Raw genomic sequence first — 139870 nt, 5'->3', positions numbered from 1 at the left:
AGGGAGGAAAAAGGAAGGAAATGAAGGAAGGAATGGAGGAAAAAGGAAGGAAAGGAGGGAGGGAAGGAAGGAATGAAAGAAGGAAGGAAATGAGGGAGGAAGGAAGGGAGGGAGGAAAGGAGGAAGGAAGGAAGGTAGGAGGGAAGGTAGGAAAGAAGGAAGGAGGGAGGGAGAAAGGAAAAGCGGAAAAAAGGACAGAGGAAAGAAGGAAGGGGGGAAGGTAGGGGGAGGAAAGAAAGAGTAATAAAGAAACTGTGTTACTGTAAATGTTTCCCAACACAGATCTTTTTCTTGTCTTTTTTTTTTTTTTAGTTTTTTTGTTACCGGTCCAGGGATTGAAGAAGCCTGCTGCTGCTTTAACCCCCTAAGGCCACTTATATAGTAATAATCCTCTCCCTCCACTCAAAAATGTGTTTTTCTTCTTATTTCAGTGGGATGATTGAGCTTCACTGTGCAGAATGATGTGTGTGCAGAGTTTTGTTTTCACAACAACAAACAAAAAAAACTGAAAGTGGAAAGTTTCTCTGTGCTCACTTTAAAATCTGAGTTCAAGGGTTGTAACTGGAGAGCAAGATCTGTGACATCCAACCAGTATGAAACTTACACAAGTGTGATGTGGAAATTTGAAGCCTCGAGCGAACAAACACTGAGACATTTTAGGGATTATAACAAGATAATTGAGCTTTTTTTGTTGAGAAATCTTATAGACCACAAATTATTCTCTTTTCCTCCCTCCTTACTCCTTTCCTTCCTTCCTTCCTTCCTTCCTTCCTTCCTTCCTTCCTTCCTTCCTTCCTTCCTTCCTTCCTTCCTTCCTTCCTTCCTCCTTTCCTCCTTCCTTCCTTCTTCCTTCCTTCCTTCCTTCTTCCTTCCTTCCTCCCTTCCTTTCTTCCTTCCTCCCTTCCTCCTCTCCTTAATTCCTTCCTTTTTTCCTTCCTTCCTCTCTCCTTTATTTCCTTCCTTCTTCCTTCCTTCCTTCCTTCTCCCTTCCCTCATTTCCTTCCTCCCTCTTTTCCTTCCTTCTTTCCTTCCTTCCTCTCTCCCTTTCCTTCCTTCTTCCTTCCTTCCTCCCTCCCTCTTTTTTTTTGTTGAGAAATCTTATTAGACACAAATTATTCTCTTTTCCTCCCTCCTTACTCCTTTCCTTCCTTCCTTCCTTCCTTCCTTCCTTCCTTCCTTCCTTCTTCCTTCCTTCCTTTCTTCCTTCCTTCCTTCCTTCCTTTCCTTCCTCCCTTCCTCCCTCCTCTCCTTAATTCCTTCCTTTTTTCCTTCCTTCCTCTCTCCTTTCTTTCCTTCCTTCTTCCTTCCTTCCTTCCTTCTCCCTTCCTCCTTTCCTTCCTCCTCTTTTCCTTCCTTCTTTCCTTCCTTCCTCTCTTCCTTTCCTTCCTTCTTCCTTCCTTCCTCCCTCCCTCCTTTTTTTTGTTGAGAAATCTTATTAGACACCAAATTATTATGGAAAAATTGAGTCTTTTTAATACTACCTTACCTTACTACCAGCCAAACCGACAGTGTAAATTAGAAATGAGTCTAAAATAACATGAGAGGAATTTAAATGTGCAATAAAACAGTAAAACAATGAGGAGCAGGAAGATGAAAAGGCTATTTGATAGAAGTGAGGAAGTTAATATGTAAGCTAACCTGATAATCAGAAGGCTGAGACTGTTACATGATATGAATTTGGGCGGGGAAAACAAAATCCCAAATTGTCCTCATTTGACTTCAGGCAAGGCAGTTTTATTTATTAAAATCCATTAAAAGGACATAGAGTGCAAATGAAAGATTACAATTTAAAGTGCTTTGAAATAAGAAGAGAAGTGTTTTTCACCTCCTGTTGTCCTCGAGTCAAGTAAAGAAGGGAGGGAGGAAGAAGGAAGGAAGGAAGGAAGGAAGGGAGGAAAATAGGGAGGAAGGAAGGAAGGAAGGGAGGAAGAAGGAAGGAAAGGAGGGAGGAAGGAAGGAAGGAAAGGAGGGAGGAAAGGAAAGAAGGTAAGGAGGAAGAAGGAAGAAAGGGAGGAAGGAAGGATGGAAGGGAGGAAGGAAGAAGGAAGGAAAGGAAGGTAGGAGGGAGGGAGGAAAGAGGGAGGAAGGAAAGAAGGAAGGAAAGGAAGAAGGAAGGGAGGAAGAAGGAGGGAAGGAAGGGAGGAAGAAGGAAAAGAAGGGAGGAAGAAAAAGGAAAGGAGGGAGGGAGGGAGGAAGGAAGGAGGAAGGAAAGGAAGGACAGACAGAAGGAAGGGAGGAAAGAAGGAAACAGTCAAAACAGACGGGGTCAATTTGACCTGGGAGGACGACACAAAGGTTAAGATTTCAGTTCTGCTGGTAGTTTGTTCCAGTTGTGTAAAAGCTGCTTCACCATGTTTAGTCTGAACTCTGAACTCCACTATCTGACCTGAGTCGGTAGATCTCAGAGCCCTACTGGCCCTACTTTAGCTCTTCATTTGAAAAAAAGTTATATTATAAAAAGATTATATTTCTCTGTTTGCAGTGACACATGCAATCATCTGCAATGACTGAGCTAATGTTTTTGTGCTGAAATGAGGAGAAATAAAGTGAAGTTTGCTAATTGGATTTAGATAATTTATCAGAGCTGTTTTTGTCAACATTATACTAATCGAGAAATTATTTCTTGAAAAAAGATTAGCATGAGTTTAATTATGAATTGCCTGAGAATGGCCTTGTAAATATGTGTGTCTGTGTGTGTATACAACACATGTCTGCCCCTAATAATGAGAACGCAACACTATTGATAAGCTGCTTTCTGTCCGCAGAACATCTGGCCTGACCTTGTTCTGCAGAGCCAACTAAATAAGACTGAATGATAATGATGTTTTTTAACTGGCCCCCAGCGCCCGCATTAATCTCTACGAGCAGGTGTTCACACAGGCAGCCCCCGTGTTTACCTTCCGTTTGTTAGCATTGTGCTATAGTCGTCGAACTGCTGTCTTGGGGTTGGCATTGTTTATTCTGCTCAGTAATGCACTGTGTAAACTGCACTGTGGCACTCTGATCCGGAGCAAGCAGAATTAGAGACAAATACTTGAGATAGAGAAAGAAAGTTAACATCTTTTACTGTTTTTTTTGGTCTTTTGAGCAGTTTACAAATGCTTTTAACCCTCCTGTTGTACCCCATCTCCTTCTTTCCTGCCTTCCTCCCTCTTTCTTTAAATGTTCCTTTGTTCTTCCCTTCCTTCCCTCTTTCTTTGCTCCCTCCTCCTTCCATACTTCTTTCCTCACTCCTTTCCTTCCTTCTCCCTTCCTTCCTCCCTCCCTGCCTTCCTTCCTTCTTCCTTCCTTCCTTCCTTCCTTCCTTCCTCTTTTCCTTTCTCCCTCCTCCCTCCTTCTCTTTCTTTCCTCCCTCCCTCCTTTCTTCCTTCCTTCCTTCCTTCCTTCCTTCCTCCCTTTCTCCTTTCCTTCCTTCTCCCTTCCTTCCTCCCTCCCTCCCTTCCGTCCTTCTTCCTTCCTTCCCTTCCTTCCTTTCCTCACTTCCTTCCTTCCTTCCTCCCTTTATTCTCTCTTTACTTCCTTCCTTCCTTCCTTCCTTCCTTCCTTCCTCCTTTCCTCACTTCCTTCCTTCATTTCCTTCCTTCCTTCCTCATTCCTTCCTTCTTCCTTCCTTCCGTCCTTCTTTCCTCCCTCCCTCTCTCCCTTCCTTCCTTCCTTCCTTCCTCCTGTCCTTCCTTCTTTCCTTCCTTCCTTCCTTGACCTGAGGACAACAGGAGGGTTAAACAATATGGTGGCAATTTTCTAAACTTTTTACTATTGTCAGCAAATGTGCAAAACCAACAATGAGCTCATCTACTTACAACTACTGTGTGTGTATCTAAAGCGCTTATATTATACCTTAGTCCTCGGTGCCATCTTAACCAGCTGAGCTACATCAGCTCTTACAGGGATAATAATTATACATCTGGTTGAGATGAGAGCATCAGCCGAATCAGAATTAACAATGAAAAGATAACTCTGTCTGTCTGTGTGTTGCTGTATCAGCAGCAAAAGAAAGTCCAGGGATGAAGACTGAATACTCTGGTGTCCAAACTAGTGAACGTGGAAGTGTGTGATCAAATCCCGAGTGAAGAAAACCAGAAGTGCTTTTTTTCAGTTTGATCCAACCATTAAAAAAAAAAGTAAAAAATGTCTGTTTGTACTTCAAAGAGTAAAGAAAACTAAATCTAACAGGGATGGATATCATAAAAAAAATTCCTTTAAAATGTATTAAAAGATGCAGACAAGACTAATAAATTCTTAATGAGCTGAGCTAAAGGGGGCTTTCTGAGCTACCTCAGCTCTCACTCAGAACATAATAAGAGTTGAGATGAGAACATTAGCCGGAGCCGAATGCTCATCAGAATCATAAAGATAATAAACACAATCTGACTCTCTACATTATCTCCACATTTTTTATATTAATGAAGATTGTAAAACTCTGATCTGAGCAAGTTTGTAGCCTCATCCAGCTTTTTGTTCCCTTAGCGGAAAGTAGTATACTTGAAGTTCATTTTATTAACCTTTGTGTCGTCCTCCCGGGTCTAATTGACCCCGTCTGTTTTGACTGTTCCTTCCTTACTTCCTTCTCCTCCCTCCCTCCTCCTCCCTCCCTCCTTCCTTCCTTCCTTCCTTCCTTCCTTCCTTCCTTCCTTCCTTCCTTCCTTCCTTCCTTCCTTCCTTCCTTCCTTCCTGCCTTCTTTCCTTCCATCCTTCCTTCCTTCCTTCTGTCCCTCCTTCCTCCCTCCCTCCTTCTTTCCTTCCCTCCTTCCTACCTTTTTTCTTTCCTCTGTCCTTCTTTCCTTCCTTCCTCCCTTCCTCTTTTCCTTTCTCCCTCCCTCCTACCTTCCTTCCTCCATTCCTTTCCTTCTTTCCTTCCTTCCTTCCTACCTTCCTCCCTTCCTTCTTTCCTCTGTCCTTCTTTCCTTCCTTCCTCTTTTCCTTTCTCCCTCCTTCTTTCCTTCCTTCCTTCCTTCCTCCCTCCTTCTTTCCTTCCCTCCTTCCTACCTTCCTCCCTTCCTTCTTTCCTCTGTCATTCTTTCCTTCCTTCCTCCCTTCCTCTTTTCCTTTCTCCCTCCCTCCTACCTTCCTTCCTCCCCTCCTTTCCTTCCTTCTTTTCTTTCCTCCCTTCCTTCCTTCCTCCCTCCCTCCCTTCCTCCCTTCCTTCCTTGACTCAAGGACCACAGGAGGGTTAAGTATGCTTGAGTGTAAGTATTAGTATAGCAAGTATACTACGGACCATGTACTTGTAGTGTACTAGAAAATAGACTCATTTAATACCTCTTCGGACTAAATTGGAACATTTTTAAGTTTATAAAAGTATACTTTCAAGTATACAACAAGTACACTCATCTATATACTACTAGTGTACTAGGTATATACTTCTAGTCCACAAGTCCACTCTTCTATATACTGCCATTGTACTAGTTATATACTATATGATGTTGAACATATACGTTTATAACAGGGGTAATACCTCAAAGCTAATGTTTTTATTCTGCTAAATTAAATGTAAGCACGAGTCAATGACTTGACCTTATTCAGTACTTGGATCAAGATACTAAGTATTAGTACTTTGTGGCAGAAAGAAGTAAAAAGTTTACTAAAGTACAAGTAGAAGCTTTAGTATTAACCTTTGTGTCGTCCTCCCGGGTCAAATTGACCCAATCTGTTTTTACTGTTCCTTCTTTCCTCCCTTCCTTCCTTCCATCTGTCCTTCTTTCCTTCCTTCCTCCCTTCTTCCTTCTTTCCTCTGTCCTTCCTTCCTTCCTTTCCTTCCTCCCTTCCTTCTTTCCTTTCCTCCCTCCCTTACTTACTTCCCTCCTTCCTTTCATCATTTCCTTCCTTCTTCCTCCCTTATTCCCTCCTTTCCTTCCTTCTTCCTACCTTCATTCCTTCCTCCCTTCCTTCCTTCCTTCCTTCCTTCCTTCCTTCCTTCATTCCTTCCTCCCTCCCTCCTTCCCTTCCTTCTTCCTCCCTTCCTTCCTTGACTCGAGGACAACAGGAGGGTTAAAGTATAAGTGTAAGTCTTAGTATTAATGTACTTAGTCTTAGACTTTTCTTTATACTTTTTCAGTATAAGCCAAGTATACTTAACTATACTAGTCTTAAGTATATAAAAAGTCAACTTCAAGTATACTGCCTCAGTTTTAGTATAAAATAAGTATACTCGTAGTACACTGAGGGTTTGCATGATTATTTTGCGTTATTCTACAGCTGACCACACAAGATCAGATGTTGTCATTCATGTTATTATTACTGTTGTTTTAACGGGCTGCGAAGCCAGAAGCTTAAAGCCACCAGAGAGGGGAGAGCAGGGAGGAACTCTGTGCTTGTCCTGGTTCTGCCAGCTCACTGTGACAAGGAGCCACATTAATCAACCCCATCCAGTAGACAAGGAGAAAGTCCAAAATTAAAGCGACCAAATTTAGCCCAATTTGACGACAGTGAGGTTACTACCCCCCTCAACCCCCCCCCCCCCCCCCCCCCCCCCTCAACCCCCCCCCCCCCCCCCCCCCCCCCCCCCCCCCCCCCCCCCCCCTCCCTTCTCCACACACTGCAGGAATACCCTGGCCCAAATATCCCTCTCTGGCTCTGTGAATAAGTGCAGAAATCCTTTAGCAGTGTTAAAAGTTAAGGTAATGTGAAGGTAATTCGGCTATAAGCTAAACATAAAATATATTGCTGAACATGTGCTATATTAGGAAGGTCAAATTTATTATGAAAAGCTAATTAAACAGGAATTAATCTAGTATAGCTCCTAGTTTGACTGGGTGATTGCTGCAGGCAGATGAGACCCAGACACTTCTGCAGAAAACAGCCTTCTTTTTTCCTTTTTTTTCCTACTCAAGGAGACAATGCAGTTCGCTGTATTGATTCGGTATTGATTCAAGGTTCAAGACATAGAAAGATCTCTGCCCTTAGCTCCACACTTTTTTTTTTCTTGGGGGGGGGGGGGGGAGCATTGCAGCAAATCAGATAACATTGTTAGAGAGTGAATGGGAAGATAACCCAGTTAAGATGCAGTAGGGAGGGATTTTGCACTGGCCATGCTGTGATTTGGCTCTCATCTGCAGGCCCCTGCTCTCATCCCACTGGCCGATATGAGATGTAATTTTGTCACACCAGATTGAGCACCTCTCCGTCGACCCTGCAGGCAGCCGGCACTCTGTTAGTTATGGTGACAGAGAAGTGCGGTCATTTATCAGCCCGGGCGATTTCTTAAATGAGGACATATTGGCAGGTGCCCAAGCAGCACGCCGGATGAGGGGCTTCGCAGCGGCTGCAGCCAAGAGTGCTGAAGTGACAGCGGACGTCTCCTCTGGTTTTAATGGGGGGGGTGAGTAGTAAGAAGAAGTTCAGCGTTGGTGACCAAAGACGTAAAGTCTGTAAATGTATGTTCTTGAGAGATTTGCACACTGCACTGACACAACTCTGCACGCTGGATGCATTTTAATTGGTTACAGAAAACGAGGGCCTGGAAAAACTATAGACACTGTAGAAATACAAATAATAAACAAGGACTGTCATGTAGGAATCTCTCATAGGCTGTCTGTTCAAATATGATAACAGGACTTTTCTTTTTTTCTCTCCTCTTTGTGAATCAATATAGTTGGCCTGTTATCAATTATAATTCTTTCTGCTAAGGATGCAGTATAGTTGCAGTCAAACAACACCGCCTGGGCCATATAATGAGTGATGGGAGAAGCTCACTGATTAATTTATAACAAAAGAGTCAACAAAGGAAAGAGCATTGTATATCACCTGCTGTAGACAAGATAAGTACAGAGGTCTAAATTATATTTGTTGAGATACAAACATAGATGGATTGCCTCTGTTCCCAAACAGTGAATTAAAATGCAGCATATTCACCTCAGCAGGCTCCTTCTCCTGCTGCAAAAACTTTTTTTTTCTCCACCCCCCCTCCTCTCTCCTTTAATTTATTTGCTTATTTATTTATTTATTTTTTCATTTAAGCAGGCGGCAGCAGGGTGGAATAATAAATCGTCCTCTTTGGTGGTTGGTTAAGACTCATTAAAAATCTCTATAACGCATTGGAGCCAACTGAGGCTGTGTACCGTGTGAATAGCCCTGCAAAATAAATATTGTGCCTCGGCCATATTTTCTTTCAGGGATTTACATTAATAAGATAGTGTGTGTGAAGTAATCAGCTAATGGCAACCCTGGTCACAGAGGGCTAACGGCGGCGAGGTGGTGCTACAATTAACTGGTGATTGCAAGCAACAGCTGAGACGCTCTTCAGAGGAAGATCGAGACTTTTACTTAATGAGAAGCTTTTTTTTTTCATGGATTGTTTTTGCTTGAGATGTAATGCCTCCCCCAATTTGTGAGCAAAATGTAACCCAAGACAGAATTTGCAAATAGTACACATGATCTTTGACGTCTTTTCAACATTAACAACTCTATTAAGATTGTTTAACCAGCCAACAAAGACTGCACATAAACTGCCTTCGCTCTCAAGTTTGCTTTGTTTATTGTGTATAGCAGCAAAAAAGAAAAAAAGAAAAGGTTCTTCATCTCTAGACCTGTCTCATAATTCTAATCCATCATGCTCTTTTAATGCAGCAGTTAAACAGAGGACCTGACTGTGAGCAGAGGACCTGACCTCTATTCAGAGGAACATCACGTAAGCCCTCGCAATAGAACAGCGTTTAAAAATAGCAACCCTTTTGGAGGTTTTTTTGGAGTCCTCCTAACTCCGAGTGCTCATGCTTCTCCAACGTTTCTGCACTTAACAAGTCGGTGACTGATGGAGACAAGCAATAACAGAAGACAGAAAAGATAATTTACATATAAACAAGTTATTTAAACCTTTTATTTACGGTTTATTTGAATCAATAATAATATTAAATCGGTGTTTGACCTGGATTTCAGTTGCCAAGTGTGAAACAACAGTAGTGAAACCAATGTGGAGATGCAAGGAAAGAAACATCAGTGCTTATATATATTTCTTTGCAAGCATGCACACTGTCCTATTTCCCATTATCAGTGTGTGTCAGTGATGCATAGAAGCAGCAACTTCATCACATTTGGCACATCCAAGACTAATACAGATTAAAAAGATAAATACATCTGATTGACAAGAGCAGTGATGTTGGTGAACGCTTCATGTAAAGGCGGGGACTGTGCTCGGTGTTGACGTTAATATGCACACAGTGAGCTCTCATTGAGGCTTTCCAGTGCCGCACTGCACTGCACTTATCAGTCCTATTCATCTTCATTTTCAGTGTGTCTGGTTCGTGCCACATGTGTTTCATGTCATAAAGCAACACAATACAGCAGCCCCTTTTAAGATGCAGTTCCTTTCATAGCTATGAGCCATGAGCTGCTGGCTAACAATTAAAACAGTGCTTCACTAATTTAGCATCACTGTCAGACTCATAATGGACCTTTAAAAAAAAAAAAGTATCAGTAATTAGTAAATAGTGCAGCAGAACCTGACACAACTCTACAATGCAGATGACTGGTGACAGTTCAATTGGTGATCGAAGTATGCAATGCCAGTAGCTGCTAATATAGCCTGGAGCTGATAGCCTCCAGCAGAGAGTAGGGCCAGGCTACAGAGGTCTGCTAACCTCACTTGTAGCACAACCCCAGATTATTTTTCATTTTCAAACTTGTAGTCTCCAGCCTCAACCAACACTGACTCAAGTGACATCAGTTGAGGGAATTTATCCGATTTTGTCACACCCTGTGTTAGTTGTTCTCCCCTTGTGTATTTTGTTAGTCTTACTTCCTGTGTTTCCCCTTCCTTGGTTGATTTCCTCATGTGTTTCACCTGTCTTGTGTCTCTCACCTGTGTCCTGTTAGTGGTTACTACGTCTATATAGGTTTTGGTTTTCTGTTCAATCTTTGTCTGATTCTTCTGTCACGATGCGTAGTGCAGATGGACCCAAAAAGGCAGACAGTCTCGGGAAAAAGGGCACTTTATTGGCCAAACCAGGAATAACTAACTTAACAGAAAAACACAGGCCGAATAAACACTGGCAAGAACTACACACACACACACACACACAGACAACCTAACCACTAACAGGACACAGGTGACAGACACAAGACAGGTGAAACACATGAGGAAATCAACCAAGGAAGGGGAAACACAGGAAGTAAGACTAACAAAATACACAAGGGGAGAACAACTTTCCAAAATAAGACACAAACTAACACAGGGTGTGACAGATTTCATGAATCTCCCGAAGGTGCCACAAGAGGCGTTGTGCAACTTTTTTTTTCATGTATGACGCGTGGAAACACACTTTAATGTCGAAAATATAAAAACAGCTTTGTCACATTTGGCTTCCAGACCAATCACAGCTGATCAATCCAATGCATCGAGGTTGTAATAAGAAGAGCGTCTCAGTCAAAGTTCTGACACAACTTTTTTTATCAGCTCCACCATCATTACAGACCTACTTTGTCTGTGCAAACAGTGAATATCTTTGAAGCTCGGATTTTACTTATGAATATATATAAAAGCTTTTTCATTCACAGTTTGTAAAATCTTTTCTTTTAGTATTGAAATTAATGATTCCCTACCAGGTGTCACAGTCTATTGTTCTCAGCTCCACTTCAGCTTTATCCTCTAAGACCAAAGTTGGATTTTCTGGCTCCAGCAAGCTGCACACTCAAGCTTTCAAATATGTGATTGAATGAAGGGTCTATGGTGGGCACACATAGTTGGAGGAATGTTAATGTGAAAAAAGCAGCATTGTTCTCTCAAGACGAAAAAAGGGGGCTCAGGAGGTAGAGCCATGTGAAGTGTCCTTGAATAAGATACTGGGTGCTTTTCATTATGGAAGCCATAATGGAGGATCTTTGACCAGTGTTCGAATTACACAGTGGCTTTCTGGGGGAGCCCTGTTTATTTGTTAATTCAGTGTAGACAGATGTTCATAAAATGGAATGCATTGAGCGAATAAACACACAACATTGACATTTTATACCATCATTTTTAATGTACGGAAAATAAAATATAACTTAGTGGGCAGTTTTTTAGAGCTTTGGAGGCTTTCACTGGAGCTTGTTTCCTTTTCAGGGAAACCGAGCTCATTCAAAAATGTTTGAATCCCTTAAATTCAAGATTCAAGATTCAAGACAACTTTATTAATCCCTTGGAGGGCAATTCATTTGACAGCTCGCACCACAACATACAAATGCAAAAGTGCAAAAATCAGTGTGCAAAGTCAGCAGGCCCTATAGTCCAATGACTAGTTCATTGAGAGGAAGCCTATACAAGCATCAAATGATACAAAAAATAAATAAAAAATGCACCACAGTATCCAGCTGCACACTGCAATAACAAACAGATACAACTGGACCTCATAAAGATTTGTTCAGCAGTCAGACAGCAGAGGGGATAAAGGACTTGGGAAGTCGGTTACCCTTACAAGCGGGTTGGGCATAGCGACGCCCTGAAGGCAATAATGAAAATTCACTTCTTAAGATATACCCGGAAGTACTCACAATGTTGTGTGACTTCCTCATGACCTAATGCAACTGGAGGAGACGAGGAGTGAGGAGGATAATGGAGGAGTTTGGTGAGGAACTGCAGGTGTATTGTACATGGACGTTTTTACGTTACGTTTAAATGGCAACACCTCTCTGATTGAATGAGTTTACTGATTGGTCAGCTGATATGAGGACAATCAGGCTGTAATACAACAGATTAGGGATGAAAGTACCAACAGCAACTAATCATATTTATTCATAAAATAAAAATTACTGATTCATGACTCGACTTATTATTGTCAAAGAAGAAGAAGAAGAGCTTCCTTTCACTGTACATTTTCTGGTTCTGCTGCATTAAACAAATATTTCCTTCTCACCATGAACATTATGAAACTCTGTTTTCTTATGCATTTGCCCTCAAGTCTCTTGTGGGAGCTTGAGTTGGTTCGTTTATTAGGATCCCCAGTGGGATATTTTAATACCTACAGTTCTTGGGTTCCACAAAAAAAAAAGAAAAACATTAAAAAGGCACATTAATCAAATGAAGACCAAAGGGTATGTGAACGAGGGAGAAGCATTAAAAGGAAAAAGAATGCGTGCTGAAGTGCAGATGGATATTTTGCAGCATGCTGCTACCCGCTGTCAGCAGGGAGGGAAACTGACGCCCCTCTTCTCAAATCTTCAACTTGGCATTGAAGACCTTTCGGACCTGACCTCCTTAAAGGCCTCCGCATTAATGCTGATCATGAACATTGCTTAAAAACCTTTTCAGGTACGTGGTCACGCTTTCGATTTAGTCATTAATACAATGAGTGCATAAGAGTGTGTCTTAATGGCAATCTGGGCCAACCGAGTTATAGATTATACAAATTCATAACCTGGGCATCTGCATCTCTTTGGCTCCGATTCGGTGCTCTTTATTCCCCACGGTAATTGAGGGCAAGACAAAGTCATTTAATGCCAGACCTCTAACTCACTAGAGTCGAAGCTGGAAGGGAATCAAATCTATTAGCTTTGCATATATGAATTATTAAAAGGTAAAGTTCACTTTCTATTGTTTTAGTGTGTATTTGCATGTTTTTTTCCCGTTTTTTTTTTTTTTTTTAAAACAATGCAGCTCAGTTAATAATTGTATCACTGATGAGAATTGCGTTGTTCTGCTGCAGACGTTTTGACAGCTGCTTTTTGATTGCTGCTTCCAGTGATAAATGAAGAGACAAAGCAGGGTTAGGGCCTGTTACACCCAGCTGAGGTTTGCCTTTGTCCTCTCCTGGAGAGCAATCTAGGACATTTCAAAGACTCCTTTTGTACCGTTGTTTTTACCCATCTCAAGACTGTTTCCCAGTTTCTTGGTATCTCCAGAGGGCCATACCAAGTTGGCCGAGGTACAAGCTACGGTGCCGCACATTCGCCTGCATGATAACTCACATTGAAAAAAACAGAGAGAGGTTGCATTTCCTCCCCGAGTTCCTTTATGGTGGATTAATGATTTATTGCTCTGGCTTCCTCGCTCTTCTCATCTTACTTGGAGGGGGGGCAGTTTAACAAGCATGCTCGTTTTCTACCCCCGGCCTTCAGAGAGTCCTCACTCACAGAGAAATGTGCCATGGTGCCACTGCGTGTAGCACAGCTGTGACCCAGTTCAGAGACTTTTTCACCAGAACAGCCACAGCAGGGGAGCGGAGAAATCCAGCGAGCAAAAACCAAACTCGACGGGCACCGCTCAAATTGCACGATACACCCAAACCTCAACCATGCTCCTTGCCACATCGGTCTACTGTGTCCACCAACTGATGCACAAACCTGCTGATACGAACAAAATAATGTAAACAGTTGCACGAAAAGGAACTTTGATCTGTGTAGTGTCTCTATACATTCCTTCATGCTGTGAACACATGCTGAGATACCCTCAATGTAAAAAAGGAAGAATCAATCATTCCTTCACCTGTTATCCAGCAGCAGGTTGCAGCTTCAAATGTACTTTCATGATCTCACCATTGTCGACTGTCTGCTCAGAATAATAAAAGTGTTTATCCAGAGGAAGACCAATGTTTGAATCCAATATTTCCATAGACTGTTCATTGTTCTGGCCGACCACAGTCTGAGATAGACGTTCAATGTTTCTCTTTGATTTTCCAAACCTCACCTCTTGCTATATTAAATACTTTGACACTTTTTCTCATTGTTTGCTCTCGCCCAAATCAATCAATGAGTTGGTGAACTTGTTGCATTTTCGCTTTGGTTCCTCCAAAATCCATTTCAAACCTGCATTGTCTAATCCAATAAAACTGGTTAATTTCCCCCCCTTGGTACAATTCATTTGGGAAGACATGACTTCAGAAATCGTACTGGGTTGTAAATCAAAACAAATGCACTGAGACCATTTAGAGGAGCGGTGTCAAACTCATTTTAGTTCAAGGGCCACGTACAGCCCAATTTGATCTCAAGTGGGCCGAACCAGTAAAACCATTGCATGACAACCTATAAATAATATATATGTATTATAACTTTACTATAAAAAAACATCTGTATGTATCTGTATTTATAAAAAAAACAGGTAAACAGCCTGAGATATCTTGATTTCAACAATATTAAGTCAGTTTTTTTCAGATTATTTTGCACAGAAGCTGCTGATTTTACACAATGTTCAATATATGAAAAATTTTAATATCTATTTAATAAGTATTCATCATTTTTCCAGTGTTCTGCTCAGGGTGGAAAAACCTCTGAAGCAGCAGAAAAATTGCAATTTTCATACTTTGCAAAGTTATCCAGTGGGCCGGATTGGACCCCTTGGCGGGCCGATTCTGGCCCATGGGCCGTATGTTTGACACCCCTGCTTTAGAAGAACTGGTCTCACCCCAGTCACGAATAACTGACTCCAATTTGACCCAACTACAAGGTGAACACAGCAGAGTAAACACTTGTTAGACGCTAGCAATCAAGGTCCAACCTGGACAAACAAATAAAGTATTTTGCCCTCCAGATATTTGGGCAAACCTTCTTTCTGTGTTTATGTTCTTTCTCCTGTCCCTGCCACAAGTAACCAATTAGAGAAAAGAACATTGTTGTGTGGTGTTGATTTGCTTGGAATTTCTACTGTTTGAAAAGAAACTGAACCAAGGACAAAACACAGCAAGTGTACAAAGTATATTTCCTAATAAAATGAAAACGGCTAAGGTTATTCCCATCTTTAAAACTGGTAATAAGCATCACTTCTGCAATTACCGGCCAATCTCACTGCTTCCTCAGTTCTCCAAAATACTTGAAACACTCTTTTCATGCAGACTGGAGGATTTCATAGAAAAACAACACATTTTGAGTGACCAACAATATGGCTTTAGATCAAATCGGTCAACTACAATGGCAGTTATGGAACTCATTGACAAAATTTCTACAAACACTGATAATAAAGAATATACAGTTGGATTATTTATTGACCTAAAGAAGGCTTTTGATACCCTTGACCACACATTATTATTGAACAAATTTGAAAGATATGGTATTAGAGGGGTTGCAAAGTCATGGATAAAAAACTACTTGGATGATCGATACCAATATGTCCAGATTGATAATGAACGGTCCGAATTGAGAAGAGTCACATGCGGGGTCCCTCAAGGTTCCGTATTGGGCCCAAAACTCTTTATAATGTATATAAATGATATCTGTAAGGTTTCTTGTGAATTTAAATGTGTTTTATTTGCGGACGACACCAATTTATTTTGTTCTGGCCAACACTTGGGACACCTTCTGAATACAGTGGAAACTGAACTTAAAAAAATAAAAAGATGGTTTGATGTTAACAAGTTATCTCTGAACATAAGCAAAACAAAATTTATTATTTTTGGTAATCGTCCTATAAATCAAAGAGTGCAAATTACCATTGACAATGTAGAAGTGGAAAGAGTTTTTGATAATAAGTTCCTTGGAGTGGTTATTGATCATAAGCTGTGCTGGAAGCCACATATCAACTTCTTAAAGAATAAAATATCAAAAACCATGGCAATTCTATATAAATGTAAAAATATCTTAATGACAAATTCTTTAAAAATTTTGTATCAATCCCTAATAAAACCATACATAACTTATTGTATAGAAGTGTGGGGACACACATTTAAGTCAATCACCAAACCTATTTTTTTACTTCAAAAAAAAGCAATGCGAATTATAAACAAAGTCGACTATAGGCATCCAACCAATCAATTATTTATTCATTCTAACGAACTCAAATTCAAACAACTGGTGGATTTCAAAACTGCACAGCTTATGTTCAAAATTTACAACAACTTGCTGCCCGAATGTATTCAGAAAATGTTTAATTTAAGACAAAGCCATTACAATCTCAGAGGAGTATGTATATTTAGAAAGTTAAAAACAAGAACCAACACCAAATTACAATGCATTACGGTAACAGCTGTTAATTTATGGAACAAATTGGAGAATGACTTAAAAACATGCAATACCATAATCTTATTTAAAAAAGTACTTAAAAACAGGATGATTAATTTATATAAGTTAGAGTAATGAGTGGTGACACGTGCTATGCTGCTGCTGTTCTGTTTTCTGTATGTTTGATTGTCTTCTTTTTTTTTTTTTTTTCTCCTCTTTTCTTTTGAGGAGGAAGGAAGTAGGGGAGGAAGAAGGGAAAGGAGAGGAGAAGGGAGGGGGGAAAAAAAGGAAGAACAAAGGGAAATCGAATCAAGCAGCTTCTCTCTTTTTACTGTTTTGTGATTGCTTATTTCATTTATTAATAAATAACAAATTGTACATTTTAAATTTTTATTTTTTAATTAATCAGAGTTGTAACAGGGTAGGCGTAATAAGCTATGCTTCAGCCTATGCCTTTTCGGTCCAAATTTTCTTTTTCTGTTTACTTATTGTTTATTCTGATTGATGTTTTTTTCTTTATTTATTTATTTATTTTTCTTTCTGGTTTGTAACCGTTCTTTTAATGACATGATTGACTGAAATAAACTAACTAAACTAAAACTAAACTAAAGTCATCCGCTGATGCAGACCAGAGCAAGTAAACTTTAGATTTGAAAAAGCTATAACTGGCTGTAATTGGCAAATGCTACTGATTGGCTTTCAAACTTGAAATGCACATAGGGTGCAACATTGCAGCTTGATCTTGAGCAAACATTTCTAGCCACGTTTAGACACATTTATCTGTTAGCAGAATATCTGAAAAACATACTGAACAAATGAAATGCAGCTGAAGGATAGGCCATGGGAGTAATGGTATTTGATTTGGTGCAGGTAACACCACCATGTGACCATTAAGAGATCACTTCCTGTTGTCATTAAGGAATCCTAAACTGTGAAGCAATCTTCTTTCTTGGATTCCTCTGTGAGAAATGGATCCGTCCATACAGGCCTCATCGATTTGCACCTCTTTTCACCTCATTTGGTGCATAATATATTTGAACGACCAAAGAAGAATCTACCGTCTACCATCATGACGTTCTCTGATACATGTGCATGTCAGTTTTGATCATGCATAATGTTGATGGTAACTCATAGTGATGACGGCTTGCTTTAACCCTCCTGTTGTCCTCGAGTCAAGGAAGGAAGGAAGGAAGGAAAGAAAGATGGAAGGATGGAAGGGAGGAATAAGGAAGGAAAGGAGGAAGGAAGGAAGGAGGAAAGGAAAGGAAAGGAACGAAGGATGGAGGAAAAAAGGAAGGTAGGAAGGAGGGAGGGAAAAAGGAACGAGGGAGGGAGGGAGAAAGAAAGGAAAGAAAGACAGAGGAAAGAAGGAAGGAAGGATGGAAGGGAGGAAGAATAAGGAAAGAAGGAATGAAGGATGGAAGGGAAGGAAGGAAGGAAAGGAGGGAGGAAGGAATGGAGGAAAGGACAGAAGGAATGAAGGATGGAAGGAAGGAAGGAAGAAAAGATGGAAAGGAGGAAGGAATGGAAGGGAGGAAAAAGGAAGGAAAGGAGGGAGGAAGGGAAGGAAGGAAGAAGGAAAGGAGGGAGGAAGAAGGAAGGAAAGGAGGGAAGAAGGGAAGGGAGGATGGATGGAAGGAAAGATGGAAGGGAGGGAAGGAAGGAAAGGAAGAAAGGGAAGGAGGGATGTAGGACAGACGGAAGGAAGGAAAGAAGGAACAGTCAAAACAGACGGGGTCAATTTGACCCTATATTCTCAGGATGAAGATAAAGTCTAAACATCAGCATGACTTTGACTGTGTGTATTTTGATATCAATATTCTACTAATACAACAACACATTCAGGGGGAGTGTGCAACTTTAGGGATGTGCTCTCTGACTGTTTGCTGCTGCAGTGTACTTTTAACGTCATGCATATGTTTACTACTTGGGAGCAAACTTTCCAAAGTGTGCACAGACTTTTTTCCAGCCATTGTATTAAAGCTGCACTAACCTTCAGGATGTTCTCAGTGATTATGGGTGCTTTGGTGCTGCACCAAACATCATAGCCATAATCCCAAGGAAGAACACCCTCCTGGGTATTTTTGCTAGGGGCAATAACAAACTCATAATCAATATAGTTTGAGTTTACACCATTTATTTGCCTGTCAGGTGCTAATAGAAGCAAAAATAAAAATCTATGCATCTGCTTTCAGATATGGTGAGTATAACTGTGCCTCGCCTCTACTGCCAAAAAGTGCCATATTTATGCAACAGGACCTTCTCATGTGCATGCCATTTATAATCCCCTTCATCACACTACATCTGCTGTATGAAAAGCAACTGGAATTACATATGATTTCATTGAAAAGGCAGCAATCGTCTGCAGAGTGCGCTGGTGTCTCTTCAAAGGGAAAATAATGACACTGGAATAAACAACATGACCTTTATATCAATTTAAAAAAACAGAATTTGTAAAAAAACAACATTTTCTTTTACTTTTCATGTCATTGTCACAGTTTCATGTAGAAAAAAAGGGGGAGAATCTACTCATTTATAACTTCACCAACTATTTAAAGTACTGAAAGTAGATTTCATGGCAGCAGCTGATAGCTATCTTAATCCTTTAGTATCATAAGATCTAAATCAATTAGTTCTTAATGAACTGTCCTCTATTCCTCTCCGAAGCAGTGTTTTACTCTCCTGGATATTTCACTCTCTCAGTCTGTTTCTCTGTAGGCATACAGATTGTTTTTCCTTCAATTAATTTATGGTCTGCAGTATTAGAGGCTTTGAAATGGCTTTGTATTAACTGGTTTCTTCATAGCTCTGTCTATTCAACCTGCACGATCACCTTCAATCTTTATTATATATATAGACTACATATTACAGCATGAGTCTTATTACTATCTGTTATCACAACATTTTACTAGCCAGACTAAATGTCTCCAGCTCTGTTCAACAAAGCTTTATAAGCAGTTTCCTTTTTTTGTGAGATTTTCTCCAATCAAATTATTTCATGTAATGTTAGAGCTGAAAGAAGTAAAACAAATCAGTATATTTTTTTTTGGAGAAAAAGCAAATATTTTAGAAAGGTCAGTAAGAAGTAAAACAACCAATCTTCAAAAAGTTGGTTAATACACCTGTAGGTAATATAATAAACATGCAGTGAAGGACTTGATACTTCCAAAACATGCACATACGTTTTACAGTCATACTGAACCTTGTGCATATGTATTGTTTTATATTTTCTTTAGGGCCGGGACTCGATTAAAACAATTAATCTAATTAATTAGAGGCTTTGTAATTAATTAATCGAAATTAATCGCATTTTAATCGCATTTTAATCGCATATAAATATTTGACCTGAGAACAGTGAGAAGTAATTTTTTTCACATGGATTTTTAGTATACCATTGTATAATGACTGAATACATAAGCTTAAGCAACAAAAATATAGTTTATTTTTGTTCAAGTCCAACAGAGCAGTGCAATTTTTGCCATTAAGTGTAGCAATAGCATATTTAGAAATATAGTACATTTCAGAAATTAGCTAGCTACCACACTAGCGTCCACGCTAGCTGCTATATGTTTTGCATTGAGGTGATACTTGAGGCTCGATGTGCTGCGGTGATATGTGAATTCCTTGTTGCATAGCTTGCACACAACCATGCTCTTATCCACACTTCCATCCACGGGGCCAACCAAAACAGTCTCATCAGCTACTTTGTTCATGTTAACTGTGGTTTGTTGTTGTCTGAACTACGCTAGTTGGTGCTCCAGTATAATCGGTCTGCCTGAAACTCATCCAGTGAGAAACGTTCCGCGGTGCAAAAATAAGTGTTATTAAAATGCGTCAATTTTTTTAACGCGTTAATTATTGTGTAATTAATTAATCTTAATTAACGCGTTAAAGTCCCGGCCCTAATTTTCTTTTTAACTCTGTGTATATTTTTACTGTATAGGTGCTGTGTGAGCCATGCCAAACGTGAATTTCCAGTGCCACATTAAAATCAAAACATGAGTAGAAGAGTAATATTTTTTCTTCTTTCCTGTCCTATAAATCATCCTCCTGCAGCTCCATCAGGAGAAAGAGACTCAGACCAGGAACCAACTGATCTAAACCACCTTTTTGGAAGTAAAAACAAAGGTAAACTTTATTATTATAACACACATTTTTTTTCATTTATCAAGTGTTCATTAAACTCTGCAAAACTTAGTTTGTGGTTCACCTTTGGACTTCAGGGTATTTTCAAACTTTTAATTTGTTTGCTGTGGTCTGAATCAGTGGATGAGCTGGTACATTTGTTCAATTTTCTCAAAGTTTCAGTTTCTTTCTCACAGAAAATACATCACTACAAGCCAAGAACGTTCACTATGCTCATTGGTTAGCTGTCTCTGCTTATGGTAATTATATTTTATTTACATAGGATCAGTGCACAATACAACATTAACCTGTATTGATGCATTGTACCAGGTTTGAGTAAAATTGCTATTTGGTGCAGGAGCAAGAATGTAAAAACAAGAAGAAGGTCTTAAAGAAGGTTTTCTAGCCCAATGCAACATACTTTTCATTGAGCTGTCCAGGTCAGATCTGGATTCAATCACCGGCTAAATGCTAGCAACTGTTGATTTCGCTCATCTGCATCCTTGTATGCAACATGCATCTGCCTACGATATTTAGCTCAAACTGCTCAACCAGATAGTAGTTGGGTCGGATCATACTACCATTGCAAACAACCTGCTCCAGAATTAGTTTGGAACCTGGCATAGACCACTTCTTTGTTTTAGTCTGTGCCTAAGTATAATATAAAGTCATTTTTAGGTAAAGTGTTAACAATACGATGGTTCATGTGAAGTCACTTTGGGTGAGGCGATAGGAAAACAGGAAGCACATCAGCCTCTGTAGAGTGAGAAGAGAAAGGGTTAGGGTAGGTGTTAGAGATAAACCATTGCGTGCAAAGACTTTACAATGTCATGTAAGATGGACTTCTTGGGTTTCTTGCAATAAACACCTTCAATTCTACAAGTCGGAGAGACACAGTAATACTTGCTGTGGTCATATCTGCCCAGAGGAAGGAAGAAAATGAACTAGAATCTAATTTAATCAAATAGAACAAGAAAACATCCTTACAGTACTTACTATAGTTTTGCATGTTAGTCGTTTTACAGTTCAACAGACCATTGAATAGAAATGTAGCATGTGTTTTAAGCCCTTTTTGATCGTCAGAGCTGATTGAACTGATAAAACTAATCAGATCAAATCTCATCAAATAATATTGTGGAGCATGAAGCGCTAAAAGTCAGTAATTATGGCTAAATCTACAAAAAATAAGGCAAAAAACCAGCTGATTTTTCCTGTTTAGACAGAAGACAGAGATTTGGGGTTTTTTGTTGTTGTTATTTTGTCTGGTGATGTTCCACCAGAGCTGTTTAGCGCAGCTCAACCAAGCTGGTCAAACACAAAATAAAACGCTCCCCTTGTGCTGATAGACCTGTTTATGTGATTGTCACACGTAGCCAAGCCCACCTGGGAACGATGCCATCAGCGTGGGATGTCCTGGTTAGGATTTCTTGTTCAATCACTGCTTTTGGCTGCCGGTCGTGTTGCCCGTGGCATTTTGATTGAATGTTTTCTATTCACACACAGAGCTCCCCTTTTAATGGCCCTTTTCATGTGACAGTGATCTATATGCAGGTAATTACAATTGGCTATGATGGATAGTGCTGTCACATTTACCATGATTATCCTGAGATTAAACATGTTTCAGAAATCCCAAATGTCAAAAACTATTACAAGGTTACAGGGAAGAGTTGAATCTCAAGTTCTTCAGATTGTAATTTATTTTAAATATGACTGCAGTCCTAAGTGCTTTGAGTCTATAAACTTCTCTTTACTTTAACCCTCCTGTTGTCCTCGAGTCAAGGAAGGAAGATAGGAAGGGAGGAAAGAAAGAGAGGAAGGATGGAGGAAGGAAAGGAATGAAGGAGGGAAGGAAAGAAGGAGGGAGGAAGGAAGTTAGGAAGGGAGGAAGAAGAAAGGAAAGGAGGAAGGATGGGAGAAAGAATGAAGGAAAGGGGGAAGGAAGGGAGGAAGAAGGAAAGAAAGGAGGGAGGAATAAGGAAGGAAAGGAAAGGAGGGAGGGAGAAAGGAAAGAAGGAAAGGAGGGTGGAAGAAAGGGAGGAAGGTAGGAGGGAGGGAGGGAGGAAAGAAAGGAGGGAAGGAAGGAAGGAAGGAAGGAAAGTAGGGTGGAAGAAAGGAAGGAAGGAAGTTAGGAGGGAGGGAGGAAAGAAAGAAGGAAGGAAGGTAGGTAGGGGGGACGAAAGAAACAGAGAAGGAGGGAGGGAGGAAAGGAAGGAAGGAAGGGAGGAAGGAAGGAACAGTCAAAACAGACGGAGGGAGGACGACACAAAGCTTAAATTATGAATCTAGATCACGTAATGTTTGTGAAACACGCCATGAAATCTAACTATGTACCTTTTTATAAAGCATGTGCGGCTTGTTTATGATGATTAAAAATCTCTTAGCTCGGCAGTCACGCACGCTGCACGCTGAGTGTGAAAATACACTTTGAGACTCATTTGTGGTTTTCAGTCAGTCAGGTTTCGCAGGACTAATGTGACTGACTGGTGGAGCCTGCCAGAACTGAGACTGATGCTTTATAGACATGATGACAAAGCCGGTGATGTGGAGGGAAAGAAAAAAGAAGAAGAGAAAATGGAGAGCGTGTTAGTGAATGTCCTTTCCTGTTAGGAGGTTTAATTGTCTTGTTGGCATATATTGCTGTTGTGTTTTCTTTTGTTTAAACTCAAATCCATTTTTTGACCGTCGAGAGGCATTTATCTCGACTGTCATCGTAAAGTAACACTTTATTCTTAATTGACCTTCCTTGTTAAATAAAGGTTATGCAGCATATAAAACTAAGAAAAAGTGCTCAAGGTTGTTCTCTGAAAGCTTCGCTGGGTGTCTGCCAGACAAGCAGGAGGAAACTAAAGAGTTTCCTGAACCAAGAGGACATCCGCCAGAAAGACAAGGCCTTAAAGTCTAATTGGTCTGATTAGAGGGGACTCCTACGCCAGCACTTCTGATTAAGTGGAGTGATGGAGGTGATAAAGGCCGACTGGCAGGTGGCGCTGGACCATTAAGTGGGCAAAATGAAGCAAAGTTCACTCCCCGGGCTGGATGGGGATCCTGTCTTATGTTTTATCCTCCGCAAGCAGCGAGATGTGACCATATCAGTCATCATCTCCGTGCATCTTCCTGCTGCAGCCATTCATAAAGTGACACATGTTCAAAGTGTGAGCAGCAAGGCAGAGAAGAGGCAGGAACATTTCTCCAACAAGTTAAAATTCAGTTTAAAAACAATAACTGAGGAAAGGAGGAAGCAAAGACACCCATGTAGTGTAGTTCTGGAGGGTGTTTGCCATAACTCAGTTTAAAAGCCAAACATAAAAAGTGGCTCTTTTCTCCCACTTCTGGTGTCGTATGGCTGTTTTGCAGTTTTGACAGATGTGCCCCAGCATGTTCAAAGTTCACTCCAGCAGAGTCGACAGTCTGCAGAATACATACACAACATAAAGTATTAATAATAAAAGCTAGATTTTTACACATCATTATACACAAGGGACAGATTCCTGCTCGTGCCCCGGCGCTCTACGCTTTGCAGTGTAATATGGGACACAAGTCTTGATAAGGAAATAGGTCGTTTGCACTTGGTGAGGAGAAGACCTGGAAAAGAGGATATGATAACCGCAGAGAAAATACAATCCCTCTGACACCTGACTGCATGAAACTGTCTGCTTTTATCAGTAAAGACAACTGGAAACATGACATGCTTCAACAATCGATTCAATAGGGAACATCATGGAAATCTGTAGATGTGCTGTAAGCAGGGTTGGGAAGGTTACTTTGGAAATGTAATAGGTTACAGTTTACTAGTTACCATATTTAAAATGCAATAAGTAGTATAACTATTTCAATTACTTATCTAAAGTAACTTATCATATTTAATTACTTTTCTTATTTTCTAACCAATGTTTTCAGCTGTTAGTGTAAATGTTCCCTCCATCTGTCCTTCCCTCCTTCATTCCTTCCTTCCTTCCTTCCTTCCTTCCTTCCTTCCTTCTTTCCTCCTTTCCTTCCCACCATCTGTCCTTCCCTCCTTCATTCCTTCCTTCCTTCCTTCCTTCCTTCCTTCCTTCCTTCCTTCCTTCTTTCCTTCCTTCTTTTTTCCCTTCCTTCTTTCTTCCTTCCTTCCTTCCTTCTTTCCTCCTTTCCTTCCCACCATCTGTCCTTCCCTCCTTCATTCCTTCCTTCTTTCCTTCCTTTTTTCCTCCCTTCCTTCTTTCCTTCTGTCCTTCCTCCATCCCTTCCTCCCTCCCTTCCTTCCATCTGTCCTTCCTTCCTTCCTTCCTGCTTTCCTTCCTTCCTTAGATCTAAGATCAGCTTTTAGGGTAAGTGTTCCCATTAAGCACCAAAATCTAAGTCCAGCTGTTTTTCATTTTTTAGCCAATGTTTTCAGCTGTTAGTGTAAATGTTCCCTCCATCTGTCCTTCCCTCCTTCATTCCTTCCTTCCTTCCTTCTTTCCTTCCTTCTTTCCTTCCTTCTTTCCTCCATTCCTTCCTTCCTTCCTTCTTTCCTCCTTTCCATCCCACCATCTGTCCTTCCCTCCTTCATTCCTTCCTTCCTTCCTTCCTTCCTTCTTTCCTTCCTTCTTTCCTTCCTTCTTTCCTCCATTCCTTCCTTCCTTCTTTCCTCCCTTCCTTCCCACCATCTGTCCTTCCCTCCTTCATTCCTTCCTTCCTTCCTTCTTTCCTCCCTCCCTTCCTTCCTTCCTTCTGTCTTTCCTCCATCCCTTCCTCCCTTCCTTCCTTCCATCTGTCCTTCCTTCCTTCCTTCCTTCTTTCCTTCCTTCCTTAGATCTAAGATCAGCTGTTAGGGTAAGTGTTCCCATTAAGCACCAACATCTAAGTCCAGCTGTTTTTCATGGATACTGACATGATTTATAAGGGAGATCATTTCTTATAAAGCAACATTTATCTCTCATTTGAAAATATATTCATTAGTTTGGAATATAAAATAAAGGTATTTTACATAAATAGTCAAAAGTCTGGCATGGGCTTAATTGTTACTGTGACTCCATTTAAGCCCACATCATGATTTATTTACAAAATATATAAAAAAAATATTGATTTCAAAGAATTAAAAACAGCAATATATATGTATTCAGTAACATGTTAAATATTAAAAAATGAAGAAAAAAACCCTCCTGAGTAAAATCTTAAAGGTCTGACTTCAGATGTAACCTCCTTTGTAATCATCAACATTTTCATCAGTAACTGTAACCGATTACAGTTACATTTATTTTGCAATTAAATTAAATGTAACTATTTGCTCCCCAACACTAGCTTTAAGGTTAACATTACATCAAACTTACCTTTGTATTTGTTTGGTTTATTTTGCTCCACATTGTCCAAGTATAAAGGATCAATAACTTGTAACTCATTTCTTGAATAAGTCAGCAAGACTCATGTAAAACATATCAAATATCACATGATCACTCCCTGCAAGTATATGAACCTATCTCAGTGGAGAACAGGGAGTGACGACAAGAAACCTCCCAACAGATGGACTTTGAATCAGTCCGCAGATACTTTATGGTACAGTGGAGACGAGGTCAACATGAGAAGCAGCAGTGGAGGCAAAAGTGTTTGTAGAGTAACTCTGGGGAGTAAAATAACAACTTCTGACCTTCTAAAAAATAAATAGATAGATAAACGTACAAAAAGCCCTGACACACACACACACACACACACACACACACACACACACACACACACACACACACACACACACACACACACACACACACACGTATTGTGCCATTGCCTCATAAATCAACAGCATGAAATCATCATCATGCATAGTGTGTGCAGATTATTGGACACACTATGATACTGATAACTGATTGTGCTTATATGCCATTTAAATGTCTTTTGGAAGGGAAGGAGAGGAGGGAGGAAGGGAAGGGAAGGGAAGGGAAGGAAAGAAGGAAGGAAGGAAGGAAGGAAGGAAGGAAGGTAGGAGGGAGGGAGGAAAAAAGGAAGGAGGGAGGGACAAAGGAAAAGAGGAAGGGAGGAAGGAAGGACAGAGGAAAGAAGGAAGGGAGGAAGGAAAAGAAGGAGGGAGGGAGGAAAGGAAGGAAGGAAGGAGGAGGGAAGGAAGGAAGGGAAGGGAAGGGAAGGAAAGAAGGAAGGAAGGAAGGAAGGAAGGAAGGAAGGTAGGAGGGAGGGAGGAAAAAAGGAAGGAGGGAGGGACAAAGGAAAAGAGGAAGGGAGGAAGGAAGGACAGAGGAAAGAAGGAAGGGAGGAAGGAAAAGAAGGAGGGAGGGAGGAAAGGAAGGAAGGAAGGAAAGAAGGAGGGAGGGAGGGAGGAAGGAAGGAAGGACAGACGGAAGGAAAGGAAGGAAGGAAAGAAGGAACAGTCAAAACAGACAGGGTCAATTTGACCCGGGAGGACGACACAAACGTTAAATGTGGACACCCTGATCTGTGGAGAAATGATAATAAAAGCTGATTCTGATTGCGATCATTAGCAGAAGCGTTTTTGCAGCAGTTTTACAGAAAGCTTTGCAGAGAGAGAGAAGTTACGGCAATGACTTAATGCTTAAATAAACCTCCTTACTGCAGAGTGTGTGTTGTATACAATGCATTTTATAGAGAGTAGATTATGATGTGAACCAAGTAATTATAACTGTGTGTTCAGTCGGAACGTGAAGCCAATTTTTGATGCATCGCAATTACAGTACATACAAATTCATTGCAAAGACTGGAATAGATGCACACTCACCCTCATCCATGGGAGGCGCCTATCTCTTCTTTATGAATCTATCTTCACAAATGTAGAAAGACGAGTGGTGAAAAGGAGAGAAACTGAAGAAATATACCAGAAAAAGGTTGAGTCTCTGAGTTCAGTTAGAAGCTGAACTGAACACAAACACCAACAACAAAGACACGGTTGGTGCGTCTGTTGTAACATACAGTTGGTACTTTGGGTGTTTGAAGCAAAGATGGATTAATGGTCCAGCGGTCAAAGTCTCGCCAGGCGAAAATTTGCTTTCTATCTGAACACTATATAATACTTTCAATAGAATTTCTGTCATTATCTTTGTAAAATGTTAAATACTGATAAGGATCATCCAGTATCACTAATAATGTTAAATAAAATACATGTTTTGGCATTGAATGAAATAAAAAAAAAAGTGTGTTATCATTCAAGTCTGGATGAAGGACTCAAGTCTCAAGTTTTTATTTGAAGTTGGAGTCTGAATGCTGATTTTCTCACTCGGGCAAAAGAACTGAAATGAAAATGCTCCGAGCTCCGATCTGTGTGAAGTCTGAGAACACTAATATTCTTTCTCCCTCTTTCCCTGCACAGCATTTCTTTAAATTCTTTGTATTGAATAGAAAAAAAAACGAAATAACATCCTATGATCCGAGGGAGTAGGAATGAGAATATATTCACAGACTCACAAAAACTTCCGAATTTTAAATGGCCGACCACTGTGTTCATACCGGCCTGTATCTAGACTCACACGTTATGGTGAGACAATATCACATAAACCAAGTTACACAGTTTCACTGCTTTGAAGCTCGAGCCCGGAAACAATATCTCTGAATGAAGTCAAAGCAATGACTCGGGTCTTTTTTAGACTCAGTACTCAGTCCTTATAGTCTTTTTTAACGTTGTCCAATAACCACGTGAAGAGGAAAGCTTAAGAGATTCCCTCCTCTCAAAATACACATTATTGCCTCTAGGTTATTAAAAGTAAATGTTATATTGACATTTCAATCATTCAGCCTTATTGCTTTCTTCAAGACACTGACAGCGAACGCTTGTATCTGATTTTCTTTACCTCTTTTACCTTTACCTCTCTCTCCGTTAGATGCCGAGCTCATGATGCCAGAGCAAAGGTCAGCTATATGATCTGTGAATGTTTCTGTAGTCTGCTTTTACCCTGCGTAATTAGCTTTTCATGATAACTTATAGGATTCACACTTTATAAAGTCCCCGAGGAGATTAGAGCGACCTGCTATGAAATCCAAGAGAGAGGTTTTACCGCATGCAAACCATGCGGAAAAGTTTAACACAACATCGCGGGCTTGCAGGGGATTTTTCATTTCCTATTTTATGCTTCTGTGCCACATATCCAAGTGTTAGATGATATTATAATTTGAAATATAGCTTTTCTTTTTTTTTTCCACCGGAAAGAATGTGTTTTTATGAAAGCCTCAGCATCTATTCCATCCTTAATAAACTGCTGGTTCCTCTCAGTCTCTGCCCGGTGACAGTTTCCAAAGCTGTGACATTTATATCCAAATGGTAATTGATTCAGAGGAAGCTGTTAGTATGCAGCTACAATTTAACAACTCTCCTCTTGGGGGAGGAGGAGGGATCAAGCCCTGGAAAGGAGAGACAAGATTTTTTTTTTCCTTTTTTTTTTTTTTTGGGTGATGCTGTTGTTGTTTTCAGTGTTTGAGGCATACCCCCCAACATCCACCCCCCCCCCCCCCCCCACCCCTTCCTCATCCTCCTCCTCCTCCCTCGAGATGGAAGAAAAGATTGGAATGCTACAAAGGAGAGGTGGCTTGTTTTCCACGTTTTGCTTCCCGGCTCGACACCACGGCCTCGTGCAACGGGATGCTGCTGAGGCTGTTATTGATTGGAAAGGCACTGACAGAATGGACTTTGTCACAGATGGTACTCTCCACTCGGGCTGCAGGCTGTGTTTACTGGTGCGTCTTACCTGCGAAAGTCGAGGCACCAACACCACTGTGGATGACAACAACAACAACAGCAACAACAACAACATGAGGGACCCGACAAGCTGCAGTAATCCTCCCCAGATACTGTCAGGCCTGGTGAACAGAAATAATGGCATCACATCCAGCATGCCGACTGCATGCGGGCCACGCAAAATTGCCAGAGTTGTCACTCATGATTACCGCTCGTGAGCACTGGGCAGAGACCGTTACAATTATGATACACTTAACGAGAACAAATGAAGCAATGATTGGCCATATAATGTGACCTCTAGCAACTGCCGAGGGGAGGTTCATTGTATGACCTCGCCGTGCATTTTCCTTTAACAGCTGCTAACATGGGTAAAGCTAATCACTTACTCATGAAAGGTGCCATTAACAAAACACCAAAAAAAAGTGTGTGTGTGTGTGTGTGTTGGGGGGGGGGGGGAGTGCAATTGCTGAACCCAAGGATTATTCCGTTCATTACAGCAATGCAGAGCTTGTCTTGAAAAACAAACAGTCGCCCCAGCATTCAATTTGAAGTTGGGGCTGGAGTAGAGGTGGAATTAGTTTAGCACCACAATCTCAGCTAAACAAGACAAATGCACTGTGTTCTGCAGTTAACACCCTCTAATCTAGTCTCCTGCTGATTATTAGCGTTGCACAAGTGACAAAAAGGGAGGAAATCATGAGTTCCCTCAGTTGTAAAGCCTCTGTTTCCTCTGGCTTCTTTCATTAAACTCCACTTTCTCTCTGAATCATGCAAACCAGCAGGAGAATGATGCACAATGTTGACAAATAGTTCTTCTTGTTTTTAACTCTTTCTTTTTGGATTACTGTTTGATTTTATGTCCATGTGTGTATTGCTCACATGTCACAGGTAGAGCTGAAATATATCAGTGTGCTGTAATGTTCCTCTTAAAGACTTGAGTGGTCGCTGTTAAAACTGCACTTTATTTTTCCACCGACTCTGACAGCCAGATGTCCTCTCGTTAATGTGTGTTTGTACGTCACAAAACACCTGTGATGGTGTGATGAACCCTCGCACACACACACACAACACACACACACACACACACACACACACACACACACACACACACACACATATATACACACATGCACATACACATACATACACACACACATACAGTCTGTTTCTGTTTTGATATTTACTTTGTAATCACTGATCTCCTCTGAGAAATATATGATCACTTCTCACTTCTGCACTGCAGTTCTTTACCTTATAGCTTTACACTCCGCTTTTATACATAACATCTCACAGAAAAACACAAAAAAAGTTTTAATTTCCCTCGATCCTACTTTGCATTCTTTACAAATTCATTAAGTATTCTTTAAGGTGCGACTCATCCAGTCACTTAGGTCCAAATTAGGAGTTTCAGAGTGTTATAATCCCCTTCTATGCTTCACAGAGCAGTGAGGTGTGTCAAATATATACAAATTATAGGAAAATACACACCAACAAGTCTCTATGGTTGCACAGATTTGGCTTCTGAAACTTTGTTGATCCCCATGAACATCTTTAAAGCATTTTATGCAGGGTTTTATTCCTTTTAATTGAGTTTTTCTTGCTCGTAACAAAACTATATGAGCCACACAGAGAACAGAGCTGTTGTCTGGAGGGACAGTTAGAAATAAAACCACTGTACATGTTTCACCAAATAAAGTCATAGTGCCATTTTCACTAGTATGTGACTTTTTTCTGAAGCATCTATTACAGCACTTTTGCAATAAAAATGTGAACCCTTCATGATTTAACAAAGTTAAACTACAGCTCCAGTGATGTCTTATTAGCCTGGCAGTGCACATCATGTGTAGCACGGCCTGTAGTAAATAAACAAACATTTATCAGAAATAACTACAGTATGAATGGTTAATTCATGTTTATACCACATTTAACACGAGCTACATCAAGTAAACCAAGAAAACTTCAACATCAGTTTTCTCAAAATGACATTCCCTGCAGGGCTCAAGAAGCACTCTCCGTGAAAAAAGGGCAACAAATCTGAGATTTTCCTCATTTACATAATATTTGGTGAATAATTCATCATACCATCAGGATCTTTTCCACATGGGAATAAAAGTCTCAGTGACAGGTGAGTTGGTAGAGTAGAACGAGCTCAGTCAGAGTGCACACGGTGGCACTCTGTCATCACTGAAAATATTATCTATTAACTGCAAATGTTGTGTTCTGCCTCAAGAGAGTCTTGTAATTAATAAATAACACTTTGCAAGGAAAACTGTCAAAACTTTTTTTTTTTTTTTTACCAATCTGTTGTAACTTGGAAATATGTGTGCATATTTCATGAAATAAACCTTCACTGACAACATTTTTTAGCTTCGATTTATGTTCCCAAATTTAATTTAGATACTGCGGAATAGAAGGAATCCATCATGTTTTTTGCCTGTCAACATAAGACCGGGATATCTCTGCAGGTTGATGATTATTTCACAGGAATTTCATCAGGAAATCCATAGAAAAAGTTCCATATTTTACTTATTGTCAACAGATCTTATGTGCAGAGCCAAACTAACACAGAACTGATCTACTAACAAGTATTGAAGGAGTATCGAAGGCCTGAAATATCTTATTCCTCAATGATGTCAAAAACAGTATTGAAAGCACATAAATTAGTTTGTTTAGAAACGGCTCCAAAGACTAACAGCGATCACGTTTTCAGTCTTGAGAGAGTAGTTCTGTGTAAGGCAGACATCACTGAGCATGTGCAGGAATGTGGCACCCTTTACAGAGCTACACATCGCAACCTCTTGACTTAGTGCTAAAATTATTTACAGTGTACGATGTTGTACAAAGTCAGAAGAAGATGTATTCCCATGCATGCTCTGTAGCATCTGCCATACACAGAACTGCTCTCCAGAGACTGAAAACACGATCGCTGTTATTCGTCTTTGGAGCCGTTTCTAAACAAACTAACGTGACCAAACTCTTAATAATGAAGAAACATGTCATCCAGTGCAGTGGTGTGGCTCAGTGATGTGTTTTTAATAGTTTTTTAGGTCTGCAGCATAGAAGAATAGAACACAACAAGAAACATATAGAAAATCACCATCCATATCCTTTAAGAGAAGCATAGTGTGGACTAAGGTCAACAGGATATAACCACATTTGTTCTTTAGTAAAGACCATAAACACAGTCACACCAAAATGGAGTAAAGATTCATTCTGCATGAAGTGTTGAGCTTCTGAAACATGGTGAGACTGCCTGGCTCATTAACAAAGGCGACGGAGCGGACCCTTGAACAGGGCCGGTGTCAGAGGAGAGCAATTCCCCTCTGCACGAGAACTGGGGCAGACATTTTGGTTGGTGCTCTGAGCTAAGCCAAATCAAGACCCACATACTGTAGATTCCCTGATTGAAAGACAAAATATAGACCAACTAGATACTAGAGAGAGAATGTGGGGCAAATATCTGTGATGCTAATCAACGTGACAATTACAAGGCAAGTGCTTTCAAGAGCCTTCCTCCCGCGGTGTATAGAGCTGTATTACTTTCCCAGTGTGATTGTTTTGTGCTGTTGGCGTGTAAAGCCGACTCTGAGCTCCAGATCTCTTTGTTGTCATTCATTATTTTATTCTTCTGGGGAAATATGGTCTCATTACTCTTCAGGCAATGTCGACCCTGTCGTTACCTGTCAGTGCTTTTTTTTTTTTGCTGAGGCCAGCTTTGCGCACTTGAAGCCGTTTAACACTAATGGACAATCCCTCTTCCCTTTGTGCTCAACATGCCATCTGATGTGCCGTTTTGACTGACAGAGGAATTGAAGGCCAATTTGCAATGCTGTCTTCCAAGGCATCCGGTGTGGAGAGAAATTCATCAAAAGCTCTGTGCCCTTTTTCTTGTCTGCTTGTCATATTATCTGCACAACACTGTCAGGGGCTCTGTGCAGTTGATCACACTTTATTTCAAAGACTTACATGGGTATATCACATGATTGGTGTAAAGGGTGGGTGGGCAATTAGGTCCACTTCTCCTTCTTCTTCTTCTTCTGTCTGGGATGTGAAATTAACAGAGTGAGATGAAATACTTCAGACAGCTGATGAGTCATCAAGTAAAAGGATTTATTAACCAAAACTCGCCAGTGAAATTGCTTTTGAATTCATCTGTTTTGTGCTAAATGTGAAAGACACTGTCAGATAAGGCACTTTAATGACCAACTCAAGAAGGTATAAGCTATCTATAAACAAAGGTACTGCAGGATACTATTTCCCAGCCTGTTTTGGCTTGTGACGATTTAAAATGATGTAATTAAGATGCAGAATTCATAGACTACTTTGGCAACATTTGTTAATCTCAAACTCCCAATTTTATTATACTTTAGACCTATTTTTACGGAGGCCCTGAAGTGCAAAACATGTAAATATGTCAGGGAAGACTATAAAAAAAATGTGTCTTTGGTTTTAAAATGTTGTGTTTTACACCTCAGACCCATCACCATTTTCATTGTATTTATGTATTTTAAAACATTTTATTGATACTCTGTCCATTTATCATCAACTAATTGTCATAGATCATTTAAATGCTATATGGTGAAGCTAAAGATAATTTTCAAAAACATAATATAGTTCCCAACCAACCAACCAGCCAGCCAACCAGCCAGCCGACCGACCGACCGACAGACCTACCTACCTACCGACTGACCAGCCAGCCAACCAACAATCAACCGGCCAGCCAGCCAGCCAACCAGCCAACCAACCATCCAACCAGCCACCCGACCGACCAACCAACCAACCAACCAATCAACCGACCGACCAACCAACCAACCAACCAACCAACCAATCAACCGACCGACCGACCAACCAACCAACTAACCAAACAAAGGACCGACCGACCGACCAGCCAGCCAGCCAACCAACCAACCATCCAACAATCCAACCAACCAACCAACCAACCAACCAACCAACCAACCAACCAACCAAGCAACCAACCAACCAACCAACCAAGCAACCAACCAACCAACCAACCAACCAACCAACCAACCAACCATCCAACCAACCAACCAACCAACCAACCAACCAACCAACCATCCAACCCTCCAACCCTCCAACCCTCCAACCAACCAACCAACCAACCATCCAACCAACCAACCAACCAACCAAACATCCAACCAACCAACCAACCGACCAACCAACCAACCAACCAACCATCCAACAAACCAACCCTCCAACCCTCCAACCCTCCAACCAACCAACCAAGCAACCAACCAACTAACCAACCAACCAACCCTCCAACCAACCAACCAACCAACCAATCGACCAACCGACCAACCAACCAACCAAACAAACATCCAACCAACCAACCAACCGACCAACCGACCAACCAACCAACCGACCAACCGACCAACCAACCAACCAACCGACCAACCGACCAACCAACCACTGTATAGAGTCAACTCATGATCCCTCATCAAAGGTTAGATATTTAAGTGAGCATGACTGCTTCAGGCAAATACAGAGTGATTTATTTTCTTCCCTGCGACTTAAAATTTCAATATTTTTTAGAAGCCTGGAGTGTTACAACCATCCAGTATTTTCCAAAAATGCCAAGATAAATGTTCTCAATAAGTCAACATAATTTCATGCAGGAGCAGAAACTTTAGCTTTTCTTTCCTACCTTGTTTATCATCTTTTAACCCCTCAGATTCATTCTATGAACTTCTTTGGACTGATGCTGCAGGAGATGTATAGATACTTGAGTATAAATGCATTGATTAGTAATCAGTCTTATTACTAGTAGTACAAGTCCTGGTATTAGTAATAATAGCAATAGTGTCAAAATGTTTATATAGTCGTATATAGATGATTGACCATTGTTGTCATATATGCCAAAATATTCTTTTAAAAAAATCATCACATTTTCACAACTAAACTAATCGTGTCTGATAAAATGAGCTCAACTCAATGTCCATTTTCTATTTTATGATCTCTTTCTCATTGAATGGAAGTGGCTCAGGTTTCATTATGTAACCAACAGTATGTGTGAAACATTGGTCATGTAATAACAGGTGGTTTTACATACAGGGGAGATTGTAACACCTGCCTTTCCTGGAAAATGTTCTTTGGCATCAGATGTGAATGACCCTTGTTGATCTATAGTATCCGCTATATACAGTATCTTTCTCGTTTATTGAAGCAACTAGAAACCTCTTAACAAGCAGCAGCCTGTTGGCGGGTTGGTGATAAAAGACTCATGCTGTGCAGCCAAACATTGAAACATTCACACTGTATTTTATGTCAAATATCAGTGGAGATCCTTATGTTTTCAAAGATACCAAATATTTCAGGCTAAATTTGTATAAAATGATGAACAAGACATTTAGAGGATTTCCATTTGATTGAATAATGCAGCTATAAAATATTTGACTCTATGTTTGAGCTGGAACATGATGATGCAGAATATAAATTATAGTCAAGACAAGTTAAATGTATTTATCATAAATTTGCCTCAAATATATTTATAATATGTACACTATAAAAGACAAACTTCATCTTTAGACCCTTGATTAAGTAGAGGAAAAGCTCCCCCCAAAAGGAAGACATCTCAGAAAAAGCATCAGTGAATTGATTTTATAATATTATAGATTGCAAACATATGTATAGAACATTTTCAAGGTACGGCTTAACAGATAATGCCTGAGCCGCACATCAAGACAAGAGTCAAAGCTCAAGGACATCATACACAAAAGGAATGAGAGAGCATAATGCACACAACGAGAAAGAGAGAAACAAGAGGTGAGCTGAGACTCCTGGAAGACAAAGGTCCGTATCCACAAGGTCTGGAAATAAGGAGTCGACAACCAGATGCAGAAACAGAAGGATCCATGAACGGCTAATGGCCCGAGCAACAGAGAAGCCTGAGCACTGCAAAGAGAGGACAAGGAGGGAGACAGAGGGAGAGAGAGAGAGAGAGAGAGAGAGAGAGAGAGAGAGAGAGAGAGAGAGAGAGAGAGAGAGAGAGAGAGAGAGAGAGAGAGAGAGAGAGAGAGAGAGAGAGAGAGAGAGAGAGAGAGAGAGAGAGAGAGAGAGAGAGAGAGAGGCTCACAGCTTGGATGTTCATGTGCTTGTGGCTGTGATACAGTCAGACAGTCAGTGTGGAATAACAACCTTAAAAGGTACCTTTAAGATTGTGCAACAACTGCAATACTGTGAGTTTATCTCCTGTCACATTGTGTGAGACGCTTATAATTAGACTTGGTCACAATCTGTGTCAGAGTGTACGATATCAATTTGAGGCATGTCAAATTGTGAGATGACACATCAGCCATCTGCAGCTCTGATGTCTGAAAACAACAAACTTCTGTTTTATTTCACCTTTATTGTATTAATATGTGCGTGTTTCCCCATAAACGTCATTCAAATAAACTGCTCTTATGAAATACTCACACTGCCAAGCACATTCTTTGTCATTTTATGCTGTTTTCTGATTGGTTGGTTTGCAGACGTGGGTTGTAGCAGCAGCCACGTTGTAAGAATTTGGTCCTAAATTTCTGCCAGTTTCAGAGTTTTACTTCAGGCTTTCTTTAGTCACCAAAGCTCCAAATCATTTGTCACCGGAGAGGTCTGGCAGTGACATCCTAAAGCAGTGTTTTGGATCGATAACCAAAGATTTCATCAAGTTTTTCTCACAAGACAGCCTAAAACTACTCAGTGTAAAGATGCCTTAAGGTGAGGGGAAAAATTAACTACATTAAGGGGTTAATTGGTGATGCTGAGATACAGTAAAACAATTAAATCTTCTATTGATTTTCCCTTATAAAACATGGCACAGTGTTTGGGAATGCAAGCTGTGGCATTTCTGTCATTTTATCACCTCTTCTGCAGATTATATATGAAATATGACATTGGGTAACTATACTGATGTCAGCTGTGGTGAGGTAATGGGAAATATTTCTAAAGAAAACCCCAACAAGCCCTGCTAAGTAATAAAGGATACTTAAGATGAAGGCTGGTGATTTGTGGCTTTTAAGGATCACTGTAACAACTTTAATCTAATTAAATGTTTCAGGAGACCCCAATAAAAATAATCTCCTTGTCCCACTGGAGGCTGCGTGAAACCTCTGAGCTATAAAAGTAATAACAGCAGACCTTGGTCAAACAGCATTCACCTTGATCAAATAGCACTCGAGCCGGTTAAAACAAATATATCTTGGCAGTGGTTTTTAGTCTGCATACCAGATGGATGAGCTTTGACATGTAGGATAATAACTGAGTGAATGAGGACAGTGGAGTTTAGGCAATGACAGCAAAGTATTTGAAAGTCAATTAGCTGTGGCCTCCTCTCGCTGTCACATTACCTGTCTGCAAAGTTTTAATGTGGTCATTTTCACCATCTGGTACAACCAGATTTTAACCAGATTAAAACACAATTAAGCCTCCATCGAAAATGGAGATGATACTTATGCATCAATACGCGTCACTGTGTCTCACTCTCAGTATTTCTCCTTGAAATGCCTTTGTGGAGATGTTGCATTATGGAATAATTCAATGGAGTCATTGATGATGAGTGTAGGTTCAAAACAATGTTAGGTTGTAGACCAAAGAGATGTATTTAATGTTCCTCACAGAGACACTGAGTCTGCTTGAGGCCACATAAAATCACAAAACTCTCATTTTCATTGGTTGAAATCCTGCAAACAAAGTCACGATTTTGAGAATAAAGTCTGTGAGTAAAGTTGGAGATTTAAGCCAGGTTTTATAATAAGTCATAATTGTGAGAGTAAAATGGATCCTGAGATTACCTTTACATGAAAGTCTCTGAGAGTCTCTGAAAACTTTGAGATCAAATTTTGAATTTAAAAATAAATGTGTAATTCTGAATTAAGTCTGATTTCTTAGATAAAGGTTTATGACATTAGAAACTCAGATTCAGAGTCAAAATTCATAGTATAAGTCAAATTCTCTGTAATCAAAATCACAATTCTGAGAATAAATGAGAAATTTTAGATAACAGCGTCTGAGATTTAGAAATTCTGAGAAGAAAATCATAATACAAAGGTAAATTTTTGGAAGAAAAATAAATCCCAACTCAGAGAACAAAGTCATGATTCTGAAAGTAAAGTGGAAGTCAAATTTGTTGTATAAAATATTCCAAAATTAAGAATAATCTCATGATATTAAACTACAATTTCATGAAAAAGTCCAAACCCTAACTCTAAGATCAAAGTCACAAATCTTGAGAATAAAATCACACTGTAGTTTCCATTGGAAGAAGAAGTGTTGCATGGCTTTGATGGCTCTGGTGGTCTTTAATGATGAAGGTACAGGCATGAAAAACACGATCCAATGCGACACACGTTGGTCTGCTTGGTATGCGAATGATTATTTCACTTAAAGATGGAGTACCTTTGTGTTTTTCTGCATGCTTGTCTGCACTATTACTACAAATATCAAGCAAGCCTCTTGATCTTGTTTTGTGTATGTGAAGCCATACTGCAGCTTTAACAGTCAAATAGATTCTTAAAATAAAGGCAAGGTATTTAGATGACATGTTTTATAAAAATGAGAAAAATTTGAGACTAAATCCATAATGCATTTTCAGAAATGTCTAAACTCTGTGATCAGAATCCGAATACGACATTGGGAGTTAAATTTCCCCTCAGAAATGTGAACTTTTCCCCACAAAGCCTCTTTCCATACATCCCAAAATAACTTGTTTTACTTTGAACGTCAGATTAAAAATCCTCCTTATTCATTCTAGACATTTTTTTTTTTTTTTTTTTTGGAAGCACCCAAATCCTTTCCCACCTCCCCCTTCACTTACATGGCATTTCATTTATAATTCTAAAGTAAACCAGCGCGTGCATGTTTTTTTTTTTCACATTTCCCTGAAAACACACACACACACACACACACACACACACACACACACACACACACACACACACACACACACACACACACACTGCAACACAGGACGTGATTGGTGACTTGTGAGTGGATGCAGCTTGTGTGAGCACTGATGCATGAATGTACACCAACAGCAGCGCCTCGCTTCTTACAGACAACTTCTAATACGCTGTTATCTTTCTTTTTCCTCCCCCTCACCCACCCCCACCCTCCCCCCTTACCTCCGCGAGTTATCGAGTGAAGCCTGGAGGCATAAGACCAACCAAAAAAGGAGGGGGAAGATGCCGATTGATAATTAACTGCAGGTACCTGAATCTGTGACGTGGGTGGATGGTGGGGTGTGGGGTGAAAAGAGAGAGTGAGAAAAAGAGAGAGAGAGCGAGAGAGAGAGAGAGAGAGTGAGTGTAGAGAGAGAGAGAGGTGGAGGGAGGCGGGCCGGAGAGGAGAGAGAGGTCTTGCCTCTTGTCTGGCTGAGGCTCTTTGATTCAGTGGCAGTGGCTGAGACAACCCCATTACCGGCCACCGTGAACCCGGTAAGTCCTCATCATCTCCTCTCATTTCTCCCATTTTCATCTCTCATTAGGGGACAAAGTTTAAGTTAAAGCTCCGTTTTTTCTCCGAGGAAACCGCGTAAAAAGAAAGTTTATGCATGCAATAAAGGCGTATTTTTTAATATCTGTGTCATTCAGCAATACAGATAGTGTACATTTACCGGTTATCTAACTTAAATGTGTGTTTTAAGAGGAATTCAACTGAAAAAAAGATTGAATTTATCCACTTTTGTGGTGCTGAAGCGCTCCAAACACTCAAATGGAAACGTGGGCGCTGTCCGCGGTGCTGAAAGTGTCTCTCAAGTCAAATTATTGCAAATGATCGATCCAGATTGTTTCTATTATGTCTGTTTTTTAAAATAAAGTTTCTCATAGATAGTTTTTTTCCTAATTAAAAGTCTTGTTTTACCCGCTAAATCCCTCTACTCGTGCCTCTCCTCTTCACAGTGTAATTACAAGCTTCGATCATACTCAAGATCAACAGCTCATGGTAAAGAAAAGACAGATTTCCCTGTGGAGGACATCGAGTCTTTATTGCTACTCTGCAGCCGAAATCATAGAAAAAGACCAAGAGGAAAAGCAGGCACTGTGCTGGATGACCACAAAGTCGGAAGATGCATTGTGTGTCTGATGAGAGCAAAAGAAACCAGTCAAAGTCCAGTCAAAGTGAACGCGTGACACAAAAAGGAGTACCTGCGATGAAGAAACCCGCAAGAAGCTCCACTCGGTAAGAAGTGGAAGAGTGATATTCAGAAAGAGAGAGAGAGAGAAAGAGAGAGAGAGAGAAAGAAAGAAAGAGAGAGAGAGAGAAAGAAAAACAGACAGAAGAGAGTGGAGGCCAGGGAACAAACACCAGCACGTCCTCAAATGATGGGGATAAAGCACCTTTTGCTTCTTTTGATTTACTTAGACCCGCTGAATGTCCTGTGCGCCGCCGCCACCAACAAAAAGAGCAAAACCCCGCCGAGGAGGAACTCAAAGGTGAAGGAGGTCAACGGCAGCACCACTGTGGTCCCGGCGGGTATCCCGGGGAGGATCACCCAAGTCCAAGCTCCTTCGCTCGGCGTCGTCCAGCACGACACCTGCCTTGGCTACTACGACGTGAGCGGGCAATACGACAAAGAGTTCTCCTGCAACAACACCGATCACCGATTCTGCTGTGGCAGCTGCTTCCTCCGTTTCTGCTGTGCGGACCGGGGGAAGCGGCTGGAGCAGAAGAGCTGCACCAACTACAACACACCGGACTGGATCAAAACCCAGCCTCCTTCACCGGCGCCAACAGGTGATATTTACGACCCGGAGCTGGACCGGACCAACACCACAGTGTACATCACCTGCGGGGTCATAACGCTCATCATTGCCATTGGGATAACTGCTAAAGTTGCCTATGATAAAGCCACCAAGCCCCCTCAGGAAATGAATGTGCACAGGTAAGAGTTTTTCTTTTTGTTATCACTATTTTTGTGTTTTAAAAAGTGAGAAAACTTGAGTTCATATGTCCCCTGATCTGTTTTCAAGCATGCTCACTGCATAAGTAGGTTATGATGTTAGTGGAAAAATGAATCCCTAGTTAATCATACTGCAAAAAACTGTGCACAAAATTATTTATTCTGTCACATAACCCACCATTTGACTCCCTATTGAGCCCAAAATGAGATTTTGGACGTGGACTTGGTGGTCGATTTTACAATATTCTTACATCTAAAATCTATGTGCATTCATTTGCTGCCCTGGTGACTCACTCATAGTAGCGCACATGACTTACAGCCTCAATATCATGAGTTCAAACCAGCTCACGACCTTTAACACATGTCATTACTCTGCTCCCCTGAGCCTCCCTGTCAAAAATGTCATGGTCTATACCTTTCCATAGTACACATCCCCATTCTGTGTCAGTCGGGTGGTATTTTATGTCCGTTCCACCTCAGGGGGATAAAGTAAATGCCACTGAAAGCCATTATGATTGATTACATATATCCCGATGAAAGCGGTTTCTTCTACAATGACAATATTTTCAAAAATCCTCAAGGCACCAGTCGTGGTCACTGAATTGCTCGATGAGCATTAAAGCCATATATATAAACTCATCCTGTGGCCATCTCAGACACTAGCCGGAGAAATGGTCTTACAGTGATGTCAGCAATCAACCCAAGGCAATGGGGTTTTTTATTTTTCTTCCCCACAAGAATCATCAAAACACAAATTATGAAAAGATGGGCTTTTTCTCAAATGACCAGATAATGGCCATCATCATTTGGAAGGACTGCTGGTTTATTGATAAGCTATTTGAGATTTAGAGTTTGTAATAAATGACAAAAACAGTGCCAGGATAGATTTTCATTTTGTCAGAGTGACAGTGGAGTAATGAAATAGTTGATCATTTACCAACTATTTTGATAACTGGTTAATTATTTGTCATTTTCAACCAAATATATGAAACATTTCATGGTTACGACTTCTCAAATGTGAGGATTTAGTGTATTATAGTAAGCCAGCTGGGTCAGTCATTGTAGTTCAGCCAATGCAGATACAATGCAGGTATAAGACTGTGTCAAGATGCTCTTTTTTGCTGTGGTGAGTTTAGGATTCAGAGAGGGGTTTAAAGAATGGTGTGCAAGGTTTTCTCTATATAACTAGAAGCTGTTTGCAAGGCTAGAGGAGTTGGGCATGCAGGGATGACAGCTGGAGTAACTGATGCTATGGCATTCAGATTAAACTGCCAGTTCAGGTCAACCAATGTAGTTTAGCCAAAGCAGATACGGTGTAGATATGAGTGTGTGTCGAAGCCAACAAGTATCTGCTCATTGCTTTAGGGAAAGTGGGATTTAAAGGCATCTTAAAGGTATGTTAAGTGAGGGTTAGATAATGGATAATGGTGTTGCCTGTCAGAGGACCCAGTAGATGTATGATGGCATAGCTTGATAACCAATGCAGGGCCTATTGAAGGGGTCAATCATCATTTAATATCAATACTCACCCCAGCTTTTGCCACTTAATACTATATTAATTGTACATCATTGGGTTTTGGACTGTTGAATTGCACAAAACACCCAATTTGAAGACATAATCTTGGTTTATAGGATCGTTATGGACATTTTTCCCAGTTTTCTGGCATTTCACAGTTGTAGTGATTAATCAATGATGAAAATAATTATTTGTGCAGCTCTACTACTCTAGTATTTCATGCAAACCCCTGGGGCAAGCTATGATTTTGGATTTTGTCATGATTTCTTCATGCTTTTATGGGTTTCCTCCCATAACCCAAAGACATTTGGGACAGGTGGAGAGGAAACCAGTAATTGAATGTGTTTTTCTGCCTTAATATCCCTCTCAAATCCATATTTTTCTCCGAAGTGTGCTTGGTTAATCTCCAGTCCCTCAGAAAACAGCATGCAGAATTCATAAAAGGCTAAATGGTTGTTTAATTGGGGTTAGGTCTGACTAAAATTGCATGTTTTCCACCTACTCTTAAGGGAAAAATCATAGTCACTTAGTCATTGCTCTTATCCAAGAGTCACTTGAGTACATTTTAGATAAAGCAGCCCAACAGTTGACTTATTATGGAGCATTGTTATGCTTAGAAAATATCAAGGGAGATCACCAAGCTTTCTTTCTCTACAAAAATAAAAGAAACAAAACACAGTGACAAGTCCTTGATTAAAAAAAATGTCCGAATTCTTGCGCTGACAACAACACAAAGGAGCTCTTTCAGTAGATCTGTTTAGATTAAATTTAAGCTCCAGTAATTGGTGTAAGTGTCTGTTGAATCTTTATGGACTCGTGAGACTTCACAATACAGTGGTTTATTTTTAAGCACAAAAAAAGAGCAACAAATCTCATAATGCAGCAGTTTTTCCATCTCTGCACTGAGAAATGAAGAGATGCCGAAGTTTATGTCTTCTTACTGACTGCTCCTCTATCCTAGCCATGGGGTGTACTTTCAAGTGGATCTGCTTAATGCCACCACTTCAGTATGAGCGGTGGCCACGAGAGTTTAAAGAGAGGACGATTAAATGAGGAGGCATGGATGCTCAATAGTGTTTTTTTCCTTTTTATGATTTGTTCATTTTCACCGACCATTTGCCACATACAGCTGTCGTAATGATGTCTGCTGGAATAGACCTCAGAGGCTGGCAGCAGACATTCATGCTGACAGCCGTGACCAAAAAGAAGCAGTGGAACATGGGATTAGCTTTATATTTGGCAAGGGCCTGCTCCGAAAAAGTGGGAGCTTTTTCTGTTAATTTCCGGTGCTTCTCTAAAGTGATTTAGACTCCCAACCTCTGCGACTGAGGGAAGACTGTGAGCAGAATACTGAGCTGTTGGCAGACCTTTGCTGTTTGGTCTGTGACCTTCACCGAAACACAAGAAATGCGGAGAGAGAGAGAGAGAGAGAGAGAGAGAGGGTAGAGAGAGAGAGAGAGAGAGAGAGAGAGAGAGAGAGAGAGAGAGAGCTAAAGCCAGTGATTTGAACAGGCTGTATTGATCAACTTCTGCAGAGCAAACCCGAGATGCATTCTATGCCAGCTAGGTGGTGAAAGTAATGCTTTGTTCTCAGATTGCAGAGCTGAGAAACTGAGATAAAAAGGTAAGATGACTACAAATGGGCAAAAAATAGCAGCAGAAAAAACTGAAGGTGCAATGCAAAGGTGACATTAAAAAAAATGACCCAAAGAAGCTTGCTGTTAGGAGGCAAGACATTGGCTTGGAAAAGGTTATCAGTCATTTTTAGGCTCATCACTGATAAACTGGAATCAATCAATATTTCAGTACATACAGTAAATGCCAAAGATATGTTTGAGATTATCTAGAAACATCGTCACTATTACATAGAGAGTGATAACAAGCAATGATATTCTTTGGATTTGATTGGTAACAAAACCCATAAAAAATAAAACTAACAAAGTGTGTATCTCAGTACTTTTGGACTTTCCTACCCTGTGTTTGGTTTAACCTTTGTGTCGTCCTCCCGGGTCAAATTGACCCCGTCTGTTTTGACTGTTCCTTCCTTCCTTCCTCCCTTCCTTCCTTCCTTCCTTCCTTCCTTCCTTCCTTCCTTCCTCCCTTCCTTCCTTCCTTCCTTCCTTCCTTCCTTCCTTCCTTCCTTCCTCTCTCCCTCCCTCCTTCTTTCCTTCCCTCCTTCCTTCCTTCCTTCTTCTCTCTTTCTTTCCTCCCCCCTACATTCCTCCCTTCCTTCTTTCCTCTGTCCTTCTTTCCTTCCTTCCTCCCTTCCTCTCTCCCTCCCTCCCTCCTACCTTCCTTCCTTCCTCCTATCTTCATTCCTTCCTTCTTTCCTCCGTCCTTCCTCCCTCCTTTCCTTCCTTCCTTCCCTCCTTCCTTCCTTCCTTCCTTCCTCCCTTCCTTCCATCCTTCATTCCTTCCTCCCTCCTTTCCTTCCTTCTTCCTCCCTCCCTCCCTCCCACCTTTCCTTCCTTCTTCCTCCCTCCCTTCCTCCCTCCCTCCTTTCCTTCCTTCTTCCTCCCTTCCTTCCTTCCTCCCTCCCTCCTTTCCTTCCTTCTTCCTCCCTTCCATCCTTCATTCCTCCCTCCCTCCCTTCCTTCCTTCCTTGACTTGAGGACAACGGGAAGGTTAAAGGACCAAGCCCCATACAGAATATCGACAGCCTTTACTCCTCTTGTGTACTCCTCTGTTTAATTGTGGCGTTCCCCAAGGATCAATCATGGCCCCACTGTTGATTTCAGCTTACATATCAATCAGGTTCTACGTTGATTTTAGAGTCTTATTGTTGAGTTTCAGGGTGTTGAATTTTCTAAGGGCTAAAATATAAAGTTCTGTCGACTCCTTCTGTGCCCGTCCGTCCCCTTAAATTAAGCTTCTGCTGATTATTCATAGGAGACGGCTCGTGACCAAGTGTGACCCAGCCTTCATAGTCGGAGCTTGAACACTGAGATTTGACAGGCTACATCTTTAATATCTTTTAAATCACTTTGGTATCAGACAGCCTTTGTGAATATTTAATATGTTTCGTCTGGTTTGATCATTCCACTTTTTCCACATCTACTTTTAACATGATTCTAATCCTAGTGTTTTATGATTTTACCCTCATTTGCTTTCTGTTCCACATTTCCTGTCATCCACATAAAACACTTTGTATGAAATGTAAGAAATGTACCGTGTAAATAACATTTATCACTTTAAGTTTACTCTTCAACTTTAAAAAAAAATGTCCATATCAGTATATATCTTGACCACAGCTCTTTAACCCTCCTGTTGGCCTCGAGTCAAGGAAGGAAGGGAGGAAGAGGGAAGGAAAGGAGGGAGGAAGGAAGGATGGAAAGGAGGAAGAGGGGAGGAAAGGAGGGAGGAAGGAAGGATGGAAGGGAGGAAGAGGGAAGGAAAGGAGGGAGGAAGGAAAGGAAGGAGGAAGGAAAAAGGAAGGAAAGGAAGAAGGAAGGAAAGGAGGGAGGGAGGAAAGGAAAGAAGGAATGGATGAAGGAAAGGAGGGAGGGAGGAAGGAAGGAAGGGAGGAAGGAAGGAAGGAAGGAAGGACGGACGAAAGAAGGAAGGAGGGAAGGGGGGAGGAAAGAAGGAAGGAGGGAGGGAGTGAGAAAGGAAAAGAGAAAGGGAGGAAAGAAGGAAGGGAGGAAGGAAGGAAGAAAGGAAAGAAGGGGGAGGAAGGAAGGAAGGGAGGAAAAAGATAGGAAGGAACTAAAGAGAGAAGGAGGGAGGGAGGAAGGACAGATAGAAGGAAGGAAGGAAGGAAGGGAGGAAAGAAGGAACAGTCAATTTGGGGTCAATTTGACCCGGGAGGACGACACGAAGGTTAATAATCAAATAAAAGTCAAAACCTTATTAGGTATAGGCATTTATTAAACAAGTCTTGGTCTGAGATAATATCAGATCCTTCAAGTTGACAATAAGTATCTCCCTTTGCCATATTTTTATCTTTTCTTGTTAAAATACATGTTAAAAGTCAGACCTGTTTCTGCAAACTACCGTAGCTCTTTCTGCACATGACATGGAAGCCAACTGGGACAATGCAAAATCAGGTCGCCTCTGTCTTGCGAAAAAGAAACAGCTAAAGTGTGCTCATCCTGGAAGGGAAACGCTATTAATATACGCTATATCTCCCAAAGTCACAGAGTTATAGAAAAGTGGACTGCATGGTTGCTGTAGGTTGACATTGACACAGTTAAATTGCCCTTTCATTTCCTTTAAGAAGAAAACGCAGCGCCAGGCACTCCATCTCACACAGACCGACACCGAGCCTCCAAAAGTTGTTGGAAGTGGTGTTGATGAAATATCGCTTTTATTTCGTAGCTTCAAAAGGAGAGATATTGACTTAACTCTTAATAAATGGGTCTTGAGCTCAAGTCTAGCACAAATAATAGGACTTGTCTGAACCTTGTGTACCACGCTATTGAAAATCTAACTCCCTGGTGACTCCTGGGTGTAATTAGGATTTCCTCTCTGCCTTGCACTGAACCTCTATGATTGGAGCTGCAGCTAAATAAATTAGGAAGACCATTAAAGGGATGGTGAGGATGTAAAAAAAATGTTGGTAATTGGAAAAAAAGGGGACACATTTTCATAAAACATTTATCTGATTTCCTTTCAGAGCCCTGGCAGATATTCTGAAGCAACAAGGACCGGTTCCTATATCTCAGTATGATCACGAAAACAGCGTAGTGATCGACGGGTCGCCCAAAGATGAGACACCGGTCAGAACTTCGAAGAATCACTACACACCTGTTCACATGAAGCCATCAAACCACGGTAAGTGACACAGCGCTGACCTCACACTGTTATATATAATATTTTTTTTAAGGACAAAAAAACTTGCTTCATGGCTTCCCCCTTTTTTTTTAATAAAATCCAACTTTATGTTATTGCGATGTTTTAAGGTTTATGTGTCGTAACGAGAAACCTCCTCCTTCACTTTCCTTAATCTGCTGCAGCATCCTTTGACTGACAGCCACTGAAAAAGATGGACAGGCTGCGATACTTAAGCTTTTCCCCTCAATCTTTCTTAGAGGAAACATATGAGGGGAAATGTACGGCAAATTAAAAAGCGAGGCCCTGGCCGAGTTCTCCTCTCCCTCACACTGCAGTCCCATAAGCCTACTCAGCATTGGCTACAAAATTGAGATGCAAATTATCATCTTCTGCGGGAGAGACGCAAGCTTCTTGTCTTGAGATAATTCTGTCTTGCAAACGCTGTTCCTCCTACTTTTATCCGGTCTCCAGATCCCTGCTCAAGGGATCAGCTCATTTGTTAAGTGCTCTAGTATGGTGTCCCAGATTCAACAGTGTTATGTTTCACTCTCGTGTCACCCTGCCTCCATCCTTCCCTCCACCACCACCACCACCCAAAATGGAGGGAATGTGTCAGAGGAAAGCTGATAAATACTACTGAACTGCAGGGTGTGAGCTGCTTTTCTCGTTTTTCTGCTGCACAATGACTTTTTCACTGTTGTAAATAGTTATTTTAGCCACTAGGAGAAACTATACTTTCTTGCCTAAATTCTTGTTCTCCTACAGAAAAGCAGATTACCCCATGCATGGTCACCAATCCTGATGGCCTTAAATAATCTGTCTGCAATATTAACAGAATTAATAGAATCATTTTTATACTTGCAATGTCTTCATCTGCTCTATTGGAAACTGTACAATGCTGATGGTTTGAGACTCAACTTTAACTTTAAACTATGAGCTGAATTTGAAAAACATGCTAAAAATTGAGTGTCTTTAATGACAAGTTAATGTCAGGTTTCCCATTACCCGTCACTGCTGATAAACCCGTTATGCAGCCTACAGTATTTACATGATTCATGAAAATCTTGCAAGTCCAGGAATCCAGGATGTTTATAATAAATATAAATTAGCTTTAGTAAACTGATAGATACAGGAAATAGCACTACTAAGGATTTCCAAATAGGCGACGCAGGCAACTGGCAACCAACACCTTCAAAGCCCTATGTTCACTGTTTGGCAATTAGCTTGTGGCCAATTAATTAATTGTAGGTTTTTACACAAAAGCAGATTATTTTATATATAAATTACTCTTTCAGAAAAACAAAACTACAAAGAGCAAAAGCTAAAACTTGGCGTAATGGACAGAATATAAAAGGGGGGCGAAAAAGCTCATTTTTACCCCATGGAGAACTCATGGTGTATTAATCCAGCGCTGAGTTCCACCTTCAGGAACTTAAACTTTTTTGGCAGAAAACACAAGACGGATGATGCCACCATACCGGCCAAACTGATTGCAGCTTATCTCTCGGTAATGGAGTGCAGAAGCTCAACTCTAAACAGAGAGTAAAAACACAGAATACGACTCCTTATTACTCAGCTTAGCTACAAAATCTAAATAGCCACATTAACACATTCAATGAAACAGGGTTTGAATTAAACTCAGCTCAGCTCGGTTTAGCTCGTCCAAGAAGTGATTCACACAGAAATAGGCGTCATGAAAAGGGGCACAACATTATGATGGCTTCCAATATGTCCATTTTTTATTTCTTATGTGTGTTTTTTGGTGTCAGAGCTACAATGTGTCTGCATGACTTAATAGTCTTCTTTACATAGGCTTTATCTTTTTAGGTCAATTAAAGACTTTAACCTTCGTGTCGTCCTCCCGGGTCAAATTGACCCCGTCTGTTTTCTTTCCTCCCTTCCTCCCTTCCTCCTTCTCTCTTTCTTTCCTCCCTTCCTTCTTTCCTTCCTCCATCCCCCTTTCTTCCTTCCTTCTGTCCATCATTCCACCCTCCCTTCCTTCCTTCCCTTCCTTCCTTCCTTGCTTCCTTCCTTCTTTCCTTTCCTCATTTCATTCCTTCCTTCCTTCCCTCCCTCCCTCCTTCTCTTTTTCTTTCCTCCCCCCTACCTTCCTTCCTTTCTTTCCTTCCTCCCTCCTACCTTCCTTCCTTCCTACCTTCCTTTCCTTCCTCCCCTTCTTCTTTCCTTCCCTCATTTCCTTCCTTCCTTCCTCCCTCCTACCTTCCTTCCTCCCTCATTTCCTTCCTTCTTCCTCCCTTCCTTCCTTCCTTCCTTGACTCGAGGACAACAGGAGGGTTAAAGGGATATACTCGCACAAATTTTAATTGGTGTATAATCACCTGAAAATAATAATGATTGTGTTTTAGTTACCTTAGATACTCTTCCATAAAGCCTGCAATGTTGTACCACCATGTTTCTACAGTAGGCCACACTGACTCTAGAGATGGCTTTTTGCTTTTTTCGTGAGTTTTGCAGCCACTAAAGGTTCCCCTACGCACTTAGAGGGAGGATAGACAGGTATTCAGGTGTTTGCAATCTGCAACGTCACAACCAGATACCACTAAATCCCACACACTTAAGTACACATCAGTCATTTTAGGCTATATGTTGGAAATACTCCTCTGTGTGATTCACTTATCAACACACTGCTGTTTTATTCATACTATGCAACACCCACAGGAAAGCTGTCTTCATTGTCCTCTGTCATGTCAACCTGCTATTGTTTCCTGCATGTACGTCACATTACAGGGGTGAATGCTTTTGAATGGTAAAAAGGCATCAGACAGGAAGGTGGAGGATGTCCAAATAGGAATAGATGCTTTTAAAGGGAAGATGTGACTCAGACTCAAACGGTGATGAGAACATAGGAACGGAAAAGCTATTTTCAATGTAGAAATGCTATTTCTGGATGTAACTTTTATTAAAGCTATTGATAGACTTTTTTTCTATGTAGATTGTATTTCCGGTCTAAACTCTGTGCTGTCAGTTGTATGGAGATATGTCATTTTTGGGACAGCGTTTCTTTACAAATCTAAGTTTAAGACACACTTGTATTGTTTATTTTTGGCTTGTTTTCTCTAGTATTACTATGTAGTGCAGCTTGTTTATTTCTATTTTATAAGCTTTTATCTACAAGTAAACATATGATGAATAGCTGCTGCCTATAGAACTCAGAAAAATATCTTATAAAAGGACTTTTTTACAATTCAAGATATCAAGGTTCACTCAGGTTCGAAGCTTTCAGTGTTTACTTTGTCCTTTATGTCTTTGATAAAGATATATATATATATTTAAAAAATCCAGCCCACATGTTTGCATTTCTGTATCAAAGCTAAATGTAACTCTCTCAGGAATAGCGGTTGCCTTTTCATTACAAATTCTCTTTCACAATATATTTTGACCTCATGCGTAAATTCTTTGGCTATTCGGATACAATTCAGGTTTATGAGACAGCTCCAGTGAGAGCTGCCAGCAGCTGCAGCCATTCTTTCAACGGAAATCATCTCCTGTGTCTCGGCAACAAATCAACAGAGTTAACAGATGAAGAGAATAAAGAATGAACATATTTTTTTGGGACATAATGCATCGGAATGAATTAGTATAAATTAAACCAGCGCTGTGAGAATCCTCAATCTCAATCATTTCTTTTTCAAAATCCCCTGAAATGAGCTTTAACCTTCCTGTCGTCCTACTGGGTCAAATTGACCCCGTCTGTTTTGACTGTTCCTTCCTTCCTCCCTTCCTTCTGTCCTTCCTCCCTCCTTTTCTCTTTCTTTCCTTCCTCTCTCTTTCCTCCCTTCCTTCTTTCCTTCCTCCATCCCCCTTTCTTCCTTCATTCTGTCCTCCCTTCCTCCCTCCTTCCTTCTTTTCTCCCTCCTACTTTCCTTCCTTCCTTCTTTTGTTTCCTGCCTTCCTTCCTCCGTCCTTTCCTTCCTTCCTTTCCTTCCTTCCTTCCTTCCTCCCTCCTTTCCTTCATTCTTCCTCCCTCCCTTCCTTCCTCCCTCCTTTCCTTCCTTCTTCCTCCTCTCCTCCCTTCCTTCCTCCCTCCTTTCCTTCCTTCTTCCTCCTTTCCTTCCTTCTTCCTCCTTTCCTCCCTTCCTTCCTCCGTCCTTTCCTCCCTTTTTCCTCCCTTCCTTCCTTTCCTTCCTTCTTCCTCCCTTCCATCATTCCTTCCTTGACTCGAGGACAACAGGAGGGTTAAAGGTAAGCCAAAGAAAGCAATTTTATGGCATTCCTGCAAAACAGAGCAGTATGAGTGCAAGAAAAACAATATAAAAAAAGAGGCTGATGACATACACCAATGACTGCCTTTTGTATTTGAGCTCAAAAACATCAGCGGTATATGATGTGAACCCCTCCAGAAGTTCCAGATGAGATATTATCCCTGGATGTGATGTTGATGAAGTGTATCTTGTCTTCTGGTGTGGTGGATAGTACCGCTCCATAACTGCTCCTAAAGTGAGTATTATCACTTCGATTTCCCCCACAGTTCTTGTTCTGTTCTCTCATTTCGTGCTCAAAAGTTTCTACGGCGCTGTGAAAATAGGCGGCAAATGTTTTTCCACGCTTTGCAGACACAGAAGAGAGAGAATCATCTCTGTTGGACACTTGTAGACACTTGCTTCCCCCTTTTTTTTTTTTTTTTAAAAGATTCAGAAATTGACTTTAAAATGACATGAGACCAACCGTGGGATGATGTTTTTTAAAGGATGATGTCATGCTACTGAGGATGATGAAGCTAGATGTTTCAGTCTGCCTGTAGTGAAACAACCGGACACATAAATAAAAGGCTACCTGTGTTAATTTACCGCAGTCTTTTAGATTCTTTAAATTGCCTCCAATAACTAAAGAAGCAAAAATGCGGACACCAGAATAGTATATGTAATAGTTTAACATGTCATTCCTAAACTATGGACGTTAATCTGCTGCTATAACCACTGTAAACTCACACCTTTATTACTTTTCATCAAATTTAAATTAAACAAATGAGATATAACACATAAATTAGTGAGCTTTAGACGTGTTGGTAGGTAGACTTTGCGACCCTCGGACAAAGCAAGGATAGCTTTTCTACCTTGTTCCCAGGTTTTATTCTAAACTACGCTAACCACCTTATACCTAACAGACCGAGGCTCTAATCGTACTTACTTATTATTTATTGTTCTTTATTCTTTCAATTGAAGCTCTAGTTTTTGCTATCCATTTTGCTGCTGTAACACTGTAAATTCCCCCATCATGGGACTAATAAAGGATTATCTTATTCTATCGTATCGTATCTTATTGTATCGTATCGTATCATATCGTACCGTATTGTATCACATCGCATCGTAGAGCATCGTAACGCATCGCATCGTACCATACCGTATTGTATTGCACCATACCATATTGTACCACATCGTATCGTATTGTAACGTATCGCATCTCATCGTATCTCATCGTATCTCATCATATCTCATCGTATCGTACCGTATCATATCGTATCGAACCATGTCGTATCGTGTCGTGTAATATTGTATCGTACTCTATCATACCGTACCATACTGTATTATACCTTATTGTACCACATTGTATCGTACCGTATCATAACGTATTGCAACGTTTCATATCATATCATATCGTATCGTATAATATCGTATCGTAGATTTAGGCACAAAACCCACTTGGTTAGGTGTACGGAAATATCTTGTTTTGGTTTAAATTTATCGTTTTGGCAAGGTCAGAGAGACAGGCAACCATTGATCTAATGGTTATGATTATAACCTTGTTGTTTGAAGGTTAGGGGGACGATCGTAGTTGTGGAAATGGGAAGTTAAAGGTGGTCTCAGGTGTCAAAGACTGGTATTTTGTTGACTGATTCATCCTTTCTGACTTCCTATGTATGCTAGCCACCGTCGCTACAAGCCTCTTTGGCCCTCTTTGATAGATGGCATCTGTCACTTTAACATAAATATAGGTTGTTTTTGGTTTCTGGCAATTATGTGTGTGTGTGGTCAGTCTTATAATATTTCCCTTTATTGGAACTAGGGGGCTTTAACCTACCTTTAAAATGGTTAATTGTCATTATTGTTATTTCCAAACTTGAAAAGTAATTAAACCAACAGTTATTTAAGGTAACCATTTGTGTTTAATGCATGACCCCCTTTTGACATGAACCTCTCTCTCTATTACTGCAGTTCAGAAATGTGAAGACCTGAATCACCAATTTGATGACAGTTGACTTTTCTCTAAAGGCCAATTCAAACATTACTTTATAAATGTCACTTTTATGAAGAGACTTGACTTTTTATCCCTGAAATAAAAAAACGTCAGCTCTTCGCCCGTGAATGTAAGGTGAAAACCTTTATTAGCGTGGTTATTCTCTCCAAGGAAGGTTTTTTTCATTATGCAGTGTAGATAAGGCAATTTTTGAGGAACATTTCCAGAGATAATAAGGGGCTATAGGTTCGATTTGCCACATGGGAGCAATTTGTATCACAGTCAGCATCTCCAGCTCGGCTCCACCGTGCCGTCCTTGGGGCTTGAGCAGGTTATGAATCATCAGCTTTTCACCCTGGGAGACATCATATAGACTCTACTGTATCTATGTATCTCCATGGATACAACACAGTGCAGTTAAAAATCACTGAATGCAGGAAACGTTTTAATTCCTTTCTTTGGATAATTACTGATTTCTTTAACCTTCGTGTCGTCCTCCCGGGTCAAATTGACCCTGTCTGTTTTGACTGTTCCTTCTTTGCCTCCTTTCTTCCTTCCTCCCTCCTTTCCTCCTTTCCTTCCTTCCTCCCTCCTTTCCTTCCTTCCTTCCTTCCTTCCATCCATCCTTCCTACCCTCCTTCCTCTTTTCCTTCCTTCCTTTCCTTCTTCCCTTCCTTCTTTCCTCCCTCCCTCCTTCTATCTTCCCACCCTTCCTTCTTCCTCCCTTCCATCCTTCCTTCCTTCCATCCTTCCTTCCTTCCTTTCCTTCTTTCCTTCCTTCTTTCCTCCCTCCCTCCTTCCTTCCTTCCTTCCTTCATTCCTTCCTTCCCTCCTTTCCTCCCTTCCTTCCTTCCTTCCTCCCTCCCTCCTTTCCTTCGTTCTTCCTCCCCTCCTCCCTCCTTTCCTTCCTTCTTCCTCCCTTCCATCCTTCCATCCTTCCTTCCTCCTTACCTTCCTTCTTCCTCCCTTCCATCCTTCCTCCCTTCCATCCTTCCATCCTCCCTTCCTCCCTTCCTTCCTCCTTTCCTTCCTTCCTTCCTCCCTTCCTTCCTTGACTCGAGGACAACAGGAGGGTTAAGGGTCCTGATTTAACAGAGATGGTCAGAGCGTGTCAGTGATCAGCGGTCATCCTCTTGAGTTTGATTTTAAACCAACGAGCTGTGGAGCAGAGGCTTCAGGACCAATCTTTTGGTGTGATGAAGACCAGGCCTAATGTTCCCAGGTGTTGCTTCTCATTATGATAATTTGAAATGCCGTTTCGATCTCGGCTTCCCGAGGCCCAAAGGTCTGAGTGATGTTATTGACTTTGAAGTGGCTCCTTGGAGAAAGAGGCATTTAACTGTTCACTTGTTAATGTAGAGAGGGACCAAGAGAGAGAAAGAGGGGGGAGGGAAGAGAGGCAGTTCGGTAAAGCAACTCTCCAGATTTGGGATGGGGTTTTTTTTGTGTGTTCTTTCTCCTGTTTTCATCGACACTACACACTTTTATTTCTCCCAAAGGTTTGTCTGTGATTGACAGGACAATTGAATGTTGTCACGGTGCGAGCAGACACTTCGTTTTCCCTCTTTTGTGTTCACGCCGCACTCTCAATTACACCACTGGTTCGGAGCAGAGTTAACAGCAATGTGGTACAAATTGCATTTACAGAACGATCTTATAACACCATGGGGGGGGAATCCAAGAGTGAATACATACGTGAGGTGTGCTGGCATCCTCACCCACAACTCTCCCAACAACTGAAAGAAGAAGTTACAATCCAAAAGTGCAATTTACTCCAGGGATGTCCCCTTTTTACTTTTCTATAATATATATTAAAACTGTCAATCACAGCTGTCAATCAACGCCCACACGGCAGACACTTATTAGACGGCCTGAATGCAGCCATAATGAGACCATAATGACTCAATGGGAACAAATGATTGACTTTGTATATCTATAGAGAAGTTGAGGCGCTTTGAATGGGAGTCAGCTCGGCTGTCGGTGGCCGAGGTAGCCGACGCTTGTCTTCCACCGTCATTTCTTTACTGACTGTCATTTCCTATACAGTTGCAAATTTTCCCCATTGTGGGACACATAAAGGAATATCTTATCTTACTGCCCTCCCTTCTGATTGGTAGATATTGTGGTCGCCATGCACTGCTTGAGATTACTCAAAGAAAACATCTTTTGCATGTTTTTAAGTTAATTTTTTGTATCTCTATTCTAATTCATGGTGAATAGTCTCCTAAAATTGTGCAAGAATTGAGCATCTGCTGTATTTATAGGGCAGCAAATAACTCTACAGCAGTTTAGAGACACTATCATTACTATGGAAAGCAAATGATCAGTTGCATAATAGTGTGCTTGATAGTTTAAGTAGATATGTATTAATATATACAAGCAGAAAAACTTGCATCTCTTTAGTTTGTTTTTTGGGTTGAAAAACCCTCTTTACTGACTTTATATGTCCTCTCCACTTCTGAATCTAAATCTAATTTAAAGTCAAGTGTATTAAACGCCAATCATGTTTGCTCTGGGGAGCCAAAAGCGCTGCAATTTTTTTACTGTCCAATTAAATTTAATATTTCACTTACTGTGCAGAAAGAGAGGGATAGCATTTGATAAATGGACGATATGAAAGGCCTGAAACCTTCAGATTGCATCGAGATACATATTGACAAGCTGATGATCCCACCTGAGAGTCAGTTTTGTCAGTAATGCCATTTTAGCCCTGTTTAGTATTCTGGTCATCTGTGGCTGGCTCCTTTTATAAAATGGCAGGAGTGGCTGTGGAATTGAGTGCAGATACTCCTCGGCATTAAGGCACACCAGCATTTCAAACGGGGGAAATTTTGCAGTGAAAGCTTGTTAAATGACGATTAGAGAGCCTGCAAGTCCAGAGAGCTTCTTTTTTTCCCCCTTATTCGATGATGATGTACAATCCTGAAAACAAAGTGTTCATGGTATGCTTCTATTTGCTAGGATAGATATTCAGTATGCACATGTGGATATCACTTTGGACTCTGATCCAGTCATTATATTGACACAGTGGATCCTATATTGGTCTGGGGCAGTTGTGAGAGGGGGTCTATCTGCTCTTACAGCTATTATAAAGTGAATTTTGACTCAATCAATCAATGTTTCCAGTTGTGTAGTTGTCATAAAATACTAGACATAGTCATGCAAAGTAACAGCAGGTCAATATTACCACAATGCATTAAAGTTTCTGTGAGTTTTGTGTAAATCTATGACAATTTAAAAAAAATACAGGATAGAGACTCAATAGATTTTAGTAGTTAAATGTCTAAGTAAGTAAGTAGTGGGAGTGTGTTTTTATAATATTCATATTTTCATACGCACTCTACTGACTCTAAGTTATATCTCCAGGTTCCTGCAAGCAGTTAAATCTCTTTGACGTGAAAATAAAAACGAGTTTTGGGCTGCTTGTGCTTGTTCATGTCTGACAGATATGATCAATATGAATTAAAGTCCTAATCTAAAATAGGTTTAGTCAATGTTTGGACACTGGTTGGCTCCTATGTGTGCATGTGGCTGTGTCCAGGTTTGCTGGATTCAATACATGATATGATGAATAATAATAAAATAAATGGAAGCTAGAAAAAACAGCAAAGTCCTACTGCAAAGATTAATAGCGATTTAACATCAGTGTAAAGGAGAATTGTGATATATAATATAAAATAGTGATAATGGTGAAACATTATGCTAAAAATACAACTTTTTTTTTCTACTTCTTGTCTCACCATTAGGTCACTATGGGAAAGAAAACATGCGCAGCGGAGGCCAAGACATGCACAACTTCATCTCCTCTGGCTTTGTGACAATTGGACGTGGACACTTGAAAGGTAAAGTCCGTCCTGATTACTCGCTTGTCTCACTTTACCTCAGAATAAAAATTAAAAAGGTTAATATTACATCCATTCATGAAGCTATTGTGTCATGCTGCCAACGTCTTTTTCTTCTTGCAGATTACAAAACATAATAGCTTGAATTGACATGTTATCCGTGATTAAATCCACACTTCCATTGATAAAAGTGACGCTTGCACACTTGGTAGGCGGCCAGTGTGAAGGCAGCGTAGCGCAGCAGTAGTAGATTTCCCTTTCCATCGTCTTCAATATGAGTTTGAATACATCAGAAGCAGTGTTGGAGTGAGAATGAGCTGTGATTGCTTGTTGTGTTTTTTTTTTTTTTTTACAGCGCAGCACTCCATAGACGAATCCTGGCAGGGCGATCTGGACATCCCCATCTCTTACGGTAGGTTCTCCAAATGTTCCACACACACACACACACACACACACACACACACACACACACACACACACACACACACACACACACACACACACACACAACCTTGTTTTCTACTCCCTCCTGATAAGAAAAGTCGCCCACACTCTACACACACAATCAAGCGCCCCTCGGCTGGTAATCACAGCACAGCCTCGTGCATGAGTCGTAATATTTTATTCCCCTCTTCTTTTCTTTTTTTCCAAGTAGATTTTGTGAGGCGAAGTATTTCCACTGGTTTTTACAGCAGGTTTGAGAGAGTGCATTCATCTGCAGCTAAAGGTTTATTTGAATGACTTCTGTGGACGAGTCAGGGTGTTCAAACATGAATCGCTGTCATGATTAACAGCCCAAGTCTAGCTAGCTGGCTGATGAACTTTTTTTCTTTTAGGTGTCTGTGAGGTAAGTGAAAGTTTGATTTAGACGCTCAACTCGAAGCGTTTTGGTCTCTTCGAAAGTGACAATCTGATGTTTATCCGTTCATTCGTGGTGGTTTTTTTTTTTTTTGCTTTGTGGTTTGCAGATATGATCAGTCAAAGAGTATAATGGGCTTAATGAAGATCTCTTTTTTCTTTGATGATGTTTGACTTGACTTGCAGTTTTCAATTCAGTCATGGCGATGTCACGGCTCACGTTGACTACACACTTCCTCTTCTGTTTGCTCGGTTGACTCGGTTTCAAGACGAGTCGGGTCTAAATAACATTCAGTATTACAGTATCAGTATCAGTTTTACAAAATAAATCCAAAGAAAGTCAATACCTGTGTATTAAACAGTTCACTATATTTACCCTCTAAAGCCCAAAGATGAAATATTCAACATGTTGTGCTTCGAGCTTCTCTGCAGACTTTATTCTGTACGGATAAAACCTGATCTCTCAGTGACCTTAACTACGTGCTGCCAGTGCTTAAACACAACTATAAAATGTTTCATATTGCTGCAGTCACAAAGATCAGATTGAATATTTTGGGGAGAAAACAAGTGAATTTTACTCATACGCTCAGCATCTTTATTATTATTTCACAACTTGCTTTATATATATATATATTTTAAAACATTTCCACATTACGTTGACAGAAAATGTAATTCACTCTTCCTGCAAAAAGGTATTTGCTGATGCAATTTAGTCCTGTAAATGTAAATGTGGGAGACGTGTTTGGCAGACTCCACCCTGAAGCTAAATGACGGAGGCTGAAACATTTTACTCCCCACTGCTGAACACGCCGACTCTTTTTGTATTAAAAAAAAAAAGGAAAACAACTAATATTAGCATTTTTATACTAGTCAACAAAAAAACACAATTGTTATTCTTGTGTTGTTCTTCACAAGTGTGAAATTGACAATAACACACACACACACACACACACACACACACACACACACACACACACACACACACACACACACACACACACACACACACAGACACTCACACCTCCTAATGCACAACACCTGGAGGCAAATATATTCAATAGCAGCTCTGCAAACAGCAAATGTCAGCTTTCATGAACCGGTTGAACTTTCAGATGAATCATTGTTGTGTTATATGACGTGCCGATGGTGAGAAGAGAAGTGTTGCGCGTGCCCGACTTTTGACTTTTCTCATAAAATATCTTTATTCCCTGAGGAAAGCAAAACAAATCTTGTCCGACCCCAGTCATCCCCTGGCATCGGAATTTAAACTGCTCCCATCCGGACGCAGATTTTGTATGCCCAGATCATAGACTGTATATAAAATGGACGTAACATCCGTGATGTCACCCATTGGTTTGTGGACTGCTGCTTGGAAGCGAATAGTATCGGATCTGGGCTGCGCCATCTTGAAAATGTCAGGTGCATGCTGGGAAAAATAAAAACACGGATTCTACTTATATGGGCATCAGGAGGAGCATGAGGCGCCCTCCTGAACCTGTGAACCAATCAACCTGTCAATCACGACGTAGCCACGCCCTAATGCATACCCTGCTTTATCGTCACATATAAAATCAGGGAGGCCAAAATGTCCCAAATGAACATCATACTGCATTGAAGAAGGCTTTAAACTAGCGATTGAGCCCATAAACACATTTTGAAAACGTTTACTGAGGTTAGAAATCAAGTGAGAAGTTGGTGAATTCTCCATTGACTTGTATAGAGACGGAAGTCCTTTTGACACCAAAACGGTCGCCCCCTGGTGGCCTTTTGAAAGAATGCAGTTTTAAGTTACTTCCGCGTTGGCATCATTACAGAGGACCAGAACTCCGCGCCTGGTGCAGATGTAGAACAGGCAGTTTTAAAAAGTCCTGGGTTCCAGCGGCCATTGTCCTTTTAAATAACGGATGATTCTTAGCCTTTTTAAGCCATTTTAAGGTGGATTGCACGCACTGTGGTCACTTTAACTTTTTTGTTTTTACTATTTATTGTTATTCTGTATTGTACTTTTGTGGATTGTTTATGTTTAAATTGTAACTGTAATTGCTATCGTCATTTCTATTGTTTTGCTGCTGGCTGCACCATAAATTGCCCCTCAGGGACAATAAAGATATCTTGAACTTATTTTATATTCCAAAAATCTACATGAACTAATGAATACATTTTCAAATGAGAGATAAATGTTGCTTTATAAGAAAAATCATGTCATGTATCCATGAAAAACAGCTGAACTTAGATTTTGGTGCTTAATGGGAACACTTACCCTAACAGCTGATCTTAGATCTTAGGAAGGAAGGAAGGATGGAAGGAAGGAAGGAAGGAAGGAAGGTAGGAAGGACAGACAGATGGAAAGAAGGAAGGAAGGTCAGATGGAAAGAAGGAAGGAAGGAAGGACGGATAGATGGAAAGAAGGAAGGAAGTTCAGATGGACAGATGGACAGAAGGAAGGAAGGAAGGAAGGAAGGAAGGAAGGAAGGAAGGAAGGAAGGAAGGAAGAAAAGAAAGAAGGAAGGAATGGAGGAAGGACGGAAGAAAGGAAGGAAGGAAGGAAAGAAGGGAGGAAGAAAGGAAGGAAGAAAGGAAAGAAAGGAGGAAGGGAGGGAGGAAGGAAAATAGGAAGGGCGGAAGGAAGGAAAGGAAATAGGAAGGAAGGACAGATGGAGGGAACATTTACCCTAACAGCTGAAAACATTGGTTAGAAAATTAGAAAAGTAATCAAATGTAATAAGTTACATTACTTTGATTAAGTAATTGAACTACTCACATTATTTATTACATTTTAAATAGAGTAACTAGTAATCTGTAATCTATTACATTTCCACAGTAACCTTCCCAACCCTGGAGAAGAGATATGTATAACTTCACACTCAGGTTGTAACACACATCTGTAAATAGGACTAAATCTGCGTGTAAACAGCTTTGACCGAAGTGTAATATTTTAAATGTTGCCCGAGGTGACGTCCCTCTCCTGACTGTACCTGTCACCCTCTCGCTGCACCTATTAGGTGACACGTTTTAGCAGCGCGATGGCAGTAACTGTCACTTCAAAGCGGAGGTCCTGTCAACCCCCGTCGTACATGTCTTAGTTTAACAGCTGGCTGTCGGCAGGCTCCGTGCCCCTCTCTGCCCCCTCTACCCCCCCTCTACCCCCCCCCCACCCCCCTGTCAGGAGGAAGCAGACTGACAGATGTGCGCGTGTCATCGCTGGCTGCATCCTGGCCTCGCTCCCCTGCAGCAGTTGCTGTGCAGACGGCTCAGAGCTGATTTCGGGAGCGGATAGAATCTGCTCAGGTCGTCTGATTCACCCAAACATCATAATTCATAATTCTGCTTTCATGTGCAGACGTAGAAAAGTACTTTTACTCACTCTGTACTGTACTGCAGTTCTGAAGTACTTCACTAGAATACTTCTGTTTCCAGTATTTCGGAGTATTTTTTTTACTCTGCTACATCTGATAGCTTTAAATTCACACTTCATCTTTTCCTCCATCCTCCCATCCTTATTTTCTTCCATCCGTACTGTCTTTTCTCTACTTCTTGAATTCCTGTTTCCCCCCCAAACTTCTTTCCTTCCTTCCTTCTTAACTTCCTACCTTCCTTCCTTTCCTTCTTCCCTTCCTTTAATTTTCTCTTCCCTTCCTTTCTCGTTCCCTTTGCTTTATTTCTTTCTTGCTTTCCTTCCTTCCTTGCTTCCTTCCTTCTTTTTTTCCTTGTCACCCTTCCTTCTTTTCTTTCTTTCCATCTTTTCTATTCTGTCATTTTCCTTTCTTCCATCTTTCCATCCATCTTTCTTTTCCATCTTCATTTGTTCATTCCTTCCTTTCTTGCTTTTCCCCCCTTCCTTAGATCCTCCCTTTCCTTCCCTCCTTGTGTTTTGTCCTATCTTTCCTTCTCTTTCTATTTGTCTTCTTTCCTCCCCTCTTTCTTTCTTTCTTTCTTTCTTTCTTTCTTTCTTTCTTTCTTTCTTTCTTTCTTTCTTTCTTTCTTTCTTTCTTTCTTTCTTTCTTTCTTTCTTTCTTTCTTTCTTTCTTTTTTTCTTTCTTTCCTTCCTTCCTTCCTTCCCTTCCACTCTTTCTTGCCTTCCCACCACCTTACACTCCCCACCCTTTCTTTCCCCTTGTTTTTTTGTTTCCTTCTATTCTTTTTTTCAGCCTGTTTTTCCTCTTTCTGGAAACTTTGGACAAACAAAACATTTTCAATCGTTCTGTTTTCTAAGATAAACCTCGTCTGAGTGCGAGCAGCTACGACCTCTAACTCAACTGTGTGTGTGTGTGTGTGTGTGTGTGTGTGTGTGTGTGTGTGTGTGTTTACATGAGAGTGTCGTAGTGAAAGCAAACAGTACAATATAAAGGATGAACGTTCATCAGGGCTAACAAGCTGCTACACAAAGCTCAGAGTAATTCCGTCATTTATATTCATACATAGGAAAACAACACCGCATTCAGAGCTTCGTGTGCTCTCACAGAGTCACACGTGAGCGCCGCTGGTCCACCTGCTCGTGCAAAGAGTGACCGCGTGACGCCACTGTCAAGGCTGTGAGAGATGGATTTATGTGTGATATGAGTGCTGGGGCAGAGTGGTGTGTTCACTGGCCCTGTCAGTCTGTCTCTATTTACCGTGATGGATCGGCTGTAGATATGCAGCCATTTAACGTCTCTGGACAACAGCGGGGGTTTATTTATTTTTTTCTGATGGAAAGGCGAGCAGGTTGAATGTTTGAGCTGAATGTGATTCCTGAATGAGAAACTAGTTTGATCAATAGTGGTGGAGGTGTTTTGTGTTGATGTGAGGTTCATTCCTTCTGATTTGTCGAGGAGGAGAGGACTTTTCACTTTTTCAGTCTCAGGAGAGTAGTTCCTTGTAAGGCGGACGCCACTGAGCATGTGCAAGAACCCACTTCTGTTTATAGAGATTTTCTAGCATGTTGTGCTACATATCACAACCTCTTTGTACCACAGTGTGCATTTCTCAAAGAACTTCATGAGACAAAGCGGCATTTCCGTTACACAGAACTACTCTCCAGCAACTGAAAATATAATCACTATCATTAGTCTTTGGAGCCATTTCTAAAGAAACTAACAAACCCAAACTCTTTGTAATGAAGGAGCATGTCACTGAGTGCAGCGGTGTGGCTCACTGATGTGTTTTTAATAGTTTTTAGATAACAATGGAGATCTACGCCACAGAGGAATAAGATATATCAGGCTCTGGAGTGGACACACACACAATACTTCTAAGTAGTTACATGAATTGTTGGTTCGCCTTATCCTTTAATGATTGACATGGCAGATCATAAAATGGTCATACAAAGTCCTATGGGAAGTAAAGCAATGATAAATTACCTTATTCTATTGTACGCTATAGGTATGATGAAATCACAAAGCGACATCTTCATATTGGTTGTTTTGGGCCAACAGGTTGCACAACTGTACTCCAACATAGCAACATAGCATTTAACTTTAATAAGTTGAAGCTCACACTATCTTCACCTCAATTCAATTCAAGTTAGTCTCAGATGGTCTGTGTTGGTCTTCATCGTTAGAATTTGAAAAAGTCATCTTAACAGTTAGATACCAAAGATTTATCAATTTACACTCTAAATCTAAAAACAGAGAAAAAACGATAATCGCCATATTTCAGAAACTGAAATTAGAGATGATAAACATTTTTAGTGAAGAACACCAAACGATAAATCAATTAACAAAATTGTGGTTGATTAATTGCAGAAAAACCCCCAAAACAAACCCATCATATCCCCAAACAATGGCTCTGTGTGCATTTCGCCAACATCTCCCAGATATGTTGTGTACAAATATTCAACCCGTCCTCGAGCTTATTCATTTCTCTCCTTGCCTTCTCCGCCTGTGGCATCCACTGATGTGCATCCTGCTTAATTACTTTTTCATGAGTTGCTCCCTCTTTTAGTCCTGAGGGAATTGCCCCCCCTCTGCACCCCCCCTTCCCCTTCTCATCCCAATCCACTTAAGGTGACCTTGTCTTATTGGGACGCACTGCTGCAGCACTCCCACCTCCCCGCACTGTAATCCCCTGCAGGCCTATACAGTGTTTCTGTGCATGTGCATGTGTACTTCTGCACAGCTGAGTGTGAGTGCAAATGGATGTTGGTTAAAGTGTGCCAAGTAGGTATCGCTTGCCCAGTTCGCCTCCATTACTGAGTCCTAATACGTCTCTCTGTCCTTAAAGCTGCCGTTATAGTGGCTCCGAACTCGAGCGCGCAGTAACCGAAAACTTTGAACTTGAGAATCCTCGATCAATAAATCATGTTATGTGACATCATCGGGGCACAGTGCACACTCATGTTTACCAGACTGACTATGATGCTTCATATTGATTCAAAGAAGATCGTACAGTGGTGAGTCAAGGCTTTTATAGATCAAGTGCTTACTACTGCTGCTGCTGCTTGAATCCACTTTAAAGTCTCAGTTTGTCACTTTGTGTAGAGCGTCTGTATCCTCTACCAAGATTATATGGTGTGAATAAAAACTCAGCTCTGGCTCAATCGTAAACTCATAGTATAGTTAACCTTTACATAATGTTCATATTCTGACTCATAATTAGTCTCTTACACCAATTCACATTCATAAACTCCCCAATCAGTCATTAAATGTTTGATTAATCTTGTGCAAAAAAAGATTACGGATTCACAATCACTATTATTTTAATGCTGATTAAAAAACTAAACACATAAAATAATAAACACAGGTATAAACTTGTATATTTGCAAATGTATTAATGTGTATACGCTGCACAAAAATTTAAGAAAAGATGCATTTTATTTCCATTTTTGTCTACTATAGTGGGTCACATTAGGAAAATACCTTATATAAGTGAAGTAAGGGTTAACTGTACATTACATTATAGTAAATTACTGGCTATTAGTTGCATTGCATTGGTGCTTTCTCTTGTTGCAACTAATATTTTAATCAGTTTTTGTACACGTACAGCTCAGTTTAGTGGGTTAGCATCGTAGTCCATGTGTTATTTAACCCTCCTGTTGTCCTTGAGTCAAGGAAGAAAGGGAGGAAGAAGGAAGGAAAGGAGGGAGGAAGGAAGAAGGAAGGAGGGAGGGAGGAAGGTAGGGAGGAAGGAAGGAAGGAAAGGAGGGAGGAAGGAAGGAAGGGAGGAAAGGAAAAAAGGAAGGGAGGAAGGAAAGGAAGGAAGGAAGAAAGGACGGAGGAAAGAAGGAAGGTAGAAGGGAGAGAGGAAAGAAGGAAGGAGGGAGAAAGGAAAAGATGAAGGGAAGAAGGAAGGAAGGGAGGAAGGTAGGGGGGAGGAAAGAAAGAGAGAAAGAGGGACGAAGGACAGACGCAAGGAAGAAAGGGGGATGGAGGAAGGAAAGAGAGAAGGAGGGAGGAAGGACAGACAGAAGGAAGGAAGGGAGGAAAGAAGGAACGACACGGAGGTTAACGATACTTGTGTAATTCCTCTTGAAATAAAGGAGAAAGTTGATTCATATGTTCTTAGAATATTGACCATAACTTACATGAAATAGGAGGCAAAAAATGCCAAAAACATAGAAAAATGGAGAAATCTAGTGGAGCAAATTAAAAGCATATCAAATCTGCCGTCCACAAAGTCAGATTCATCTTTACTAAGAAAGACATGATGATGATTATGGTGCTATGTGTATATGTGTATGGATATGTATGTTCTTCTGCCATCTTGTGTGTTTGTCGGGATGGTTAATGGATGGAAATGCTGTCAAAGTAACAGCGAGACAAAGCCCAGGTTGACCAGATAAGGTTGGACTGAAGAGCTGTGTCCTATTTAACAGCCCACAGGGGTTCACCCATTTTTCACCTCACCTTCTGTCCAACGTCTAACATTCAGAGCCAAGGCAGGAAATACTCTTCATTTTATGTAGCAAGACAGACAAGTAAAAGGGGTCAAGGTGGTTTATGTGGTGTGTAGCTTGTTAGACATTCATGTACGAGACAAGAGTTCACATACCAATTAACATTCAGCCATTTATGAACTCTAACCACGATCTTTCTATAACCTTAACCCCTACTGTGGGTGTCGTGTGCAGGTATTGTAGGAATCCAACAAGCCTCTTCCTTAATAGTCTGCAGAGGATTCAACACAGAATTTCACTTGCTTTTCATTTTAAATATATTTTTAAGGCACATTAATTTACATTTTTTGTACATATGCCAGTGTTAACCAGCTAGGTAAATATCACCAGCCTGTCATTTGGTGAGATGTTTTGATACCAAGTGAGGAGTAAGAGGCAGAAGACAATAAGCCATAAAGGCAACAGCAACCAAATAGGCATTTTCAAGACATGCAGAGCAAAAATATCCACTTTTCAGTAACATGTAGCAATACAAGCAAGACGAGGCAACGACCAAGCAATCTGGATTACATATAATTATAACAATTTTTAAGCATGCAGACAGGCAGAGCAACAATAAGCAACAGGACATGAATCTAATATGATAATGTTAATGGTAAAAAGATGCAGGAACAAGCAGAAAAAGGTAACTGATTTCGTTAAAGATACTGAAAAAAATCAGATTACAGATACATTTAGTAAATAATCAGGATTATTAGCAGTGTTACAAATGACCAAATGTAAGCAGAGCAGGAACAAGAGGGCAAAATAATGCAATGTTGCACTCCCAAAGAGTCGTATAGATAAGTTACCAGAGAGCAGAGAGCTTATGACAACTTGTAGCACACATAATGGCTCTCCACTGCTATTACTGAGTGTGTGCGTAATGTGTCACTGGTTGTCGAGCACTTTCAATACTGAATGAGTCAGAGAAAAACTCAGAAGTATCATGCAGATAAAACCGAATTAGAAATAAAAGGGACGCAGTGAAGCCTGTGATGCTGCTGCACATGGCACAAATACCCAGCGGGGGTCTTCTCCCCCCCCCCCCCCCCTCCAACTGCGACATACAGTATGTCTGTGTGATAGCTTCACACAGCCAGTGGGCCGAGCGCTCTTTTCGTCAGAGGTTTTCCCTTCTCTGAGAATATTCTCTGTAATGCACATCAAGTGTTGTGCTCTTTCATTGAAGGTCCATAGGCTACTGCTTGAACGTGGTTAATGAAAAGCAAGTTTTTTCATTTAAAGCTGACCATCTGGCAACAGGCAGAGGACACGGACCAGTTAGCAGCAGGAATCCTGCAGAGTTCCCACTCCTAGCCTCTCAGAGGATTGTCGCTATGTACTATGAGGAGTGTCCGCATTACCGGAGACCATATTTAGATAAAGAAGGACATCCTATCAACCTGATAACCTTTTCTCTCTGTCTCTGGAATATAACTGAGACAAAGTTACTGAGTGTACAGAACAGGATTTTCACTATCAAGGAGCACACCAGCAACATAATGAGCTTCAATGATTTATGAAGTAAAACGATTGATGAGCATAGTTCTTCTGCATATTGAGGAGGCTCAGAGGAAGTCTGCTGTAGCACCTGGGCAGCATGGACCTTTTTCAGGACCCTATGAAGGACAGTAAGAAACAAGAAGAGATTAATTGGGGGAGTGGGGGGCGCAGAATACGAGAGAGGAAGCGGAGAAGTCTAGGTGGTATTTATAGGAGTGGTTTGGTCCTTCTCCTGAAACTGCCCTTTATAAGCTTCCCCTAGTGAGACCTGAATGTGTTTTTCCTCGTTTGGACCAGTTCCAATCTCAACACGTCTCTTTCTAAATGAGCAGCACAGGTAAAGTCTCCACAGGTGGTGTTGGGTAAAAAAGAAACAATAAAACAGCAAACACAGCTGGTCTGCTGCAGAAAATATTGTTTTTGAACCTGCTACTGTTGCTGCTCATCTCACAGCCGGCCGCACCCATACAGCAGAATAATAAACACCAAAGAAAATGGCAGGCGTTTAAAAGGTCAAGCTTTAAGAAAAAGGGGGAAAAAAGTAAAAGAAAATGGGAGACATGGCACAGAGGAGGTTGAAGTCTTGAGATGAAGAAATTGTGCTTTTCTACTACACAGTTCCAGCACGACTCGGCTCGACTCGACTCGTTTTTTTTGCGTTTCCACTAGGGAAAGTATCTGGTACCTGCTACTTTCTTAGTACCTGCTCTGGTGAGGTTCCAAGCGAGCCAAGCCGATACTAAATGTGATCTCAACAGACTGCCGGCCACTGATTGGTCAGAAGAGTTGTCGCTGGAAGAGTCATGAGCCGTCCCACACAAGAATCAAACCCGGCATTTTTAAATACCGGCAGCAGCGTTACAGCCATACGGCTCAATTTTTCGCTTTGTGTGAGACAGAAAGCCTCATACAGCAGCAAGTACACCACTGCCTCAATGTCCTATATTGTTTATGTATTTTGTGTTGCGTATAAAACGAAGTCACGGCAGTTTTGCGGAGCCGTGCTATGACGACCGTATAGTGGAAAAGCGCCAAAAGTAATCACAGGGCTGCAGACTCAAAGAAGCATCAGATGGAGTTGAAACTGAAACGGCATTGTAAGTTTTACTCCTGTAGCTTCCTGTCATAGAGCTCTGAACTTCTCTTCTGGTGATATGTGTGAGAGTTGAAGCTCATCAGAGACAGATATGAAGTCGGACAGGGCATATCTTGTAAAGCTCGAGCATTTTCACCAAACAACACAAGCTTTGACTCTCAGATGTGACTGGAAGTTCTTCTTTTATAGGACGAAGAACAAGGAGAGAATGAAATATTTATCAGGTTGTTGGGGGTCATACAGGGGAAGGAGGTGTTTGTGCAGTTTACTGAGATTACTGTAAAGGAGCAAGTGATAACAAGGTTAAATGAGACACCTTTTGCAGTTTGTGCCACTGCAGTAAAAAATTAATGTATATTTATTCCAAACAGTAATTGGTGTATTTGCATAAAGTTGTTGGGCAAGCATGGAGTTGCATTTTCATACTGTGGAAAATCCAATTTTAAAAGAGGAAGCCATTAAAATGATTTGCCTTTGAGCAAAACTTGCCCCCAAGTTTATAGCACTCAAACATTTGGACTCAAAAAATGTTGCATGGTGCAGGTAATTATGATTTCACTGAAGTGCTTGATAAGATTAGGGGGTTGCAATGAATCAGGGATTAAGAGCAGTTGGAAGCCTGAAGATCATGTTGATATTGGGCTGTTAGACACAGCTCAAAACAATATTAAGGATATTTGCGATACATGTCACAATATGGTAATGTTTGTAAAGCTATTTGCAGAGTTAACAAACTGCTGTTCAATGCAATTAACATAAACATGTGGCTGATTAGACCTCTTCTCATATGTATTCAACATCAGAATTTGCCCATGCATTAATAGTAATGATGATAAAGGGTGAGTTGAATATTTGGCTAATTTCGATACGTATCCTAATATAGTAATGTTTGCAAAATGATGTTGTTCAATGCAATGATAGTAAGGATAAAGGCTCAATCATCAGATGCAACAAAACTATCCAAGCCCAGAAAATAAGGCGACATGATCCAGTAATGCACCAGCTAGCAAACACGAAACTCGATGCTTATATATGCTGACTATGCACATTTAAATTGTCTATGTTTGTTTAGCATTTCTTGTATTTTGAACTTCTATTTTTGTTTAATGCATTAGTTAAAAGAGAGAGAGTGGTGTGTTTACCTGTCCTGGGATTGTAGATGGAAATTAACGAGTAGCTAAATCTGGGACAATGCTTCTTTTCTGCTTATGGAAAATCAACAAATATAAATACATGTAAACTAAACTAAATGACCAGGACAAGAACACGTTGTAATTACCCTGAAAGATGATATTCTACCTTTACCTTGTGTCCCTGTGAGAGAGAAGAAAGAAAAGGTGTTTGGAAGAGAAGTGATTTGAGAGCTGGAAACAGGACAGAAAGAGGTCAAACCCACATACATGCTCTCAAAATCTGAGTTAGAATAACGTCAGAGGTTTTTGTTCTCATGCAGAAAGCATAGTTTTTGTTTTTCATTTTAGATACCCCAAATCATGACAGTGTGAGCTGATTCTCTCGACTATCTCCTCCAGATTAACGTCAGATTCATTTGGATTCATTCAATTGTTGTGTGCAGTTATTTTAATGTGTGTTATAATTCAAAATGCCCCCAAACTTAACAACAGCTGATGTATGTGAGAAGTTTGTGAACTTAAATCTATGCAAACTGAAATTCTTCATCCTGTGTCTGGGCAATTTTCCGGCAGATTCAAGACTGTGATTGGTCTTTATCAGGTCATTTAAAGTCGGTGCGGTGTTCGGGCGAAGTGGTAATTTCCGCTTCTTTCTCAATGAGCGTGATTCGGAACAGCAGGGAGACAGTCCTCTCACAGCGCGACCGCCAAATGCACAATATGAATTGATTCCTCTCCTTATCTGGCCTGTCCATTAAATAGGAGGCTAATGAGCCTTATTAGGTTGGTTAGATGAATCTCACAGTCTGAGAATCCCACAAGCTTCTGTAACACATGGATAAAAGTGAGTATAGAGATTCATACATCGCGTCTACACACACATACACACACACAGATAGCCTCTTAACACCTCGTCTGATCGGGCCTCTCCTCATACATTATGTAGTGCATGTTTATACACTGGAATCACACCTGAAAGGGGCCGACCGGATGGAAAGTCAACCTTCGCTATCTCACGTTTAAAAAGCACCGTTTACCTTTCGAAAAACATTCTTTATCTCAAAATTGGAAATATATATATACTGTCCTATTTTCTCTCATATCTGACTGTTTATATATTGGTGTCTGCCGTTTCAGCATATCATTTAATATTCCTGTGAATCAGGTTTAGTCATATCAGCTCTGATGCCGTAGCTCACTGTTTCATTTTCGGTGTATATACTGTAATTCGACTCTTTGCTTTGCAGTCCTGTGAGATATGTTTGTTTGGTTATGTGATGTATAAATGTGTTAAATATAGGCTTTAATCTACAGTAACTTTGTGTTTATTTTACTTGAGGGATCACCTCTCAAACGGTTTGGCCAAAAATTCAATTTTCTATTTCATTAGATTTTGGGGTCTGTAATTAGACGTTGCATTAGTTTACATGATATTGCATTTTATCCCTTAAAATCCATCATTTAGTTCAGTTATTATCTGACTAAATAAAAGGCAAAGTACAGGAAATGTATATTGCAGTTTATACACAAGGCCACTTCCTATTGTGCTATACAGTATATAAACACATTACACAGGTGTCGAGGTGTTGGAGGCCACAGCTCATCTATATAAAAGAAGTGGATGAAAGAGTAGAAACATCAGTCAGTATGCATGAATACAACTCAATGGCACCACAAGCTATACATATGACTAACATAGCAGCTCAGGTAATTTCACAACGTGAAGACAATGATTTAAACATGTAAGCTGCCTAGTTTCAACAATGGCAGCATCCATAGCAACCACCATAGCAACAATAGAAAAACCTGAAGGCCCAGCAACTATAGGCAGTCACATGACAGCACCTAATGGGCTTCACCAACATTGGCTCACTGAAATAAAACAGTAGGCCCTTACTAGATAGATATATTTGGGATAGACATTCAATGATATATCCAATGGACTGATAAGAATCAAATTGGGATCAGGTGTGCAGGTTGGTGTGGAGTTCAGGTGATATGGGAAAGCACAGACACACTGGGAACAACTGGGAACAACTGATGGACAGGGAAGGAATGAATAGGTTTTTATCAGATTTTAAAAGGTGAAAGATGTCATAAATTGGCTGTTACCATGACATCCATAAAGTTAGGGGACTTGCAAGAGACAGACAAGAAGAATAATGGCTGAGATTGATGCATCTAAAAAAACACTACAACTCCCATAATGCAACTCAGTGGAGTATTTTAGTTTGACTGCCTTGTAAATGCCCATATCTTTTAAACAACACGACCCCAATTTGTAAAATACTGTTATTAAAAAGGCTTTTATTTGCCGACTAAGTGAAGATAACACTTTTAATCATAGGCTGTGTCCAATAAATCACTCCCTGTTTATTTTATAGTGCATTAAATTTACCTTCCACCATTTTATTTTAGTGTTCTCACAATGCAATGCACCACATTTTATTGATGTGAAAATTAGGGAGAAAACACTCCTATGATTAAAAAAACAATGCAATCTGGGGTTAGCCTGCCTTCTCTAACAGAGCTAAGTCTTTGCATAACAATACGATCCATCCGCTTAAGTATTGGTATTTGGTCGGGGGCCGCCGTGCTGACAAAAGCATTTCGAGGTCCAGCTCTGCCCTGTCCTTGCCATCCGCTCATAATAGATATTGACCAGTGCAGCGCAGATAACGCTAATCTGCATCCTAACAGGATTTCACATGTCATATAGTGCTTTCTCATTGCTGCCGCGTTCAATTCACAACTTTGTTATGCTGCTAATAACATTTCACGGTGGCACAGAGGGAAGGGTGTGATAGTGGAGTCTGACTCTGAGAGGTGCAGGTGAACTAATGCTTATTGGACTCAGCATGAAGCCCAATGTCCCTTTAACATAGATTATACAAAATATATATCATTTAATATGCACCAGGAATAGATTATATCACTAAAAATGCCACTTTTTAAGATTTGACACATCAAGATTAATCCAGTAGTCACAGGAAAAAACTACAGAGCTAGTATGAAGTCGAAACCGACCTAATAGACACTCAACTGTTTACTCAATAATTGAGATTTTCAACACTCCTGATCATCATTTTGCACCATCACCATCAGCTGTCTCACACCAAGCATTCAAACCAGAAAACTGCCAGACTAGCCTAGAATAATAATATAAAAAAACACCCAAAAAAAAAAAGTACCAATGATGAAAAAGGAGCTTCAGAGGCTGAGTGCTAATGGCTGTGACAGTGTCCTCATTTAGAAAACAAATAGGGCTCAGTATTATAACACTCGCACCACCAGAAGACCATACACATCCTCATGTTAAAATGGCAGAATAACTCTATTTCCAATGACTCCCAAAAATGACATATATGAGTGTTTTCAGCACCGTCTATATGGGATGGATGGGGATGAACAGACCACATATGTGCCGCTTTACAAATCATAAAAAGTTATGATTTTTTTATGATGTAAAAAAACAGTGTGGTTAAGATTAAAAACCACCAGAAAAATCAGCGTTTGGGTTAAAAAGATAACTTGAAATGTTGTTTATACTTCCGTGAAGTTGTCATGGCAACAATAAACCCCACAATGAAAAATATTGCAGTTGGAAATGGGAAGAAAACAGTCGTCTCCTGCAGCACAGTCCTCTTTTTTTAACATATAACTATCCAGACATCCAACCAATCTTTCCTCCTTTTAGTGGGGCAAAAATCATTTCATCAGTTTATACTGACATCATCTGAATTGCGTCACTTCCTCGGGTTATAATTACTACTATTAGACGTACTGTAACTACAGGCCTGAATTTTAGACTTGTTGAATTGGACGAGCTGAGAAGACTCACACACATAAGCACTCTGACATTTTACAGACTGATTTTAAATCTACAAATAAAAGCTAAGCAAAGGTTACTCCCTTCGCCCCCCCCCCCCCCCCCAAAAAAAAAAAAAAAGGAAAAGAAAAGAAAAGAAACACGTCTAAGTAGTAAATACGTTTTGTTGATGCGTCACTCTACGAGGACAATGCTCTAATCTGGAGTGCTCACACATCTTCAGTCAGAAAACGCTCATTCACATCACACAAAAGCCTTGGTAAAAGGCACAATGAGCTCATCAGAGAGAGACCGAAAACTGCCGTACAAACAAATACAGCACCCAGTTGGATAGAGATGTGATTTTTGTTCCACATCAAACCTCCCACTTCTTCCCCACTCCTCTCCAACGCAGCACTGGTGCTGCTCAAGTGTCAAATTGCGAGCGGCGGCGGCGAGCTCTCACTCCGGGCATAAATAGCTGGTAATTGTATGTAAAATGGCAGCAGAGATTACAATTGCAACTCATCTGCAGGTTGACGAAAACCGCCGGAGTCTTCTCCCTCTAAATGCTTCATTAGTCGGTGCCTCTGAATGCTTTCTGTGAATGGGAGAAGCCGAGCGCTCCTCTACCAGCAGCAGCCGCCCACCAGCTTCCTGTGACCCTTTGGGCTCGAGTGATGCATCCTACACACACACACACAAACACACACACACACACACACCAGGCTTCATTCATAAATCTACCTCTTAAAAAAAGCGCAGATGTGAGAGAGTGCTTGCCTGTGTGAATATGAAACATTCAAGCATCCATAAAGCACCAAGCTGTGACCGTAAGACAGAGGATTGCAGGCTTAACATGCAAATCTGTGGAGTTAGACAGAGGTGTAAGAAGGTGGAGAGTTGGAAGCAGTGGCAGGCCTTTGATTAGCATCGTCCCTCCCTTGTGCGTTGTCCTGGAAAAGCGACGAAAATCTCCCGCTGCCCTGCCTGACAGGGTGACAAAGACATTACAGTAGAAAGAGGCAACTGAGGGTGAATTGTGAGCTTTTGGATATATTCTAACGGAGGCCTTTTTTTCCGCCCGTGATGCAAAACATCTATCAGAGATGTTTCAACAAGCTGTGCGGCCACTTTTCCTTACAGCTCATTAAGAGTCGACGCCAGCTGAGTGCCTGCAGGAATGCATGATGGTTCATTACAATATTTACCCATTCTGCACTCATTCGTCACTGGGTATAATGAGTGCCATCACCAATAGGTATTATTATAGAGCTCGGTATGCAGATTATGTTGCCTTGCGGTAAAAGGGTCCCGGCCAGCTGGTGTTCTCTCTGGGGGTTTTTTTCCCCCCTCATATCTTTATTCAAGAGTATAATCTTTCAAATTGAGATTGAGATTTTAGATTTTGTATATAGTCCTCTGAAACTGCTTGGAAGAAGTGTTTGCCGGCAGACATACTGTTGCTTGCACAGATGTTGTGTGTTCCAGTTTTAAGTCCAGACGTTTCACAAGCGCACACGAGCATCCTGAATTCAAGGAGAATAATTTGAAGCATGAGCAGCAGTATATATATATATCATATAGTGCAGACAACCAGTTTGGAGCAAGAGCAGAGAAATTGAACTGGAATCCAACAGAAGGACTTTAACTGGAGCACAGGACATCTGTGCAAATACATGGAAAAGCTTCACAAAATTTGAACATAAAATCAAGAAATCATGCTCTCAAACTGAAAGATTATACTTGAATAAACATAGGAGGAGGGGAAAAAAACTCCATAATGCTCCAGTTTCCAATCCAATCCAATCCAAACACTTTCAGTTTAGATGAGTTGCAGACTCAGTTGTGTGATAGACTAGAGGCTTCTCACCCAATGCCCTGCTGGCTAGGCTCCTTGCTGTTGAATTGGATAAGCAGCATAGAAAATGGATAGTTGGAAGACTGCAGAGTGCAGAAGTTCTGGGGCCATATCTGCAAGTTTTTCTAACCCACAAGTCTTTGCAGAGCCGAGGTGGAACCAGGTCACCCTTGAAACAAAGTCAGACTCGAGTGGAAGTAGACTCAAGTAAGAAGGTCACAACATATGCAAATGTTGTGTCATTAATTATTTCTACAATATCTGTGCATGGTTAGGTTTAGACAATTAAAACACTCGGGGAAGGTTAGGGAATAATCTCATGGTTAGAGGGATAGGTTCACATTTTTAATACAATACTGACATGCCAGCATGTACATTGAAAGGATATTTTAGATGCTTCTTAAATCCAGCTGAAGCTCACATGAGGCCTCAGCAGTCTGAGTTAGATTAAGTAGTTAATCTTCCTAAATTTCAGGCTTTGTAGCATAAAAAAAATCTTTTTACTTTAACAGACACGTCAAGTTTTCTTGCTGAGGAACAGCAGAGGGTTAGTTATACAAACTAAAACAGACTTTAAAAAATGTTCCCACATGATTTGAACAGTTTGTCTGCACAGGAGGTCTTTCAGCCGAACCCGTTTCATGTGCGACTGATAGAACAGATGCACTTTTGCTTTACAGCCATCTGGATACTGGTCTTTGTATTGACGTCAGCACCTTTTCTTTCCTACATTGATAAAAAATGATTAAGAACAGACAGACGATGTACAATGAATAAATTGTGGAACACCTGTAAGGACAAAGAAAGAAGAAAAGAAAAAAACAAAACATTAATTAATTCATGAAAATGAATCACACTGAACAATTCCAATTTTTCTAGAGCTGGTCTTAACTTACACTATCATCTTCTCATAATCATTTTGCATGTCGTGCTTTTTTTTGCAGTTATGTCCTTTAGAATAAAAGCATGCCTCACAAGCAATCAAAAAGCCACAAAAGTATTTGCATCAAAACAGATTATTCTAGCCAATAGTGCAAATCACCTTATATTATTTGTTGGTACATATCCAAGGTAATAAAGTAAAAGCTATCTCTTCATTTTTCATCCACAAGGCAGCAACTTAAGGTCAAAACAACATAACACAAGCTGTGCAGCCAGGAAGGAAGTCAGCACCTCCCTTACACACCTGGAGATTATTGATGGAGTCTTATAATGTTTGATGAAGGCTTATTTGTCAATGTGAGTCAACCTTAAGAGTATGAAATGGGGAAACTGAGGTCAGAGTATTGAGTTTACAGATTGCTGCTTTCACAGTGTGTTTGAAAATGTTCCAAAAGTTCATATCACAAGTGAGTTTTTAGTCAGTTTTCAGCGGGGAAAGGGGAAAAAGAAGCATGAGTGCATTTTATTTTGACATCAGGTCATGACTGCAAAGTCCACTGTTTTATGTATTTGCATTAGACATGATACCCAACTGATATGATCGATCTACAAACTGTCAACTCTCCTTAACGAGCAACATTTTCAGATAAACTCTAAAAGAAAAATTTCATCGAGTGAGATGCAAAAGAGATGTTTTTACGGGTCTGTAATGATGCATGCGGCCGTCTCATCTCCCCCGCTTATCGTTGGGATGTGTGCTTTAATATGCTGTAGAGCCGTGGCCCTATCAGATCAGATGTGGCTCCGGGCGAGTGGAGCCTTCACGGATGGAGAAGGGGGGGAGGGGAGGAGGGGCTGAGTCGCTGCGGCTCGGGGTGCATCATATTCTTCCCATTTCTCTCCAGCCCCAGACAACAGGCCCCGGCGAAATGACTGTGGGTGCCGCCAACTGTGAAATTAATTGAACTTGTGATCCAAGGGGTAGAGACCAGCATCCGGCCCGAGGAGGCGAGTGTGCATCCGTGCTTACATTAGCCCCATGACAAAGGAACAGCCAAGCCCAGAGGCAGCGGCCGGGTCTGTGGTCAGTTTCCTCGACAAGATATCTCCGGACGTGGCGGAGCCTCACTTGACTTGTGTGACATTGTAGCAGAGCGTGTGAGACGTGCTGTCCTGCTGTTGGCTCTACGCTTGAGGCAAAATTTTGGAGAGGAATCGGATTTGTTCACAGATCCATCATGTCGAGCCAATGATGAATGTGTAGATCATGACTCTATCTTCAGGACATGTTTCCCTGGCCAAGATTTAAGCCTAGTTAGACCAGCTGTATATTGTGGTTTTTTAAAGAGGATAATCCAAGTTTGTTATAACTTAGGGTCTTATTTTTGTAGTGTTGGTAAAGATAGCATTGGACTTACAAAGTTAAGGTGCTCTTTGGAGTTAAATCAGTGTTTCCCATTAATTAGTACATTACTGCAAACAGTGTAATAGCATGAAACCATTGGCAGGACTGTGCATCATATCCATTGTGTCAAAAACACTAGGGTTACTTTTTAATTACTATGATCTGAGAACACAGTGAAGTTGCTAAATTCACAGGTAAGAAAGAAAAAACTCATTTTGAAGAGCAAATAAGGTAAACAGTAAAAAAAAAAATATTACTCAAACTCTGGCATGTAATTACCAGAAAACAGATTTTTTTCCTTTTTTTTGGCTTAAGCTTTAACAAACCATTGTTGGCTTAGCTGTGCACACAGTTTTCCTGTCCAATGAGTAATCATCACCAACATTTCAGATGGGCTACTTCCCAATTTTACCTCCTGTTAATGTGTTTGAGATAATCTGTCTAAACTGTTGGCTACAAAAATGAGCTCAACTTTTAAAAAAGTTATTTATCCTGTTTTTATTCTGAAACAAGACAAGTCCAAAGATTACTTTCCAGATTTCGTCTACTGAACATTGTTAAGATACGAACATGGGCAAAAGAAAAATGTCTCAAGACAAGAAGAAAAAATAATGAAACTAAAACCTCATTTTTTGTAACTTTCTATAACTGACAATCGGATAATTACTGCCACAAACACAGAGTGGGCAGGTCTGTGTAGCTGTGAAAATAGGCTTGGGTTTTACCTTATTTCACAGCTACCTCCGCACCTCTCATGTGTATATCACAGTGTAACACCATGAGATAAATCCATGCTGTTATCCCCATTTGCACAAATCACCAAGTCTTGCACCTCTTTTGCCTTTAGATGTGGTTGGGTGACAAGTAAAAAGTAGTTAATTTGAAGAATATAAATCCCTTAGATCTGTCCTTGTCTTGAATTGATCAGATTTCCCTGCTGAATATCGGAGTTACTCCACATTTAAATTAGAACTTCCTAAGATTAATGCCGCCTATCAGAGGACCCAACATGGATTTAATCACAAAAAAACACCAGAAAAACAAAATAATTCTCACACCATCAAAGAAAATGCAGCGGATTTGCACTGTTGTTTATTCCGCTTTCCAAATACTGATTCTGTTAAGGCTTTAGATATTGTGTTAATGAATGTGTTTTATCTTTTATTACTCAGCTAAATGGCTTTTTATATGATTTGTTTCAGTTCCTCTGAGCAGCTTCAGTCCTCTGCTCTGTGCATGGACCAACACAGGTGGAGGAAATTAACCTAATTCAACATAGTTCAGGACTCCAGATTCAAAAAGTAACTAATGCAAATGGATGTTGGAAAAACCCACTCTTTAAATCAGGATTAACTATTAAAGCCTGATCTAATTTGTGATAGTGATGGAGATAATTGATTAAAGGGATGGAGTAAATCAGAGGAAACGTGAAAGGCATGCAGGGTAAAAGCAACACTTCATGCACCAAACGTTTGTCATCTTTCTGATGAAATGTAATCAGTGGGGAGTAAATGAATCAATTACATTTCTTTCATTTACCTAATGGCCTTCGGACCAGAACAGACTGGAGGGGCACTCGGAGTGAAGAGAGTAGGCCAATCTCCATCAGCGTTCTGCTTTAAGCAGTTCGTGTCCCTGAAGTTCCCCAGCTCTGCGGTCCTCGGCCCCATGGATACAATGCAATCTGCGCTGCCCCACATTAGATAAGTATCCTCCAGCTCTCATCCAGGTCACATTGCACTGCAGAGTGCAGCAGGGTGGAGGTGGAGGTGGAGGAAACACTGCGTACGTGACAAAGAGCCTGTTGGTCAAAGTGTTTCAGGTCAGCTAATTACGCCACAGCTCCAAATACACATGAATTTACCAGTTTGTCCATCATGAAGTCGTCTTAGGAAGTCGTCTTTCAGTAAGAAGTAGATATGAGTCTGCCAAGATATCCACTAGGGATATGCAGAGAGGCCAGTATTGGTCTTTGTCTTTCTTGAGGCAGCAAAATTATTAGTATTTGTATTCAAATAAAAATGGAAATAGGTTTAACAACCCTGTTTCTGTTTTTATGACACTTCTAATTTTAGGATATCAAGGTGTAAATATACTTCAATGAGCTATGGGTCTTAAAGCTTGGTTTCCCAGATCACGGACAACGGCGCTGACCACTCAAAGCTCAGCTCCAGCTTCATAAAGACCTGCAGCTATTTATACATCCATGACACAGAGACAGACAGCAGAGGGATGTTACCTAGCTATGCTACAAGTCTTTATTTGACTTATTTGTTCTTCTTAAAAACCATATTTGTAGGAAATAAATCTTCCTAAAAACCTACTATTTGTGCGTTTCCAAATATTGTATTCTGCTGCTACAGCCCTAATATCCATCGCTGATCTCTGCTACAGAAATGTTCTCTATGTCTGTAAAACCTGCAATAAAATGCTGCCTTTTCTTTCCTTCTACAAAGCTGCAAACCATTTTTTATTAGAACTGCTTCATGATATTTTCTTACTGGCAGTCATCAAAAGGAGGAAACACTAAATCCTTGCAAGGTTATAGATTTAATATCCTGTGCATGAAATTGATCATATTAAGATTATGAATATCTGCACACTGTGAGGAGCTTTAATGCAAAAAAGAAAGAAAGAAGGAAATTTAAAAAAGCAGAGCTGAAAGTCTTTATGGGGAATAGTCTAGAATAAAAAGTCTCAACTTGAAGTCCATTTACACTTTTATGTCTTTTTGAAGTGTCTCGCATCCAGATAAAATCCACTTTCTTTTATATTCAGCCACATATATGCATCTCCTTGGGCCAGATCACAAAACTGATAGCAATCAGTCTTGTCTCAGACTACATGCAAATAAGGGTCAAACAGAGTGACAATGGATGCCATTATCACAGTGGACAGATGCCATAGTGCCTTTTCCACGGACCTCTAATATAAAGATTACATAGAGGAGTGGAGCGAAGGAAAAGGATGCATTAACGCCATTTTAATATCCGGCTCCAGAGGTGGTTTGAACAGGAATGTGTCTATGTTCCTTCAGATCAATACCTGTGCCAATGAAGTAATGTTTTCACCACTGTCTGTTTGTTTCTTTGTCTGACCCTAAAAGTGATCCTAACCCCAGAGGCCAGCTCTGATGCTGAGGGAGGTCATTTAGATCGGGCAGATCGGGAAAACATAGGCCTGACCCTGTTTGAACAAAAGGCACAGACACAAGAGTCTCCAAATGTGGACAAATAAAACCCCAATCTTTCTGAATGGACGGATACTTCTAGAGCAGGGGTGTCCAAACTATTCCACAAAGGGCCACGTGGCTGCAGGTTTTCATTCCAACCAATCAGGAACACACCAGACTTGAATCATTTAATCAATTCATCTCAGTCCTCAGACAGTTGATTGGTTGAATCATGTGCTCTTGATCGGTTGGAACAAAAACCTGCAGCCACACGGCCCTTTGTGGACTAGTTTGGACATGCCTGTTCTAGAGGTATAGGGGGAAAAGGGTGTACTGACCCTTTAAATGGTTAAGTAGGAAAGAGGTTTAGGTTTGTCTGTGAAACTTAGAAAGTTCACCTCCACAGCTCCACCCCCGAAAAAAACAATTAAAACATTGAAAATCCATTTTGTGCGTAATGAGGCGTATCTTGGACTATTAGCTTAAAATAAAAAATATCCCGGCACCTCTGATGGAGCTCAGGATTCAATCAGAGAAGGGCTGCGACGTTACAAACAATCCCACCGTATCAACCTGAAATCAGTGACCTTGCAGATGTGCAGCTGAATGCAGAGCAGTGATTACCGTCAGATCCATGCAGGCCAATCCTGTGTTAATGAAGTCGCTGTGCCTTGTGTGTAAAAAGTGCACATCAGTCACATCCATTTAAAGACGCACTTATTGTTTGTGCTACCGTGTGATGCTGCAGGTGTTTAATAAAGTCAAAGGAAATAATCTGTCTGACACACTTTCCAGAAATTGCTCCACAAACACTCGTATAGTCCTGAGGGCTAATGTGTTTGGGGGTTCGGGGATGTTAGGCAGAGGACCAAACAAGGCATGTATGGAGGGTGCAGTCTTTCGAAAGTCATGTTTTTCAAGTGTTGGTAATTGTTAAAATGATTCAGCATTTTAAAGAAAGGTACCCTGTGGAGTTTCTGACCTCTAGTGGCGCTATGGAGCAGTTTTTAAATGAGTGTCTTGTGCAAACACACAAGGATGCACAAGCACATATTACACAAATGGCACAATACAGTCTTGGTGGATAATTTACCAACTAAAATAAGGAAGAAGAAAAAGACTGCAAGCTAGTATATATGTATTTAAGCAATTCAGGTTTTTGCTGCTTTTTAATGAGAAACACAATTTTTTTTTTCTTTTACAAACAAAATGTCCCCTTTAAGTCTCATTTTGAGTCTCAAGTTAAATCAATTCTTTTGGGAGTCACGTCTCAAGTCTCAAGTCTCAAGTAGGTCAAATCTGACAACAGTCAGCATGTTCATAGACCTCATTTTAATGACTTAAGTCTGATTATTGCTCAGCAAACCAGTATCCAACTTTGAAAAGCGTCAGAAATCAGGGAAAAATCTGATTAATGTTTTTAAAAAAGAGAGCTAGGAGAAGGATTTTGAGAATAAAGTGTGACTAAATGATAAGAAGTCACATAAATCAGCTAAAAATCAAGTAATATAACTGAAAATGCACCAGAAAATAGTATAATTCTTTAATAGAAGAAAAACCTAATCTTTGTGGCAATGGGGGATGCTTCTTAAAGAGGAGTCAAAGACAAAAATCCACATAGCATTTATCAAAAGCTGCTTTTAAATCTCAATAAAGCTGCTGCGTAAATCAAATGGTGACTTTCCGAAAAAATTCGGACTATTTTTCAAAAACACGAGTCAATGGATGTTTTTTGATCATGTCCTTTCTTCAGCTGCTGTAGAGTAACTGTAGCTGTTTGAACCCCAGCATGACATTCATTTATTTATGGAGGTAAAAGTGTAGTATATTTAATTAGAATATGTCGCTCAAATATCACAACCTTCAAGAAAACAGCCGTCTTTGTTGCAAAAGCACCATGGCTGCCTGCGTGCCTTAATCAATTAAATGTGTAAGCTTTTAAGCTCATTCCTCTTGATATCTGTGATATGCATAATAATGACCTCATTACTGCAGGCGACGGCATTGTGTTAGGGAGATTGGATGCAAAATACACTTTTATCATTTGTAATTTATCCTTCAGAGGGAATGAGGAGGAGATGTAGGAAACGAGTGGTGAGAGGAGACTGGAAGGCTGCGACAGAGGAAACCAGACACTGTGCGAAATTGAAACCGGTCTGAGTCATTGCAGGCATAAACGCACATCCAACCACATGTGGCATCTGCACTATTGGTCCACGGTCGACTGCAAGATGCATGAAAAGTCACTTTTTCAAAGAGATGTCCTCCCTCTACAAATACAACATATGTTCCTTTTATTTTTTTTCAGAGGCTGCAGATAAAAAGAGGGGGAGGAAATATATTCTTCAAGAGAAAATGGGTTCTTTTCAAACTCCTCCGTTTCCTTAGACTCTATTTTCAAAGTCTCTTTCTCTAGTCAAGGTTTCAGTGTAAGGTTTATCTTTTAAAAGGACAATATTCTTGCTTAGATTTGATAATTGGACCGGACTCTCCTCTATACAGAGCCCTGAATAAGGCACAGACCACTCAATGTGGAAGCTTATTTTTTCCATGTTGCTGTAATTCTCAGCAAAGGTCTTTTATTTCATCCAAATGTGGCTTGAAAAAAAGACAAGGGTGTGAAAAGCACATTGGGCAAAGTGGATAAAGAAAAAAAGAAGCAGCTCCTCATTAAATCCAGTCCAATGTTATCCTAAAAAGAGCCAGTTTCCCAGATTTAGGTCTGGATCAAGACTAAAGTGACCTATTTTAGATTTAGTAGATTGTTAAATTAACCGATATGATTTCCTGAGGGAACATTAGAGTTCAGATTACTTCAGATTAATGTTGTCTGTCAGTGAAGTGACATATATGGACAGAAATAGCACACAAACAAGCACCAGCAGACCAGCATTTTTGATAAACTGCCCTGGAAACAATTTATCTACCAAGATAAACCAAATAAGAATGCTTGAAGATGGAGCACAGACTTGCATTGTTATCACATTAAAAAGAGCCTGAACTTGCTTTTCTTTAAGTTGATAGGCAGCCAATTAAAAACTCACCACACGTGATTCAAGGGGGAAACATAAGACCGCATGAATGATATTTTAGATTAAAGAAAACATTCATCCTGAATAAATCTGCAGAAATGTTCACCGTCAATGAACTGTCTGATGATCAGTTTGGATTTCTGGGATATCAGACATTTTTGATGCCTGTCTGCAGTTTGAGCAATTCCTCAATTTAATTTCCCACTTGGTTGCTTTTAAAAGATCAGTATTAACTGTAGTGAGCTTGTTTTAATGTTATTGGAGCAGAACTTTACATGCTGTGGCAAAAAAACTTGACTGTGACTGAACAGACAGATCATATTGTCTTTTGTCTGCTTCTTCCAGATATCTGTTCATAGTAAATTTGGGATAAAGACTTAGAATAAACGAGTATATATCCTTTTGGGACTTTAGGTGTAATGAGTATAAATGGGTTGAAGTGAGGACTGTGGATCAGAGAAGAGTCAACAAGTTATTTTCTAAAGACGATGAGTTTCATGAAGCCACTTCGGACACCAAGGATAACTATCATTAGATGCTATAATGAACAGTATATCCTGAATTTCATAATATTCTTCAAAATGCACAATTACAATTCCTCTAAAAACGGTGATTTTTCAAACAGACCATGACAGTATTAGGTTTAAAAGCAGAAATATAGACTCATCTGTCATCTTTTTGACAACCAGAAGGAAATGTGACCTCACAGACAGGGCACATTTTCGGCTAATGCCTGTGGACTATTTGTACGTGGAGGATACAGGTAGAAGCTGAGGTATAACCTTATTCACCGAGGGGCAGCAGCAGACCGTTGACACATTAACAGCAGCTTTAAAAGCCCCGAGTTCTTCCCACTGAGATCATTAGTGAGCTGCCACTCCACACAGCAGCAATAACTCTTCCTCAAAGGCTCTTTACCACGACACAGTCCTTTAATCAACAAGAGATTAACCCACGAGGACTTGGGTTCAGATTCTGACAGGGTGTCTAGCACCAGAATCATCTTTGTTTTATTGGATTGGAGAGCTGTAATAAATACCTGTGCTAAGACTTGATTTTTGGTGCTTTGCAGAGATCAAAACCTTCTAAAAGAAAAGTTGTTGAACCTGTAATTTTGACTTTGACCTGTCTCTCAGCTGAACTGATTTTCACTTTGTTCTCTAATCTGTTAATCTATCCGTCAATCAAGCACATTATCACATCTTGATTAAATTTGGGAGTATGCCGCTCTCACTTAACAACGAGAATGATGGGGCTCCACCAGGCATTGTTAGACTCTTCTATTACTATTATTATTAATATGAGCTTCAGGTCTTTCTGAACCATTTTGTGCTTGAGTAACTAATAACGTCTCAAGATGGTATTGTATGAGGTTTGTGTTTTCATTTAGCCAAGTCTCCGATATTTTAATACAATGTGGAGTCGTTCTTTAGTCGAGGCAGTGTCTATTTAACCTTAAGGATGGAAGGGTTGGACTCCATGATGACCACGATGATTTTGTCAATGTAGTCCTGGAGTCTGTAGTTGATCTCCTTCTGTATGTGGAAAGCCTCCTTCAACTCACCATGAGAGTTCAAGTGGGTAGGGTTGGAAAAGTGAAGCTATAATGCAGAAGTGACTTAAACCTGCATTATCTCTAATAGCCACCAGGGGGCGACTCCACTGGCCCCAAATGGAAGTCCAATTATATGGAAGTCTATGAGTCTCACTTGATTTATTATCTCAGTAAATACTTTCCTAATAAGTTTATGGCATCTACTTCAATGCAGCATAATGATCATTTTGTAAATTATGGTTGGAGTAAAATAGACAATAAAACAGGATATGATTTAGGGCGTGACTACCGTCTGATTGACAAGTCACGACCACAGTGACAGCATTGGTTAGGTAATGAAAATGATGTATTTTAGTTGTATTTAGTTGCATTATGATGTCTTGAAATATGGCCAGAAATCTTGCTCTGTCTTTCGTTGTACTGAAAGACCCTATAAAAAGTCAGATGTTCAGTTTTTGTTCAGTAAGTACTTTTTGTTTTAATGATTTTAAGCCTGTTTTTTTCACTAGCAACTAACCATTGACTGCAAATGCACAGTGCTAACCCAGCTAGCAGCTAGCATTAGGGTCAGTTATACCCTTTTGTCCAAATATGGTCATTTTTGGCTACAAAAATCCAAGATGGCAACAGTCAAAATGCAAAGGCGAGGCTTCAAAATGGGAAGCCACAAATCAGTGGGTGATGTCAGGCTGGCTACATCCATTACTTTTTTTACAGTCTTGGCACGACACACACAATGAAAGTGGATCTCAGCTGCCAACTGGAGTCAGACAAGGAGTCCCCAAACTCGGGCGCCAATCTAACAGGTATCAGTGTTACCTCGGGATTCGACCAGGCACAAACACAGTCACAAGCATTCGGTCCACTTTAGGTCGTCTTTTTGTATTGACCGCACACACGCTTTTACAACATAAACACATTTCCCATTCTTAACGCTTCTGCTCACTTGCCCGGTGTTTCCGGAGGATACACAGTCCCGTTTTCTCAAACAACACAGAATCAATATACAATTAATGTATAACAGAGGGCCGGCGTCCCCCTCCCTCGCTGGCTCCGGCATGTCTGTCTCTCTGGTCAGACACCCTACTGCATAACAAAGGAGAGAGAATAATTAGACAACAGGGTAACACCTGTGCCACTTAGACGAAGGCTGTCAGGACTTCACCACACTTGCAGAATCACAGACTTTGCGGGCTTGTTCCCAGGATGTGTGCGAGTGCTGAAAGCTGTCCAACTCCACAATCCATCAAGTCCACAAGGGCACGCGAGCAGACTTCAAACGAGAGTCTGCTCGGGGTACAGACTTCACCAGACCTTGCTCAGAAAATTACCCATAGTCCTGCAGCAATAGGCTATAAAATAACAATGTAAAGAACAATACTAATTATTATTATCAATAATTTAAATATCAATAACTATCATTATAGTAATAGGTTGTGTAAAATATTTACTTTTGATTGCTTTTTCACTTTTGTTGTGATGTAGTGAGGTATAATGTACACACAGAGTATTAAAACTTTAGGCTTAATATTGTGGATTAATGTATTATAATCTAAACAGGAAAAGGTTGTTTTTTTTGTCTGTCTACAATATAAATGACTATTTATTGTAGACAGACAATTGTTTCATATATAAAAATGTAAAGGGGAAATCTCACTGAGCATTCTGACCAGATTTGTTGAGGGTAAAGCAGCAGACCTGCACATATTAAAACCATTCAGAAAAATACTTTGAAATGAGTTGGAGGCTCAGGAATTTCAGTTTATCACTGGAGAAGAATTTGAGGTCTGAAATCCTGCCTCAAAGCGTTTTTTTTATCCCCTCGTTGCTCAGCACCCTCGCAGATTTGACATGATGATGGTGAAACATCATAGCACGTACCAGTGAAGTGTCCGAGGGCTCAAGCCACAGGTCAGACACCATTCCGACATATCACTCCCCTGCAGATGAGGCCAAACCCGACCCACACTAACCGCACTAACACCACAAATTTACAAATTAATCAATTATAGGCTTAAACTTTAAAACATGTACAAAATGTGTGCAAATACAGATAGGTATGTGCAAAAAAAGAAATCAATCAAATGCAGCACTTACACTTCATGAGAAGGGTTGGCATGCTGGTCTTTATATGGTAACCATGGCAACATACCTTTCCCTTTTTTTGTAGATGGATTTGCCTGTAGTGTGTAGGACTGGAGGGAGGTTAAATATGATGCATATGCACATGGTGCGATGTGGACATAAGCCTTGTACGCTGTGTGCATGTTAATGATCGGCCCCGGCTGGAGACGCTGCGCAGCCCTGCGGCGTTCTCCCTCAGTCCGCTGACGAGCTCCCTGTCAGGAGTAGCTGTCGGATTCTTATGAAGAAGAGAGAAAGAGAGGAGGAGAGGCGAGGATGGATAAATGCTTTACAGTCAGAGAGTTTTATTTTGTTTGCGGCTGGATTTACCTGGTCAGAGAGGGGTAAAAAAAAAATACATCAAAGCACAGTCGGAACTGCTGAGCAAGCTGTTATTCTCTAGAGGACAGTCTGGCTGGCTGAAAGGATTTAGTGTGTGAAAAAATATTCTCATTACCTCTGGGTTAAAGGGGCATTAAACGATCTTGACTCTTAAAATCCAATGCAAGCTTAAATTTGGCACACCTGGTTGCCAAACTCCTGATGAATGATGCACCAGAAATTCCCTGAGTACACTGGTCCAGCTCTGGTTAATGACACTGGTCCGAAGCTGAGTGCTGCTAACTGGCTCTAATTCTCAACCCAAGCCAACACCCACCCAACCTTCCCAAATCTGGCAAACATATACAGTATTAACCAGAGTTTACTCAGATTTGGCCCTTCTGTGCTAGAACTAAGCTGACGTTCAGCCACTGTTGGGCCAACTGGAGACTGTTAAACAAATGATATATAACATGTTGATTAGTGAGCTGTACAGATGTTGGTAGGTGGGTTGTTTGAATAGAGCCACGGTACCTGTTACAAGGGTATATAAGGGAATTTATGAGAATTAATGGGAATTAACTGGAAAATTGGGGGAATTTATAACAACTTTTCTGACACATTTATTTGTGATTAGAACTTTAATCAATTATTTCACTGAACAACAAAAACATGAATGTTGAGTAAAATAAATATTCCCTTCTAGAAATCATGTGTGCATGTGACGGAGGAATGCACAGTGCATGTAGGAGGTGTGGCTCTGCAGTAAATAATGTGCTATGTGCATGTGAATGAAGAATAGGGGAGATATTCAACTGTATTTGCATTACATCTGGTTGTTTTAAGCAAGATTATGATACAAGTACATTTAAGTTCCCTGTTCCCTGCAATTTAGTACATGTCCAGTTTATTTCCGTTAATTCCCATTAACTAAGGGTGGTCAGGGTTTTGAGATTAAGGCTCCTGACTGAGCTCAGACACACTAAATCTATCTTATTTTAAATCTGTTCTTAAGATGTATGATTATTATCCAAATGGAGATCACATATTACTATTACGTGTAAATGGGCCCACTATATGATGCTATCTGACACTATCCACTATCTGACAGCATGGAAAAACATGTATGGCTGCTTTCACACTTAACTGTTTGTTTTGTGTAATTTATTTAAGGATGAGTCAATCAAACCCTGGTGCAGACTAAATGTCCCTAAATTTGAGAGAGACGTTTTTTTGGAGGAAATCCAAAGTTTAAAAAGTTAATTGCAGACGGAAAAACATAAAACTATAATTTGTTTGAACAAGGCTGCAGTTTTTGGCATCGATTCAGTCGCCGGGTGAGAACAATTACATTTCCATCCGAGTCTCCAATTAGTTGAATTGATTCCATCTTAAGCTCAGTCACCAGAGACGACCGGCGCAAACAGAAAAAGGAGGTGATTTCCTCTCTCGTAATATGGGTCAGTCCTGCCTCTACTCAGAAAGAAAACTTATCTGTTCCATTTTAGCATTAGTTAGAGCACTTTTTGAACTTTTTATGTTACTTTATTGCCTCTATCGTCATACTTTTATTCTTCATAAAGTAATAATGATTTGTTCATACTTTGATATATACTATAGTGCAGCAAGGTGAAGTGATAGAGAATAGCTGGTGTTGCATTGTATAATGGAGACCATTACCTGGGCCTACAGGAGCCACAAAGACTATCATGAGTCACATTAGGTTAGACCAGGCTTCTTTCATTGTTCCCCAGGGCCACATTCATCTTGTGACAAGTCACCAAATATTGACTGTAATGGTTACAAATGCGGCCTGCACAGTGCAACACTTTACAGCATATATTGTGCTCGCCTGCATAAAGCCAGTTCATTACTGGATTTCATTATATGCGCTGGATAGACTGGGTTATGCTGCAAGAATTGAAAGGCACCAATTTACTTTTAACAATATGCAAGACTCCCCCTAATCCTTCACTACAGACCTCATCAGTGAAACGGATGGCTGTGAATATAGAAGCTGTGAATCTTTAACTACCACCGCTCCGTTTTTTGGTTGTTTTAAAAAACAGCCAGGTTGTGGGAGCTCTTTTGTTGGCAGTGCTAAAATGCAAAGTAGAAGCTCCGGAGCTAATCCCTGGCTCCGCTCTGTGCAGGTACCTGCTCAGTCATCTGGGTCGCCGTGCAGCAAGTGAGGTGATGACATTTCCAGTTAGGCGAATCCTGCGGTGTCTCGTTTTTGTAACTCCGTGTACGTGGAAAGGTTTCACCCGTGCAGCGTGCTACACTCTGAGCCTCGTGTGCTGCCCTAGTTAAAGGGGTATTTTAAGACTTCCCACACGGGTTCATTTGCCCTCGTCTCCTTCTCAAGTTCGGCCTTTTTTCCTTCTGAAGCATCCTCTAGTGTCAGAGCACAAGAAAAAGCCCAAGACCCAGAGTCCAATTGTCAACCATCATCTTGTTACAGTGAATAAAGTTGTTACATGTTGAGTTGTTTACTTGTTATGACTCTGAGCCGACAAGTCCTTAAAATGGCAAATAGCTCATTTAAATCACCCACATGAGCACTTATTGAACTGTCAACACTATGAGCAGGATGACAGGTTTGTCAGTGCTTTTGAAAACCTACAAATTACATTTTCTGATAATCCAATGTTTGGAACAGATTGGTGTAAAAAAAAAAAAAGCAAGTCACATTAAAAAGACATCAGTGTTGAATGTTGGTAGGAGATGAGATGCAAACAGAGTCAGATGCTTTGTCCGCCTCCACCTCATGCTACTTCCACCTTTACTCCTGATACACATGCATTATTAGTGGTATGATCACAAGAAGATGCTTTTCAGGAAAATCTATCTATTAAATTTTGAAATTATGAAAATGTAATTAAAAAATGGTTGTAAAATAAAATAAAATAAAAATGAGATAAAACAGATAAAAGATGACAACATTTTTCAACATGAATACATTTTTTTTTAATGATTAACTGAAATAAACGACAGTAATGAAATAATCCAATCAAAAGCCAGCAATGCTTAAGAGGTCTTACATTTAAAGATATCAACATTTCTCAGCTCTTCATGCAACTGTTCCGATAATAAAAAGCTTTTTGCACAAATATATCGTTTAATAGTCTGTTTTCAGTGTCTGAACAAATAACCTCTGCATATAATCCTTGATCCATACTTTTTGACTGAACCTATAGAAGCTGGACGTAAAACACATATGTTAAAAAAAAACCTGACTATTTTGCAGAAAACAAACAGTGACCTCGAGCTCAGATAGAAACATGCATACAGGGTCCTTCTGTCAGATTTTCTAAAGACTTGCATACACAATGGACAGAGCCAAGGCCATGTCCTCCAATATCACCACAGCAGCCATTATTATGCTCTACCCTCACCCATCGCTACTTATAGCAGACGGAGTCTATTCATTAATAATTCATTCATTTATCACGTGTATCTAATTTGTACCGTGGCACTTTTGAAGTCACTGTCCTCTTAACGTTTTTGATTGTCTTGCCTCCTCAATCGTCGCTTGTATGAAAGCGTCTGCCAAATAACAAAATGTAAGATGTACCTGTACCATTAAACACCAGGAGGAGAATCAATTTCATTTGTAGCATTCATCTTGAAAATGACTTCTCAAGGTGCTTGCAAATAAAAGATAAAATGAAAAGAATTTTAACACAGGGAAATAATGGAATAAGAAAAAAAAGAAAACAGCCAAAAGGAGAATATATAAAAAAAAGAATAAAGTTGAGTGCACAATAGCAATTTAAATAACTGTTTACTGGGCATATTTCACCGCCATAATATAAATTGCAAGACGTGCAGACTGCAAGAAAGTGAATAACAGTCTGTTTTGACTGTAGCATATCACACAGATAAAGTACATTAATGTATACATGCATAGGTACATGCATTTATACATGTTCATAGTCTGTTTTAACTGTGCTGGTGTTTGTATCCTGATTTTGATTGTATTATTGATTGATTTGTTTTAACTAAAAGCCTAACTGGAGATGGAGGATGAAAAATGACCTTCAACTAGATGCTCTGAATTCGTGTTGCATTGCTTATCTGCATTATAATAATGTTTATCTGTAGGCTCCCTGTTAAATAAACACCTAGAATAAAGTAAACCATATGCTAGGAATACTTTAGGAAGGAATATTATAGGAATACTAAGTCTTTTTTTTTTTCAATGAGTCTTTATGGTTTCAATCTTTAAATTCAGACGCTCTTGTAACTGTGCTGGTGGTCTTTTTTGTAAATGATTGCTCCCTTAATTAGATTTAAAGACTTATAGTAGCTTTGATGTCTGCCATATGAGTGTTGATTGACAGTTAGCTCTCTCCCTGGCTCCATAGAGTTGGACTATTGTTGCAATATTTCACTAAATTTAATGTTACAGCATTACAATACCTGCCCTGTTGGCACAATTTCGCTAAAGTAGCTAACGTTAGCATTAGCGTGCACAGCTCTGTGTTTCCAGTGAACAAGCAGATTAGCATCAATCTGAGGTAGAGTAGCATTTTTCTAGAGTCCTGGCTCCAAATGGAAAAGATGGTGCCAACCATAAGATGCAACTCCAGCTCCAATGCAAACCAACACCTCGCTACGTCCATCTTTATGTTAAGTTATGGACTGAACGTGAACCATGTGCATTGCCGCTTCAGGCATCATAGCTGGGATCCTAGTGTGTGCAGATTTGAACTATTTCATACCGTGCACTGTGAAAACGGTGACACTTTCACTACTTTGAGAAGGAAAACAGTGAAACATTGATTTAGTGACGTGACCAAGCAGTCTCTCACAGCTAACTTTTTTCACTTAGCACCATTTTTTTTATCTTTTGATGTGCTTCAGATGAGTGCAATTTCAGTAATTCTCCACTCATGCAGCACTGAAGTTATTTTAATGGCTTTGCCCGACTTTTGGGGAAATTTAGCATGACATTATTTGAAATCATCTTTCCTGCTGCACTGTGTTATTTGTGCTTCTCTCTGTGACATAATGACTCAGACTGGCTTCTTTTCAGACTGTGATCTCCGGTCTGGTTTCATTCATAAAAATAACTGCGAATGTTTGTGCTTGACTGTTTTAATCTACCGAGGTGATAATAGGTTTCGAACCGTGTCAGCAGTAAAAGGAGGTGCCCGCCTCTTCATAATGGAGGCTCATTATTTCACATAGTCCTGATCAGCATTTCTGAGACGTTAGTGGAGACCTTTTGTGATTAAATTTAAATCTCCTCCCTCTTCTATTGTTTGAAGGGCTTTGATCCTGCTGATTTGTCATCTAGATCGTTTAAAGTTAATCTACTACCTCTGTCGATTTCTGTTGGCAAACATGCAAATATTTTATAAATGTAGGGTAATACATTGTTTATTGTGTAAAAGGGATGTAACCGAAGTGTCAATCGAAGAAGTGATAAATAATCGTGCAAAATAAATTACGCAGGATATCAGACATTCATTTGTTGTAACCTGGTAACTGTCATCAAAATTAGACCCTATGTTCCCAAAGCCCTATGTTCCCCCATTTCTAAGAATTAGGCCCTATGTTCCCAAAGCCCTATGTTCCCACAGCACAGGTATGTCCAGTCCCTAATCCATATAAGGTGTGTGTTGTTTTTCATCTATGAAAATGCTTGAAAGACAGGTGAAATTCTTAATTTTATTATTAAACTGTGGGGACATAGTGCTGAGGGAACATAGGGCTGAGGGAACGTAGGGTAGTAGGAACATAGTGCTGAGGGAACATAGGGCTGACGAAACATAGGGCTGTGGGAACATAGGGCTGTGGGAACATAGGGCTGAGGGAACGTAGGGTAGTAGGAACATAGTGCTGAGGGAACATAGGGCTGAGGGAACATAGGGCTGAGGGAACATAAGGCTGAGGGAACATAGGGCTGAGGGAACATAGGGCTGTGGGAACATAGGGCTGAGGGAACATAGGGCTGAGGGAACGTAGGGTAGTAGGAACATAGTGCTGAGGGAACATAAGGCTGAGGGAACGTAGGGTAGTAGGAACATAGTGCTGAGGGAACATAGGGCTGAAGGAACATAGGGCTGAGGGAACGTAGGGTAGTAGGAACATAGGGCTGAGGGAACATAGGGCTGTGGGAACATAGGGCTGAGGGAACATAAGGCTGAGGGAACGTAGGGTAGTAGGAACATAGTGCTGAGGGAACATAGGGCTGAGGGAACATAGTACTGAAGGAACATAGGGTGGTGGGAACATAGGGCTGAGGGAACATGGGACAGTGGGAACATAGGGCTGTGGGAACATAGTGCTGTGGGAACATAGGGCTGAGGGAACATAGGACAGTGGGGACATACGGCTGAGGGAACATAGGGTAGTAGGAACATAGGGCAGTGGGAACATAGGGCTGAGGGAACATAGGGTAGTAGGAACATAGGGCTGAGGGAACATAGGGTAGTAGGAACATAGGGCTGAGGGAACATAGGGATGAGGGAACATACGGCTGAGGGAACATAGGGCAGTGGGAACATAGGGCTGAGGGAACATAGGGTAGTAGGAACATAGGGCTGAGGGAACATAGGGCAGTGGGAACATAGGGCTGAGGGAACATAGGGATGAGGGAACATACGGCTGAGGGAACATAGGGCTGAGGGAACATACGGCTGAGGGAACATGGGACAGTGGGAACATAAGGCTGTGGGAACATAGGGCTGTGGGAACATAGGACAGTGGGAACATAGGGCTGAGGGAAAATGGGACAGTGGGAACATAGGGCTGTGGGAACATACGGCTGAGGGAACATAGGGCTGAGGGAACATACGGCTGAGGGAACATACGGCTGAGGGAACATAGGACTGTGGGAACATAGGACTGAGGAAACATAGGGCTGAGGGAACATAGGGTAGTAGGAACATAGGGCTGAGGAAACATAGGGCTGAGGGAACATATGGCTGAGGGAACATAGGACAGTGGGAACATAGGAGTGAGGGGACATAGAGATGAGGGAACATAGAGCTGAGGGAACATAGTGCTGAGGGGACATAGGGCTGAGGGAAACATAGGACAGTGGGAACATAGGGCTGAGGGAACATGGGACAGTGGGAACATATGGATGAGGGAACATAGGACAGTGGGAACATAGGGCTGAGGGAACATAGGGATGAGAGAACATCATGGAGTAATTTAGCACCAGGCCTTAAGATTTAACCTCTGAAATGTGATTTTGGTCATTTGGATTTTTTAAGGGGTGTTAAGTTACTCTTTAACCACATACAGGTAGTGAAGGTAAACAACATGGCCAGACATATGTGAACACCAAAGTATTGTACAACCATATGTGATTGTTTGACATCTCATCCTCAAAAATGTGGCTATTAACCTGCTACAGCCTCCACTCTTTTGTTTTTTAGGCTTTCCAGATCAGATTTTAGAACCTGGCTGCAGGCTTTTGCTCCCATTGAGCCACAAGAGCTTTAGAGAGGTTCCAGTTCATCCCAAATTGGAATGACACAATTAAAATTAAAATACCCCTGTATGCTGTAACATTAACCCATATTCTGACCCTTTACACTATCTCCTTATAATTAGTCTCTATGCTGAATTCCTGAACTTCCAACTCTCAACTTGGAGTTTTCTTTAGGTTTTACCTGGAGTTTGGAGTATTGGGTTGCTATATTTCCTAAAACAGGAGAATATAACAGTCATAATGATTTTAATTTAATTAAATTGAATGGTTATTTTTGAGTTTGTGAATAAATACGAGTCAAACCTGCAACATAACATACAGAAAACTGTGTATCAGTTGCACAAAAAACTGAAAAAATTGTCATAAAATGTCAAATTGTAGGTGTTGAGATTTTCCCAAACAGGAAAAAAAGAAAAAGAAGTATGGGGCGTCTACATACTTTTGGCCATCAGTCAGCAGCAGCTCATTAGTGTTAACCATTAATCTTGTCATCTCCATGCAGATACACTGATTTATGGTCTATATATTTAGTTCTGTGCTGCAGCACATCTGTAGCTCTTTGGCTCGCCCATCTTCAGCTACTCTTTGTTATCCTGTTTTGACATTGTGTGTTTCTTTATGAGGAGCAACAGCCAACACAGACAGAAGACTCACTGAATTCCAGTCATGCAAAAGCCCACTAGGATGTCATAACCCCTGCAAACCCACAGACTGATGCGTCTGGCACCCAAAATGAACAGAAACAGCGAGAGGTGGAAAAACGAGCCACTCTGAGGGCTTGTTAGAGCATCACTCTGCCTTTGGAGAAGTGTCTAGATGTTGTTTGTTCCCGTTCCCCCACCGAGGTGTGTTTTTCTTAACTCCCTTGAACTCTAATTCCTTCAAGACGTTTCATCTCTCACTTTTGGCTAGGTTCAGTTTTTATTTAGTTTTCATCTATCAGGTCCTCGAAGTGCAATTTCCTGTTTTTTTAATATAAAGCACTGTCTGTGTGATTATCACAGTGTATTAGCCACAGGCCCATATTTGCAGTAAACACAGTGAGAAATCTTGCCTCTCCTTTCTGATTGAATAATGTATTTTAGGTTCATGTAAAATATATATATATATATATTTAAAAAAAGAACATGCACATGGAAAGTGAAGCAGCCTCTTCTTTGGTCTAATTAAAAAGCGAGATATGTTTGGTTAGAGGGGGAGAAAGAAGTGGGGGACATGAAAGAAAAGATCAAAATGTGACGGGTGGAGGCTCACTGACAGCAGGAGTCTTCAGATGGAAGAAACGAGGTAGCAGGAACTTCATTTACTCCACCATGTGAGACACTTGAAGGCACAACAGTGCTTCCAAAAAATCAATCTCACAAATTGTTGTTTGATTTCCCCTCTTCATCTCCATCTGTAAATGAATGGCCCGAGGTCTTCTGGTGTACATTCTCGAAATACAAATCCTACATAGCTGATTTGGGGTCTTTAGTTGTGTGTGTGAGTGTGTGGAGAATTGAAGGCTTTTGTATGATTGTGCAGCAGGAAGAGAGGCTACCAAGGGTGTTTTTTACATCCATTCTGAGTATTTACCGTTGATTCCACACTTCAGGTATTTTGATTAAAGAAGGAAAGTGCCTTTTTTTAAAGGGGAGTGTTGTTGAAAGTGGCAGGAGTTAGTAATGGTATTACAAATGTCAATACAGCAGGAGGTGTAAATGTTATTTGTTCACTACTCCTCAGCAAAACAAGCCGTCACGGTGGGATTTGTGTGCTTTATCGATTGCGTTTGCACAAAGTCAGAGCAACCAAATAAAAAGTTGAGTTGAATTGACAAGACGATTTGCTATTTTATAACATTGTAAGTTGAATATTTTTGGGATTTTTTGACTGTTGATCCAATAAAAAGGGTACATTTTTCACTTTTTTCTTATATTTTATACCCAAAATCACAAGAATATTCATCGAAAACATGGAAAGATGAATTGATAATAATAAAAAAAAAGTTAAAAGTGACGGTTCATTCTTGGCAAAAAAGCTGATTTCTCGCAAGATTTCAGATCGAGACTTCCTCTTGAGCGAGATTTAAACACAATAACAAACAGACCAGATAACGAAAAAGATTAAGGAAAGAAGTTGTATTTCTCTGCAAGGTCCTTTCTATAATGTTATCAGACATTTATAATACCAATCTGAGCCTATCAGTGGCAAAAACAGACAGTTTTATTGGATGTGCAAGGCCGAGGTATTATTGATTACATTGCAGCCTGTTTCGTATCTGCCTGCTGAAGCGCTCTCGCTCAATACTCGACCAGTTTCAACAACTGTCGTCCCCATTAGTCACTTAGATACCAAAAAAAAAGGGTGAAAAAAGGGTCCAGGTGGAAAAAATGCCAGAGTTTCCCTTTAAGAGCTTTAAATACATCTATCACCATGACAACTGAGCAAATCTAATGCACTGGTGACGACAGCGATGTGCTTTGAAAGCTCTTGAGAAAGCTGCAAAGTGGAGTAAGAGTTAAACATTTTCTTAATCAAAATCACCAGTTTCAGCCCTACAAGTAACATAAGGGAACATTAGTGAATGTCTGGTGGAAATAAACATCAATGAAGATTTGATAGATACTGCACAAGTTATATCTACAGACGTAATGTTTAAAACAGAATAGATATAATTTATAATTTGATTAGAGGTCTGTGCAAACCTATTTAAGGTTGCATTCAAACCAAATTCAGCCCTATATGTGGTAGAAAAAGGCCATCTAATTCATTCGAGTGGGTGCAATCCAATCCATCATCTGGCATCATATACATGCAACCACATCATCAATCACACCATGATGCTACTTAGTAAGATGAACACTGTATTTCTGCTGTTAACCTTACAAAAGATAGTAATAGTTGCCGTTGTGATAACTCGCCAGAATTGTAAAAATCCTGTCTATGAGTATTACAAAGCGGTGTGTGCTGTGTTTTGCCATCTGATAAGCTTTTAAATGCATAAATCTGTTACTCCGGCTGGATTTCCTGCATCGTATTTCATCGTCTCAGCAGTACCTGAAACAGCAGGAACCCACACCAACGCACATTTTTCAAGTCTGAATCCCCGTTAAGTTTCATTGTCTTGTAAGTTGCTTTATATAAATAAAAAAATAAAAAATACATCTGCCAAATGACTGACAATGTGAGTCTGCGCCCACCACCTCCTGCTGTTTCTTTGCAAATCAGGAAACCAACGGGCGAATCCTGCTTTGTTTGTGGGCTGCTAGTATAAAGTTTCAATACATTAAGCTTATACTATACTAGAATATGCAGTATTTCCAAACAAGCATTTGGTCTTTGGGTGCAATTTTATACCTTTTCAGTGAGAGATGCATGACCTGAAGGGGCAAAGACTACACCAGTTTTCACCAATAGCGTCTTATTTCTTTACAAGCACAATTATTTGAAAAATGCACATGTAAAAATTCATCTTACAGTGGTTTTAATGCATCTTACACAAGGAATAAGACATAGCTGTGGACCAAATGTATCCTTGACCATGCTATAGCCAAGCTATATCATATAAGACCGATCCTTGGTTTCTATCTTCCTTGCAGCTCATCATCTTCACCTCTTTGATGTTGCTTAGGTCAGGAAATGTCTCCCATCCCTTGGAGAGTTGCATCTATCCACCGCCGCTCTCACCCAGAATCTCTCATTCTCTTTATTTGGAGGTGTTGGATTTCCAGACCACCTATTCTACCCTTATCTGTTCACTGACCTCTCCTTTTGTACAAGCCAGACTCTGCTCTTCAAAAAAAGCTCAGATACAAAGCTCCGACAATCACTTCACTGTTTCATACACATTCATTCTCTTTTTTAGCTTTCCCTTTCATCTCTGGCTCCTCACCTATATACTCCTTATCTTGTCTTGTTTCTTCTGCTTCCTATCTGCTCTCAACCTTTTCAGATTTTCAGATCAGAACAGTATTTTTCTTAATTTTCTTAGAGAGTCAGGAACGTCCCCCAAAACACCTGTTGTGATAATCTAACTTCATCTCATTTTATTTCCTTTGTAAGTCACAGAAAACAGCACTGCATCACATCAGGATTCATTTTATTTAATATCTTCAACACCCACGTACGTCAAGTCACTATCCTTTTTTTCTCTTAACCCTCCTGTTGTCCTAGAGTCAAGGAAGGAAGGGAGGGAGGGAGGAAGGATGGAAGAAAGGAAGAAGGAAGGAAAAGAGGGAGGGAGGAAGGAAGGGAGGAAGGAAAGGAGGGAGGAAGGGAGGAAGAAGGAAGGAAAGGAAAGGAGAGAGGAGGGAAGGAAGGAAGGAAGAAAGGAGGGAGGAAAGAAAGAGAGAAGTAGGGAGGGAAGAAGGACAGATGGAAGGAAGGAAGGAAGGAGGGAGAAAGGAAGGACAGACGGAAGAAAGGAAGGGAGGAAAGAAGGAAAAGTCAAAACAGACGGGGTCAATTTAACCTGGGAGGACGACACGAAGGTTAAATATGTGTTTTTGGGTATTTTTGCCTTTTATTTAACAGTTGAGAAGCAGAAGCAGGGGTATGCAACAAAAGCCCCCGGGCAGATACAAACCAGGGATTTTGCAGTTATATGTTGCATGTGTTGTAACTATTAGTCTACCACAGTGCTCCAAACCTTATCTTTATTCCAAGATTAAACAGCCTGTTCCATGCATGAGAAAAAGATATGAGAAAAGATATGTTTTTAAAGTCGATTTTTTACAAGTTACAACAAGCAAGTTACCTTTTTCACAGTATGCTTCCCTGCTGTTGTATAATTAGTAGTCACTCCTGCAGTCAGGACAATGGGGGGGGAGTGCTTTGAACGCCGGGTAGACAATCAACAACTGTGGACAACACACAGAGAGACCTCCCCGAGATACACGTCAATTAACTCGCTTTTCTAAATAGACCTTACAGTAGTTCACATATGTTTACCTTTAGTTGTGGGGGGGGGAAAGTACAAGGTAGTTCTGATGTTGAAACACTGACTATGTAGAGCATAAGGCATGTAGTTCCCTGTGTAATAGCATTATAATGAGTGGTATCACTGGAGGAAAACATAACAGCTGTAAACAAGTTGCTCCCCAGTAAATACAGACAGTATTATAAAACCTCATTAAAAATCTCATTGGCATTTGGAACTACACTAATAACTAAAAAAGTCAGCCTTAGAATAAAACCCTTTTCAACATTACACACTGTCATTTCATACATTGTTATTGTGAAAAAGAAAGATTAAATAAAGATGAAAAACTAATTGCATAGTTAGTCTTCACTCAGGGTTGAATCATAAGATCAATAGCAGAATAATGAATTTAATTGGGTGAAAAAAATACCTTGAATATTTAAGTGTTTGGCCTCTGCATTGAAAGATCTCCGTCTCAACGATGTAAGACAGCCGCAGCAGCTTTGAATGGAGATTATTGAATGCATTACTACTTTAATGGTCAGCATTCAGAGTCCTGAAAGACTTACATCTTTCTTTATGTTGCTGTAGACTTAAGATGAAATTACCCAAAGGACTTAGAATAAACATAAAAAACCTCTTTTTTTTGTCTGCATTTGAATTCCATTTGAATTGCAGCAGCAGCAGCAGCAGCGGCAACGGCCAGCAAAATGGATGTTTTGTTCCTATTTGCTAAACCAAAGATGACAAGAGAGAATCTAATTTGTCAGACGGATGCATCGTCGGCTCAAAATAGAGACTCCTTAACGATCTCAAACAGACAAAAACAATGGGCTGCAATCTAAGGAGAGATGGATCTGGTGGCTCATGAGCAGAGTTGGGAAGGTTACTTTGGAAAGGGGATAGGTTACAGATTACTAGTTACTTTATTTAAAATGTAATAGTTTTCAGCTGTTAGGGTAAGTGTTCCCATTAAGCACCAAAATCTAAGTTCAGCTGTTTTTCATGGATACTGACATGATTTATAAGGGAGATCATTTCTTATAAAGCAAGATTTATCTCTCATTTTAAATGTATTCATTAGTTCATGTAGATTTTGTAAGTCTGGCATGGGCTTAATTGGTACTATGACTCCATTTAAGCCCACATCATGATTTATTAACAAAATATAAAAAAAATATTGGTTTCAAAGAATTAAAAACAGCAATATATGTATTCAGTAACATGTTTAATATTAAAAAATGAGGAAAAAACCCTCCTGAGTAAAATCTTAAAGGTCTGACTTCAGATGTAACCTCCTTTGAAATCATCATATTTTCATAAGTAAGTGTAATTTAATGAGCGCCACCAGCTATGAAACCAAACACTACTGTTGAAAATAATTTGACAGGAAATATGCATATAAACCAAATCCTGTTAGAATACTGTTTTTGGAACCAGAGTTGGTTGGCGTCCAATTCAACCAAAAATTTGACACAAGATCTGCACACGGCACTGATAACTCCCAACACATTTAATAGAGCAGCATTTCAATCTGACATAGGTCTTCATGATGTTTCACAAAGCTGAAGAAGCATAGACACATTCATCACTCAGGAGCTTGTAATCTCCATTTTCTGATGCTCCCAATAGAGTGCACATACACAGGTTTCATATACTGTAGATGTATGAAGTAATCTCACTGTGACATGTGGCACTTTAAAGGTCGTGGTGCCATGCCACTTGAAACACATATAGTATGAGTGAACTCTCCCGCATGTGTGTGTGTGTGTCAGGATTGTTACGGTATGTCAAAGGGAAACGGAGTCTCAGTTTGACCCGGGGGTCACACTTTGCACCTGCAGCCCACCAGCATGCTGCAGGCACGTTTCCCACTTCAAAAAGAATCCAGAGGCTCTTTGGGATTGAAGCCAAAGTTTTAATAAGCAGTCTGACTGTGTAACTGTTGAGGCGCAACCTGGCTCCAGGGCATGTTCGACACAAAGCTACGCAGGGTGAGCAAATGTTCTTAACACCTTCGCCCCTGGGGCTTCAGGCAGGGCGAGTAAGATAAAAAAATAAAAATAAAAAAAAAAGCATGGCAGGGAGAAGGGACAGAAACTTGATTATATCTTAAATGTATGAATACGCAATCATGTTAGTGTTGCTAGCAGTTGGAAATGAGATTTGTGGCATCTATTAAAAAAAGGTCCTCCTGTTTTGAAACCGTTTGACATTTCCAAAAGTCCCACTGCGCTACACATTTTAACGAGTGCTGGCATTACCACTGGAGTGTTCATTTGAGATTCTTATGAGGGCGCTCGATATTGTGGATGACAGCACCTAATCAATTAGGCCCGCGGCCTCTCAGACAGTGTGTGATGCTGCTGTCGCTCCCTCTCCGCTGCCCGGGAGCGAACAGATCTTATTCTGGCTCTTTAAGGAGCCGAATTAATCATAAGTCTCCTAATAAACACCATTAGACGAAATGCAATAGTAGCGTCTCTCAACACGTACCGCCTCACAGTGTTCAGCCATCGTTAATTAGCATCATCATCCCCAATTGTTTACTTAATGGGAATGATCATTTAATTAGGTAACTTCAGATGGAGGATCCAAATATTATGGATAGATTATAACCGGATCAGTGGCAAACGCCTCCTGCAGCGGCTTAAGGAAGCTCAACACTGTAGGACAAGTATCAATCATATTTATATGTAAATAGATGTAATTATCTGTTCTAATCATCACGCATTCCTCATGAGGCAGGGAAGAAAAGCAGCGCTTGTTGCTTTAATTTAGTGAAAGTGGGAGAAGTGTGAAGGAGACAAAGCCACTCAAAGATGTGCAGCACTGAGCCAAGATGAGCTCCTCCGTTGGAAACGACTGGAAAATAAAACCCATTCCGAGCTTCCTGATAAAAGATTCTCTGAGTAGTCACAAACAGAGAGATGTTTTGTTTGTTTTCTCTTGTTTTCCTCCTGAAACATGAAGGTTATGTTAGCCTGTTGTGGGAAAAACACATCTGCACAGAAAAAAAATCTCTTGCTGTGAATTCATATTTACACAGTCTCAGTCAGCAGCTTATAATCCTTTGTTAGCTCAACAATAAAAACGTATATCGTCAGATTTACAGTATTTTTTCATCCAGCCATGTCACCAGTCTTCATGCACTGATTAAAAATCTCCTCATCAAGTAATTTATAAAATATATACTGTATATTGTGTTTTTGGGGCATTTTTGGCTTAATTTGAAAGTATGTAGAAGCTGACAGGACACATGAAGAGTAAGAAGGGAATGATGTCCAACAAAGGTCCCTTACTGGACTCGAATCAGGGACGTTGCAGCTATATAGCATGCACAGTAACCACCTGGCTAGCAAAGAGCTCCACTCATCGAGTAATTTTAACTGTAGTTTAAGACTGTTTGAGTCTTATTTCATTAACCTTCGTGTCGTCCTCCCGGGTCAAATTGAACCCGTCTGTTTTGACTGTTCCTTCTTTCCTCCCTTCCGTCTGTCCTTCCTTCTTCTTTTCCTTTCTCCCTCCCTCATTCCTTCTTTCCTTCTTTTCTCCCTCCCTTCCTTCTTCTTCCCTTCCTTCCTTCTTCCTCCTTTCCTTCCTCCCTTCCATCCTTCCTTCCTTCTTCCTCCTTTCCTTCCTCCCTTCCATCCTTCCTTCCCTCCTTCTTCCTCCCTTCCTTCCTTGACTCGAGGACAACAGGAGGTTTAAACTAGTGAAAAAAACTGCCAGTGTAAGAAATTTGGATTATAATTTCAAACTTCTCGAAACATTTTAAGACCAATAATCTTCCGCATTACCTGTTTTTCCAGGGTTAAAAACTGTGTTAGTAATGTGCAACAAACAGATTTTCAGTTCTTCAGGATAAATTTAGTTTTTGAATTCGGTATTTCTAACATTCTCGTTATTTCGATTTTATTTATTTTTGATTTTTTTTAACCAATTAAAAAAAATGTAGGACTCCATTAAACAAAGAAATGATTTGTTACAGTCTCAGTATTTCTAAAATCTTGCCCTTTAACTTGAGTTCCCTAATACAGAGTTTCCAAAAATGCAAATTTTGTCCAGGAATCAAAAAGAAGGTTATTAAATGTCCTTGTTTGTTTCTGTTTCTTTCCTTTAAAAAACAATGGAGTGGACTTATGAATTAATGAGTACACACCAAGTTTTAAACTCCTCATATGTTGCTATAACCTGACAAATTCACAAAAGAAAGAAAGAAAGAAAGAAAAAGAAAGGGGGGATAGGACCTTGTGTCCCTGATAAGATGAGGATTTTTTTGCACTGTGTATGTCAAAGCCACTTTGTGTTTTCTTTCCTTTACCCTCATTTGTCCGACTCTGGAGAACTCAAGCGTTTGTCTGCAGGTATTTCTTCTTTCCTTTAGAAGTCACAAGGTCAGCTTGAGGGGGAAGAAAAACAACAGGCTTTGTCTTCTCTTGACTGGAAAAAGCATGTCAGGAGCGCATGATGCACCCAGGAGCTGTGACACAAAATCCCTAATCAATAGAGGAGAAACGAAGATCCTCGGCCTCAGGGGCCCCTGGTGGGAAGTCGTCATGTGTAATGCCGAACCGGTCGGTTCCCCTGTCTCTGTTCTTTTTTGGAGAGTAGGGAGAGTTATCTGAACGCCTCAGAAGCCACAGACACACACATTTGAGAAGAATGGCATCTCAGATTGTGGAAATAGTAACAAACACACAATTAGGAACACTAAAGGAGCACCTGGACTCATTTTCTGAGGGTGTCGGAGTAAACATCGGAGCGAAACATTGATTATTCATCAGTAATTTGTTCAGGGTGAATTTCTGGTTCACTATGAATTTTACATGACGCATCGTGTCTGATGAAAGTTTGAACTGAAATTAGAGCCACGTCCCACCTGAACCGCTCTCTCTCCCCCAAAAACTGAAACGAGAGATGTAAACGTTTAGATTTTAGCATTCTGTTACACTCCTCTCCGCTAAATGCCACAAGCAGCCCGAACTCGGCTCATAATTGCAAAGTCATTAAAAGATCTCACTTGTAATTTTCCAGTTTGTGCCGTCTTGTACAAAGCCTGCGTTTTCCCCTTCATTTAATCATCTCATCAGCCGGCTTATCAACAGTTGCTTTGTGCCAAACTACCAACGTAATTACGGGAAAACATGGAGCGTAATTATGGGAAATAGCTTGGATAATGGATAATTCATTTTTTGGAATACTCGGCTGCCTTTTCTTTACACCAAACTTGATAACAGACTTAAAATGCTCGATGTGTCCGTGCTTAATTACTTCTGCAACATACTGCCTTCTGTTTGTGCTATGAGCCTTATTAAATTCTACTTTTTCCGCCTTGAAGCATTAAAGCTTTATCATGCAACTATTTCAAGCAAGAGCTCTTTTCTGTAAATGTCCTTTAAATACCAAAAAAAAGGCAAATGCAAGCTAAAGGAAGGGAGGAAGAAGGAAGGAAAGGAGGGAGGAAGGGAGGAAGAAGGAAGGAAAAGAGGGAGGGAGGAAGAGAGGAAAGGAAAGAAGGAAAGGAGCAAAGAAGAAAGAAGGAAAGGAGGAAGGAAGGGAGGGAGGAAAGGAAAGAAGGAAGGGAGCAAGCAAGAAGGAATGAAAGGAGGAAGGAAGGAAGGACAGAAGGAAGGAAGGAAAGGAGGGAGGAAGGAAGGGAGGAAAGGATAGAAGGAAGGGAGGAAGGAAGAAAGAAGGGAAGGAGGAAGGAAGGAAAGGAGGGAGGAAGGGAGGAAAGGAAAGAAGGAAGGAAGGACGGAGGAAAGAAGGAAGGAACGAGGGAGGGAGGACGGAAAAGAGGAAAGAAGGACAGAAGAAAGAAGGAAGGGGGAACGTAGGGAGGAAAGAAAGAGAGGAGGGAGGAAGGACAGACGGAAGGAAGGAAGGAAGGAAGGAAGGAAGGAAGGAAGGAAGGAAGGAAGGAAGGAAGGAAAGAAAGGAGGAAAGAAGGAACAGTCAAAACAGACAGGGTCAATTTGACCCGGGAGGACGACACGAAGGTTAAAGCAAACTGACCTTTATATGTATTACTTGGCTTATTTGAATGAAGGAATCAGCCACACACTGTGCATCTAATATCTGTCTGTCACTGTTAGCCCTTTTTCACTGCAGATACATAATAACTCATAACCTGGAACTTCCCATAATGTTAACTTTTAAGAACTTTGGAGACAAGAATCAGCTGTTTCTGCAAGTGCCTAATAACGATATCGGTTTACGCTATTGTGAGCAGGCGGGGAGCTCCGGTCCTCTGAAATGATGCCAACGCGGAAGTAACTTAAAACTGCATTCTATCAAAAGGCCACCAGGGGGCGACCGTTTTGGTGTCAAAAGGACTTCCGTCTCTATACAAGTCAATGGAGAATTCACCAACTTCTCACTTGATTTCTAACCTCAGTAAACGTTTTCAAAATGTGTTTATGGTCTCAATCGCTAGTTTAAAGCCTTCTTCAATGCAGTATGATGTTCATTTGGGACATTATGGCCTCCCTGATTTTATATGTGACGATAAAGCAGGGTATGTATTAGGGCGTGTCTACGTCGTGATTGACAGGTTGATTGGTTCACAGGTTCAGGAGGGCGCCTCATGCTCCTCCTGATGACCATATAAGTAGAATCTGTGTTTTTATTTTTCCCGGCATGCACCGGAAATTTTCAAGATGGCGCTGCTCAGATCCGATACTATTGGCTTCCGAGCAGCAGTCCACAAACCAATGGGTGACGTCACGGATGTTACGTCCATTTCTTATATACAGTCTATGGGTGTGACAGAATCCCTCAAGTGGCCATAGTAAGTATAACAGGGGCAAAGGAGGAAATCAGGTTGTTGTTAAAGAGCAACAAAGTCCACATAGTGAGGAAGTCAAGGTGGATGGATAGGGGCAACAAAACCTCAGACTGTTTCTGGTATCCAATCATGAATCATCGTTGTCATTGTCAATCATTATTTGACACCATGATGTTTCCTTATACCTAACCAAGGTGCTTTTGTGCCTTAACCTAACCAGAAGTTAAAAAAAACCATTGAGTTGTCAAATCATAAATGATGTCGTCCTGCCGGGATCTGGCGACTGGGGCATCAGAAAACTACAAAAACTACAATTCAGTTCAGACTTCCTGAAAGCTATGCTGTCACTTCCTGCCACACTACTGCTGCAGCATTTAAAAGCCCAATAACTCCTCAACCTAGCATCCACACTCCCTGCTGTGCTGTGTTTCCTCGTAGGGAGTGACGAGGTCAAAGTCCATAGTCACCAAATTTCACTGCTGCATATCTTACAAGTTGTCTGACTGAATTTTGTAGCACGAACACAGTAAATCTACAGTTTACCTGCTGATTGTTGGGATGTAGAATAAAGTGACTGACCCTGTTTCAACTTTCAAGAATCATAAAAACCTTCCTCATGATTTTATAAACTGCTGTGTACTGTTCTGGCATCTAATAAGCCTTCAAAAACCCACTGATCTGTTACTGGAACAGTCATTCCTGGATTGTCTTTCATCATCTTACTAGTACCTGAAGCAACATGCTTTTTTTTTTTTTTTTTAATGCAGTGCTATTTTTGATCTGAATTCCCACTGAGGCCTGACTCGTAGGCGGATTTCCAGCTCATCCCAAAGGTGTTGGATGGCGTTTCTTTCTCACTAAACTGGGAAAACCATTTCTTTTTTGACCTGGTTTTGTACGTGGGAGCATTGTCATGTTGAAACATGAAAGGGTCTTTCTCAAAGCTGCTGTTACAAAGCTGAAAGTTAATTATCATTGAAAGTATCTCTGTATGTTGTATGTAAAAGATCTCCTTTAATTAGAACTAAGGAGCCCCAGGACAAGAGTACACTAGTTTATTAATACTGTGGACATAATATGTGATTGCAAGTGTTCAAGGTTCATCTTTGGTTCGTTCAGGTTTCTCCGCTTCTTGGATGCATCAGTTTCCTCTGTGTTTTCGGGCCTCTTAATTCACTGAGTCGTATATTCCACGGCACGGATAACGGCAGCTTTGTGTGATGTTACTTCTGACATGTCGAGGAAGACATCAGATAAATCTGTGCTTATCCTTGTTAGTAATTCACAGACTCCAAAGAAGCCGTTGCACGCACGCACCCCCCCCCCCAACCCCAACCCTCCCCTCCAATCCCTGCTCCGAGACGCCGTCGGTCAAGCTTGTGACACTGGGTAAGGCTGAGAGACTCTGTGTTTATGTGGACCGATGGTTTCTGTTGTATGCTTCTGAAAATGTGCTGTCAAACACCGCTCTTACAGCAGAAATAAGATATGGAAGACAGAGTGACTGTTTTTATTTCACAGCTGCAGCTTGTGAGATGGGAACATTTAAAGAAGATGTTTCTGGTACCAAAAAAAAAACGTTCTTAAATAAATGGCCAAGTCTTTATAGGATGTGATGATTTCAGACATGCATGCTTCACTTTTAGACAGAATGAAGATTGATTCATGTGCTGAGAGAAATGCTACTGGCAAAGTTTACATTTTTAACCCTTTACATGCTGTTCTGACTCATAATTAGTCTCTACACCAGTTCATATTCATAAATTCACCATCAGTCATTAATAAATGTTTCATTAATCCTTCTGTTTGATTAATCTTGTGGAAAAAAGACATTCACAATATCCACATTTGCACATTTGCAGAGATAAAAATGTGAATCCGCTGCACAAAAATTAAAAAATGATGCATTTTATTTCCATTTTTGTAAACTGTGGGTCATATTAGGAGTGGGCTCTGTAAAAGAAATGTGTACAGGGTTGTTTTTTATGGCTCTCAAATGTAAAAAATGGGTCAAATGTGCCCACTGAATAGTAATGTAAGGGTTAGAATACATACTACACTTGAATGTGCCATAAAGAGGCTCCACTCCAGCGTGTTTGATTAAATGAAAGATGGCAGAAAATGCAGAGGTGGTGTCAATAAGATAGCAACAAGCGATTAAAGATGAATATCAGCCAATATATTAATTAAAGTATCAACTTGGAGCTTTATATTCATTCATTTCTGAGGAGCTCAGAAGCAAATCAAGTCCCCCAATCTTTCTCTCTCTCTCTCTCTCTCTCTCTCTCTCTCTCTCTCTCTCTTTCTCTCTCTGCTTTCCCTCAATATCGCTCTGCCCCTCCATCACACATACATATGCGCAAGGGCAAAACGAGGTGATCTGTCCCACCAGGTCCACATGGCACTTCACACTCTGCCAGTATAATGACATAGCATGGGCTCTCTCTCCGTAGCCAGCGTCTGTCCATCAGCTTCCCCAGAGCGAGGCGTTTAAAATGGATCTGGGTCACAGTGGGATCCCCTCTGTCCACCCGCCGGAAACCTGGAAGCATTCAGCTCATTTGTGACAGAGCCGCCTGCATTACTACAGCCAATCCGTGTGACACACTTGACTGTCAGTGAGAGCTGCTGCATTATGTATTAACACTTAGCAGGTATGTTCCTCTCTCCCATGTACTTCACATACTGCCGGAGCTCTTTGTCAGGTGGATTTCGAGATGTCAACGCCTCAGTGTGAAAGATAAAGCTGATATCTATCATAGCAGCACGTCCTCACAAGAAAAAACACAGAATAGATCAAAAAATTCAGGTTTATACTTACACTTATGCCATTTAGTGGCCTTAAAAATGATAACCCAGGGAAGTGATGCAGTTCAGATGACATCAATATAAGGTGGGTTAATATTGCCGTTGGTTACTTATTGAGATGATGGCAACAAAACAGCCGTTTTCTTGCACTACAACTTGACAGAAAACATTATTTGCATTAGTATTTGGTCATCGTGTATACCTGCTGACTAAGAAATTGTGATTTTAAAAGGATAAATCTGGTGATATTCAATATGTTTCTTCTGTGGAAGCTCAATTGGTGTTCAAAACTGTTCAAAAACACATCAATGAGCCACATCGTTGCACTGGGTGGCACGTTCCTTCATTGCAATGAACACATACAATGTCGTTTATTGTAAGTCATTCGTACATGCACCATCCTGCTGCCAGAAAGACTCACTGGAGCACCAAATTTGGATTTATCCACCACTGAAAATAGTCTCCAAAAAATGTGATGTTTACTCCTGTTTGAGTACCATCTGTTAAAAAAACAGCAGTTCCCAGCTGTTTAAGGAAATGATTGAGTCTTTAAAAAACGTACATCTATGACTTGTGGTTGAGTGCCAGAAACAGGGTTTGGGACGTCATAAAATACTGAGAGATAGACTAACACATTGTTTGTTTTAGTTGGGGACAAAAACAGATATAAATCATCACCAGCTTTATGCTTTAAGGGGCCAGTTTTCTATCTTTAAATCCCTTATGAAGGTGCAATGATCTGTAAGGCTATTATCTGTTGATTGCAGCAACCATTTTATGTATGCACCTTCTTTTTGAATGTATATTTGTTATTATTAAAGCATTATTATTATCTTATTGTTTTCTATCTTGTTGTCTTTGCAATGTTTTGAAAGGTGGTTTGTGATGGACATCTGTGTTTTATGGTTTGGCCTGTACTCCTTACATTTAGACACTAGCAAAATGTGTATTTGCCTCTTTCCTGTTTCGACATGACAATGCTACCCTGCACAAAATGATTTTCCAAACTTGGTTTGGAAGAACTTGACTGGCTTGCACAGAGCCCTGACCTCAATCCCATCCAACACCTTTGCAATGAGCTGGAACACCAACTGTGAGCCTGGACTTATCGCCCGACATCAGTGCTGGACCTCACTAATCCCAAATGCTGTAACCAGGATGCCAGCCTCAAAACAGACGAGCAGAGGCTGTTACAGCAGCAAGTTAATGCTCATGGTTTTGGAAATGACACCATTACATTAAGCTGTAATGTGTAATCCTCATACTTATATATTTAGTACATTGATTTCGGTATCTCAACAGTTCAGTAAAACTTACAGTCTACAAGAGAGTTTCGACACACGTCAAGGCTTGCAGCAGGAGCAAATGGAGAGTGACAAACAACGCAAGGATTTCATGAACACGCGGATGTTGCAACCGAGTTTAGTTTGTTGCAACAGCAGTGCACTAAATTGCATTTTCTGGAGAGATTTCTGTCATCTCGTTCCGTTTGAGGTTTTTTGGTGTCAAAACAAATCCGATTCCCGTACCTCCGACTCACCGTGATGAAGTTCTCTCTGTCAGTTGACGTAATTTTCCTCTCTTGGTATTTATAGGAACAAATGGGGAGGTATCAGATTGCCTATCAGTTTGTTTTTCATTATTATTCGTCTCACATCTGAGCTTGTTTTCGGGCTCCTGTTGCTTGAGGACAGATTTGTATTTTCGGGCATCTTTGTGTGTGGTTTTTTTGTTTCAACTTGACTTTAAATGACACTGTTGTCCACTGACTAAAGAGAACTAGAGGAATAAACACTCCAGACTCAAGGGAAAAGAAATCTCCCTAATGGCTTTTTGTGGTGTTATTGTTCCCTATCCTTGGGCTGATTCACGCCTGCATACATTACGGAGCCTTTTCTTTGAAATTCATCCTCCTTCTGAACAAATAAGATTATTTTTTTTACAACATTTGCTCAGTTTAGTGTCTCAGTAGCGCTGTTTTATAACCAATGCTTGCACAATACTAGCAATAACATTCAAATATCTCACATAAACTAGATAATTGGATCCCACACATGTATCCCTGAATAAAGAAAAGCATCCTCGCAGGGTGATAAACTTTTGAACCTTGATTAAACACTACATTTTTATAAGTGAAATTAATGTGGCAGTTGGATTCTCTATTGTTGAAGGGGGAAAAAAGGCAGTTACTGCAATTACACAGATAGTAAAAGGTTGTTATTTATTTGGTGCGAACCACTTTCATTTCAAGTTCATAGTAGGGTAATTTAGCTGAGCTTTCGCCTGCTGCTATAATTGGTCCCTTGATCAAACCTATGTGATTGGAGAGCAGAGCAGAGCTGCAGGGAGGACCAAAGCCTCATTTTATAATTATGGTACACAGCTACTTAAGACCATTTAACTGGACGAGTCTTCATGCTTTTTCTCGTCCTCAACTGAATATCAATTTCATTTGAGATTAAGTAGGAATTCCAACAACACCACATTAAGCCTGTGAGATTAATCTTCACACGGACTCGGATCTTAGCAAAAGTCAAATAACATTTGTCAGAAATGTCACGACCACCCGCTGGGAAAACCACATCATTGAAATACAAACACTGGTCTTCAACAAAAGCAGAGCACAGCCCAACCCCACTGTCAAATCAAAGCTTTTCTAAAGAACTAATATACCTCTTTAAAAGGTATCAATGCCCTGTTTCTATGGTCTTTAGCACTTTTACAGGATGATAGATGAACATATTTAAATGCAAATAAGGTACAAGAATCACAGATCCACTTTTTTGTATGCTCTGCTGTTCAGAAAGACCTGGCGTAATTGAATAAAGGCAATATATCCACTCTCCCACTGCTGCTCAGTGATGGAGGTCTAAGATTACGTTGCTTTGTTCCTCACTCGCTCAAATAACACACGATATTAGTGCAACATCAAATGACTCACTTACAAGGAAAGATGGATCACCATGAGGTGTATAGCTGCTTCCATGTTCCCGTATAAAGAGGCTACGATCAATCATTTTTGGCAAAAGCAGAGGCACACGCTGTGGATTCTGTCAGTGGAAGAAACGAACACAGTCCCATAACTGAGCGGTGACAGTTTACTGCTCACCACAGACACTCTGCTGTTTGCTCCGATATGAGAGCTTTGATTTGTTGCAAAGACTGACCGGACAGGATGGAAAAAAAGCTGACTGATACTCCGTCAAACAGGAAGGATAAAATGTGTCAGAGAGTATTACATCTGAGCTTGTTGTTGTGCTAAACTCACAGTTATAAAAAAAAAAGGAGTCAGTCCCAATATCTCACTTTGCCTTGGTTGCACAATATCTACAAGGTGTGAGGATTATCTATAGCAGACTACATGCACAATCAATATTTATATAGTGTATTAAAAAAGAGGCTCTGTGACTGAAGCTAAATGCTAAAATGCTCAAAGACCCACGTCACAAGCATGGCTAAACATTAAATAGAAAAGTACTGCATAAGACAGTTAATCACTAATTTAAAAGCCATCTTAAAGAAGACATATGCTTTTTGTTATATACTGTTGGATTTTAAATATAGTCAAAGGACAGAGAGAGGCTGCATAAAGAGCCGGTATAAGATAAATAAGGAGGTTTTTTAAATTGTAAATCATGCAAAGATATTCCAGTAGAGCCCCAGAATATAAATATAGAGCTAGAAAATGTGCATGATAAGTGCCCTTTAAAAAGGTAAAGAAAAAAAAAAGACAAAATAAATAGAAGTCATTTCAGGAAGTAAGTGCAAGCGATGAATACTCAAGATTCATAATGTCAAAAATCAAGAGGGTGTCTTATGTCTTCTTGAAGTGTGTTTCAACTCTAAATGTTTCCTCTTCATGTTTAGTTTGGATTAAGAGAAATTTTCAATATTTTAGGAGATGTATCGAGCAGCTGTCTTGTATGAAACTGTCCTCTGTAGAGAAACCTGAGAATCACTGTGTTGTGTTCGGTTTTCTTCACTATCATTCTTCTATGAATTCGGTGAACTGGCCTTGTGGCAATAATACACGAACAGCTGTGAAATCTAATTTTTCTATCTGTCGGTTCTATTTAACATGTTGAAATTCAAGGTTAACATCCTTTTTTTCTGTTTTTTTTTTTTTTTACAATAGGAAACCACCACCATGACTATCAGCACAGCCACCTGGATCTCACTGCGGTCACACCTAAAATGGGTAAGAACAACTTCACCCTGTAAGCCTACAGTTAAAAAATGTGAATATCTGAGATGCATGTCTGCAAAAGTAACCCACTTGCAACAATCTTAAAGTGCTAAAATAAAGATCTGTGCAGGATTATTTGAGTTTAAACAAGATTTAATGATGGCTAAGAACCTGATTTGACTTCCCAAAAATGAAATGCAGCGCTGTCTGTCTCTAAATGAAAGTTTGCCAAACAGTTCTTGTGATAAACTATTTCAAATTGCAAGGACAAAGTATGACTTTCACTGGGAAATTAAAATCTAAAGGGAACTGATAAAGAAGTATTGCAGAAAAAATAGAAAAGCAAAAAGTGTATTATAATCAACGGATCATCTGTGCAGTTTGCTGAAGTTATTGAAAATCCAATTATTGTTATTGCATCCCATCTATTTCTCCAAATGTGATTTTCTGTGAAAGGAGAGCAGCTTTTAGCGTGGAATTATTGAATGGTCCTGCATCTAAATGGCAATGAAATAAGACACTGTGTAATTAAGGAGGGAATCTGTCTTAATTCTTCTATAAAAAAAACTAAAAAAAACCCTTTATGATGTTCTCAAAATTACAAATTCGATGCTCTGTGTCAGTGTTTTCAGGTGAAAGCTACGAGATTAAGAGTCCTTGAGTCATTATGCAAACCTTTTCCCCATTAACGGAGCGCTGCGGTCTACATACTGCCTGTGCTCTTGTGTGAGCCTCTTAAAAAAGTGCAGCCTTTTTTTTTTTTTACTGGCAAATGGGTTTCAAAAGCAGCCTACTTTCAGCACCAAATAAAACTCTTTAAACAGCGCTTTTGAAGTCTGTTTAGCCTCTTTGACGTAGATCGTAGCTGCTGTGCATATTTCAAGAGTTGCTGGTTTTGGACTTTGTGATAACCCGTGGCAACAGATCTCTTGCAAATGTTAGCTTTGAGAGAGAGAGAGGGCAGCGTCTGGTTTGGTTGAAACGTATTGTGCACATTGATTGTCATTGATCCTTTTTTTCTCACTTGGATTCGTTAGCCCACAGACAAATGAGATACGGTAAGTAATACACATGCACATGGTGTTTATGTGTATTTTGTCTTGCCTTATTCTTCACCTTTTATTCCACATATATCATGTAGAGATCTATAATTCTTTACCTGCACACTGGGGGTCATTGTTATTCTCCGTCCTTTCTGTCTTTCTGTCTTTTTTTTTTTAAGCGCTTGTGTATTTTTTGCAGTCACAAAACTTCACACTGCTGCATTACAATCCATGACCTTTAGTCTAATCTCAAAATCTTTTTCTTCACACGTTATTTCCCCCCCTCTTTCACTCAACCTAACCGGCTCTATCTTCCCCACAGACCCCCACACACACATAAACACACACACACACTCTTCCCAAAGTCTCCCCCTCCTACATCATGTGTTCCTTGGTTTTGTGTGTCCCTGTCCTCCTCACTGCAGTAGTCGCCCAGTCCTATTTTTAAATCCGCCACTAGAGTCCCTGCCCGTATCACAGCCCTCCCCTCCCGCCGCGCCTCCTGACCCATGACTGGGCGTCCCAAATACCGAAAGCCACAGGAGCGCCACACAGTGCAGGGAGCCATAATGGTGCCACAGATATCACTGATACCCCAAACCGAATGGTTAAAGGCATTCCACAATGCACTATAAATGTCAAGTCATGACAGATGCAGACCTTGGCTTGCTCGGAAAAGTGTGAAGACATACAAGCGCTGATTAGTAATCTTGTTGATGCTAAAAACCTGTCGACGTTCAGTAAATGATAATTTCTTGAAATGCACAAGGGGAGAAAGTCACCAGACTCCCACTGCAAAAACCTGGAAGTTAAGGTGGTATTGGAAATTCAGTAATGGATGAAATAGTTTCTGGCATCCTTTCTCGGTTCGTTGAAGCGTGTAAACTTCTATTTTAAATATTTATTGTATATTTTACATGAAACCCAGGATTGGAAAAGCTAGATTGTTGGTGTAGCTCTACTTTATTTGCAGATGCCTCACAGATGCCTCCTGGTGGTTGTCCGTATGCATAACAGCTGTGTTTTCAAGCTAATGCCAAAATATTAGTTATGTGGAGAAACATGTAAAAGGAAGTCGTGGGTAACGAGGTAGCAGAAACTCGTAAAAGATGTGTGCACCTCCCGAATATTCCTTTGTTTAAGTTTTGTTTCATACAAGCTGTAGTAGCTGAGTGGTTGATCCAACTTCCAGGTGGCAGTGTTGAAATAGTGCCACTGAATTGTACAACACTGCACTTAAAATCCCTACAAGTATAAAATAAAACAGCTAAATAAATGAATGTCTGCTTATGTGCAAACGGTGACACGTGTTTCGGCAAAGCGAGCTTTAGAGTCGCTTACAAACTCAACAGAAGGATATAAGTGAACCCAACTAAACGGGGAATTTGCTGTGTGCACACAAATTGAACTTGAGCAACAAATATTGGCCAAATTTGCCAAGTGGTACGATGCAAATAAAAAATCTAATCCTATAAACCAATAGAGACAATATTTGGAGGAAAACAACAAAAAACATTCAGACTTCTTTCAGTTATTTTTAAGGTTTAAATCAGTCCAAGACAAGACAAACACACATATGGAGTAATTCCCAACACAGCGGGAGGACTCTCTGTATTTGCTGCTTGAACCAAATAAAAACAAACTGTCAGAAACTTCAATAAAAACAGGCAAAACTTATTGATTTAACCACTTGTGGGACCTCAAAGCAAAGATTTGTTGTTGGACCCTTAATGAACCTTTCTATATACGGTAATACTGTTGGCTCAATTCTTTGATTGACACATAAAACTAATTGGCAACCACTTATTCTCTCTACACTAATCCTCTATTAACAGCTTCTCAAATGTGAAAATATAAAATTAGCTAGTTTCCCCAGTTTCCCATGATAGTAAACTCAACATTTCTGGGGTGTTTTTGACTGTAGGTGAGATAAAGGAAGTCATTTGAATGTGTTCATTTGCGCCTCCAGTAATAATATTTGTAATTTTTTTACTATTTTCTGACATTATATACACTGAAAAATACCTTGTCAGACCTATTGATAATGAAACCTATGATGCGACTTATGATGACAACGCCTATGATAGATTAATACCTTGATGAAACACAATTTTAAAGCAAATGCACTATAAATTTAAACAATTAAGGAATTTGAAATTAGACCTTCACGACCAGGCTACAAGACGGAGGACCTGTCATAGTTGATGTTGTACTTCAGTGATTCAAATTTCGAGTTTTTGAATAATCAAATTTCGTAGATGACAAGTAAACCTGCATTGATTCTGGAGCAAATAGTACCAGGTACCACTGCATGACGTAAATAAAGAAACATAAACAAGACTCTTTAGCTACAAAAACCCCAAAAACTACAGTCCTGCTCAGCTTTTTTCTCGCCCCACACCTCTCCGTCCTTTCCCCTCTCTATCTGCCTCCCCCTCTCTCTCTTTCTCCTCGTGAAGACTCCCAGTGTACAAAGTCATTGTTTTTTGACTGTTCTGACTTGACACTGCACCGATTCCTCCCATGTCCCCTGTAGAGAGACCCCAGCGGATGAACAACATCCTGACCTCGGCCACCGAGCCCTACGACCTGTCGCTCTCCAGATCCTTCCAGAACCTCAGCCATCTGCCGCCCTCCTACGAGCTGGCCCTCAAGTCTGACTTAAGTAAATACTCCTCCTCTCTGCACAGATTAAGTAGGTGGTCCTTCATTCGTCCTTCGTCGCCGTGTTTTCTTTTTTGCCTGATGCACCAAAAAAAAAAAAAAAAGACAGGGAATGACTTCACCCCCCTTGTGCCCTTGTGCATTTTAAAGGGTTGCCACATTCACCGCGTCTGGCCTGACGAAGCATCTGAATGTCCATTACAGAGACATGCATCATGATAAGTATCTCCAGATGTTTGGTGGCTCATCATGCAGATTTAAATCCTCACTTTTTCACCTTTTTTTTTTTAGGGAGGGGAAATAAACTTCTTAAAATGCATGAGCCTCCACACACACACTCATTCCCATCCACTCATCTATCGGCCCCCATCCACTGACATCTAATTGGCGTGTAATTTGGCTCCATCTGCGGCCCATGTATGTTGCTAATGTCTCTTGATGACATATTAAGAGCCATTTTGTTCTGCTGAATGGCATCTATACGCTAACAAGATGGCGCTTTAATGTCTCAGCGATGTTATAGTCCATTATCTTTTTCGCCCGTGACATTTTCAGTGCAATGATGATGTCTGAGCTGATGACCGTTGCATGCATCGTATATTCCCTCTGAGCACATGCATGTTTTGTGTGTTTATCCATCCAGGTTTTTATTTATTTATTTAAGCATTAGCTGTGTGAGAAACAAGAAAAAGCATTTTATAGAAGCAGGCAGGAAGTTGACCAATACTGGCTTTAAAGGAATAGTTTAACATTCATACATTTACTCAAGTACTGTACTGTTAAATTTAAAGGTACTTCTACCCCGCTACATTTCAGAGGCAAATATTGTACTTTTTACTTTATTTCATAGATATAAGCTGCTTTTCAGATCAATATTTTATACGTAAAACATACGATCAGTTCATGAAATGTGCATTGTTGTGCATAGATTAGACCATTCAACAGTATAATGTAGCTTGACAACATTAAAACATGGCTTAAATGTACTCGATTAATCAATGTTAATACTCAAATATATACATATGCATGACACAACACACTAAATTGGGCTATTTTTCACGAGTACTTTTACAGAACATTTTGCTAACACTATTTATGTACTTTTACTCTTAAAATTGAGATTTTTAATGCAGGACTTTTACTTGTAATTGAATATTTGTTTCATTGTGGCATCCCTACTTTTTTCACCAATGGGTTACTATGGAGCTACAGCTAGCAGCTGGTTAGCTTAGCTTAGCTTAGCATAAAGACTGAAAACAGGGGGAAACAGCTAGCCTGGCTCTGTCCAAAGGTAACAAAATTAGTCTACCAGCACCTTTAAAACTCACTAATATACAGGTTATATCTCATTTGTTTAATAATTACAAAAATCAAAGTTTAAAAATGACATTTGTTTTTTACAGAGGGTTAGCTGGGAGTCTTCCTGGACTTCCTGGTGTCTTATTCGTCACTGTAAGGTTGCCAGGCAACTAGCAAGTGATGTGCACAAGAACCCGTCCGACACATAAAACCCTGCAAAAAATCATAATTTGGCATTTTCTCACTTTGGCAACTAAGTATATTTCCCCCCAAAAAAGTTGAGCTATTCCTTTAAAGATGAAACGGGTTAATATAAATCTTTTTCCACATGCTGTAGAGATGAATGGTGAACATTCGTCAAGCCTGCACGGTGGTGATGCATGTATATACAGGGTATCACCACAATACAGAAAAGGTTCAAATGCAGACTGAACACAATGTGTTTGTGCTTCAAAGGGAAAATAATTTATTGTAACAAATTTAAAATACTAATTAGGTTTTTTTCACAAGGTTATCAACACAAGTGTGGAAAGTCTTCCAGCTTTATTCTAAAAGAGCCTTTTAAATTCAGCTTTCAAAGAGAAATGTTTTACACACAATTGGCATGATTTCTGGAGAAAGATTTAATTGATAAAATGATAAACTGAAGTATGTGAAAGGTGATTAGTAATAGATGATCTGTTGAAACCTTGTCACACAATAGTGGAGCGAAAGCATTTAAACAGAAGATATTGAAGGAAACTTTTATTTCTTTAATGTGAATGTTCTGTTAAGATAATACCGAGGTGTATAAAAAAAGCAGAATTCAAAGTGTATTTATTCTCTTCTTATTTAAAATGTTGTAGAGCTCTAGAGGATTTTTGCAAACACAGTTCAAATAAAACCTTTAAGGTACAAAAAATATTATTTATACATTCTCAGTTGAGCACTCTCACTTTTAGATCCTCAAATCCATCCATTTTTTATGCGTCTGTTTTTTAAGATGAACTGCTTTTCAAACGATTACTTTTTGGAGCAATGCGATCACCGGAGAGCCGTGAAAAAAATTCCTTTAAATCAGCAAACTAATCAAATGGCACATTTTTCTCCCCTACTCATACTTTACATTTTCAAATAAACAGATGCTGAATATGTGCTTGTAAGCGTTCCTTCATGTTGCCTATTTGTCAGTCGAGTGATTTAAACACTACACTGGAAACATGCTGCATGCTTGTATTGTGTGGCGACTTATCACATTTAACACATTTGTTGACAGTAAATCTTTATGGAAAAAAGGAGGGGTTTTTTTTAGCTTTAAGAGGCTGATTTTTAGGCTTATTCAGACTACTTGTGTACTTTTTGTGTATTATATGTAGGAACAGTTGTACTGCACACAGGTGAACGCACCATTCATTCCCACTGAACGTTAAGAGAAGTTATCACTGAGCAAAAGCCATATAAATGTATCATTGCTCCTCTTTTCCACAGTGCAGGTTGCGCAATAGAAAAACATGCATCGGCGCAATCTTCTCTCAACGCATTCAACATTCTTCTTTTTTTTTGTTGCCTTTTTCTCTCCCTTATCAACTCGGGGCTTTGCTCTTATCTCACTGGAGCCTTGTACACACACAGAAAAATCACAGAGATGAATCACGCTGAACTACAAAGAAGCTTTTCAGTTTTGGAGACAGGAGCCCCGCAGAATTTGTTAAACAAGCAAGCAAAGTCCTCCCTTGAAGAAAGCCCTTCCACTTAGAGAGAGAGAGAGAGAGAAAAAAAAAGGTTCAAGCATGAGTAAGGTCTTTGGAAACAAGCCTAAAAGTAATATAATTAGTCATGATTTTAATTAAACCCATCTGGAGAGATGATGATTACTAAATTAAATTAGTATGGTTTATTTGCAATTTTGAAAGATAGTGTATGTGTGGCACGTGTGTGTGTGTGTGTGTGTGTGTATGTGTGTGTGTGGATCCTCTTTCATCCCGCTTGTCCTTCAGTGATATAAACGAGGCAAAGATTGAGGACGCCGGTCTAAAAAAAAAAACCCTGCTCAGCTCCTCGAAGGAGGCTGCAAAAAAAAAAAGGGGGAAACAAATCTTCTTTGGCTCTGTTGTCTTTCACCTTAATCACCCTAAAAAGGGATTAAAACACTTTTCAGGACAAACAAAGCACCTTAATCCTCCAAAAAAAAAAAATGTGAAAAGTAAATGAAATTGCTGCACCTCCACCTTTTGATTTCACCGCTTCTGCTCCCAACCTCTCTAAAGATCACTTTATAATTGATGTTCCTCCAGTTTCACAAGTGTTAGTGCATTATATGATTACAGTCTTCTTTGCTCCGTGCTGCCTATCGTGATCAATAGCTGACACGTAAATATACTGGCTATATTGAATCTAATCTAGCAGAGTGGGAGCTGGGGTTTAATTAGCCGTTGTTAGCAATTTCCTGTGTTTGTAGCTCCACTTCACGTTTGGGACCCTTCAGCCTCTCGCAATTATGTTAATTGTTAAGTGCTGCGTTTTATCAGCACGGCAGAGTTTTAGGATCAAGCAATATGCATCGCCCCTGTCTTAAATCATTCCAGTCACTTAAAGTGTAAATACTGTACACACACACATAAAAAGCGGGCCTTAAATCAAACGGCAAGGGAAGGGAAGTTCTAGAGAGGAAGAGGACGTGATGTAATTACTGAGCACAGAAAGCTTCTATTGAAATTATTATTACCATAAATTCTCAGATAGTGGTCAATCCATTTAAAATGTCTCAGCTGTAGAGAGAAGCAGGCTTTTATATGAAACAGGCTTGTATTAGAGACAGGCTTTTATTTCTTATTTCTCACTTTTCAGTATGTTTTATGATATTTTTTGTGGTTGAAGCTGTTTGCTGTTAATTCAAAATCACTTTCTCCATGTTTGGCTGTTGTTGTGCAGTATAACCTCAATTTCTACAGCAATAATTCCATCAGTGCAACAACAGAAGTTGTTGCAAGCTGCATGTTTATTAGAAAAAATACCGGTTTTGGTGCAGTCGGACTGAAAAATTGCTTCTCATTTATGCCTTCGTGGAACGAGGCACGATGCATTAGCTTCCGGTCCCAAACCCACCCGCCTCTTACACTTTGCACATTTATATATTGACACTCTCCAATGTCCAGCTGACATCTATCTAGTGTATTGCATTCAGTTGAGATCCATGCATCCAGTTTTTCCCATCTGAACAGCCGCAAAGGCCTAAGGTGCCTGTGCAAAGTCGACAAACTAATGACAATACCATCTATATGACTTAAAGATATGAGTTTCACCCAGTGTCTCAAACTCCAACAAGCGGGCCATGTTTGCTTCCATTAGAATCGAGATCTCAAGAAGGGAATGAAAGCATCTGTTGTTTTAAATTATCTATTAATTCAGAAAAACAGGAAAGATTATCTCGGTATATTTTTCAAGTGAATGCAATAAACTCCCATAGACATCAGACTCATTCAGGAAATATTGTAAGTTTATATTGTTGTTTTATAGCTGTGCAGTAAAATAATACAAGAAGCAGAGAAGGAAAGGTTGTAGTTAGTGAGTGACTGCAGCTTTACACCAAGTCAGAAAAACATCAAAGTAGAAGCAATTTGAATTGATTGGTGAATGGAAACAGTACTTTTGTTAAAAGAGAGACTCAGAGTGGTGAGTATGACATTACTCCGTTGTTGCACTTATAGATGATACTTTATTTGTCCCTGTGCAGAAATTGGTTTGGTTGATGGCAACAATACCAATGAGGAGGCTTTATGTTTGTCGTCTTCATCATTCTGTCTCTGTAGATGCATTGAATACTTGGTAATGTAATAGTTTGCTGGCCATTGTTACAGTTTTTCTGTACCACAGTTAGCGTTGCCAAAACAGCAGATGATGCAAACCGATTAAAGCACTTATAATAAAAGCACAGTGAAACATTTGGAACACTTTGTTGTGGACGTTAAAAGATAAGCAATTCCTTTAGAAAGCAGAAAGCATATTCTTGACTGTGTCTTAGTGCTCATGAGGTCAGTCGGCAGGTCCCATTTAAGCTCGAGCACGGTGCCAAGGTACTTGTAATCCGTGACAGATTGTATTGGCTCCCCCCATTGATAAAAGTAGGGTTAGAGGATTGCAGCTTTCTAAAAAAATCAATGGACATTTTGTTTGTTTTAGAGGTCTTTAAGAGAAAGTTTGAGTTCTCTCACCAATTTATGAAGCAACTTATAGAAGGCGCAATAAAGCTGTATCATCTGCATATGTGATAAAGTGCCTATTAAGCAAAGTGCTACTGCAAGACTTGATGTATAAAATAAACAATAAAAATGATAAACCCTGTGCAAGTGGTCATTTTGTAAGAGAGTGATGTACCTACTCAACAATCCCTGAGATCGAGGCCAACTGCAGCAACTTTATCTACTAAAATACTGGGTTGAATAGTGTTAAAAGTGGTCCAAAAAATAAAATCTTAAGAGTAGAATACACTTTGGTTGAGTGCGCAATAAGTGCAATAGAGTTAGAATTGCATCTTCAACCCTTCTTAGAGGCTTGATGAGCAAATTGCAAGAGATCTGTGAGGTGCTGTGTTGATTGAGTACTTCACGACCAGTGGTTCTGCAAGTTTTCGGCACAGGTGCAACTGTAGATGTTTTTTTCATATGGTAGGGAAAGAGGACTTAAAAATGAAAGTAAAGACTGATGCTTGCAGTTCAGCACAGTGCTTTAAAACACTTGCACAAATAGTGTCAGGGCCTGGGCTTTTTTTTGTAGGTTACAGCCTCTAAAAAAGGTGACAGACTTCTGATTTCTTGATAATTAAGTTGGGTGTATTGAAGGTGGAGGAGTGAGGGCATTATAGTTGCAGCCTCGGCACTTTAACCTCTCTCTTATCTTTTGTTTGTAGCTGTACATGTCCAGCAATATTTGTCTTTTTTTCTTCTGTCCTTTCTAGCTGTTTCATCCTAGTGTCTGTAAACTATCCAAAGTTATCATTCGGATAAACCTTAAACGTCTAAGTAGGTATCACAGAAATTGATATGAGTTGATCATTAGTATCAGGGCTATTAAAGATCTCCCATAATGTGTAGTCGCACATCCCTGCAGTGCTGTTATGCTGCCGTTGGTCCACCCTTAAGATAGACAGTCTCAGCTATCGCCAAGACACAGGCGCTCCAATACTTGTGCAGGCAGCAGGTGTTGGCAGACAGCTTGTCGGCCGCTTTCAGGGACTGTTGCATTAATGAGCAGGGTAGTAGGCATGAGGGAGTTTATTTGTTTTCCAGCCACAAATACCAACCTTACATCCCTGTGTTTTCTTCATCCATGTAGTACCTCCCTTCCCATTCCTTCTGAGACTGTTTGATATCGATTCTACTATGGTGGAATAGTCCAGAGATATGTGATTGCGTCCCACAGCAAGGATTATCCGCTGTATTGGGGTTTCACAGGCTACACCGCCAGCAACATAGCTGTGATTGTGTCCAAAATCACCACAAACAGTCCAATCATGCACCATAAAGTGAAATCTATAATTGCTGCTTCAGTGCAAAATGAGATGTGCAGTAAAAAAAAACCCAATTAAATTCACACAAACAACACAATAAAACACACAAATACCAAGTTTGAAACAGCTACAGTAGCATTAAAGCGGAATAAGTGCAGTGAAAATGTGCATTAAGCAGAATTACCCATTTGAGCCATTACAGTACCAGTAATCCCATCCAGCCTTATCGTTTCTTCCTGGCCTTTATTTGTTCAAGCCGGCTATTATTTGACACTGAGCCATTACTTCAGTATCAGCTTTTATTTGAGGATGTATGGTGCTATAATCTATTCCTGCCACATTAGCATTTGAGTCTATAATCACCACAGATCTCTTGCAGTGACTGGATACTCAAGTTTGACCTATTAATGGAGCTATGGGCCACGGCTTGTCGATTGTCTGTATACTCGTAGCCTCTGGTTGAGTTTGGTTGACATTTTCTGCCATAATGTCACATCTAAACTAACCCTTTAGGGAAAAGTGCTGGAGCACATCGCCACAGGCCAAAGTTTGGCCCCGGTCATTAGAAATGCACAAAGCAGAGGAGATGAAACCCCTCGTGGAGGGACAGTAAAGTGACATTCTGCATCCAGGCACGACATCTCTCCCAATGAGACGAGCATCCAGACAAACAATTCCCATCGTCCCTTTTCTCCACAACTCAGTGAAGCATGGTATGGTCCTAAAACGGCCATTTGACCTCTGTGTTCTGCTATAATTAACTACTGCAGAGGTAACGACCCCTCAGCCGCCACACTTTATCAGAGAGCTTCCATGGCAGCGTCCCCCTGTGTGCCAGAGCTGCCAAAAACAGGTAGATAAAAGTCTGCTGAGAGCTGATTGCTGCCTGTGGTTAATGCAGCCGTAATGACTTCACCATTAGGAGCACGTGTGCACACAGCAGAGAGACCAACCTGCTTTCTGGGAGATGAATTAAACAACTGGTTGCCTATTCAGGCACCACTAGCGCATGAACTGTTGAGGATTGCTGCATGCTGATGAGTTCTCTCTGCACTGAAGGACATCTGCACTGATGAGAGTCTGGTTTTGTCCTGTTTTACATGAAAAAAAGGACAAAACTATTCAACAGTTTGAATAGGACTCTCCAACTCTTGTGTTGATAATAATTATTACCCGACAGACATAATGGAGACTAAAATGTCAACATTTTCATTCCTCTTGCTTCATTGCTCTTATTTGGTCTTTGTGATGACATTTAAGGACAACTTTATATCCAACTCATTAACCTGGTTCTGAGGTTGACACTTGCAAATGTCATAAAAGAAAAAAGTTAATTAACAAATTAGTAGCTTTATGCATTGGAGCCTCTTCCACTTGCAGTCTAATCTAATCTATTGTTATTCTGGGGAATGTGGGAAATGACTAACCATAGAAGAATAGACAGGTTAAAAGTTCAAGTATTCATGGATGTGTTTCTTACTCCTCAGGTGATAAAGACGTAGAAGAATACTACACAAGAAAGCATCACCATCATGACTTTGGCGGCCGAGGACCGACACACATGGTGAAGCTGAATGCAGAGCCTCCGCAGCACCAGCAGCACCAGCAGCACCAGCAACACCAGCAGCGTCAGCGTCCCCACCGTGTCCAGAGGGCCATGTCCCAGGATCACGTGCTGTCTCCTCCCAGGACACCGCGTCGCGGAGACTACGGCCTGTCTTCGTACGGTGTCATGGCAGCTGCTGCGTACGGGAGCAGCCGCCACCTCTCAGAGGAACAGCTACTGTCAGCGGACCGCCTCCACTCCCAGGATCCTTTGCTGTCCCCGGCGATGCGGCGCGACAAGTTCCGGGAGAAGGCGATGGCGCGGGCGATGTCTCACGCCGACATGCTGATGCCCACAACGCCTGTCGTGGACCGCCACAAGATGACCAAGATGCACTCTCAACCCAGTGCCTCTAACGACTCCTACAACACGCTGACGGTCAACCATGCGTCCACGTCTAAGAGGCAGGCGTTTGCCTCCCGACGAACACACACGGTGGACCACCTACAGTACATTCCCGGCCACCACCACACATACCGCACTGCCAGTAAGAACGAGGTAACTGTTTAACTGCAGAGTGGCTGGAGCGAAGGATTCAACAGAAATCTCCAAAATCAGCAAGTTTCTTCAGCAGAGGTCTTCTGTCTACTTGTTTTAAAAAAAAACAAAAAAAACAACCTCCTACATTAAAACTCTTCCTGCTTTTTAGCACAAGCTTCCTGTGTCATCCAGATTTTGGGTAACTATAATCAACACTGGCAAAGACATTTCTCTCTTAGAGCATCATAAGGGCTTTGCGCGTTGACACAAAGAGGGATCCTTCATGTCAGATGTTTGACAGCGTGAAGAAAATATTTTTTAAACCGGACATGGGACTGAAAGAGAATTGTATTAACTTTATAAATATATAAATATACTATATTTACTATTTGTATTTTCAGTCCTTGTTATAGCTTTAGAGATTCTCATTGAACGTGACTGATGTAAGCACTTCAAGTGGTGCCTCTTAAATTTGTCCCATTTCAACGATGAAGTGGATTTGTGGGTTAAAAAGCACAATTAATGACTTCCCTTTTTTTGTTTTATTTTATTCTTCTTCTTTGATAAACGGCCAGAACATATCAGCTTATTAGTGAAAACAGAGGCTATTTCTGTTGCATACAATAGATGATTGTAAATAGGCTATATTAGCAGCATTAAAACAAGAAAAGCTGGTCCTTTGGCGCTATTGTTTTCCTTTATTTTAGTTTTTTTATCTCCCACCTGGAATCTATAATGGATTCTCAATTAATAGTTTTAACTTTAGATAAGGCAGAGTTCCCAAATTGATATTATTTCCACAGATGTCTCCAAAACACGTGGACATAATATGTATATGGGGAGTTTTTTCTTTTCTTTTTTAACTGTGCTTGTAGCATAGAACGAGTGTGTATGAACCTTTTACCACTGTCAAATGGCAGCTTCAGTCTGCAGGTGAAAATGGAACCTAATGGCTAATGAATTAGCTTAATTTTATGTTCACATCCTTGTCCTTGCTTTCTCACCCACGCCCACACCCTGCTCTGTTTGTGATTGGCCAGCTGAGGAGGTCCAGCGGTAGTTTTGTGTCGATGTTTTGGCAGAATCAATCAGCAGTAAAGAGGACGTCATCGTCATAATCGCTAATCAATCAAGCATTAATTAAAACTGTGAACTGTTTTCCCACATGTTTTCATTAAAGCAATGCCTTATTGTATGGAATCCCATATGCTCTTAATTGAACAATCATGCTTTTGTCATGTGTCTCGGCTTGTGTGCAATATATTGATCATGATTTACCAGCAGAACCAGCAGTAAAAAGCCTGTACAGTGATAGATGATACAGTACATATACCTCAAAATCACATTTTGGAAGGAAATCAATCAATAAGTGGATAGCATTCATATTGGAGATTTGATAAATTAGATTTGCATTCACTTAATTCACCTTGTTTGAGGTTCATTGGGCTCATAAGTAGGAATACAGTGCTCTTTTTTTCAAGAGGAGAGTAGAGGTCTTCACACATTCACTTGGTTCCTATTTGAGACCGAATCCCACAGGGTCCAAATTATATTCCGTCTAATCGGGTCGGTAGAGTCCCGTCGGATTCCCCCAGGTCTCGGGGATGTCCATCAATATGTCTAATACCCCAGTGGATCCAAGTGGACTCTCTATCAGCTCGGATCCTGTGGTGCGTCATTAATCTTCAAAGGAGAAAAAAAATGTGTTTTTTGAGGCCGGTGGAGAGGAGAGGGAAAAAAATGACATGTATCACTGCTCTCTGTTAATTAGAGGAACATCATGCTGCTGCAAGACAAAGTCACTGTTTAAGGAAGTCACAAGTAAATCTCATGACTTGGCTACTAAGTCCAAATCCAAATCAAGGCAATTAAATCCCAAATCAAATCCAAAGACATGACAATTAAGTTCCAAGTTAAGACAATTAAGTTCCAAGCTAAAACTCTCAAGTCAAGAAAATTGAGTTTTAAGTCAAGTCCGATTCCTAAACTGTGTGTTTCGAGTCCTAAACAAGTGTATGACTTGTCTGTCTGCTGGTGTGCACTGTCAACCAAACCTTTCCCTTACATTGTGATTGTTGTGATTTGAAGCAAACCCATTGACATGAACATGAAGCTTTTCACAACGTAATGTTTCATCTTTAAGATAAGGAGGATACCAAGACATCGTAAGTGAATTCACGAGTCATTGGCGTTGAAGTCCAAGTCTGTATTAAAGTCTATTCGAATTGTGTCGAATCTGAATCAAATCCACTGCTGCTGCTGCTGCATCATGTCTAATTATCTTCGAGTCTATTTGGTCTTTTGTTGTTTTTCCATTAATTTATTAGTTTGGATAGATTTTCCATATATCTGTTTCTGATCGCATATTCTGGACTTGTGAAGACCTCCACTGTAGAGTCCGAAGACCATGACATTACACTATGTGTGGCAAATAACTGTCAGTCTCAGTACAAACATCTCTCTGTTGATTTAAAAGAAACATAATAGTTCCCAGTGAGGAATCATAAATTCAATACTCTGACCATTACCGAAACAGAAAGAACAATGAAACAATGAAATGATGGGTATCTCTTTGTGGCAACAGTTATCATGCAGGTAAAACATCAAGAACATTACTGTTTCTATCATATCTCTTCTATCATCTTCTAGATATCTGAGTTGTAGACTACCATGTATAAAAACTTGAATACAATGTTATTTGTGATTGGAACTGTCTCATTACACATAAAGCTTTGATTTAGTTGGAAGATGCTCGTGTCACGTCAGATGCTCTGTATCTTAATTTTTATAACAACGTATTAAAGATTGACGACCTTAAATGGAAGTGGAAAGTTGGCCAAATGTATCTTGAGTTAATTTCTTTAACTTGATGTGCTACTTTACTTTACTTTTCTGTCGGGTCTGCATTAAATGATGTCAATTATAAAATTGTCTTTTTTTCCTCCTTAAATTATTGTCTTTGTACATACGATATGATTTTCATTCCTGTTCTTACGGAGTTCTTGCAGGTAATGAAGTATATTTGATAGCTATGGGCGAGGTATGGGTGTTAAGTGTTCAGTAGACTGCTTCAGACAAGTATCTGTGTCCATTCGCCTCGTTCAACTAATCTTCACAAACGTCTGCTCCTTCTTTTCACTTAATTAATAATGATGTCATCCCAAGAGCCTTTTTCTCTATGTGCAATATTTCCTATTCATGCAGTATAACTCTATAGCTACTTACTCTTTTTAAAAAATGTTGTGAGGTTCATTTGCTGCCATTGAAGGCGTTTGTTGTCCTTTTTTGATTTAGGACTGTATTGTCTTTCATTGTCGGAAAGCAGTTGTTGTTTTTTGTTGTTTCTTTTTTTTTTGTTTTTCTAATACGACTAAATGTGGTATGAATGAAAAAGTTGTCTGTGTAATTGCACAAATAATTGGAGACTAATTTAAAGGCTTCAAAACGACAAAATACGACTGTTCCTGTGCATTTTCTGTTTGTTTACAAAATATTAAAGCACATCATATGTGTTGTATACACTGATTTAATCATTTCATGCACTTTTATATTCATGAAATAAGTGGTTATACATATAGATGACATATGTATTATGCTTCAGGTCTTGGCTCCTTGGGGACAGAAGAAAGAAATGAACTCAACAATGAAATATCATTAACGTATTAGTTGATATCTCTGGCCAATTGAATCTAAAGCAACTGGACTTGTTATATGTTATATTGTTATATGCTGGACTTAAAACAAGTCCAGTTGCTTTGGTTTCAATTGCCCAGAGATAAGTATGACCTGGACGAACGAGAACATTCACAGACTATTAGTTGAAATGTTGAACTTATTTCCACATCCAGCAGTTATGGAGTAACATTATCATTCATTTGGAGTCATGTTTCTATCCACTATGTGAATATAGTCCAATAGAAGTCCAATATTCACTCTCTTTTACCTCTGTTTTTGCTCTCTACCAACTCCTGAGGGAAATATCTGGCTTTTTAGTTGCTAAATGCTCCACTATGTTCACCAGCTAGTCTACAGCTAACTGTGTCTATTAGCTGTAAAGTGAGTTTTTACAACTTTATCTCGAAAAATGACGCTATGAGAGTTTCTGAGAGTGAACCAAAAAAGTAAACTTGCAGGCATACAGCTAAAAAATGAGCTGAAACTCACTATAAAGCTCCATAAAGCTGAGTTAATTCTCTGTAGGTTCATCACTACGAGCTACAAACACATTTCACACTGACAGCTCAGACACTGTAACAATGAAAAACACTGATTATAGCAGCTTCAAGTTTACATCAATGTGTTATAGGATCTTATGTTAAGTGATGAGATTGTACTAGCATTTTAAATGTCCCATCTTGTAGCACATTTGGTCTCAGTGGTCTGAGTGTGACTTTGATTACCTCAGAAGTCAGTGACAACACGCTTGGCTAAGATTTAGTGCTGTGCTACTTACACTTGGACTTGAACTGCAGAGGCTGTCAAAAAAAAATCACTATTACTAGAATAAATATAGCAGCATGAGAATAACGTTGTTCTCGGAGCTCCGAGACATCGTGGTGACCCAGAACAGGTCCTACATATTTCCTGCAGAAATCAAGCTGAAGAGACCTAGTTTCATGAAGCGAAACCTAATTTTAGCCACTGATTATCTTTTTTCATGTTGAATTATGTGTTACAACAGCGTTATGTTGTACAGTAAGAAAATAGGGAGCGTCAGCAGTTCAGCAATGTTGCTTGACCGCTTTCTAGTTATGATGGGCTAAATTAGCACAAGCGAGCTAATTGAGTTCCTGCTCTTCCTCCTCCTCCGATTTTATACTGTACATCAAAGTATGGTTGCAGGTCTTGGGGAGCGGTACTGTATATGTGAAATAAGTTGTATAAATCCTATTTTCTGAGTGAAGTCTTCCTCGAGTGACATCATGTGAGGTAAGTTATTTATACAGCCTTTATAGATTATACATTTATATATTTCTATATTTCTATTCTGGGGATTCACTTGAATATCTTACATGATTAATAGCTCAAAAAGGCTCAAAAAGGTCCTTATTTATACTTAACCCTAACCCTAACTCTAACCCTAACCCTAACCCTAACCCTAACCCTCCTGATGAGCCCGCTTTGTTGTTATTGGTTAGCTCCTAGAAGCTGCTCCTCTTTAGACTTCCTCGAGCTCCAGAGGCAACGTCAAACAATAGTCGTCAATATGAGACTGGACAACAGGAACGACCATAGCAACATAAAGGCTACAGAATGGGCTGCTTGGCTTTTGACTTTCAGTGGGGATTTTTACATGCATTCACATCCAGTTTTGGAACTTTGACCATGTTTAACATCCTGCATCCAACATCATAACAGTATGAAAATAACAGAAAGTCACAAAAAGCAAGTTATGTCCCCTTTAACTGTAAAAGAAACCATAATAAAATAAAAATATATTTACAGCACTTCATTTTAAAATTGAATCATTTCACAAATCCAAGAGAGTTTTTCCAAATGATTTCATTGTCTAAACTTGGAAATGGATTTACATTTAAGTATTTCAACATAGGTTCTGATCACGTAGCTGCTGCATTAAAGTCTATAGCTATAGCTAAATATAATGAGAGTATGAAATAAATGTTAAAGAATACAGGTAACATTTGAGAATACAGTATTAAAGTATGGCCAAAAGTATTACTTTCACAACCCAAACTATTCAAGTACACTACTACTATTAATGGGGGGGGAAGTTATATTATTGTGCAAACATGCAAAAATGTAATGAAATATTTTAAATATATCAGTGCTTGCTGCACAAATTCAGGAGAGTTTCTAAATGATTTCATTGTCTAAACTTGAAAATGGGTTTATATTTAAGGGTTTTGGCTTTTGAGCATGTAGCTGCTGTCTATCATTGAAGCAACCTGTTTAAAAGTTCACAACAGGCTTCTTCATTGACGTCATTGGTGCCAGCAGTGTTGCCCCCCTCCATGATTAGAAAAGTCTGTTTTTCCTTATATTACACCACATGGGAAAGAAATCAAACAGAACTAAAAACAAAACCTAACCTGACTCTCCCCCTCTCAGGCGGCTCTTGTCTTTGGCAGGTCATTGAACATCTACGGTCACTGACACCATCAACTAAACAGAACCGACACTTGTATTACTTTTATGACACATGTATTAATACCTACTGTTCCCATCACATCCCGGGCCATCTGAAAAACCTCTTGAAATTCATAGAGGACTGAGCGGGGGGCAATGCATTTTCTCACAATACCAGAACAAAACAACAACAAAAAACCTTGTGGTTACACTAGTGCACACACAAATAGGGGGGGGGGGGGGGGGGAGATAACAAATGGCAGTGATTTCCACTTCCTTCAACACCCGTCCATTTGCATTTAGATGGAAAATGGAACAAGGCTATTTAGACAACTTTGGCCAAATGGAGGAGCAATGGTCAAAAGTTTTAATTCTTTTCTCTCAGCATCTTTATCAGGTGTATTAATACAGTCGCTGCTTGAATGATCCTGATTATCAGACATGGCCGTGAGTGAGCATCAATTTGAGTATCCGTGTTATGTTTTGTATATTTTCTAACACGATCAAACTTATGATAAGAGATCCAACCATCTAGTGAGGTATGTTTATGCCTTTAGGGAAAGTATTGTGTCTATTCAAAGAAAGTGCTGCAGCCAACAATGCCCATAAATCTTCCCATTCGGTCATTGTGTATCACTGCTCAGATGTTTGTTAGATAGCATGACCTTTCCATTATATATGGGGGGAAAAAACACATGCAGACCTCTGGGGGAGAAGTTTGAACTTTGAAGTCTTTATTTCACTTTATTTTATTATTCTTGAAATTTGTTAGCCGAGCTGACGAAGGGAGAGGAGAGGAGAGGAGGAAGGGATTTGAGGCGGAGTGAGGGATTTTAAAAAGGCTGCAGTCGACCTCATGTATCACTGCCGACCTGATCTGATCAGAAGCCAAAGAACCGTGAGGGACAAGTTTTTGCTCTGATTGATTGATGTGCCAAACAAAAAAAAAGGAGAGAAGAAAAAGTCAACTGGAAAAGAGATTCATGGCAAAGCGACAGAGCCTGACTGTGGAGTCTGCTTAGAGAATCATTCAGATCCTTTACTTGAGGAAAAGATGGCTATATCAGAATATAATAAGAGTATGAAAGAAATGTCAAAGAATAGAGAGTAAAATGTGAAAATATGGGATTAAAGTTTGGCCAAAAGTATTACTTTCACAACCATTTCATCTACACTGTACCTTTAAATGTGGAGGAATTGTTTTATTGTGCACATTATGCATCCATGAAGGAAATTAAAATGATTATATGCTTCATCAAATATAATCAGATTTATTCCACATTGTTTATATTTCATTCAACACTCTCAGACTTTCAACATGTTTTGTTTTTATTTTTTTAATATTCAGTATTTTCAAATGTTCTTTCAGGTTTCTCAAAATGTCTTTATTATCATTATTATTATTTTTCTTATTATAACTTTTTCTTACTTTCATTCAACATTCTTTGGCTTTAACCCTATTTTATCAATGTTCTTTCACCGTGTTCACTTTTTCATTAAATATTATTAAATTAAGTATATATATAAGTTTCATTCAAATATTCTTAGACATTCATTCAGTTTCTTCCAAATGTATTTTTATTAACTTTCATTCAATATTCTCACACTCTGTTTCCTCAGGTTTTAAACAATATTCTCAATACTCTACATCTTTTATATACAAGGAGACAGAAGCTGGCTTAGGAGAGCTACTTCACGAATGCAGGTAACAAGAAAACAAGTGGACCCATGGATATATCAAGAGAGGGGGTTAAATCCCATTGCAACAAATATTTAAGATAAGATAAAGTGAAACATCCCGAGGGAAATTTGTCTTGGGCAGTCGAGCAATACATGACGATAAAACACATAGTTGAAATAATACGTAATTGAAGAGACATGTTGGGGTAGTAGTAAAGCTCAGGGCCCCTCAGGTACTGAAACCCATAATTACTCATAGCTAGTTGATCATTTTTTTGCACACAGTCATCGATACAAACTCACCACAGATAATTGTGGCCTGCTAACCAATCATCACTTTCCCAGCTATCAAAATGAGGATTAAAACAGTCAATCATGACGCTTGTTATACAAACAACCAATCGGATAATGCTGCAGTCTGAGTGGAAACCTTGTAACTCCATATTTCACTTTGGATATACTAGATTTCCCAAAACAACTATTATCATCAACATCAAAAGAGCGGGTCAAGCCTTGCATCACATTTCTGTGCAGCCTGACAAAATGAAAGTGCTTCCTTTTTTTTGCTCTCCCATCATGAAGGGGCTCCTTCTCTGCTTAAGGTTCCCCTGGGCAGTCGTCCAGATTGGTCGTATAGTGGATCGAGTCGTGCTGACAAGACAATGCAGAGGTCAAAAAGGGCTGCATACAACTGCAAATGCATAATTTACCGAAATGAAACAAAATCCAGCGCTTCATTCAGGTCTGGTCTCGAAATGGCTCTTAATTTAACCCTCCTGTTGTCCTCGAGTCAAGGATGGAAGGAAAGAAGGAAAGAAGGAAAGAAGGAAAGAAGGAAAGAAGGAAAGAAGGATGGAAGGAAGGGAGGAAAGGAAAGAAGGAAGGAAGGGAGGAAGGAAGGGAGGAAGAAAGAAAGAAGGAAAGGAAGGAGGGAGGACGGAAGGAAGGAAGGAAGGAAGGGAAGGAAGGAAGGAAAGGAGGGAGGAAGGAAGGGAGGAAAGGAAAGAAGGAAGGGAGGAAGGAAAGGAAGGAAGGAAAGAAGGAGGGAATGAAATAAGGAAGGAGGAAAGGAATGAAGGAAGGAAGAAAGGAAGGAGGGAGGGAGGAAGGGGCATGGAGGAAGGAAGGAAGGGAAGGAGGGAAGGAAGGAAGGAAGGAAGGAAGGAAGGAAAAGAGGGAGGAAAGGAAGGAAGGGAGAAAGAAAGAAGGAAGGAATGGAGGCAGAAAGAAGGAAAGGAGGGAGGAAGGAAGGAAGGGAGGGAAGGAAGGAAGGAAAGGAGGGAGGAAGGAAGGTAGGAGGGAGGGAGGAAAGAAGGAACGAGGGAGGGAGGGAGAAAGGAAAAGAGGAAGGAAGGAACGGAGGAAGGTAGGGGGGAGGAAAGAAAGAGAGAAGGAGGGAGGGAGGACAGACAGGAGGAAAGAAGGAACAGTCAAACCAGACGAGATCAGAGTATCTTTGGTCTCTATAGCGACTGCTTTGAGTGAGTTCAGGTTACATCTATGGTTGAAAATGGTGAATAACATATTAGTGCTCAGTGATTCTCTCTTTTAGCTTTCTTGTTGTTCTCTCCACATAAAAAAAAAAAAAGCTACGCGGGTTAAACTGCATTTAATGAATCCTTTTAAAGTCTGGCTTTTTATTTGAGTGTCCGTCCTTGAAGTTGTGAGTTTGTCGGACGGTGTCACAGTGATTACATCGACCACACTTGAAAAAAGCCTTTGCGGTCTGAGATTGAGCCAAGTACCCTTTTTGTCCCCCCAGTAAATAGTAATAGTGGGCCAACTTGTCTCCTATAGTAAGTGAACACACTCACTTTCCTGACTGCACCTGAGTCAACAACACAATAAACAGCAGCGTTGGTGTATCTGTGAGCTGGCTGCACTTGATTGTACGAGACTTGAAGAAGACAGTGAGTTGAAAGGCGTAAAACCCATTTATTAACCTTTGTGTCGTCCTCCCGGATCAAATTGACCCCATCTGTTTTGACTGTTCCTTCTCTCCTCCCTTCCTTCCTTCCTTCCTTCCTTCCGTCTGTCCTTCCTCCCTCCATCCTTCTCTCTTTCTTTTCTTCCTTCTTTCCTCCCTCCATCCCCTTTGCTTCCTTCCTTCCTTTTGTCCTTCCTTCTTTCCTTACTTCCTTTCCTTCCTTCCTCCCTCCCTCCTTCTCTTTCTTTCCTCCCCCCTACCTTCCTCTTTTCCTTTCTCCCTCCCTCCCTCCTACCATTCTTCCTTCCTCCTTTCCTTCCTTCTTCCGTCCTCCCTCACTCTCTCCCTCCCTCCTATCCTTTCCTTCCTTCTTCCTCCCTTCCTTCCTCCTTCCTCCCTCCCTCCTTTCCTTCCTTCTTCCTCCCTTCCTTTCCTTCCTTCTTCCTCCTTTCCTTCCTTCCTCCCTCCCTCCTTTCCTCCCTTCTTCCTCCCTTCTTTCCCTTGAAAGGGAAAAAGGCTGTTTTTAGTTTTTGCAAAGTATGTCTCAGTATTTTTTGGTTGTTATTTATAAATCACAAAGAAAAGTACAAGACCCTTTTTTTGTCTCATTTTAAAACTTTTAATCCATATTCTGAACATTTCCATAATTACATTCAGAGCTTCACTCAGTGTTCTTAAACTTCTCTGTAAAGTCATTTTCTTAAACTTCCACCCGATGTTCTTAAACTTTCATTCACTTTTCTCAAATTTGTATTCAGTTGTGTACTAACTTGAACTCAATATTCTAAGACTTTAACTCTTTAATTCTCAAATTTCATTCAATATGTAAACTTTTAATTATATACACGAGCATGAAGTTGAATTCAATATTCTCACTGAGTTTTCTCAAATTCCTCTTTTATTTATTTCCTGCTTTCATTTAGTCAGATTTGAATCCATTTTCTATGAATTCTTTGATATGTTTTTCTTATAAGTAGGGGAGACCGGGGCTTGTTGTCACACGGGTAAGTTGCAATGATCTTCTCCACCAGAGCACGCAACTAAAAAGTGGAAATACTAGTTTTCTTCCTTTACATGGTCAGGTGTCATGTCCTGTCTGAGAAGAGAATAGCACATTGTGAGCTGAGATGAGCACCAATTAACAATTTTGCACAACCCAAAGTAAAAAATATCAACTTGATATATTTCAAAATAAGCTTCTTTCAGGTAAAAATTGATTGCCTATAACTCTGCACTGACCATAGACTGTATATAAAATGGACGTAACATCCGTGACGTCACCCATTGGTTTGGGGACTGCTGCTTGGAAGCGAATAGTATCGGATCTGAGCAGCGCCATCTTGAAAATTTCCGGTGCATGCCGGGTAAAATAAAAACACAGATTCTACTTATATGGGCATCAGGAGGGGCATGAGGCGCCCTCCTGAACCTGTGAACCAATCAACCTGTCAATCACGACGTAGCCACGCCCTAATGCATACCCTGCTTTATCGTCAAATATAAAATCAGGAAGGCAAAAATGTCACAAATGAACATCATACTGCATTGAAGAAGGCTTTAAACTAGCGATTGAGACCATAAACACATTTTGAAAACGTTTACTGAGGTTAGAAATCAAGTGAGAAGTTGGTGAATTCTCCATTGACTTGTATAGAGACGGAAATCCTTTTGACACCAAAACGGTCGCCCCCTGGTGGCCTTTTGATAGAATGCAGTTTTAAGTTACTTCCGCTTTGACATCATTTCAGGGGACTGGAACTCCCTGCCTGGCACTGACACAAAATATGAAAATGACATGAATACAAAATATATACCTGACACTTTGGTCTTTCATCTGGTACACTTTATAAAAAAATATGATGTATTGATTCCAAGAAATATATAAGAGTGTAAAACGTGTGACAACAAGCCCCGGTCTCCCCTATATTTTTTTTATATCGTAGCATGCCTGTTTGGTAGCTAAATCTATTACAACACATCACATTTTCCATGTCGAATCTAATTCTGAATAGCTTTAACAATTCAGTGTAGCTGTGAGATAAATGCAGCAGGCTGAAGAAGAGTCAGATGTTTCCCTGTGAAATGCGTTGCGGTTGTATAAAAAAAAAAAAGGAAATTCTCTGCTGACCAACCACCAGGGTAGAAATAGGAGCCATTATCTGAGCTGCAATTATACACCCGACACGAGCAGAAATTGGACAGTTTGTGTAATTTATGGTTCGCGGGAGCTGCTCACCTCCGGGGAGGAAAGCAATGGATGTGGGCATCATGTAAATGCAGCGAGTTAATAGAACACGGTGCTTAAGGAGCCTGAGTGTGTAAACACCACAGCATTCACCGGTGACCGTACCACCATGGGAGTTTGATGATGAATGCCGCTAATAGGTCGAGGCAGTTCTCCTTGCAGCACATGCACACACACAGTCGCCCACACACACAGACACACACACACACACACACACACACACACACGTAGTTCTTATAGGTGCCTGCCTGGTATCGATCCCTCTGACATACTGCTTCACCACGGCTTAAATGAGAGCAGTCAATAGCAGAGCTGTCTCTGAGATGGCCCCGAGTGTTACTGCAGTGGAATGAATAGTTGTTGAATGAGGAAGGAAGGGAGGGAAAGATTTTTTATTTTTTTTTTGTTAACAAAAACGGAGGAAAATCATGTAACTGCAGCCTGAAGAGGAAAATCCACATCTATTGATTGCTGTGTCTATTCTGCAAACACAGACAATCTGAATGTTTCATCTTTTTATTTATTTAGATGGAGAGAGTTTTTTGAGCTTTTCAGCTTTCACTTTAAAAATGAAAGACAGACATTCAGCCACTGATTGTCTTTGCCTGTTATAACTAACACATTTTTATTAACACTAAATCCTTCAGTGTTTCTTCTGCACTTTGATATCGTTCACTTGACACACAGACAAGCTCAGAACATGAGGAAATCATATGTTTGGTGACAATATCAAGACAGCAGTAATATTGTCCAATGGAGATAAATAGTAGATTGGAAAGTCAGTTTAATGTGTTTCTCGGTTTTGTCCAACAGTCCTCTAAATTTGGATTAAAGCACATCATTTTGCACCACACTGGGCCTCATGCAAGAACTGCTCCTATGAACAGATTAGCTCATAATTAGAACGAACTGCAGGAGTGTTATAAGAAAGTTTGTGGACTTAGAATGGGGAAAACCTTAGTCTAAGTCTGAATGAATTTGAAATTAAAATATTATACAGAGGCTCATCTCGCTGCGCTGTAAGACAGAGCGGTTCAGCAGGTCTTTTGTACCTGCAATGCGCAATATTATTCTTCCTCCTAACTATCTCACATTGTCATTTTCTTGCATATTTATTGAGTTTTTAAGGTTGTTTGTGTATTTATTTATTTTTTTATGTGTCTGAATGAGCTACTGAATACCTGAATTTCTCAAGGAGATGAATAAAGTATCTATCTATTCATCTATCTATCGAGAAATAAACCAAAACGGATTCTACTTACATGGGCATCAGGAGGAGCATGAGGCGCCCTCCTGAACCTGTGAACCAATCAACCTGTCAATCACGACGTAGCCACGCCCTAATGCATACCCTGCTTTATCGTCACATATAAAATCAGGGAGGCCAAAATGTCCCAAATGAACATCATACTGCATTGAAGAAGGCTTTAAACTAGCGATTGAGACCATAAACACATTTTGAAAACGTTTACTGAGGTTAGAAATCAAGTGAGAAGTGGTGAATTCTCCATTGACTTGTATAGAAGACGGAAGTCCTTTTGACACCAAAACGGTCGCCCCCTGGTGGCCTTTTGATAAAATGCAGCTTTAAGTTACTTCCGCGTTGGCCTTATTTCAGAGGACTGGAACTCCCCGCCTGTGTTCACCACATCGTCATCATCATAGCTGCCAGTTTACGGAGAGTTTTTTGGGGTTTTTTTTATTGTCGTATTTTGATGCAGCAACTTCAACATTTCACTTCTACATGTTTTTTGTGAAGAGGCGCCTCAGGGTGTTTC

General features: G+C 40.2%; 1 protein-coding gene across 1 annotated transcript; it reads left to right on the top strand.

The window, feature by feature from the left end:
• Positions 1-39927: 39927 nt before the first annotated feature.
• Positions 39928-127731, top strand: LOC133999448 (protein shisa-6-like). The gene is made up of 8 exons (XM_062438633.1): positions 39928-40487; positions 46637-46794; positions 56736-56831; positions 57187-57243; positions 113526-113588; positions 114614-114634; positions 117156-117284; positions 125555-127731. The coding sequence occupies exons 1-8, from the start codon at positions 39928-39930 to the stop codon at positions 126181-126183; spliced, it is 1713 nt and encodes a 570-aa protein (XP_062294617.1). The 3' UTR covers positions 126184-127731.
• The last annotated feature ends 12139 nt before the right edge of the window (positions 127732-139870 follow it).

This window comes from Scomber scombrus, chromosome 18 (assembly GCF_963691925.1).
Source record: "Scomber scombrus chromosome 18, fScoSco1.1, whole genome shotgun sequence".
In the NCBI taxonomy this organism is placed as follows: domain Eukaryota; kingdom Metazoa; phylum Chordata; class Actinopteri; order Scombriformes; family Scombridae; genus Scomber; species Scomber scombrus.
The sequence above is the reverse complement of the archived record's forward strand: the minus strand, read 5'-3'. Positions and strand labels throughout refer to the sequence as shown.

Excerpts from the sequence above, each read along its gene's own strand:
- LOC133999448 (XM_062438633.1), top strand. The coding sequence starts at position 39,928 with ATGGGGATAAAGCACCTTTTGCTTCTTTTGATTTACTTAGACCCGCTG. Across the intron at positions 46,795-56,735 it reads CATGAAGCCATCAAACCACG|GTCACTATGGGAAAGAAAAC; the intron begins GTAAGTGACACA and ends TCTCACCATTAG. Across the intron at positions 117,285-125,554 it reads GGCCCTCAAGTCTGACTTAA|GTGATAAAGACGTAGAAGAA; the intron begins GTAAATACTCCT and ends CTTACTCCTCAG.